This window comes from Pipistrellus hanaki, assembly GCF_964339955.1.
Source record: "Pipistrellus hanaki genome assembly, chromosome: 15".
NCBI classification, from domain to species: Eukaryota; Metazoa; Chordata; class Mammalia; order Chiroptera; family Vespertilionidae; genus Pipistrellus; species Pipistrellus hanaki.
Window position 1 is genome coordinate 26109833 of NC_140517.1, and position 142493 is coordinate 26252325.

General features: G+C 50.4%; 2 protein-coding genes across 6 annotated transcripts in view; one reads left to right on the forward strand and one right to left on the reverse strand.

The window, feature by feature from the left end:
• The first annotated feature begins 2379 nt into the window (after nucleotides 1–2379).
• On the forward strand, nucleotides 2380–88420 carry JPH3 (junctophilin 3). Of its 2 annotated transcripts, XM_084905036.1 has the most exons (5): nucleotides 2380–3371; nucleotides 27449–28226; nucleotides 79461–79585; nucleotides 81698–82581; nucleotides 85026–88420. In XM_084905036.1, the coding sequence occupies exons 1-5, from the start codon at nucleotides 2990–2992 to the stop codon at nucleotides 85104–85106; spliced, it is 2250 nt and encodes a 749-aa protein (XP_084761162.1). In that variant the 5' UTR covers nucleotides 2380–2989; the 3' UTR covers nucleotides 85107–88420. The 2 variants fall into 2 exon arrangements, with proteins under 2 accessions (XP_084761162.1, XP_084761163.1); XM_084905037.1 differs by lacking the exons at nucleotides 79461–79585; nucleotides 81698–82581; nucleotides 85026–88420 and adding an exon at nucleotides 32813–33759.
• Nucleotides 88421–94955: 6535 nt separating this feature from the next.
• Nucleotides 94956–142493, reverse strand: part of KLHDC4 (kelch domain containing 4) — a 47764-nt gene continuing 226 nt past the window's right edge. The window contains exons 2-12 of one of the 4 annotated variants that reach the window (XM_084905040.1): nucleotides 138971–139062; nucleotides 135396–135474; nucleotides 134460–134558; nucleotides 129212–129348; nucleotides 114224–114316; nucleotides 109891–110050; nucleotides 102373–102448; nucleotides 100296–100504; nucleotides 99282–99684; nucleotides 96116–96226; nucleotides 94956–95208 (exon numbers count right to left, since the gene is read on the reverse strand). In XM_084905040.1, coding sequence (XP_084761166.1) covers nucleotides 95036–95208; nucleotides 96116–96226; nucleotides 99282–99684; nucleotides 100296–100504; nucleotides 102373–102448; nucleotides 109891–110050; nucleotides 114224–114316; nucleotides 129212–129348; nucleotides 134460–134558; nucleotides 135396–135474; nucleotides 138971–139062 — 1632 coding nt within the window. In that variant the 3' untranslated portion in view covers nucleotides 94956–95035. Of the gene's footprint in view, nucleotides 95319–96115; nucleotides 96227–99281; nucleotides 99685–100295; nucleotides 100505–102345; nucleotides 102449–109890; nucleotides 110051–114223; nucleotides 114317–129211; nucleotides 129349–134459; nucleotides 134559–135395; nucleotides 135475–138970; nucleotides 139063–142493 lie in introns of all 4 variants that reach the window. The other 3 variants (XM_084905039.1, XM_084905038.1, XM_084905041.1) reach the window with 3 other exon arrangements.

Genomic DNA, 142493 nt, shown 5'->3' on the forward strand with positions numbered 1-142493 from the left:
CAATGCCTCCAGCCCCACCTTATGGGAGAACGATTCCCAAATTGCACAAAATGAATGCCTCTAATATCTGCATTCTCGACAGTAGAGAGTCTGTCACTGCTGGAGTGAATCTGACCATGCACAGGAGAGGAGGGAAGATCAGTGGTGGGGGAGAGGGGTGCATTGGAATTGCCAGAGGAAGGGTATGCATTACCCAGAGGTAGAGGGTGCTGACCAGCAATTGCTTGCAGCCAGTAAGATCTCAGTTGCAATCTACTGCTTCTGTGAGGCAGGACTGCTGAATCAGCAAAAATCAGGCTGGAACTGAAATGGAAGAAAGTGCCGAGTGTACAAGAGAAGCAGCAATTTTATGTCAACGGTGTTTGGGGTGGAGCAGGTGGAAAGCCGGGGGGCTCCACATTGGAACCCATGATCTTTGCTGGGGTGGGGGCTTGTCTCCTAATAACACCACTTCCTGTTTCTTCAGTGCTTACCAGGCCCTGGGCACCCAGCTACTTGAATTCTCACAGCAACCTTATGGTAACTGCCATTATGCCCATCTAATGAATGAGAACACTGAGCTCAGAGATTAAATCACTGCCCAAAGCCACACAACTGGCCAGCCCTTGGAAGCAGGACTTGAACCTGAATCTTGTGAGGAAAATCTGCAGCCCTTTGGCCTACGGATTTACTGTGTGTAATTTTTCATTTTCACCAAACAGCCCTGAGATGCTAGTTCACACCCATTTAGATGGACAAAATGAAACAAATGGAAACCTAATAGGAAGTCTGATAATACCAAGTGCTGGCCAGGAGGCAGCGAACCGGAAGCGCAGGTGCACTGCAGGGTGAGAAGGAAAACCGCCAGGTGTTCTGGAGAGCAACTTCTACTGTATCTAAGATGTGCCCCACTCCACACATCCACCCCCAGCCATTCAGAGGAGCGCTGCGGACAGGGCTAGAGGGTGCTTTGAATCTTTGCCAATGCAAATCACAGAGCTAAACTGAAAACTCCCTAAGCGACCTCCCCAGAGGGGGTGGCTAAGGAGGTGCCTGCCCTCCAGGCTGGTGGCACTTTAGGGAGAGGGTTTGGGTGCCCAGGGCAAGACAAGAAGTCAGAGCTTGAACTTTGGGGGTCAGAGGAGGGGCTAGTTTTCCACCGAGGGTCTGTTTACCCAAAAGTGGAGAAGGCTGAGCAGAGCCCCTGGCTAATTGGAGGTTTCAATTTGCGCCCCTTCTAAATCTCAGCCTCCACTGCCTCGTTTGCAATTCCTGGCTCCACGCCATCAGAGACACCTGCCCGCACTCCCATTAGCCCGGACCCCCGCGCAGTCGTCGTCGTTCTCCCCCTCCCAGCGCTGGCTGCAGCGTTTGCCACACGCGCTCCCTCCCGGAGAGCTCGGAACGCGGGCTCTGCCTGTGGATTTATGGTCCAGGAAATGCACTTTAAATTGGTCCCAGGATACTCAGATCCAGGAATCAGCTACCATCTCTTGGGGGTGAGGATGGGGGTGGGAGCATGTGTGGAGAGAGACCTAGTAACGCAGGAGATTGCACTTGACTCCCATAGCGCGACCACTCCGGAGTTGGGGGGCTACCTGTTGTCTAGGGCGTTGGGGATGGGGGTACCTTATCCAAGTGTGTGCGTGTGGCAGGACTTTCTTTTCATTTATGGGGAGGGGACATGCTTTCTGAGGCGGGGCCCCCCACCCCCCATTCTCCCTGCTTCCCACATTTGGAACTAAACTGCTTGTAAGGAAAAGGACTGCGTATTTATCATGGGGAAAACCACCTGTGGTTCGCCAAGAGCTTCTCTAGTCAAGCCAGGGGCAGGCGTCGCAGACAGGAGCCAGGAGGGATAGGCGAGGCACCGAGTTGGGGAGCGGAAACATTCGGGGGGGTCCCCCAGACCGCCCCGGGCCTGCTCGGCCGGGCTTTCCTCGCGGCTCCCGGGAGGGGCAGAAAGCGCTCTGGGTGCTGGGCGCCTTCCCATTACGCAGTTCCTGTCCCTTTAAATCCAAGTGCCGGGAAAGGTGGGTGGGGGCTGGGGTGCCCTGGCTGGACCCCTATTTCCAGGCGGCCCCAGGCAAAGGGGGAGGAAGCCTAGCGGGCCGGAGCGCCGGGTGGGGGATGAGGGCGGGGCTCCATGGGTCCCTGCCGGCGCCCCTCGCCCTCTGCCACGCCCGGCAGCGCCCCTCCAAGGCCGCGGGCGCGCCGGGGACTGGGGGCCGGGGCGGGGGCGCGCGGGCGGGCGGGGCGCGGGGCGGGGGCGCGCGGGCGGGGTGCGGGCGCGCGCCGCGCCGGCCAGAGCGCGCAGGCCGGGCTCCCAGCGCACGCCGCCGCCGCCGCTGCCAGACCCGCCGCATTGCTGCTGCTGCTGCCGCCGCCGCCGCCGCCGCCGCCGCCGCCCCGGCCCGGCCCGGCCCGGCCCGCGGCCCCCAATATGGTGCAGCCGCCCGCGCCGCCGCCCGTGCCGCCGCCCGCGGGCCCCGCCGCCGCCGCCCTCGGGCGCCCGCAGAGCGGCAGCCGCAGGTGGAAGCCTGCGCCCCGAGCCTGAGCCTCCGTCCCCGCGCCGGCCTGCGCGGCCAGCCCCGCGGGCTCGCCTCGGAGGGGCCCTGGGAGCTGAGGTGGAGCCGTTTGCACCAGCGCTGCCGCTCCTGCCCCCTCCTTCTCCTCCCCTCCCCTCCCCTCCCCCTCCCTCCTCCCCTCCGGTCCTGTCTCCAGCGGGAGCGCGAGACGCTGGTCAGGCTCCGCGGCGCAGCTCGAAAATGAATAATCGCCCCCGATTGACTTAAAATTCCACCGAAGCCGGCGCCGCGGCCGCCCGCCCGCCGCTCGGGATCTGCTTGCTGTGTGTTTTTTGCTTTCTCCATTCTTCCTTTAAAAAAAAGAAAATAGCAAAACAAAACCAGCCAGCCAACCAAGAACCCGGTTTGTTGATCGCCTTTTTTTTTTTTTTTTTTTTTACCCCCCTCCACCGTTTGCGGGATTTGCAAACCGAATTACATGCATGTCCAGTGGGGGTAGGTTTAATTTTGACGATGGAGGGTCCTACTGTGGAGGCTGGGAGGACGGCAAGGCGCACGGCCATGGCGTCTGCACCGGCCCCAAGGGCCAGGGCGAATACACGGGCTCGTGGAGCCACGGCTTCGAGGTGCTGGGCGTCTACACCTGGCCCAGCGGCAACACGTACCAGGGCACCTGGGCGCAGGGCAAGCGCCACGGCATCGGCCTGGAGAGCAAGGGGAAGTGGGTGTACAAGGGCGAGTGGACGCACGGATTTAAGGGGCGCTACGGGGTGCGGGAGTGCACGGGCAACGGGGCCAAGTACGAAGGGACCTGGAGCAACGGGCTGCAGGACGGCTACGGCACCGAGACCTACTCGGATGGAGGTAGGTGCGCCGGGGCGGGCGGGCTGGGGTTGGGCGGAGGAGGAACCTTCTCTTGCTTCTTGTGTTTATCTCCGGGGAAGTTGAGCTTCTCCCTCCAGGGGGCCGTGGGCACCTGGGCATTTCTTGGGGTTCTCTGGAGGCCCAGTTGCCCTGGCTACAGGTTGCCCCACTGCTTGGTAAGGGGATAGCACGCCTGTGCCGGCGGAAGGGTGTTGGGGGGCTTTCCAGGAGCGGAGCCAGGCCCTGGAGTTGCGGAGTTGAGCAGAGTGTCTGTGCATCACCCAAGAGCAGGCCAGAAACCTGCGGAAAGGCCAGACTGGGCCTGCGGCCTCCTCTGGGACCCGCGGAGGCCGGCGGAGAGGGGCTGGGAGAGGGCCCTCTCCCCTGGTTGGCAGAGCCGCCTTGGTGAGGGCCTCCCGGAGTCAGGCCCCAGCTTTGCTTCTCGTTTTCCTGCGGTGCCCAAGGGCCTTCCTCAGACCCGATCACTCAAGCCAATGGAGACGGCGCTATTGGGAGAGCCATAGGCGGGGGACACGAACCCAAACCAGCACAACAAGGCAATAAACTTCTAGGTGGTTGGACCTGGGCTAGCACTGTCTGCTGAAAGGAGGGAGGGAGGGAGGCAGGCCCATCTGTTTAGCGAGAGCCCAGGAATCTCACCGTTCCTTGGCTGAATCATTTTCCCAGTGAGTCCAGGGACTGCTCTGTGCCTTCATCCTAAGATGCCACCACATTCAGGGCTGAGGCTGAGCTGGTGCAGGAAGCCAGGGAGCTGCCCACCCGCTGCCCACCTCTGCTCTAAATGATTTCTGTGCAGGGAGCCTTGGTGGCCTTGCAGCTACCCCCCGCCCCCCCCTTGCCCCCAGACACTCCGGTGTCCACTCCTTGGTGCATCTGAAAGGCAGGGAGCATTTACTGTTCCTGGAAGCCAGACCCCAAACCAGCCTGCTCTCCACAGGCAGCCCCCGCCCCCCGCCCCCCACCTCCTCCCCACTCGGGGAGCTTGTCTTCAGAAGTGGCAGGCAATTTTTCAGGCTCGGGCAAGGAGTGGGGCACAGCAGTGACTTGTGTGCTTCTGTGGGCATGGAGATCGTGAGTGTATGTGTGGTCTTCTCGCTGCCTCTCGCTGCCTCCCAGTCTCATGAAGCAAGCGCTCAACACCTGCTCCCCGGCCACATCCAGGGGTGACAGAGGGCTGGAGAGTAATTATTATTTTGGCTTATGCAACGGAGAGGCAGGGTTCATTATTCCTCAAAGGGGAGGAGGCGTGGGGGGCAGTTAATTATATAATGCTCCTGCCTGTCACAGCCGTGCCCAGCCCTGGTCCCAGGCGGCCTCTTCGGTGCTGCTGCTGTTGTTTTCACTGATCAGGTTGGAGAGTTCTCTGACCCTGAGGTGTGGGGGCCTGGCCAGCAGACAGACCTGCTGGGTTCCAGGTCCTGTGTGTGTGTGTGTGTGTGTGTGTGTGTGTGTTGTGTGTACGCACAGTGAGGCCCCGTAGCAGATGTGGGTGGTACAGCAGCCTAGCGCACCCAGCTGGGTACTTTGGGAGCCCAGGGGCAGTTGTCACCTGGAGCCAGGGCTACCAGGCTGCTCTGCAGATCCGTCCCTCTCAGATGTGCCTGAGCCAGGAGAATGGCTTCACGGTCCTCTGCAGGGGGCCTCAGGGGGAGGCATGTGGGGGAGAGGAATTAGGAACTCCCCAGGATATCTGGGGGTGAGGTCTAGCACCCAGTGTGCCCACCTTCCCTAGATATCTTTAGTGGCCTGTGGAATTCTGTCCTTTGTTCAACAAATACCTACTGAGTGCCTACATGGAGCAGGTGTGCTCTGGACTCTGGGAAAACAGCAGTGGATAAAGCAGACAGTGATGTTGCCCTCAGGGAGCTTCCACTTTAGAAGGAAGAGTGGTAATTCCATTGTGATTGCTGAGAGGGTCTGATTCTGTGGCTGGCCACCAGTGTAGGGTCTGACATGTGGATGTGAGAAACACTTCTTTTATTGGGTTTATGCCCTTGGTCTCTATCCCCCATCCAACCCGCTAAGCAGCATTCAGCTAAGCAGCATTCAGCTCCTCGAAGCCCTTCTCCGCTGCATCTTCTTGCTTGAGTATCACGTGATGGAAGGGGCTCATGACCATTTTACAGAGGAGGGTAGTAAGGCCCAGGAGCCAGGCCCTCAGCTTTTGGCGGCAGAGTTTGAGGGTTTGAACCCTGATCTGTCCTCATCCTACCACCTGTGTGCCAACAGAGGCAGCGTCCCAATGCAGGGCGCCAGGGCCAGCTGCTCCCGTGTGGTTTGTGATGTGGCGGCAGAAAATGGAATTGACCCTTCTGGTCTGGGATAACCAAGCCCAGAATCTGGGGCCATTTTGCTGGAACCTGGCCCCACTTCTCATTAGGAAGGAGGTGTGGAGACTGTGTACCTTTGAGCAGTCCATCAAGCGAGCAGAGCCAAAGTGGGGCGTCTTAACCCCACCATTTCAACAGTGGGTTTCTGTGCCTTCCCCCGTGGGTCCGCTGGTGGGCCGTGATGGGTCTCCCTTCTGACCCGGCAGAGCCGTTCATGAATTAATGCTCCCGTCCAACTTTCCCTGTGCCCAGAGGATGGGAATGTTGGGCAGGCATCAGCAGAGCTCCCAAACTCCAGCCCAGCTCCCAGTGCTGACTTGGGAGAACAGTGAACCTCATGAATAATGCACAGACGGCAAACGTATTCTACATTTAGCTGGAATTGGTATGGAATCCATTTCAACTGGAGACACTTCTGCCAACTCCTCCTCCTCCAGGTTCATCCTCCCCTGAGCGCACGGCAGGTGTTGCTCATTGAAGTGAGCTGAATGCTGGGTGGCTCCACGTAGATGTAGATAGCGAGGCTGGGGGTGTGGGGTGGCAGGAGAACACGCTGTGGAGCTTACAGCTGTGAGCCCCCAGCTGTCCTTTTGCTCTGTGACCTTGGGCAAGTCATTTCACTTCCCATGTCATGTTTTTTCCGTGTCTTCCCATGTTCAAAGGACTGATGACAATACCTGTAAATTAGGTGGGGATTAATTGAAGCGGTATACGCAGGTATACGAGCAAGTATTCATTATTATTTACCACTGTCTTATTATTATAGTTCCCATGCCATGAATGCCACATGTAATGGTTATTTTTAAGAACCAATAGCCAAACATGACACTGATGATATTGAAAAGGACAATACATAGCAATAGTTCACACTCACTATTGTGTGCAGGGAACACGTGAGTGTTTGGGTGAATGTAGCCCTTGATGTCCGTACCTCTCTGCGGCGTGGGAGGGTTTATTTGCAGGGGGGTTACCCCTCCAGGATTGTTCCTCCCAGGCCCCACATTGGGACGTGGAGGCTCAGAGAGGGCAGATGAGCATGGGGCCACACCCGGATTCACACTCAGGATGGCGCTACAAGAGCCTGGCTTTTGTGTGGAGCACCTCTCTCTAGACTACCTCCTTGTTCTCTCTTCCTTCACACCCATTCTTCTCCTCTGGGCGCAGCAGCCCAGAGCTGTAGGCAAGTGCACTTTCGCAGCCGCGTACACCTGGACCCCCACCTCCAGTCCCACCAGGCCCGTGGCCTCTTCTCCACTCGCTGGACCCCCGGCGCTAAGCTGCACAGGTAAATATGGCCTCCTGGGTGCCCGGTACCTAGGGTCCCCGGGACCAAAAGTTACCCCCCTGCAAATAAGCCCTCCCACAGCCTGAAAGATATGAGTCATCTCACACACCCGGCCTCTCCCCCTCATACACAGATTCCGTTCACCGGCCCAGATCCCTCCGCCCACACCAATCACACACGCCCACAGTCAAAAATTTGGATCTCCCGGCGCCTGCGCGCGCAGGCGCACCACGCACCTGTCACCCAGAGACGTTTTCCATCCTGTCCCCCAAAACACGGCCACGTGCACCCGCCCAGCTTTGTTCTCTGGCCAAGTATTCCACCCCCTGCGATTCCTGCTCCTGAGAAGCAGCCGTCCCAGAGGGAGAGCGCTGACCTAGAGGAGGGCTCAGATTACAGATGGAGCAGAATATGTCCTTTCCACTCTAAACATGCCTTTATGCAGCTCATGCCCATAGGAAGGGAGAAACCCCTTATCCGAACAAAATAAGCAACCTTTGGGCATATTTTTGGTACTTAGCCATAAATATGTGAAAGTAAATTTTTTGTTTTTTGTTTTTTTGGTTAGTCTTCACCCAAGGATATTTTCCCATTGGTTTTTAGAGAAAGTGGAAAGGAGAGGGAGAGACAGAAACATTGATGTGAGAGAAACACATTGATTGGTTGCCTCCTGCAGGCACCCCAAACAGGGCCAGAAAACCTGCAACCAAAGTATATGCCCCTGACCAGAATCCAGCCTGGGACCCTTCAGTCCTGGGACTGATGCTCTACTCTATCCAGTGTGCCACACTGGCCAGGGCAAAAGTAATTTTTTTTTTTTAATCCAAATGCCCAGGTTAGGAGGAAGTGGGCCATCAGAACTCCTTTTGGAAAAAAAAAAGAAATCCAGCACTCACTCAGCTATGGGAGATAAAAGCATCTCCTCAGAAATTCTCTTCCAGCCGCTATGGAGAGGGAGAAGGTGAAACAAGAAGGGAAAAAGCAAATAACTAGTTCTTTGTTGCCAATAATAGCTGAGAAAGAAGTGTTACTGAAGACTCCCTCACCCAGCACAGCCCTGGAGCGATGTGATGGGCTTTATATTAGGAAGCCAAGCGGGCTGGTGAGGAAGTGAGGATCAGCACCCTCCGAAAATAGCCGCTCCACCAAAGTCAGTGAGTAGCCTCCGGCTGCTGTTAAAGTTAATGCAGCTAACCTGACAGAAGGGGGCTGTGGGCCCGTCTGGCTGGAGAGGGAGACCCCGGGAAAACAAAGGGGGATCGTGGCTATGGAGGGAGAGCCAAGAACCTCTGCTGTTTTTCTACAGGACTCCTTTGTTTCCTTCATTTCCCTCAGGCCTCCACTACTCTAAGCATAACTAACTGCCAACTCTGAGATGGTAATTTTATATCTAAAACTCTATGTCCTTATATGACAAGGCGTTTAGAGTTGTGAGCACCATAAAAAAGGGTAATGCTTGTTTTCATTTTCCACAGTGGTCCTTCCCCTCTTGGATCAGCCACGCCCTGAATTTGTAGTTTTCTGGTTTGTGAGACAAGCCACATGGTAGATGAAGGTGAACGCTGTTTGGTTCTGGCGTTGCCACAAGCAGGCCCTGTGGTTTAGACCAAGGGGCTGGCTCTCTTGGGTCCACCTGTCTTCATTTAGGAGAGGGAGGCTCTTCAGCACCTTGGAGAGCTCCCCACACACACTGCTTTGCTCTAATTCTCCAGGCCTCCTCTCCCAGCCAAACCTCCTCTCCCGGCCAGGGACCGCCTGGCTCGGACCCCTCCTGCACACGTGGCTATCAGAAGTCAGCGTGCTCGCGTTCTGTCATGGAGTGGGTTCCTTACTCCAAGAAACACCACCACTGGGGGTGTTCGCCTATTTTTCACCCCAATCCTGTCAGTCTTTTCTAAAAAAGTTTTGTACCTTCCTGGTGTTTCCTGCTGCACTGCACTCTCCCAGCTGATGAAGGCGGGCTTGGGGCAGATTCTTTAGTAAGACTTGTAAGAGTCACTCCAAAGTCTGAGGTTGACTTCTGCCTCAGGTTGTATGTGCTGTTTCCATAGAGCGTGCAGGGCTTATAAGTGTATAACCAAAAGCAGGCAAAGGAGTGGTCTTGTCTGTAGCAACCAGGGAAAGCTCTTTTACCACTGTCCTCTTTAAATCGGCACCAATGGAGCAGGCACGTAGACCAACCCTGCCCAATCCAGTGGCCACTGGCCACGTGTGACTATTTGAATTTAAATTTTAATGAGTTAAAATGAAATGTATACATTTCAGTGCCTTGGTCACACCGGTCACATTTTAAGTGCTCAATAGCCACATGTGTATAGTGATGGTACGTATTGGACTGTGCGGAGGTAGAGCTTTTCCGTCATCATGGGAAGTCCTCTCGGACAGTGCTGGTGGCGCAAGTAAGCTTCCAGGGGCTAAAACAGTGCCAGCACCCAGTGGTCACTCAGTAAATATTTGTGGAATGCATGAACTGGGAAAGGCAGTAGTATTTGATAATTTCATTCACCGTCATCATTTCATATTTCCATCTCATTGCAAGAACTTAGAACTGGATATAGACCAGTAAAGGGGAAATTTAAAACTCTCTTTCAAGTATCACTGTTATAAGTCCTGATCAACTTAGCTTTGTTATTGGCTCTGCCATTGCTCATAAGTCTTTGCTAGTGTTTTACCTGAATACGTTGGACGGTGTTGAATACAGTGAACCATAAAGTGATAATGTTCTAATGCTGCAAAGCAGTCACCACCAGAAGTCATTCTGGAGCACTATTTAACGAGGAGCATTCATTTCAAAGGGCTAGCAAAGGTGAGCGGAGGAGGGGACCCCTGAGTTGAATCTGGAAAGGTGGGCAGGGCAGCTGTTGCTCCAATACTGAAGTTGCTGACTTTGAAGAAAGCTTGTCCTCTCTCAGCCTCAGTGTTCTCATCTCTATGATAGAATCATAACACTTTTCCCCTCTCAACATGTGCTACCTCTCACCTTCCCAGGAATGTCACAGGTTTTCATTGGGACCCGGGGAGGGTCCCCTGGTGCTTTTGGAGGTGCTCAAAAGTCAGCGGTCTGTTTGTGCTGCTGTAGGAACACAGGAGTTGGGCAGTGTGTTGTTGGCTTGCCTCTGTCTGTCACCAGGCCAGTACTTTCCAAACCTGTGTGTGTATCAGGATCGCCTAGAGGGCAGGTTCAACAGATTGCTGACCCCACCCCTGAATTTTTGGGCCTGAAGTCTCTTGCCCAGGAATTTACATTCCTTTACAAGTTTCAATTAATGCTGAACATGCTGGTCCGGGCCCCCACCAAGATGGTCCCCTGGGAGACAGTTACAAATGTTACAGTTACAGATTCTTCTGGGGGGGGGGGGGGGGGGCCCTAATGCAGATCTTCAGGGTTAGAATCCGAGTGTTTGGGAGATGTCCAGGAGGTTCAAGTGTGGGAAGCACTGCCCTAGCACACGAGCGCCAACCTTGGCTGGGCATGAAGTCATCTGAGCGCTCTGGGAGGGGCTGAAGCCGGGGCTGACTGAGGTGGCCTGCATGCAGCCTGGCATTGGGGTTCTTCTGTAAACTGTCCAGGCGGCTCTGCTGTGCAGCTCAGGCCGAGGGCCTCTCTTCCAAAGCATCCTCAGCTGCATATGAGAATCCCTGGGATGCATCTGGGGTTCCGTCCAACCCCACTCAGCCAGGATCTTGGAGGGTGGCACCAGCCTCCGTATGTGATAAGGACAGGCAGGGCCAAGAGTCGCTGCTCTAGACAGAGGTTCTCAAACTCTGGGTCATGTGGCTCATGAAACGAATGTGCTTCATTAAGCTGAAAGAGACTAGGAAGCTTCTAAGCACAACACCTCGAATGCAGTAGGAAGAGTACTCTTATGTCTCTGCCTCTGTCGCCATGTGGTCTTCTCCCCTGTGTCTGTGCCTTCTCTTCTTCCTTTCTTATCAGGACACCTGCCATTGGACTTAGGGCCCAGCCAAAACCTAGGTGATCTCAAGTTCTTTAACTTCACTGCATCTGTAAAGACGCTTTTCACAAATAAAGGTCCATCCAGGAATCTGAGGTTGGGACGTACATGTAGCTTGGGGCGGGGTGAGGGGGGGGCAGGTCACTCTTCTGCTCACTGCAGTGTCTCACAGACGTCACTTGACAGTGCTCCAAAGCACATAAGTAAAACCTAGAGTCACAGGGAAGCCACGGAGAGTCCTTTGAAAGAAAGATGCAGTTTTTAAATGTCTGCTTTGTTCCAGAACTATCTCTAGCACCCAGTGATGGAGCAGTTATTTCAGCCACAGCCTTGCTTTACTGATGGGGAACCTGAGAGGCCCAGAGAGGAGCCCAGTGTCTGAAGTGCAGGAGAGGCCGGGAAAGGTGACGCCACGGTCTTCTTAAACCTGGCCTTCGGTGGGCCTCCACCCAGCAGTTCATAAACTTGTGTGTTCTTCCAGGCCCTCCTGAGAGTGTGACGAAACTGTGGGTCCCTTCCCAGGACACACGCATGTCCTTGCACACAAGCCATGTTTGTGGACACGTATGGGGTTTACAGACTCCCTGGGACTTACCCAAGGGCCCCAGGATAAGAGCCCTCCAGTCTCCACAGATGCCTATATGTGCAGAGATGGGTCTCATTGAGCACAGGGTGTGGGAGATGGGAGGAGGGCGGAGCCGGCAGAACCCTCCATGTCTGTGGAATCAAAGCAAAGGCCAGGAGGGGGCAGCGGGAGATGCAGGAACTCAGCAATATGTGGTGGCCAGTTTGAATCACCAACCCCTGGCCTCAGGACAGGCTCCCCAGAAGAGAGCTCCGGAGTCGATAGCAGGATCACACATCTGGGCCGTCTGATGCAGGGGCTGCTAAGTACAGGCCTTGAGACACACCTGTGTCCCTCCCAGTCTGTCTGTGCCCCAGGGGAGAATCCTTAGGAAGGATGTGAGGCATTTCTGGGTATAGTGGGTGGTGGTCTGACTGCAGGGAGGCCCAGGAGGGCTTTTCAATGGGGAGAGTTTCAGGAACTAAGGGAGGCAGGAGCCCCTCCCAGGAAGATGGCGCCCTCATCTTATTTGGAGGCTGGTTGTAAAAGCAAAACCAAGGGGCCATGAGCTGGTACCCCACTGCCAGCTGAAGGACTGTCCAGCTAACTTTTGTACATAACCTTTCTGTGGGCCCGCCCCCGGCCATTTGCTTGTTCACTGTTCAGTTCAGAGGCCTAGCTGCTTGTGGGTAGTTTGGGGTGGTGGAGCAATAGTGGAGTTGCACTTTGGTGAGGATGGCGTGGGGTAATGGGTGGGTTTGCCAGGTGTAGGGCACCCCTCCTCTGGCCTCTGCAATGCTTCTGGGCCCTCCATTATTGCACGTGCTCCTGTGTACTGTAACTAGCGGCTTCTGTGACTAGAAGCTCCTAGAGGGCAGGGACTCGGACTGCAGGGCTGCCCACTGCAGGGTGGCTCACTGGAGCCCTGGCATGGCCACAGGACCTACAGCAGGGGAGGAGGGGAGCTCTGGAAGTCACAGTTGGACAATGAATGCTGCATGACATGTCAGTGTAGAGCTGGAGGGTATGTGGGGCGTGGGAGAAAGAGCATGAGGGAAGGAGAACAGCATGTGCAAAGGCTCAGAGGCCAAACAAGCTTGGCTTGTTTCAAGAACCAAAGGAAGAGGCTTGCGGCTGCAGCAGACTGAGGGGAGGGGTTGCGGGGGTGGGGTGGGGTCTGAGCTCAGAGATCTTCCCGGCCTCGGGAGGGACTGTGGATTTTGTCCAGATGTCAGAGAAAAGGCAGCACCACTATCTGGTGTTTGTGGTTTTGTAATTAACCTTTTTTTATTTTGAGATGATTGTAGATCTGCGTGCATTGTGAGAAATAATACAGAGAGATCCCCTGTATCTTCCACCAAGCTTCCCCTATTGTAGTCACCTCCTTGACAACCACTAATTTACTGTCTCTCTGGGTTTGCCTCTTCTGGATACTTTGTACAAATGGAATCATATTACATGTGATTTATTTCATTTAACGTAATGTTTTCAAGGTTTATCCACGTCACACGTATCAGAACACCATTCCTTTTTAAGACTGAATAATGCTCCATTGTGTGGATGGACCACACTTTATTGATGGACGTTCAGTTTGGGCCTACCTTTGGGCTCTTGTGACTAGTCTATTAGGAACATTCTTGTGCAAGTTTTCGTGTGGATGTATGTTTTCCGCTCTCTTGGGTAGATAGCTACAAATAGAACTGCTGGGTCACATGTTTCACTTTTTGAGGAGCTGTTTTCCAGGGCGGCAGCACCATTTTACATTCCTGTCAATGGCGTGTTCGAGGATTCTGATTACTCCACATCCTTCCCAACACCTATCATTGTGTCTTTTTAGTTATGGCCGTCGTGGTGGGTGTGGAATGGTATCTCATGGTGGTTTTCATTTGCATTTCCCTAATAGCTAATGATGTTAAGCATCTTTTCATCTGATTATTGGCCATTTGTATGTCTTTGGAGAAATGTTTGTTCGGATCCATGCCCACTTTAAAATTGGTTATTTGTATTTTTATTGTTGAGTTGTAAGGTTTTAAATATATACATACATATGTATATATATATGTGTGTGTGTGTGTGTGTGTGTATTTACTTATTAGATCCCACAGTGACTTAGACTCCAGCCTCTACTCCTGACTCTGCGTGCCGCCCTCCCCCCCCCCCTCACACACACAATGCCTATTTGCATGTGGTCTCCCCTAATGGATGGTGGATTCCCTGAAGTAAACTGTGTGGATGCCTTTCTCTTGCCCATAGAGTACCTCACATGATGCCAGGCACACAGTAGGTGCTCAGGAAGTGTCAACTTAATAGAACCTGGACCACTGCCCACTGGAAGGGAGGTCAGGTGACCCTGTCCTCGCTGCAGAGGCTTTGATGGGGGGCATGTATGGTCTCCTTTACCAGCTGGGAGAGAATAGCTGTGGTGTCTGCAGGGAAGTTGGGACCCACAGGGATATTCAATGAGCATCAACTGTGTGCCAGGCAATGAGCTGGCTCCAGGAATAGCAGTGAATAGATAGCCCCAGGGCACCGTGGGGGACACAGCTCCTGAGTTTTGATGCTGATGGGAAGGAGTGCTGGGCCAGGCTAACAGACTGGGCTGGCATCTAGGGTGTCTGAGAGAAGCCTCTGGAAGTGACTTTTCCATGGGGACCTGAGGCTGGGGCACCACAGATGCTCCAGGAGAAGCATGAGTAAGTGCCTGGGGGCAGAGGGAGCAAGGCCACCTGGGAGCCAGTGTGATTTTGGCTGCGCCAGAGCAGAAGGGGTCACATCTGGGGCCAGACCCTCCTGGGCAGTGGAGGCCGTGGCCTGACCCTTTGGGTCTACACAGAACCAACCTGACTGTTAGGAGAAACAAGACAGGAGATAAACACTGCGGGTGAAGGCCCCAGCCCACAGCCTGGCTGGGTATCTCCCTCAGTCCGGCATCCCACAGACAGAGTGGGGACTCGAGCTCCCTGCGTGGAGGCTGAGAGGCAGCATCCACAGTGCGGGGCCCAATTGGAGGAAGTGTGTGTGTGTGTGTGTGTGTGTGTGTGTGTGTGTCCTCAAGAGAATGTGGCAGAACTATAGCAGAGGTCAGGGTTTTCTCAGGTGGAGGCGGCTGGGTGACAATGACCATGAAGTGTGCACAAGCACAGTGTCCTATCCGCTGGAGACCTGAGCCGGAGGAGGAAAAGCGGCCATGTGCAAGCCAGAGAGGATGTTAGTAAAGAGGCAGTGGGAGGGGTTGAGGAGAGAGACACAGACAGAGACAGATGGAGGGAGAGAGCCAGATGGGAGGGAGGGAGGGACAGAGAGAGACAGGAGAGAGGGAGGAGAAAAGAGGAAGGGAAGGAGAGGTAAGGGGAGGGAAGAAGGGGATGCAGAGACAGGAAGATGGGTGCATGGTGAAGAGGGGGGGCGGGAGGGGAGAGGGAGGAGGGAAATGGAGAGGGAGCATGAATTGCTCCTGCTGCAGGGACAGGGCACAGATCATTATCCCTCGCAGCAGCCTCTGCAGCAGGGCGCCCTGTTGCACAGGAGGAGGCATTACCCTCGTGGCCACAGAGTCTCCAATACAGAGCAGGGGCCAGTGGGGGCAGAGCGCCCAGGCCCTTCCTGTGCCCCGCCCTGCCTCCGTTTCCAGTCCTGGGCCTGCCTCTCAGGACAGTGAAGAGCATTAACTAGAAACTGGGTCCCTGGCATGTGCGGGGTTTCTGGGCAAGCTGGGCAGGGGGTTGCCTGGGTGACTGTGAGCTTGTGGGAATCAGAGGGGTGGGCTGAGCACTGGCGTCAGACCCTTAGTGGTCTCCAGCTGACCATGGGCACCATGACCACCCAGGTGCTGAGGCTCTTGGAGGGCAGCAGAGCACAGACACAGGCCCTCCCTCCAGGGCCTGTCAGCCTGGGAGACCCAGTCTGCTGCCTGTGCAACCAGCACTGACAGGTGCCTGGAAGGAGTGCTCTGCCCCAGCCAGTGTGACTGGGATGGGGTCTGGCCAGGTCCCAGCCCCCAGTCCCTGACAGAGGAACTAGGTGCGATCAGAGGTAGGGGGACCCCAGAAAGGGTCAGGATCTCTATTCTGTTTATCAGAACCCACCTGTAGAGCCCTCAGTGTTCTCTCTGCTCTGGCCAGCAGCATCCTGGGGCATGAAGGCACAGTACTGGATGTCCCTTCCCTAAGCTTGGAGTGGCATTCTCAGGGCCACAGAGGTGGGCGTGGGCTGTGGGCGCTGTGTGTCCTTGGCCCTCTCCGCCCTTGGCTGGCCGCTCTGGTGTCCGGAAGCGTGGGCGTGAGATTCATCCCGAGCTCTCCGGCCCTGCTCCGGCCTAGACAGGCCTGGACGTAACGTTATCCTGGGCTGTTTGCAGTCATCCTCACAGGAGGTGCCATTTCTGTGGGTGGCACCACGGTGGTTTGCTGCCCAGCCACATCTCAGGGAGAGGTCAGGAAAAGCTTAATTTCTCTCCACATGGCCCCCCACTGTAACCACCCCAGGCTGGGGGCCCCTGTACCAACCCTGCCCTTGGGAGCATGCCCTGTGTGAAACTGATGCTATACCTCTATGTCCTGTGGGGAGCCCCGAGCCCAGCCTTCTCCTCTGCAGAGGCCACTGGGGTCCACTGGGAACATTCCAGGGGTTCTCTCTAGAGGTTTGGGGCACAGCTTGGAAATACAGCCCAGCTCTGGGGCTCATCGTCCGCTGAGCAACCTTTCTGAGAAATGCTCATCTGTGAGGGCCCCCCAAGGGGCCTGGGCAAGGAGGGGGTTGTGATTAAACAGAGGCTTTTGGCATTTACAGAAAGTTGAGGGTGGACAGGGCAGCTGTGATATCTGTTGGGGGCGGGCAGAGACCTGAGTACCCCTCTCCGAGGCCGAGGAAGGCTTGGGGTTGCTTCCTGGCTAGTCTGCCCTAGATGCCTGTGGCCTCACCCAGGCACGTTCCTGCCTCCGGTCTGTGTGAGTCTGAGGGCGTCTGAGGGAGCCTTCTCCCCGGAGTCCTCTGCCCTGCCACCTCTCCCCCTCTTTCTGTTTCCCCCACCAACCATTTCAGTGTATGAGCTGGGCATTCATTCACCAGGCCATTCTCCGGAGCTTCGTGTGGGAGTTCAGGTCCCCGCCCCCAGGAGGCACAGATCCTCTCCGAGCCTGGGTGTCTGAAGCTGGGAAAAGGAGGATAGTATCTCCATTGTGAGAACCTCCTCATAAAGGGAGCTTTCCTCCTGTTCCCCCTTGAAAATGTCTAATCTTGAAAAGATACGGTGAGCCCATAGTTCACGATGTCAGTGCCAAAGCCAAGACAGTGCCTAGAACAAAACTCAGCAGGACGCTGGCCCCCACCCATCTGCTGCGGCCCTGAGCTACAGCTTCCAACTCTTTCAGCGGCGTCTTCAGAGACTTATCTCCACGTTGCTGCATACGTGCTCTTACTGCTTTCTGGGTTCATTCTCACTTTTAGCCATCATCTATTGGCTTCCTACTATGGTAGATGTTGATTTTTTTAGTCTTTTAGAATACTCTTCCTCTTACCTTCCCTAACCATTCCAGTATTTTTTCACAATTTTTGGTTAACCATAGTCAATTTTTTCATTATTAAAAGACTAATGTAAGTATTTCTTATTATTGAGCCAAGGAATACACTCTGATTCTGTACACGTGTCATGTGCAACTTTAATTAGTAATTGCCTCATTTTTGCAATCGCAGAGCTTTCTTGAAATTACTGGTTGTTCCTTTCCAAATGCTCAGGAAGATACAATGCAGCTTGTCACATGAACAAACCCACCAGATTCTCTACAAATAATATATACATGCATGTACACCTACTTTTTATATGTTTGTACATTTTCATTTATTGCTTTCTAGAAGTCATATCTTTACATATAAAAGTCAAGCAACCTCGCCAAAACCGGTTTGGCTCAATGGATAGAGCGTTGGCTTGGGGACTGAAAGGTCCCAGGTTCGATTCTGGTCAAGGGCATGTACCTTGGTTGTGGGCACATCCCCAGTAGGGGGTGTGCAAGAGGCAGCTGATCGATGATTCTCATCGATGTTTCTAGCTCTCTATCTCTCTCCCTTCCTCTCTGTACAAAATCAATAAAATATATATATTTTTAAAAAGTCAAGCAACCAGAATGACCAGAATGACTGCACACTGCAGCCTCCAACTGGCCTGATGGGGTGGGCCTGGCCAGCTAACCTCCCATGGCCCTTCCCCCTGGCCAGCCAGCCCCGATTGCCCCAATTGGGCAAGCCAAACCCAATGCATGAATTTGTGCACTGGGCTCTAATACATACATATGGGGATCTGTACATATATGTAGCTCCATTTGCACTAACCCCCCTTCTTCCTGGAAATTTTCTGTGTTGGACCTTCCCTGTGTCTTCCTCCTTCTTGGTTTACTCCCTCATCTTCGGTGGAGTACATCCTGTAGTAACTTTCTGAGAAAGGATACATGGAAGATACAGTTTTGTGGCTTGATAACTTGATTGGTAAATTGATTGTGTGTAGAATTCTAGATTAATAATATTTTTGTTCAGAATTTGGTGGTGGGGATGGGGCAATTCCACCCACTTATTTCTAGGTTTTGGTGTTGCTGTTGAGAAGTCTCTTGCCGTTCTGATGCTTGGTCCTTGACGTGCAGTCTGTTTTTCTTTTTCTCCGGAAGCATTTGGGATCTTTGCTCATTGGAGTTCTGAAATTTCATAATGCCATGTCTCAGGATGAGTCATTTTCTTGCTCATGCCAGGTGACTGTGAGCCCCTTCAGCCTGGACACTCACATCCTGCAATTCTGGAGCACTTCCCTGTTTTGTACCTTTGGTGGTTTTCCTTCATTGATCTCTGGAACTCCTATTACAGTCAAACCTCGGTTCTTGAACATCTTGCACCTTGAACAATTTGGTTTTCAACCCTTTCACGCTGATACCTGTCTCTCAGGCAACAAAGGGGAGAATGTGCAAGTAGGAGTCAGTTTACCACTAAACCTCATGTTGTTAACATCTTGGGTAATTGTGCTGTGAATAGTTTTTGTTTTCTTTTTTACTTTTATTGCTGTTATTATTATTGAGTTTTCATTTTTACTATACATTTCATGTCCTTTTTGTTTTTAAATTGTTTGTAGATTAAGTAGTACATTAGACATGCATTGTATACAAGCAAGGTTAAAACAGGGAATCATTTGTGGGCCTGGAACAAATAAATTCAATTTACATTGTTTCTAATGGGAAAAAAAATGATTTGGTTTTCAAGCAGCCTTCCGGAACGAATTAAGTTCAAGAACCAAGGTTCCACTAGATTTGGGGCCTCTGGGTGACTCTGATCTCACTATTTCTTACTCCTTTGCTCACTTCTTTGTTCCAGTTTATTGAAAGATTTTGTTGAACTTAGCTTCCAACTCATTGATCAAAATTGTTATTTTAGCCATCATGGTTTTAATTTCCAGGAGCTTTCTCTTTCTCCCATGTTTCCTTTTTTACTGCATTTGATTCTCATTTTGTGGATGCAGTATTTGATTTGAAGGTATAATTGCTGGCTTCTCTGATGTCTTCTTCCACACTTTGCATTTTCCATGATTCGCACAAACCCTTTTCCCATTTATTTGTATGTTTTGGGTTTGTCTTCTCTGTTGGAGGCTTTCTCCAAATGTCTGATGCCCCTTGGCTGTTCATTGACTTAAGTAACGAACCAAAGAGCTGGAAGCTCTGCATGTGGAAGCCTTCGCTCCTGGCCCGGCTCAGTCTTCAGAGGACCCTTCTCTCGTGCCAGGTGTAGTAACGTCAGCCGAATTGGCCGGGGAAGCAGGCAGGGTCTCAGTTCAGAATGACTCACCTTTAATAGTCCTGTGTCTGGGCCATGCCTCCTCCTCTACCCCCCTCCTCTCTGCTGGTGTCCCCCCGGGCATGCTCTTCAGGTTCTATTTCTCCAGAAACTTTTCTCCTGTGTCCTAGAGGTGGGGAGAAGGCTCTCTTTTAAAATATATATGTTCTTGGCAACATGACTTTTCATTCTTTCTCTTAGTTTGTCCTCCTAACGTTTACTTTGTGCTTATATAGTATGTCACCTGACTAGAGGCCCAGAGTTCTGTAAGAGTTTCCAGGGCTGTCACAGCAGAAAATCACTCTGGGGTCTTAACTAACACCTGCTGTCTCACCGTTCTGGAGGCGGGGAGGCCAAAGCAAGGTGCTGACAGAGTTGGGCTCCGCTGCGGCCTCTCTCCTTGTCTCCTTGGCTTGCAGGTGGCTCCCCTCTCACTGCCTCTTCACATGGTTGTCCCTCTGTGCACGTGCCCCTGTGTCGCTTCCTCTTCTTAGAGGGACATCAGTCCTCTTGAAGCATGGCCCACCCTAATGGTCTCTCTCTTTCTCTCTTTTTCTTTTCTAAAAATCCTCATCCAAGGATATTTTTTTCCATTGTTTTTCAGAGAGAGTGGAAGGGAAGGAGGGGGAGAGATAAAGAGAATGATCCATGTGAGAGAGACACATTGATTGGTTGCCTCTTGCATGTGCCCCACAACCAGGAAGAGAGATAGAGAGTTAGAAACATCGATGAGAGAGAATCATCAATCAGCTGCCTCTTGCACACCCCCTACTGGGAATGTGCCCGCAACCAAGGTACATGCCCTTGACCAGAATCGAACCTGGGACCTTCCATTCCGCAGACCGATGCTCTACCACTGAGCCAAACCGGTTTTGGCTCCATTGGTTTTTAAAGAAAACGGAAATGACTAAGGCAGGGGAAGTGGGGGTGGCGAGGGGGAAGAGAGAGAAACATCGATGTGAGAGAGACACATTGATTGGTTGCCTCCCATAGGAGCCCCAACCACTACTGAGCCACACCAGCCAGGGCTTACCTGTTTTAAATACATTCAGAATGTTGTGCAGCCATCACCCATCCACTTCCAGAAAGCTTTTCATCTGGTAAAAATGAAACTCTGAGCCCATTAAATAATAATTCCCCATTGCCCTTCCCCCAGCCCCTGGCACCATCTTCCTACTCACTGTACTGATCTAAGTACCTCATGTAAGTGGAATCATACTGTAATTGTCTTTTTGTATCTGGCTTATTTTCTTAGTATAACGCTCTCACGATTGATTTGTGCTGCAGTGTGTGACAGGATTTCTTCCACTTTAAGGCTGAGAAATAGTCCATTGTGTGGATGGACACATTTGCTTTATCTATTTGTCCTTCCATGGACACTTGGGTTGCTTGCACTTCTTGGCTGTTGTGAATAGTGAGTATGCAAATGTCTCTTTGAGACCCTGCTTTCATTTTTTTTTTTTTTTCTGGGGGGGGGGGTATATGTCCAGAAGTGGAATTGCTGGATCATATGGCAATTCTGTGTTTAATTTCTTGAGGAGCTGCCAGACGTTTCCACGGTGGGTGAGCTATGTTGTGTTCCCACCAGCAGTGCACATGGGTTCCTGCTTCCCCACATCCTCCCCAGCACTTGTTTCCGGTTTTTGTTTGGCGATAGCAGCCATTACAGTGGGTGTAAGGTGGCATCGGTGTGGTTTTGATTTGCATTTCCCTCATGATCAGTGATGGTGAGCATCTTTTCATGTGCTCACTGCCTAACAACCTAATTTTATCTTAATCATTTCTTTAAAGACCACATCTCTAAATGTGGGTACAGCCTATGGTACCAGGGGTTAGGGTTCCAACATATGGATTTCGGGGGACATATTTCATCCCATAACAAATTCCACTAGCTATAACTCTTCAGAGCCCGCTAAAACAGATTTTTAAAAGTGATACTTTCCGGTGTTGGTGATGATGTGGGGAAAATAATCACTCTTATGTGGTCTTTTCCAAGGGCAATTTATAAAAAAAACAAAAACCTTCTTTAAAATCTTCCTTTTGGCCGAAACCGGTTTGGCTCAATGGTAGAGCGTCAGTCTACGGACTGAAAGTTTGGGTTCGATTCCGGTCAAGGGCATGTACATTGGTTGCGGGCACATCCCCGGTGGGAGGTGTGTAGGAGGCAGCTGGTCGATGTTTCTCTCTCATCGACGTTTCTAGCTCTCTATCTATCTCCCTTCCTCTCTGTAAGAAGAAAAAAAAAAAATCTTCCTTTTGATCAAGCAGTTTCATTCTAGGAATTTATCCAAGGATATAACTTAACATTATGTACAAAGATTCACTATAAAAAATGAGAACTACTTAAGTATTCGCAGGACGGGGTTGGCTTGTAATGTGTAGGACTGTGGCACGTTCACGTGTTATACTAGTTGCAACCATTATTAATGATGTAGAAAAGGCAGCGGTAAGTCCAGGATACAGTGTAAACTAAGGAAGGTTTCAGAACATTGGATACCACCTGTGCTGTGATGCTGCTCCCCTGAGTGGGGTGGCCTTGAACTAGTTGCTTCACCTCCTGATATTCCTTTTCCACATCCCTAACGCCCAGGATGCCCTGCTGAGAAGTCACCGGGAGCTGTGACAGTGACAGGCCCCCTGGTCATCCCTGCCATCCCGGTTCATTAGGTCAGAGTCGGGGCCTGGGGACATGTATGCCTCTCCCGCTCTCTTTTTAAAAGCATATAAACACAACAGGTGGCTTTCATCTTATCTTCAGGGACCTTTGGGAAGCAGTAGCTTCCCCGCTGGTCACTTCAGAGTCCTGCTGGCCTGGTGATTTGGGGGTGGCCCTTGCCTGGGGAAGTTGCTGTGGAGGTCTTTCTCACTGAGGACAAAGTTTACTCTGACATTTGTGCTCACAGAGTCTGGGGGTGGGGGTGGGGGGTGGAAAACCACTTCCTGGTTGAACTGTGAAGCAAAAGGAGGACTGAAGTACTACTTGGTACATCTTCATCCTGGTCAAACGGCCCTCTGCCCACCGTTGGGACGGATGAGACAAGAAGGCAGGACAAAGGGCATTGGCTCAGCTGTGACAAAGGGGGCCTGGAGCTTTGTAAATGCCGCCTGTTGCCCGCAGGGGGATGCCCTTCTACATGGGGTTCTCCTGGCCAAGTCTCACATGCACCAAGGGCTGGGGCTGCAAGGGTCAGAGCCCGTTTCATCTGGCCGGGCATCTTCAAGCCACTCTGGAGGCCAGCACATAGTGGGACTGCATTTTCCATGAGGCTGGTCTCTGGGCATGTGATGAAGGCTCCAGAACTTCAGCTGATGGGTAGGGCTGCAGAGGAGGAAAATAATGTGTGAGACGGCATAGGCCTGAGGCAGGTACCTTGGCTACAGCTGACCCCCACTTTACCCAGTATGCTGGGGCTGGGGTTGAGGCCAGATCTCAGCTAGCCAGACCGTGGTCTGGCCCAGGGCTCTGGTTTTCAGATTTAGAACCAAACAACACTGGTGCCCACACAAGCCACGTGCTGCTGTGCCAGGTGCTGGAGCGGAACTCAGAGTGGGGTCCCCGGAGCACAGCGTCGCCTTGCCCGGATGCTCATTAGGAATGCAGATTCTTGAGTGCACCATCCTGTGGGGTCGGAAACTCGGGTTTAACGTGCCTGGTGGGGGTGGGGGTTGGGGGATGCTGGTGCTTTTCCAGTGTGGGATCCACTGGTGGTCTTGCCTTGTCTCTCTTCCCCGCCGTCTGGATCATTCCAGTTGGCGTTTGACAGGCGAGGTTTAGGGAGGTTTATTTCCTCATCCGAGTCCACTCAGATCTTCTGTCCAGGTCTTGCTGGTGTTCTGGGCGGTAGGGAGCTCCCTCCCACCCTCCTCAACGAGAGAGAGAAGACAGCATGAGAGGAGGCCCCCCGAGGGCCGGCCTAGATGCCCCAGGAGCCTTCCTCGGGCGGGATCGACTGCTGCAGCCGCCTCCTTGCTGAGCTGGCCTGCACTCTCCCTCTTGCTCTTTGCCTCCCTTGCTGTGGAGCCATGAGGCCGGCTGCCCAGGCCAGTCCCAGCAGAGCTCATCTGGAGAGTGTTTTGTATAACTAAATCCATTTTCTTATTGACGTCAGTTATGAAATCAGAGCTATGTTCCCACGGGGGGCAGAAATGCTAAGACAACAAGGCTGCAGACTGGGCAGGCAGGCCTGGCCGCCCCTCACGCCCAGGGCCTTTATGTGCGTGCTACATAAGGATTTGGACCCGCGTGTGGCACAGGGGTCACCTCCATCATGCAGGAGGATAAGCCTAAGTCCTCAGAGCTCCAGCACCTCTGGGTGGACCGCCCGGCAGGACCCTTTGGCCACAGGAGCTTGTTTTAAAGCCCAGGGCCCTGGCTCTGCCCGCAAGAGCCCCTAGAACTTGATCAGCTCCTCTTTGTCTCGTTTTGAGAATTTTAAATTATGTATACACCGGAGGCCCGATGCATGAAATTCGTGCAGGAGTAGACCTGCCAGCACCGGCTTCCTCTGGCACCCAGGACCCCGGCTCCTCTCGCAGCAGCCCCAGCTTTGTCTGGAAGGGCGTCCATTCTGCTTTTGCTCTTTAGCTTTCACTCCATCCTTATCTGTAAGTCCTGCCTCCTTTGCAGGGAAGCAGCGGTGTGGGGGCAGGGTGGTTGGTCTCTTTCCTTTGCAGGGGATCCTCGGTGTGGGAGGGGCTGCCTCCTTAGCACCCCAGTCTCGGCAAAACCCTGGTGTCGTCTTGGGAGGTTCCCGTGGGGTGGCCATATTCAGCAAAATAACCTATGGGGTGCTGGCTAAATCTGCTTTCAGATCATCTGCCCGATCTTCCCTCGTATAGCTATGTCCCATGCAGTGTCCCCTGGCAAAGTGTTTGTTGTTCAGGTGAAATGCAGATTTAACTGGCAGCGCCACCCCCAGCTCACAAGCCGAAGGGGCAGTAAGGCAGGAATGAGCTTTGGAGGTGAGAGTCCTTGCAATGGCAGCCCGTTGCCAGCTCCAGGGGCTGCAGAAAGGCCACTGTCCAGGCAGCCGTCTGGCCTTGTGAAGGGCCAGCTTCCCGCAGGCCACCTCCCACCCAGGCAGGGGAGAGGCCACCGGCTGCAGAGCCTGCCTTGTAACCGTGGACCGAGGCTAGCCTTGGAGTCTCCGCCCAGCATGAGCCATGCTGGGATGCTGAGTGACACAGCCAGCCACTGCCTTGGCCTGGCCCTCCATGACTGTCCTCTGCTGCCAGCCAGCTGGCTGATCCTGGGGGGGTGGTGCAGAGAGTGCTGTGGGCATGGAGGCGCACTGCCTCCTTGGGGAGAAGGTGTGCTCTGCCCAGCATGGGCCATGCCGCCTGACGGGGAGGAGGGCAGAGAGTGCCCCGAGTCGGGGGTAGCTTCCAGTGTTGATGGCCATAGGTCTATTCCCTACCTTAGCTGCCTCCCTGTGCCCCAACCCCACCATCGGGGGTTCAGAAGTCTAACCCCCTCACCTCAGGGTGGGATGGATTCCATTCAGCCCCCTATGTCATCAGGCTGAGGCGGGTGTCCAGCTGAGACCACCCCCTCTTGGCTGCCCCCTGCCCTCCCTCCCTCCTGCCCCCTCCGCTTACGAATCACGTGCACAAGGATGTGGTCTCAGGCTCCGCCCCTAGGAGACACCTGGGGCGGGGCCGCTTTGAATGGACGGGCTGCTTCTGCTGGAGCAGAGGGCTCTCGGGTCCCTGGGGCCCTGGCCCATTCCGGGCTGTTTGCGCATCCTCCTCCGAGGGCTGGGTTTGTGTCCTGTGAAGAAGGAGGCGTCTAGAGTTCAAGGCCCATTCCCCCGGGGAGCTTGTCATCTGGTTGAGCAGGGAAGATGTATTCAGCAAACGTGGACGAACCCAGGCAACTCTCCTGCGTCCCCCCTGGAGTGTGGCTGCAGGCCCAATGCTGCTGCCGCTTGGTGGGGAGCCCTGTGGGCTGGAGTGTCCACCCAGCTGTTATTGAGGAGGGGGTGACAGCGGGGCAGGGTTGGGTGTGATTGGAATGGTGGAGGTGGGAATTTTGAGGAAGCACAGGCCGTGTGGATGAGGCCCCAGAGACAGAGAAGCCCATGCGTGGTCAGGACCCGTTCTGACTTGGGGGCGATGGCCGTGTGGAGTGGGGGCTGGTCAGTGACAAATCATTGGGGACCAGGTGTTTGGATTCCACACTTAGTTTGGGTTTTGCCTCCCATGCAGGGCAGGTAAATAAAGGAGGTGGCCCCGGTGGGAGAGAGCAGGGAGGAGTGGGGAGCGGGGCAGACCGGATGGGGTGTGCCTGTCTAGATGGGGCAGCTACTGCTGCACTCCAGTCCATTTTACTGTCTTAAAAAAGAAAGACCCAGGGCGGCCAGGTCTTGTACTTTTTAGGAGAAACAAGAGATTTGAACTTTTATGTGAAATCTCTTGAATTTGAGATGTTGTCAGTTGATTCCAGTTTTTTATAGAAATGCTGTATGGGGCAAATAAAACCTGTATATCGGCAAATTTTAGCCTCGGAGCCTCTGATTTGTAGTCTCTAAGCCTCTGCTATAATGAGTTAGAAGGGTAATGGGACAGAAACCCTCTCCCTCCCCCGCCCCCCATTCCCCCCCAAATCCCTCACCAGGTAGGTAGAATGTCCCCCTCATTAGTGCTTTGCTAAGGCCTGGCAATGATTCTAATAACACACAGGACAGATGCGCATTGAGGTTGACTTCACATATGGCACCATGCTGAGTCATTTAGTTCTCACAATGACACATAATATGGGGAATTTTAACCTCCTATTATAGATAAGGAGGGTCAGAGAGGTCCAGAAACTTGCCTGAAGTCACACGGCCACAGGTAGAGCAAGAATCTGAGTTTTTTTCTTTTACTTTTGTTATGGTAAGATACAGATAACAAAAACCATGCCGTTTTAATCACAGCTCAGTGGCCTTAATTACATTCCCAGTGTTATACAACCATCTCCTCTAGCTTCAAAACTTATACATCACCTCAAACAGCAACTCTGTTCCATTAAACAACCCCATTTCTCTCTCCCACCAGCCCTGGCAATGACCATTCTGTTTTCTGTTTTTATGAATCTAACTATTCTAAATACTTGATGTAAATAGAATGATATAGTTCTTGGCCTTTTGTAACTGGCTTATTTCACTCAGTGTAATATCCTCAAGGTTCATCCACGTTATAGCCTTGGCCAGAATTTTTCCCTTTTGAGCTGAATGGCATTCCCTGTGTGGCTAGATCCCCCTTTGTTAGCTCACACATGCTTCCGTGGGCACCTGGGTTGCTTCCACCTGTTGGCCATTGTGAATAGGGCTGCTAGGAATGTGACAGAGGTCTCTTCAAGTCCCTCCTGTTGGTTCTTTCGGGGACATCAGGTTCGGCCAATTCCAAGCCTTAAGGCACATGTGTCAAACACAAGGCCCGTGGGCCAAATCCAGCCCGCCAGGCCTTGCAATGTGGCCCGCACCGCGCTGTCATCACTGCACTCCGCTGTCAGTTTATGACATTGTCAGTTTATGACTGTTCAGTAAACCATTCGGCCCGCGATTTAGGCTGGATTTTAGATTTTGGCCCCTTCTCTGATTGAGTTCGACACCCCTACAAGGCCTTGAAGCACTGAGGTCCCCGTGCAGTTAGAGGTGCCTCGCCGAGTGCTCTTCCAAATTCCTGGATGCTGCTGGCCGTGGGGAAGGTAGTCTCCTCTGCTGTTTGCAGCCCAGATCTGTGTCCCTGAAGCTGCCGCTCACCGGGATGCGCTTCCGCTTTCTTCTTCACCGCGTCCCTCCAGTTTTTCCTGGGGGGGGGGGGGGGGGGGGGGGCTTCGGCCCGTGTGTAGGTGCTCCGTGATTCTGTGCTCCCGAAGGTGCACCACAGACTCCTGGCCTCCCATTACCCGCTTCCCCCCAACTCCTAAGGGAGAGAACAAAATGCAACTGCGAGAAGCAGGATAAAAGTGTCTTTAAAAATAACCACGAGGGATGTACATTGTAAAAACGCACACCGTGAGTCTGTTGAGCTCACTGCGTTGTCCCACGATAGGAGGACCATCGGGTCTCTGACCACCGTGTAAGGTGCCCGTCCTCCATCACTCCGTCATCCTTTCTCCTCTGTCTCCACAGGGACCTACCAGGGCCAGTGGGTCGGCGGCATGCGCCAAGGCTACGGTGTGCGGCAGAGTGTCCCCTACGGCATGGCGGCGGTCATCCGCTCGCCCCTGAGGACGTCCATCAACTCTCTGCGCAGCGAGCACACCAACGGCGCCGCGCTGCACCCGGACGCCTCCCCCGCGGTGGCCGGCTCCCCGGCCGTGTCCCGGGGGGGCTTCGTGCTCGTGGCCCACAGCGACTCTGAGATCCTCAAGAGCAAGAAGAAGGGGCTGTTCCGGCGCTCGCTGCTGAGCGGCCTGAAGCTGCGCAAGTCCGAGTCCAAGAGCAGCCTGGCCAGCCAGCGCAGCAAGCAGAGCTCGTTCCGCAGCGAGGCGGGCATGAGCACCGTCAGCTCCACGGCCAGCGACATCCACTCCACCATCAGCCTGGGCGAGGGCGAGGCCGAGCTGTCGGTCATCGAGGACGACATTGACGCCACCACCACCGAGACCTACGTGGGCGAGTGGAAGAACGACAAGCGGGCCGGCTTCGGCGTGAGCCAGCGCTCCGACGGGCTCAAGTACGAGGGCGAGTGGGCCAGCAACCGGCGGCATGGCTACGGCTGCATGACCTTCCCCGATGGCACCAAAGAGGAGGGCAAGTACAAGCAGAACATCCTCGTCAGCGGCAAGCGCAAGAACCTCATCCCGCTGCGTGCCAGCAAGATCCGGGAGAAGGTGGACCGGGCCGTGGAAGCGGCTGAGCGGGCTGCCACCATTGCCAAGCAGAAGGCGGAGATTGCAGCCTCCAGGTAGGAGGGGGGAGAGGGTGGCATGGGCAGCAGGGTGGTTCTGAGTTGCCAGCCGGGCCTGGTCTGACCAATCATGCTGCCCGGTTAGAAGCCTACACTGACACTTCTCAAAGTATGCCCCTTGGAACCCCAGGGTTCCACAGAGGTTCTCAGAGGTGAGGCAAGGCAGTGGTTGATCTGAGAGGTTCTTGGCCATATTGCCCCTCCTTACATAGAGCAGTATCTCTTTTGTCTGTTTTATGTGCTGGTGTTTAATGTAAAATGTGGACGGATCAAGGAGGTGGGCCGTTCTGCTGGTAAGATGCAGAAGATGGTGCCGGCTGAGAGAAAGGTGCAGTGCCGCCGTGGCCTCATTCCCAGTTGGGCATGAAGTGCCCAGCCTTGCTGGGACGTGGGAGGAGGGTGAATGCTGCCCTGGCCATCTGGCCTCCAGCCCAGACTGTCCCTGGGCCCTGGGAGACAGCACCAACTGGACAGGTCGGCTAGCGGTAGGCGCCAGGCGAGACTTGGTGCTGCGGGCCAGCAGCTGTTCTGAATGGGGTTCAGGACTTGGAGTTTGGGGTTGGCAGGGCTGGTGGACCCCAAGCAGTGGGTCTGGCGTTGGTGTGGGTGGGCACCATGTTGGATTTTGAGGTGTCTTTGGTATTGGTGCAGGGGTGGGAGCTTCAGAGCTGGAGAGTGGATGCAGTAGGAGGGTCTCCCTGGGAGCTGTAGGGGTAAGCGGGTAAGCCCAGATGTGGTCCCGGTGAGGCTGTGGGAGGCGGTGGGCAGCAGGAACATGGCATGTGTGTGCCGCAGGTTGAAGGAAGCTGCCCTGTTGAAACCCAGGGCCCCAGGCTGCCTCACTCCTGGCTTCTAAAGGAACAGACCCTGACGGAGTTAGCCAGCAGCTTTCACCCTCCGTTTGCTTTCCTGGGTCAGGGCAGGGCCCTCGGGTGCTCTGAGAGGCCTGGGCGTTGGGACAGGTGTCTGGGTCCGCTTCTGGTCCCTCAGGGTGCCCAGAGAGGAGGCTTCTAGGAGTGGCGTCTTTCTGGATGATTCTGTGTTCCCAGCCAGGGGCAGCCTAGACTTACTCCAGGAACGCTGCTGGCTCAGGAGGCTCCGACCTTCCCAACCTTGTCACTTAATTAAAATGTTAGCTCATTTGGTTCTGGTTTTCAGTGACCTTTGATCCACAGTGGAAGAACAAAAATGTGGTTGGCAGAGTACCTGCCACTCACAGCATCTGAGGCTTCAGAGGCAGACGGAATCCATTCCAAGAGGCCGAAAGAAAAAGGGCATGGCTCCCTGGACACGGAGGTCAGAACTGCTCTGTGCACCCCTCTGTCCCCCCAGACATGGTCGGGCAGCAGAAATAAATAGGAGCCACATTTATGACTGCTCACCTGGTATTTTAGGATCCGTTTGGATTCAATCATTATTTTTTCCCATTAGCAGTATAGCCCGTGCCCCATCGGGGAGAAATGGAAAATGGAATGGAAAAGGAGAAAAAACGACATCAGGTCTGGTCTGCTATGTCACTAGAGACTCTTGCAGGCATTTTGCCCGATTTCTTTCCTTTCAGCGTTTATGTTTTTATCATTCATATTGTGTTTGTTTTGTTGACCTCAGTGGACAAGAAGCAGTTGCAGGGCAGGCCCCAGGATCATCAAAGGTTTGGGGCGCTCGTGACCGCTCCCGTCTGGCGGCAGGTTGGTTCGCGGCCCAGGGCCTGGGAGGCAGAAGCGCAGCATTCGGTGGACACGGAACTGGTTTAATTCTAGAGTCTGATGACCCAGCGAACTTCTTAGGGCTGAGGAGTTTTCTGAAAAAATCCTCCAGAAATGGGGGGGAAGGGGAGATGCTGGTTCTATTAAGGAAACGAGGTGGTGGTGTGGGCAGAGCTCAGAGTCAGCACACCCAGGGAACTCCGCCCGGGCAGGTTTCGGTGTTTCTGAGCCTTAGTTTCCTCATCTGTGAAATAGGAGTAATGCCTGCCTGCCACGAAGGCCTGGGAACTGAGGTGAGGACAGCTTCGCCGGGGCTGGGGCTTCCCCGCTCCCCCAGGGCGGGCAGAGTGTGGGCTTCGTGAGAGCTGATCGATGAGCAGCAGGGTCCAGGAGAGGGCCGGGGCGCTGGGCCAGGAGGGCAAGAGGGGTATAGAGAAGGTGGGGCGGCGCAGGACCATGGGGCATTGGCCGGCCAGCCTTGGTGCTCCCACACTGGCCGGGGAGGCCTCTGCCGGTGTGTTACTTGATGCGGGGGGAGGAATGGGTGAGGGAGGGGAGAGGGTTAAGTCTGGGCAGGTGGTCGGGGAAGAGTAGACTGGGTTCCTGGTTGCACGTACCTGCTACATCTGGGGCTTTGGAGCACTACCCCGTTCTGAGAACCAGCCTGGCTGACTGGAGTGTCCCGCCCTGTACACACAGATTTACACACCCCACACAAACTCACACACACACACTCATAGTACATTCACACCGCTCACATTCATAGCCACATACACACACAACTCAGACACGCACATACACATTCAGACACACACAGGCATGGGCACTGAGGGAGGGCTGATGCAGAGCCCGGACCTGTGCAGTGCTGGGGACCAGCCCCCTTGTTCCCTCCACACTCACAGCTGTGCCTGGGACAGAGGCAGAGGTGGAGGGTGCCCTGATAGGGTCTTCAGTGTGAGGTGAGAGTGAGGGGCGGTTGTGCCAGGCGGGTTAATCTGGATGAGTTGAGATCAGAGCAGAAGGCGCTGCCGTCCTTCACCTGTGACTTCCTCCTCTAGGGTCCTCTTTCCCAAATTGTGAACCCCCATCAGAGATGGGCTGTGTTGTACTCCATTCTGCCCTGCCACCCAGCCAAGTTAGTCCCAGCCAAGTGGGAAATTCAGGGGCACACTCAACTAACTGTTATAAGCTGCCTGTATTCGGATGGACCACAGGTGAAGACCTCTCTAGCCTTCATGCACTCGGGACACTTTTATGAGGTATCTTCTACTTAGATAGCAAATACTAGGCACCTTTGCACCTACCACTTCTCACCCCTTGCCTCGCCCATGGCAGACATAACTAATCAATCACAGTGCTCCTAGCTGCTGGCCTGGAAGATGAAACCTAATGGCCATCACCTGTTGCTCAGTGGCGGTCCTGGTCCAGCCTGTGGTCTGGTTGGGAATCAAAGTATAAACTAGAGATGAAAGAGGCATAGAGAACACCTGGTGCAGAGGTTGTCACACGTTACCTTTCAGTCGTAAAGCCCTTTGTCCTGCAAACCTTTACAGCTCCCCAAGGTATAAAATAGATGGAGGTTCTGTTCAGAGTCAAGCTGGGGGCCAGTCTGGGCACACTGTGGCCTGTTTGCCTCTCCCTTTCCTACCTCCGTGTGGTGGCCACAGGAGGATCGGCAGTGTCCTGGGTTGATGGTTCATGCGTGAGCAGGTGTCTGACACTGCACCAAGTGCCAAGGGAGAGAGTGCTGGGATCGTCTAGCTATGTCTGCCCAGAGCTGGGCAGGGAGGGTTCTGGCTGCTGTGAAGCCCATGATTTCTTAGACCAGTATTTCCCAAACTTTTGACATATGTGTACCCCTTCTATAATTTTCGTAACACTGAGTACTCCTCATACTCATGAGAACGTAGCATTAGGCGCAGCTAAGCACAGTGCAGTGCATATCCCCACCAAACTCCTGTGCAATGCGTACCCCCACCAAACTCTTCCCGTACCCCTAGGGGTACGCGTACCACACTTTGGGAAACACTGTCCTAGACCCTACAGACCCTGGGAGAGTTACATGGGAATCTGGTGGTATTCCTTTAGCTTGGACCCCCTCTCTCTGCCTCCTCTGTAATTTATCTCAAACGTTACTGTGAAGAGATGTAAGAGGGCTTTGCAGAGTGGTAAAGCTGAGAGGAGAAGGTATTTATTATCGTGTACTGACTCCATTCCATTAGAACATGAACTCCCCAGGCCAGGGAGTCACTGTTGAGTCACTGGAGCCTGGGACGTGTGTGGCTTAACAAGCACAGCGTTTGGAATGAATGAGTGTATAACTGCTTCAGCCCCACTTTCATTGTCAAGGACAAAGGCTACTACCTTTGGTTCTGGGGACCTGGAGGTATGGCAGTGGCCATGGACACCTTGGGGCACGGGATGACTGGGTCAAGCTCATAGGGAGCAAGGTTGCCACAGCTGAGTGATCACTCCTTTCCAAGGGGACCCTGGGATCCCGCTTGCTCCTTGGTGCCCACAGATTCTCGAGGTGCGAGGTGGACCCTCCTGGGCCCAGCAAGGCAGCACCTTCTGGCAAGTTCATGGGAGAGAGAACTGTGTGCTCCTGAGGGTTCGGTCAGTGTTGCAGTGCCCAGGCCCCGCCATCCCACAGAGGTGCTCTGTGACTGTGGGCGGGTCACCAACTCTGCAGAGGGTGGTGCAGGTAAATTGTCCCTGGGTCCCGTGTTGTGGGGATCACACCAGATGGTGTGTGTGTGTGTGTGTGTGTGTGTGTGTGTGTGTGTTGCGTGTAGCACAGCACCCAGGCATGTGGGTGTTTATGAAGGTGAGGATGAGAGCTCACTGTGTGCAACACTCCTACTTCCCGCCCTGTAGGCAACCATGTTGGCTCCTGAACTTGCTCTTTGGGTTGATTGTGCGGCTGGAGTGGTGGGGGGCAGATCTCCAGAACACACGGGGCAGGATGATGCTCCAAACCCTCTGCATCTCCGCCCCCCACTTCTTGGCCTGGCTTCCCTCTGGCGCTCAACCCGCAGCCTAGAGTTTGGAGCCAGCTCTGCTTCCTGGGAGTGACTGTTCGCGGTGCTCGGGGTGAGGAGGAGGCAGACACGGACAGCTGTGCTTTTCGAGGAGCTCTTGTTCCCCTGGGAGCAGCGCCGATGGACATGGGTGTGTGGGCAGGAGGTAGGGCTGGGCTGAGAGGCCTCGGTGCAGAGGGCATCTGTCCGTCCTGGAGGAGGCGGGAGCCTTCCCGGAGATGGTTGGCCGGAGGAGGACACCTGCTCCTGGGCATTGAGGTCGCCATGGCAGTTGACATGGCTGTAGCAACAGGCCCTTGTGCCAGCTGTCAGCTGATGCCTTGTCTTGTGATGCTTTGCTGAGTGAGCAGAATCACAGGCAGGTGGAGCCAGGAGGGACCTTGATAGGCATTTAGATGGGGAATGACAACTTCTTGGCACATTGGCAGCCATTCCTCCCTCCTGCAACCATGGCAGACATGGCTAATTGATAGTATCACTCAGAACCCTCATGCTAGGCAGGCAGGCCGGCCCTCTGAAGGATGGAGACCACTTCTGCCGGCAAGGCAGGAAAGTGGGCCCGGTGGGTGTTACAACCTAGAGCTAGGCCCCTGTATTAGAGGGCAGTGCTGAGTCTCAGAGCCAGGACTAGACCTGGAGACTGCCTTCTGCCCTACTCCATCTCAGCCCCTTCAGACCTGGGCTACATTCAGGGACCGCCCCCCACAACCCCAGTCATAAATATGGGGGTGTTGGCTGACTCTTTTGGAATATTCTCCAATTACAGCATTGCCACTAGAATGGGAAAGACGGATTGGAATCAAGTAACTGTGTCCCACCAGGACCTGCCCATCTCCTTACAGAGTGGATGAAAAGGGGCCACATGCTCACCTGACAAGCTCAGAGGAGGCCAGATGGAGGCCTTACAAACTCAGAGACCTAAAGTCACCACAAAGGATGGTCTGAGATTAAAACTTCTTAACTAAAAGCAGGTCATGGCAGATAGTCATGTCCCAGGCGGTATCTTCCCTGACAAAGGCCAACCTTTGCCTTAACGGAGTCTATCTATTGCCTTTTTGTGTCTAGATAATATCATTGGAATGTCAAAGTAATTTTCCTTTTCCAGACCCCTCAAAGTACAGACACTGCTCTGCAGAGACCACAAATCCCCACCCTTGTTATTGAGCTAGTTGTTGACTGTTAACTATCCTGCATCAACTATATAAAAGAAATATGTCTGTCATTTTACTTACTATCCAGTGGATTTTATGTAACCAGCTTACACCTTCTCCTTTGATTGTAATGTATAAAAGAAGATGCAAAACTGTCATTCTCTAGAGAGCATTATTTCAGTCCGTTAATATTTTGCTTCCAGGCAATTGTTGACAATTTGGCTCAAATAAACTTACAAAATTTCTCTACAGGTTTGAATGTTTCATATGTTGACACAGGAGATTATAGTCTTTTCAACATATGTGCACATAGGTATGTCATTCATACATGATTCCTTGTATGTCATGGAATTGCACTGTCTGTGTTGTTTTATAATCTGTTTCGCTTTTCTCATCACATCAAGGACATCTTTCCATATCAGCATATCGAGGCTGGTATGTTTCTCTAATGGCTACAGAATGCCCCGTGTTGGTCCAACCCTTACTCTATTTATCGATGTTTTGGCTGCGTTCGATCTTTCAGTCTTTCAAATAAGGCAGCAGAGACTATCCTTGCCCACCCACCTTGCTGCTGGCGTGGGTATGTTTGCATCATGATCTCCCAGAGCAGGCACTGCGGGCTGAGAGGTGGGTGGCTTTCAGGTCTGTGGGAGATGCTGCCACCTTGCTTGGGGGAAAGGCCACACCAGTTTACCGTGGCTGGGAGGGAGGTCTGCAGGAGGAGGAGGTGGGTAGCCTTGACAATGGCTGTGGCACCGAGGGGTTTCTCCCTGAGGTGGGCTGATAATAGCCCCCAAAGAGGTCCATGTCCTACATCTGTGGCCATCCCCATCCATGGCAAAAGGGGCTTGGCAGAGTGATTAAATTTAGATTTTGAGGTGAGGGGATTATGCAGGATTATCTGGGTGGGGGGTGGGGGGAGGGTCAGTGTCATCACAAGGTCCTTATTAGAGGAAGACAGGAGGGCCGGAGGAGGAAGGAGCTGGAATGATGGAAGTAGAGGTTGGAGTGATGTGGCCACAAGCTAAGAACGCAGGTGGTCCCTAGCAGCTGAGAAACGTAAGAAACAGATTCTCCCCTGGAGCTTCCAGAAGGAAACAACCCAGCCTACACCTTGATCTCAGCCCCAGTAAGTTCAGTTGGCCCTCTGACCTCCAAAACTAGAAGATGAGCAGAGCATATTATGTGAAGCCACTGAGCATGCGGAGACTTGCCACTGCTCCATAGGAATCCCGTTCTGGCTGAAGACAGGGCATGCCAGCGTTCCCCTGCCGTCCGCCTAGAATGGGCAGGCCCACCCCTTTCCTGCCCCACCAGGTAGCCTGCTTTGCAGCCCTGCTTCCAGATCCTGTGGAATTGGGCCCTCTGTGCAGGGTACATGCAGCTTCCTGCCTCGGGGAGGGCCAGCCACATGTCACACGGGTGACAGCCATCTGTTCCAACTCTGCCCTCTGGACATAAAAACCAAACAAACAGGCAAAAAATGGAGAAGCAAAGACTAGGTGGGTGCAAGATCCTGGGAAATGACCAGATGCAGGGCCAGCCGAGGGCTCGGCTGGGGGTGAGAAGCTGCTGCCTGTGAGAAGCTCGGCTGGGTGTGCCCACAAACTTTGGATTCCTTCCCAGAGATCCAGGAACTCTTGACCTTGGGTCTGTGTCTGGCATCTCTGTGGTGCTTCCCAGGGGTTGGCAGGAGGGGGCTTTGGACTTGAGGAGCCGGCTCCTGCCTCCACCTCCACCATCTCTGGTCCTCACCTCGCTGTGTCTCACCCTGGAGCACGGGGTCGCGGGATGCGGGCTGTCAGATGCAATGAGGATCTGGCCCACTTTGCTCTGCCACTTGTTAGACAGAATGCACGAAGCCTCTGACTCACCCACAGGCAGCTTTCCCACTTGGCACTTGGAAGCACCTTGGGTGACGTGAGGCAACAGGGAGCCAGCCCGGTGCTGGCTGCGTCCAGGACAGTCCCGGGCCAGGGGTCCTGGGGCCCAGACCAGGCCCAGGGGCTGCGGAGCCTTTAATCTGTCCTCCCCTGAGCTCCCTTCTTCCTGAGAGAAGCCGCTGCCTTTTACAAGGCCCTAGATGTATCCTCAGGCTTTGTGACGGTGGGGATTTTTCCTGTAAGTCTTAACTCCAAACCATCCTGTTGCAGCCATTTCTTCTCCTTCCTTGAGAGAAATGCTGAGTGGCTCTGCCGTTCTTGCCTCTCTGGCCTTAGACAAGGTGCATAAACTCCCTGGGGCTTTGTTTTCAACTCTGTAAAGTGGGTTGAAGATAGTGCGTGTCCAGTGGGGGGGGGGGGTTGTGAAGAGTAACCATATCTCAAGGAAAGACAGGACAGCTGGTAGACTTTCCCGTGACATCTTAGACAGGCAGGGAGACAGGCGTGGAAAGGACTTTCCTGCCTTCGACTCCTTGGCAGTCACCGGGCCTTCGTTTACCCACCTGAGTGAGACGGCGCCCTCGGTGCCTGGGACAGCCATATCCACGCTGGTCAGATCTGAGAAGTTTGCTTCATTCCATGTAGGGTTCATTTCAGTCCAGCTGGGTGCCTCTGGTATCCAGCCTGCCCTCCAGAGAACTTCCTGCTCACCAGGACAGCCCAGATTTAGCTCAAGCCCCAGCCCCCTACCCCCAAATTTATTTGGTTCTCAGGTTCTCGAGTGCTCATGCATGGTGCCTCCAATCCTGTGGGCATTGCACCAGCGTTCCCAGGCTTTTTGCTGAGCATGAATTGCCCATGAAAAAGATCTACACTGGCAGGGATGTATGTGATGGACTTTACAGGTGGTTTGGTGAGATGGAAGGGGTGTTATCTCAGTTACTGAAAGAACCCACCACTGCTGACAGATGTCACTCTTCTCAAAGTGCCCAGCCACTCCTCCAAGGTGAGGTCCAGGCTTTGTTTGTCGTCAGGTCCCCTCCACCACCACCCCACACTTTGCCCTAGGTGGTCCTTTGCCTCTAAGACCCATGAATGGGCTCTGCCAGGCATTGGGTCATTCATCCCAGCTCACTCTCTGCCAGCTGCCTCGTGCCCACAGAAGTCACACCATTGGAGCATCAGAGTTATGGTTCAACCCTACCAGCTTGGAGGCAGGAGGGAGAAACAGAGGCAGGTCTGACAGGAACAAGATGGGAAATGGGAACGTCTCACTGAGCTTAGTTTCCATTGTGTGAAAGATCTGTGCCTTTTGCGAAGCAGAACCCCTACATGCATAACCAGAGGTGATTTTGACCACTTGAGGTTTTCTCCAAACCGGTGTCTGTAAAATGTGATTTGTCTCTGTTAACCAGGACTCAGTTGCAAGCAACAGAATCACAGCTCAAACCAGGTCAAACAGAAAGGCATCGTATTGGCTCTCATTCTCGCTGGGTCGGGGTTCGGATCCTGTCAGGGCCCTGTCTTCCTCTTACTCTGTCGGGTCTGCTTTCCTCCCTGTGTTAATTCCATCCTCCAGCCGGTGGTCTGTGTAAGGGGCAGGAAAGACCAGCAGATTTGTTCTCACAGAACGCTTACAGCTCTCGATCCTGGAGGCAAGGAGAGTCCGATTCCTCCCAGCACCTGGACAGCACTGACCTGGAAAGGCTGTTGGCTCCGCTGGAATCTCCTGCCCACTCACTGCCCACGAGGGCTGGGATTTTCTGATTGACCAGGCTGAGTCATGTACCCACCACAAATGTGAGGGGGTGATCAGAGGACAGACACCCTGAATGACACCCAGTTGGGACACGGAGTCGGGGAGAGTTAGTCCCTAATGGGGGATGCTGGGCAAACAGACTTCAGAAGGGAGCCGTGTAGGGATTCAGTTATGCATGTCTGTGAGAAAAAATAGAAGTGCCTCCGTTGCTTTGTTTTTATTGAGATGAATTCACATATCATAAAAACCACCCTTTAAAAGTGTACCGCTTATTATTTTGTTTTTTTTCTAATTTGTTTTTTTCCATCACCATTCATCTCCTCTATGCCCTCTTCCACAGCCCCCCACCCTCTCCCCTCCCCAGTGTCTACACTGTTGTTTCTGTCCATGAGTTCTCTATTTTTTCCTTTTTGGTCACTTCTCCCCACTCTCTCCTAACACCCCCTCCCTACCCCCAAACCCCCAGAGCTGTCTGCCTGCTCTCAGTCTATGAGTCTGTCTCTATTTTGCTTGGTAGTTCAATTCAGTGGTTTTTAGTATATTCACAGAGTTGTGCAACCATCACCACTATCTACTTTCGGGACATTTTATCTCCTTAAAGAAACCCATTAGCAATCACTCCTCATCACCCTCCCGCCAGGCCCTTGCAATTGCAAACCTACATCCTCTGTGAATTGCCTATGCTAGACATCCTATATAATAAAAGGCTAATATGCAACTAGACTGAACAGAACAACCAAACAACCAGTCGCTATGACGTGTGCTGACCACCAGGGGGCATGCACAGCTCATGGTGGGCGTCTGCAGTGGCGGAATGGTGAAGCAGGTGAGCAGGGGTTGCCAGACCATGGTGGGTGCCAGTTGCTGTCATTGGGATGAGACTCTGTTGGTTACTGAAAATTCTTTGCTCCCATGCACCATGGTCCCGACTGGTGCTCGCACTCCCAGCACTGGAGCTGCTGCTCGCTTTAGTGCCATAAGTGGGTGCAAGCAGCAGCTGCCAGCGCTGATCACCCAAGGGCTTCTCCACTTCCCTCTGCTCCTGAGGGGCGATTGGGGCAGCAGCTGCAGTTCGCACCTGCTGCTGGTGATAATCCCAATCACTCTGTGAGTGGGGCCGGGGCCATCAGCCCATGGGAGTGGCGGCAGTGGGAATGGGGCTACTGGTAGACTGGGGACCAGGGGAGCAGTGTGAGGGGCCAGGCGGAGGTGCGGAGGATGGGCCAAGACCTGCCCCTGTGCCTACCACAGCCTCGTGTCCCACAGTCATGTAAGTGAGATCACACAATATGTGCTCATTTGATGCTGACTTTGTTAAGTTTTCAAGGTTGTGGCATGTGTCAGAGCTTTATCTCTTTTTACGGCTGAGTTATATTCATGGAATGGATAGAACACCTTTTCTTTATCCACTCGCCCACTGATGGGCATTCAAGTTGTTTCCACTTTTGTCTATTATGAATAATTCTTCTAGGGACATTTGTGTACACATTTTTGTGTGGATATGTTTTCATTCTCTTGGCTATAAACCTGGGAGTGGAATTGTTACTTTTTGAGATACTGCCACACTGTTTTCCACATTGGCTATCCCATTGTGTGTTCCTATCAGCAGTGAGGGTGGGTTCCAGTCTTTTCACATTCTCACCAATACTTGTTGTTGTCTTTTTAAAAAAATCCTTACCTGAGGATATGTTTTATTAATTGATTTTATAGCCCAGCTGCTGTGGTTGAGCATTGACTTATGAACCAGAAGGTCAATGCTCAATTCCCAGTCAGGACACATGCCTGGGTAGCATTCTCCATCCCAAGTAGGAGGTGTGCAGAAGGTAGCTGATCAGTGGTTCTCTCATCGTTTATGTTTCTATCTCTCCTTTTTCCTTCTTCTCTGAAATCAGTAAAGATTTTTAAAAATTGATTTTAGAGAGAGAGGAAAGAAGAGAGAGAGAAACATTAATGTGAGAAAGAAGCATCAATCAGTTGCCTCCCATACATACCCACACCAGGATTGAACTCGCAACCTGAGTATGTGCCCTGACCGGGAATTGAACCTACAACCTTTATGGCATACAGTACAACGCTCCAACCAACTGAGCCACCCAACCAGTTGTCTGACTTTTGATTCTAGCCATCCTAGTGGGTGTGCAGTGGCATCTCCTTGTGGTTTTGATTTTCATTTCTCCAATAGCAAGGGATGTTGAGCATCTTGTGTGTGTGTGTGTGTGTGTGTGTGTACGCACACATGTGCTTATTGCCCATGTGTACCTTTGGAGAACTGTTCATGACTTGGGGTTTTGTGTGTTTGTGTTTCTGTCACCTGCAATTGCTCTACACTGATGACCAGACCCGTCCCTCCTGCCTGAAGGTCCCAGTGAGCTCTCTGCCTTCCCTCACCAGCCCCTGGCAGCCATCTCTGTGAATTGGACCGCGCTGGGTATCTCCTATAAGTGAGATAAGCCAGTCACCAAAGTACTTGACTTTGGTGACTGGCTTATCTCATTTAGCATATTGTCCTCAAGGCTCATCCATTGTAGGGCAAGTGTCAATGTTTTATTCCTTGTTTTATAATGTTTTTAAATTGATTTTTAGAGAGAATGGAAGGGGGAGGGAGAGAGAGAGATAGAAACATCTATTTGTGGGCCAGACATCAATCGGCTACCTCTGGCATGCCCCCTACTGGGGACTGGGCCCAAAACCCAGGCATGTGCCCTGACGGGGAACTGAATCTGCAACCTTTTGGTGCCTGGGCTGATGACCAACCAACTGGGCCATACTGGCCAGGGCTGCTTCGTTCCTTTTTTATTTTATTTTATTTTTTTTATTCATCAGATTTTTTAAATTCCCTTGGTTTTTAGATTCACTTGATGATAGTTATGTTTTTGTTGTTCATAATTTTTATTTTTATTTTCTTCCTCTTCCTAAAGAACCCCTTCAGTAATTCATATAATTCTGGTTTGGTGGTGATGAACTCCTTTAGCTTTTCTTTATTTGTGAAGTTCTTTATCTGGCCTTCGATTCTGAGTGATAGCTTTGATGGGTAGAGTATTTTTGGCTGTAGGTTCTTGCTATTCATTACCTTGAACATTTTTTGCTATTCCTGTCAGGCCTGCATGGTTTCTGTTGAGAAATCAGCTGACAATCGTATGGGTGCTCCTTTATAGGTAACTACCTGCTTTTCTCTTGCTGCTTTTAATATTCTCTCTTTGTTTTTTGCTCTTGGAATTTTAATTATGATGTGTCTTGGTGTGGTCCTCTTTGGATTCCTTTTGTTTGGGGTTCTGTGCGATTCCTAGACTTGTAAGTCTAATTCTTTCCCCAGGTGGGGGAAGTTTTCTGTCACTATTTCTTTCAGTATGTTTTTGGTATTTTGCTCTCTCTCTTCTTCTGGGACGCTCATAATTCTGATGTTGGTTCTCTTGAAGTTGTCCCAGAGGTTTCTTACATTATCTTCAACTTTCTGGATTCTCTTGTCTTCTTGCTTCTGTGGAGGAGTGTCTTTTGGCTCTTTGTGTTCCAAATCTTTGACTTGATTCTTGCGATCTTCCATTCTGTTTTTATAACTCTGTATAATATTTTTTATTTCAGACAATGTATTCTTTATTTCTAGTTGATCCCTTTTCATATCCTCATAGGTCTCATTTATTTTATCGGCCTTTTCTAGGAAATTCTTGAAAAATCTTATAAGTGTGGTTTTGAACTCTATTTCCAGTCACTTCTTGTCCTCCATTTCTTTCGTTTGTGATCTGTTTCCTTGTGTCGGCATTTTTGCTGCTTCCTTGAGTTGGTAGGGTGGCTTTGTGTGCTAAGGTGTCCTATATGGTTCAGTGGGTCAGCCTCCCAGTTACCTGAGGTGGACACTCTTGGTGCCCCCTTTTGTGGACTGTGTGTACAGCCTTGTTGTAGTTAAATCTTCCTTGTTGTTGGTATCACTGGGAGGAACTGACCTCCACGGCAATTGGCTGTGAGGATCAGCTGTGTCTATGCCAGGAGACAGCCTTATTCTACTAGACTTGGAAAATTGCAAAAGCCTCTGTACTCAGCTTGGATGAAGTGGAGTTTCAGGGTGGAGCCTACAGCCTTGGCTTTCTGTCAGCCCCGCCCTATGAGGTTTCTGAGTCTCAGTGTTCCTCAGTGTCCTTTGGTACTCACTGCAAGCACCTCTGAGAGAAAGGTGCCCTCAAGTTTTGCCTGCTACCAAACAGTCTAGGCTTTCCCCCAATGAGCCTGGAACTGGGGTTCAGTCCAGTTGGAAGTGAGGTTCAGAGCAGTCTGGAGCTTTTGTCTCCTTCCCGCTAGGGCAATCTAGCAGCAGAGTCAACAGTCTGTCCTCTGGGCGCAATGTGCTTGCCTCCGGGGGCTCTGCCTTTCGCCGCTCCCCCGGGATTCCGCCTCACAGCCCAGGCTCCCTCTGTATGAGCCTGGGTCCCCAGGGTCTCGCCCAGAACTGGGGTTCAGTGCTGTTGGAATTGGGGTTCAGCACAGTCCGGAGCGTTTATATCCTTCCTGCTAGGAAACGCCAGCCAGGCACTCAGCCTCCCCTCCGGCTCCGTCCTCTCCCCACGTGCGCACTGTGTCTCCGTACCTTAGGCTTTTACAGCTCCTCTGATTTTCCTTTTGGTTTTCTCTTTCCTTCTAGTTGTAGAATCTCCAGTCAGTCAACTTTCCTGTAGTTCTGGATAATGTCCATTTTGTATTTTAGTTGTATTTTTTTGGAATTGTTGTGTGAGGCTGCAGTTAGGCCTTTACCTATGCCGCCATCTTTGGGGTTTTTTTCTGCTTCGTTCCTTTTAACATTAGAAAATCATTGTCTGGAGATAACAGCAGTTTGTTTATCCATTCATCCATCGACAGACACTCTGTTTACTTACACCTTTTGGCTATTGTGAATAATGCTGCTGTGAACATGGGTGTAACATTTACTTTTATTATTTTTACTCTGTATTGTGGACATTTTCAAACATGTGCAGAAGTGGGGAGAGGAGTCTAATAATGAACACCATGGGCCACTCACCTGGCTTGAACCATTAGGATCCCATGACTCATCTTTTTTTATTTTGTCCTCCCAACTTCCCCCGAGGTTACTTTTGAAGCAAATTTCAGGCATACCATTTCATTGATAACAGGTGCAAAATAATTTAGAAATAGCCCAGTCAGCGTGGCTCAGTGGCTGAGAATCGACCTATAAACCAGGTCACAGTTTGATTCTGAGTTGCAGGCTCAATCCCCAGTAGGGGGCATGCAGGAGGCAGCCAATCAGTGATTCTCATCATTGATGTTTCTATCTCTCTCTCCCCTCTCCCTTCCCATCTGAAAGCAATAAAAAAAATATATTTTTTAAAAATTTAGAAATTAAAACATGACATTGATATCATCTCACCTAAAAAATAACACAATACCTAATATCATTAAAAATCCTGCCAGGCTTCTCATTCTCATTTTGCTGGCTACCTCATGTTTAATTATTTGTTTCATTCAGGGTTAACATAAGATCTACACTGAGTGGCCAGATTATTATGATCTCTGAACGTATAATAATCTGGCCACTCAGTGTATATCCTATATAATAAAAAGCTAATATGCAAATTGTCCCCTCTACCAGGAGTTCGACCAGCAGGCAGGCCTGCCAACCACCCGTGTCCCCTCCCCCTGGCCAGGCTGGCTGGACCCCACCTATGCACGAATTCATACACCAAGCCTCTAATACACACACACACACACACACACACACACACACACACACACACACTGAGTGGCCAGATTATTATGCGTTCAATGTTTTTTTTAATATATTTTATTGATATTTTACAGAGAGGAGGAAGGGAGAGAGATAGAGAGATAGAAACGTTGATGAGAGAGAAACATCGACCAGCTGCCTCTTGCACACTCCCTACCGGGGATGTGCCCGCAACCAATGTACATGCCCTTGACCGGAATCGAACCTGGGACCTTTCAGTCCGCAGACTGACGCTCTACCACTGAGCCAAACCGGTTTCAGCCAGATTATTATGCATTCAGAGATCATAATAATCTGTCCACTCAGTGTATATGTTGTCATTGGTTGATGTGTCTCTTAGATCTCTTTTAAGCTCTAGGTTCCCTCCTTGCCTTTTTTCTTTGCAATTTTTTGTTAGACAACCAATTTGTTTGTCCAATAGAATTGTCCAGTCTGGGTTTTGCTGAGTGCCTTTGGGGTGTGTAATATGTTCCTCTGTGGATTTCCTGAAAATGGTAGTTAGACCAAGAGGCTTGATCAGATTTGGTGTTTGCTTGCTTGTTTCTGCAAGAACATTTCCTAGATGTCCTGAGTAACTCTGAAGACATTGGGCCCAAGAGGCCTCTTTGTGAGGCCAGCAGTCAGTTGTTGTGTTCGTATGGTTCCTGTTTCAGAAACACCTGGATTTGACTTCACATGAACAAGAAATAAATGTCTGTTACATCTGAGCCATTGTCCATCATTGGGCCTATTTGCTATAGCCATTAGCCCAGCCTGACTGATACACTGATTATTTAGACTAGGGGTGTCGAACTCAATCAGAGAAGGGGCCAAAATCTAAAATCCAGCCTAAATCGCGGGCCGAATGGTTTACTGAACAGTCATAAACTGACAATGTCATAAACTGACAGCGGAGTGCAGTGATGACAGCGCGGTGCGGGCCACATTGCAAGGCCTGGCGGGCTGGATTTGGCCCGCGGGCCTTGTGTTTGACACATGTGACTTAGACTAAGTTTGTCCTGCGGCAGCAGATGTGGGGGCTTCCCAGCCCTTGGGGAGGCTGATGGTCCCCCAGAGCACCAGAGAGTGAGGGCTCTCCCTGTGCTCGCTCATCTCCAGGCGAGCACGGCTCCTGGTCCCTCAGTGCTATTTGGATGGGAGCGAGGCCAACCCAGCCCTGCAGGTCAGCAAAGCAAGACTGAGTGCCATGCAGTATAACCCAGAGAAGCAGCAGGTGGGTAGGAGAGATGTGGCATGCTGGGTGGGACCCCCGTACTCTGAGACTGAAATAAGACTCCCCTTCCTTTCCAGCCCCCCGCTAGGGGAAGGGCCTTTCCTCACTATTCCTTCAGGATGCCCTTTGGGCCCCGTTTGTCTGTCCCTCTGCCTGTTTTTAATGTTACTATTTTCTTCCTCTTTTTATTAAAGAGCCTGGTAAAAATGCAGCCTCCAGGCCCCACCACCCAGAGCCACTGTTAGGTTTTTCCTCGCATGTGAAAGTGCATTTGTAAGATGAGAGTATCTTTGAAAAAAAAAAAAAAAAAAAAAAAAAGAGAGAGAGAGAGAGAAAAGACTAAAAGTATATATTTATAAATATATTCAGATGTCTGAATGTTGGCCCTGTGGCTTGATACCTGTCACTTTCCCAAGCCCTTTGCTTTCCCTGTGACTGGAACAACACTGGGCCCCAAGGGGGTGCCAAGATGTGCTGGGCTGACAGCTTAGAGCACATGTGTCAAACACAAGGCCCGCGGGCCAAATCCAGCCCGCCAGGCCTTGCAATGTGGCCCGCACCGCGCTGTCATCACTGCACTCCGCTGTCAGTTTATGACATTGTCAGTTTATGACTGTTCAGTAAACCATTCGGCCCGCGATTTAGGCTGGATTTTAGATTTTGGCCCCTTCTCTGATTGAGTTCGACACCCCTAGCTTAGAGCATGGTGGTGCTGCAGGAGGGGGTCCCTGCAGCAGGACCGTGTGTCCTGATCTCCCCTATCATAGCACAGGTAGGGTCCCTAGAGGTCCCCAGGGCGGGCACAGAACTTCATCCACAAGCCCCCTTGAGCTGGCACCCCTGTGACCTCTGGTGCTACCTCTTGATGAAGCTTTGAGATGAAAGGAAGGAGCTGGCTGGTGGTCTTTGGGGATAAGGGAAGTGTCAAAGAGATCTGATAGTCAAGTCCAACCCCATGGAGGCACTTACTATACTCCAGGGCTTGGTTGTTGACTGGCCTCCTGATGCCCCTGGAGGTCCAGAAGGACTGGCCAGGATGCTATTAGGGTGGAACTTACTGTGGTGGCCAGTCTCAGGGGTCTGGGGTCCAGCTCCGTGGAGATCTCCACTGTTGCAGAGAAGGGAGAACAGGAATAGGGCCTGGGGACCTGCGCTCCACAGCGCCCTCCGCTGGGAAAGCTCACAGCTGCCCGTCTTCAGTGCTTATGTCCAGTCATCTCTGCAGTGGACAGACGGGCCGGGCCGATCAGCAGCTGTAAGAGCAGGAATCTGATCTCTCTGTTCCAGGGCTTCGAATCTTCTGAGATAAAGGCCGGATTCCCAGCCAGATGGCCAGCTTCCTTGTTTTCTGCCCTTGTATCCCACCATCCCCGGCCACAATCTGGCACTGCCACCCCCTTCCGGGCAGCCTTCCTCTTTGCACACGCTGTTCCCTCTGCTTGGAATGGCTCCCTTCAGCTTAGTCAGTGAGCTCCTATGCATCCTTCAAGACCCAGTATAAACCCCCCTCTCTGAGCTCACCCCCAAACCCAAGAGGGAGTCAGTTGGTCCTTTTTTGTGATCTCAAAGCACTTTCTTTCCCCTTTATGCTGGCAGCTATTTGTGGTGCAGAAGATTTCATTTGTTGGGATGCTATAAGCTCCCTGGAGTTAGGACAGTTTCCTTCTCAGTGCCCTGCAGATATAGGATCGAGGAGGAGCAGAGGGCATCTTTCTGATACAGATGATCATGTCTGAGTAGTAAGCGGTGTGGGCTGTAGGGTCAGACCAGCCTTCACTGCTCTGGGCCTCGGTTTCCTCATCTGTACACCAGGCATGATGACAGACCTCACTCCTGGGACAGTTGGAAATGGAATGGGAGGTTCCCTGTGGAATGCTCAGTATGCCCCTGCCACCAGGAAGCCCTCAGGGATTGTAACAATCAGCATTGACATTTTCACCTTGAGATTCTGGGTACCAGCAACAAACTCATTAACCAATAATTTAACCACAGGGTGGGGAGGGGAGCTCTACAGTTGGGCTCTGAATCTCATCACACACATAGATCCAGGCCTGAGAGTTCACCGAACTGTGACACCCATGTCAGGGGTGACCACACACACACATGCATTGGTCACCAGGAGGGTCACCTTGCTGACCTTGACTCCTGATAAAGCCCCTCCTTCCCTAACCCCATCCCCTCCCCCATTTGGTTCTTGGAAAATATTGCCCCACAGATGCGCCTCCCTTTGTTGCCAAATACCCAAAAGGTGTGACACAGCTTACTTAGCCAGAGCTAATTGGCTCTGTGGGGCTGGTAGGACCTCCTTGAGGCCGTGTTCTGGTTCTCCTTCGATTCCATACCCTGAGGGGCAGAGTCGCTGAGGCCTGGGTGCTCACATTTGGCGAAGTCCCAGAACTGGATCTGCGTGTGTGGGACAGGACTCAGAGCCCCGCTGGAGAGCCCCCTCCGGGAGGTTAAATTATTGGCTAATGAGTTTGTTGCTGGTTCCCAGAATCTCAAGGTGAAAATACCAGTGCTGATTGCTACAATCCCTGAGGACTTCCTCAGCCCCTCCCACCCCCACCTCCGGCCAGAGCAGTGAGCTTCCTAGGAGTGTGGCCACATGCTGGTCATGAGGAGACTGCCACACGGGGACCTCCCTGACCCCCCACCCCCAGCTCAGCCACCTGACGGAGCTGTGTCTCCTGAGCCTCAGTTTCCCTGTCCATAGATCAGGAATCCTTTCTCAGTTTTACCGTCCATGTCCTGTTTTCCCTAAGAATCACTACTGTCCCCAGGGGTGATGTTCAGAGTATTTATTTTTTTATTTTATTTATTTATTTTTTTAAAATCACTTTAAAAAAATATATTTTATTGATTTTTCACAGAGAGGAATTGAGAGGGACAGAGAGTTAGAAACGTCGATGAGAAACATTGACCAGCTGCCTCTTGCACACCCCCTACTGGGGATGTGCCCGCAACCAAGGTACATGCCCCTGACCGGAATCGAACCTGGGACCTTTCAGTCTTCAGGCCAACGCTCTATCCACTGAGCCAAACCAGTCCCAGCGATGTTCAGAGTATTTAACGGCCAATACGCACAGCACCAGCCAGTGTCCTGGCCCTGCCCAGAAAACAGTGTAGCTGTCCCTGGTCCACACTTCCCGCCTCAAAGGGGGCCTGGGTTAAGTGAGGTGAGGGGCATACACACACACACACACACACACCTGCCACCAAATGCACACGCAGGAATGCCCACTGCTGCTCCGCCGCCATGCACAACCTGCCATGTCAGCTCTGCCTCCATGATGGGCCCCCTGACCACCTCCCCTCCAGCTTCTGCAGAGCTGTCCCGAGTGGGGCTGCCGAGGGTGGGGTCACTGCTCCAAAGCCCACCCCCAACAGATACCTGTACCCAGGAGGGAGTCCCACCCCACCCCTGGGAACCGCTGCTTTTCGTCTTCTGGGCCTTTCCCAGGAGTGCAGTCACACAGTGGCTGTTCTGTCCTTCCGTGTCGCTGCTTCCCCAGCATCCTGTCCTCGGCGTTCTTCCGCGTGGCAGCAGGTGTTAGACCTTGAGCAGCTGTGATTTGGGGTCTTGTCAGTCTGACCTCCTTCCTCATGCACCACTTGCTGTGGGCTGAATGGTGACCCCCAGTTCAAAGGTGAAGCCCTGATCCTCAGAGTCACTCTTGGGAGATGGGGCGTTGAGGAGGTAATTGAGTGAGGCCGTGAGGTGGGCCCTGACTCTGGAGCTGGTGTTCTTGTAAGAAGAGGAAAGAGACCTAGACGTGAACGTTACTTCCGAGGCCACAGCCACGCCTCGGCCGGGCAGGGTTCGACGCCCAGACGCAGCGCATCCAGGTGGGGAACCCTGTATTCTACCTTCCGGGGAGACTCAGAGCTTTTGGACCAGATGCCCCCTCTGTGTCTGTCTGTCCTGACTCCAGCTCTCTTTGTCTCTGCCTGTCTGTGTCTCTGTCCCCTCTCACCCCCATCCTTCTCTCTCTACCCGTGCCCCTGACACAGACCTAGGGACAACTGGCAAGGGAGGACAGTGAAGGAAAGGGGGGCTTCCAGATGCCCCAGGTGTGGGCATGGGCAGGCTGGGAGGTGGGGCGCAGGGCCATGCACCCACCGTGGAGGCAGCCAGACAAGCCAGCTTCACTTCCTGACCGTTTCCCTTCTCCAGGCGGCCTGCGTGGGGCCTGGTGCAGGGTTATTTGAGGGTGTGAGCCTCACCACAGTCATGCTGCGGGAGCACTGCTGTCTGCCCCCATCCCCTCCCTTCCTGCCTGAGGCTCCCCTCTTAGTTATTTACCCAGCAGGGGTGTGTCTGGCTGGCGCCCGCAGGTGATTACATACAGTGTCTGAACGGGGCGTGATGACCCAGCGCTCCACAGGCGCTGGGACCTCGGTTACTGGTGATTGGTTATCGCTGGCGCTGGCCAAGGTGCTGGGCGGGGACACCCAGCCCAGGCCTGGTTCTGGGTTAGACTGGAGGTGGAGCAGCTTGGGGGAATGTCTGCTGCGTCTCTGATTGGTCGTCTCCCCAGGGCTCTGTGTTGAGAAGGGTTCTGAGGCCAGGTCTGGGTCAGTGCCTGTCGTGGGCACGCAGAAAAGGGCTGCCGAGAGCAGCTCAGGGCTCGGCGCCTCGCCGTCTCCGAGGAGGGGCCTGGGCTGAGCTTCTCTAGAGCACGCTGCTCACCCTCCTTGGCCCTGGGTGGCCATGGCACTTTGGGTTGCAGTTTTTAACATTATGATAAAAGGCATGTATAATAGTACAAATTGTATCACCTAACGATGTCTAAGTGTATAGTGGTACTAAATGCATTCATAACGTCGTACAACCATCACCCCCGTCCATCCACCTTCAAAACCTTTTTATCTAGCCCTAACCAGATTAGCTCAGTGGATAGAGCGTTGGCCTGTGGACTCAAGGGCCCCAGGTTCGATTCCGGCCAAGGGCATGTACCTTGGTTGCAGGCACATCCCCAGGAGACAGCTCATGGATGCTTCTCTCCCATCGATGTCTTTAACTCTCTATCCCTCTCCCTTCCTCTCTGTAAAAAAAAAAAAAAAAAAAATCAATCAATAAAATATATATTTTTAAAAATACCAAAAAAACTTTTTCATCTCCCCAAACAGAAACTCAGTCCCCATTGAACAAATCCTCTCCCAGCCCCTCACAACTCTGTTCGGCGTTCTGCCTATGCACGTGACTCCTCGGGCCTCAGTGAGCGCCATTCCTCAGCATTTGTCTTCTGCGCCTGGCTCCTCTCACTCAGCGTCATGTCCTCGGTCCCTCCACGTGCGGCCGGAGCCAGAACCCTTCCTTGTTCAGGCTGAGTGTTATCCTGTGCTGTGTGTGAACACAGCTGTCTGTTCTGGTGACGGACACTTGGGTCGCTCCCAGGTCTCATTACTGTGCATAACGCTGCTCCAAACACGGTTGGACACTCACCTCTGGGAGACTCAGTTCTTGTGGGTGGGCACCCAGAGGTGGGTGGCTGGGTCATGAGGTTCCATGTTCCATTTCTTGGCCTGTTTTCCACAGCGACTGTGTTACTTTACATTCCCCCGGCAGTGCACCACCTTCTTGCCAACACTTGCTATTCCCCATTTTTGGGGTTTTGTTTTGTTTTTATAGTGGCCATCCTAGTGGGGATAGCATTTTGTACCGGCTTCTGTTAAATCTAGGTTTCCGATCCCAGGAGAAGGCACCACCATCCACCTAATGGGGCAGCAGAGAGCCGGACTTCTCCTGCACCCCTGCCTCCTGCAGCCCCAGCTAATCACTGACCACGCCCTGCTGGGTCCCTGGGACTCCGCCTCCAGAGTGGCCCTTAGGTCCTGTCCTGGGTCCCATCCTCGTCCTGCCTGCAGCAGGCAGCAGCCCCCCTGCTCCTCTTCTCTCTGTCCCCACCCCCTCTCCTCCTGCAGCCAGAACCAGGCTCCCCAGGGCAGCTCTCCTGGCTCCAGCTTAGAGCCTCCAGCGCTCCCCACGGCCAGGAGAAGGGTCCCAGGGCGCTGGCGGTGACTGAGCTGTGGGAGCATTACTTCTGGCTGCCCAGACTCACCTTGGTCCTCCTCACCCCGGCACCCACCCCTGCAGCCTGCTCTCGGGCTCCATGACCCCGCCCGCAGTGGCCCCACTGCTGTCATTTACCTTTTTTGAGGACCTTCTGGACCCTTCCCCAGGCCCGGGGCTGTTCCCCCCCCCCCCTTACATGGTTGCCTCTGCCTGTGTACTAGGAGTTGGCCCTCCTTCTCGAAGAGCCGTAAGAGTGGGGGGCAGTCCTGGGGAGGTACCAGCTGGGCCTGCCTCTCCTCTCCGGGCCACCCCTCTCTGCTCGGAGGAGAGGCCCAGGACGAGGCCCATCCACCACGTGTTGCTCAGAAACCCTGGGGACCTGGACCGTGCGGAGGGCCCCACAGGCTCAGGCGGGGAGAGATCCCGTCTGCCCTGCGCTCACCTCCAGGGGAAAGCTGGCCCTCCCTGCAGCTGCGAAGCAGGAACAGGACCGAGACTGCCCGCGCCTCTGGCACTGCCCCTTCGGGAGGCGGGCCGCCCAGCGCCGCTCCTCGGTGTCCCAGCGGCGTGTGCCCCGCGTCCTCCGGCAGCACAGCGGAGTGTGTGACTCACAAGCCCGACGCGTAGAGAACATTTCAAAACCGGCGGCTTCCCGCAGCGCCACGCGTTTTGTTTTGTGTCATGACTGGTGTGCCTGCCCTGGCTGCTGGCCAGGCTACGTCTGTGGCTGCTCCTGCCGTCCTGGCTCCTCCTCTGGGTGCTCGCTTTGGGAGCGAGGTCCTGTGGGGTCAGTAGAGCAGGGGACCAGGGGTGAGGGAGCCTGGCCCCTCACGGTCAGTCTGGGTCAGAGCCTCGTGTCGGCCAAGTCCTCCTGGCAATTTGGAATGAGGGCCCCGTCTCTGGGGTTGGCTTTTCCGTTTACCTTTTAAATAAAGCCGTTAGTCACTCCCTCACCACCTTCCATCCGAGGATCTCACACCTCCTTTTGTCTCCCTCTCTCCACGGAGCAGCCCCCTAACCTGAGAAGGACCTTCTCTGCTTAAAACCCTTCATCATCCTCCATCTTCCCCCGCTCCCCCTTCATTGCCTGCCGGAAAGAGCACAGGACTTTCCCAGCAACTTTCAGGGTCCCGGGGTCTGGCACCACCAACCTCACAGCCCATACTCACCGGCACCGCCGGGCACCGGCTGCTCCGGTCCCTCTCAGGCCGGGCAGCTGCCTGGGCTGGCAGGCGGGCGGAGTGCTCGCCGCCTGTATTAGGCGAAGGGCCGGTTCGAGCTTAGCTTCCCCGTGACCGTCAATGTAGAGTCAGGCTGCAGTGCTTGTTTTGAAAATGCAAATTGGCTCCAACATGATGGATACAGGCGGGAACTATTTGAACATCACATGATTTTGCGTGGTATTTTGTGGAAGAGCCACACTCAAGGGGCCAAAAAGCCGCATGTGGCTCTAAAGCCACAGTTTGCCGACCACGATTACCATGACTGACAATGACTTCAGTGGAGGCCAGTGGCAGGGCGGGGAGGAGCACCAGCGTCAGTAACCCTTAAGGGAGGCCACATGCCCTTACAAGGCCTGGGAGAGATAGGGAAACTGAGGCCCCAGGAGCCATGTGACTTGTCCTGGGTCCCAGCTAGTAGATCACACCCAGCACTCAGGTCACTGTTGCAACTCCAGGGGCAGCCTTGCCTGGCCCAGCTGTCACATCTGTCCCCCCCAAACCTCCAGAGCACAAAACTTCTAGCATTTTGCGGCAGGAGCTGTCCATGGATAAACCTGAGAGCCAGCCCCCTTGCTCCCAACCCCAAGCTCCTCCCATTGGTGTGGAGAAGGACGGCTGGTGGCAGCCTCTCTGGTGGCTCTGCAGTGAGCTCACAGCATAGCGGCAGGACCTTCCCAGGCGGGCACTCGGGCGCCAAGCCCGCACACTGAGCTGAGGGTTACCCAGACCTGCGGTTGTACTTCATCGCGGCTGACCTCTCAGACCGTCGCCTTCCTCTCTGCCTGCCTGCCTGCCTGCCTCACACCCCCACCGAGCCCAGCTTGCACTGGCAGACCAGGTCCCCGCCCCCACTCTTGATGAGGCCATTTGACAAAGCACCTTTGTCTGCTCTCCAGAATGTTCTGTCCCCTGTTGGAACGTTGATCATCAAGACTCTCTTCTCAGTTTTGATATCAGATTTCATCACTGAGCCCTGATGCAGGTAGCCCCGCTGTCCTGCGGCCTGACTGTGTGCTTCCTGGTGCTTCACGTTGGAGTGCAGTGTCACGTTAGTCCACAGAGTTAGCACCTACAGACCAGGATGCTTAGAGATATTTGAATTTCAGGTAAATAAGGAATAATCTTTAATATAAATGTGCCTGCCCCATGGTAACCCTAATTTAACGGTCACAGTGACCCCTGGAGGTGGGCAGTATTGCTATTCCTGTTCTGAGGTTGACTGGGATTAAACCCAGGCGCCCGTGTATTCCCCAGACAGCTGTGGGGGTGTGCTGCCGGACAGCAGTGTGGGTGTGCTCCCCGGACAGCAGTGTGGGTGTGCTCCCCGGACAGCTGTGTGGGTGTGCTCCCGGACAGCTGTGGGGGTGTGCTCCTGGACAGCTGTGGGGGTGTGCTCCCGGACAGCTGTGTGGGTGTGCTCCCCAGACAGCTGTGGGGGTGTGCTCCCCGGACAGCAGTGTGGGTGTGCTCCCCGGACAGCTGTGTGGGTGTGCTCCCCGGACAGCTGTGGGGGTGTGCTCCCCGGACAGCTGTGGGGGTGTGCTCCCGGACAGCAGTGTGGGTGTGCTCCCCGGGCAGCTGTGTGGGTGTGCTCCCGGACAGCTGTGGGGGTGTGCTCCCCGGACAGCTGTGGGGGTGTGCTCCCGGACAGCTGTGGGTATATGCTCCCCGGACAGCTGTGGGGGTGTGCTCCCGGACAGCTGTGTGGGTGTGCTCCCGGACAGCTGTGGGGGTGTGGTCCCGGACAGCTGTGGGGGTGTGCTCCCAGACAGGTGTGTGGGTGTGCTCCCCGGACAGCTGTGGGGATGTGCTCCCCGGACAGCTTTGGGGGTGTGCTCCCCGGACAGCTGTGGGGGTGTGCTCCCAGACAGCAGTGTGGGTGTGCTCCCCAGACAGCTGTGGGGGTGTGCTCCCAGACAGCAGTGTGGGTGTGCTCCCGGACAGCTGTGGGGGTGTGCTCCCGGACAGCTGTGGGGGTGTGCTCCCGGACAGCTGTGTGGGTGTGCTCCCGGACAGCTGTGTGGGTGTGCTCCCGGACAGCTGTGTGGGTGTGCTCCCCGGACAGCTGTGTGGGTGTGCTCCCGGACAGCTGTGGGGGTGTGCTCCTGGACAGCAGTGTGGGTGTGCTCCCCGGACAGCAGTGTGGGTGTGCTCCCCGGACAGCTGTGTGAGTGTGCTCATCTGCTCAGGCCACGACAGCCAAACACCATGGCCTGGGCTTAGCAACAGGCACTCATCCTCATGGCTCTGGAGGCCAGGAGTCGGAAACACAGGTGTGGGCAGGCCGTGCTCCCTATGGAGACTCTAGGGGAGGACCCCTCCTGCCTCTTCTGGTTCCTGGGGCTCCAGGTGTCCTTGGCTTGTGGCCGCATCACTACCACTGTGCCTCTGTGGTCACACGGTCTCTTCCTTCTCTGTCTGAAACACATGTGTCAAACACAAGGCCCGCGGGCCAAATCCAGCCCGCCAGGCCTTGCAATGTGGCCCGCACCACGCTGTCATCACTGCACTCCGCTGTCAGTTTATGACATTGTCAGTTTATGACTGTTCAGTAAACCATTCGGCCCGCGATTTAGGCTGGATTTTAGATTTTGGCCCCTTCTCTGATTGAGTTCGACACCCCTAGTCTGAAATCTCTGCTCGCCCCATAAAAGGGCACTGTGAGGGCAGTCAGGCCCATGTGGCTAGGCCAGGATGGTCCAGTATCCTTAATGTGACCATGCTGGCACTTAGCCAGTTGCCATCTCTTTTAGGTGACTGTCCTGGATTTGGGGTTCCACACAGGCCTGTCCCTGGCTGCAGACTTAACCTCTCGGGAGACGCTCTTTCTGGGGACTTGGGTGGGTAAGGCAGTGAGCGCAGCTGTGCCTTAGTTCCTCTCTGCCAGAGGCAATAAAAGCTTGAGGACTATCATACCCGGTCAGGGGAGAGAGCACACCCAGCAGAGCATGGCTGGTCCCACTGTGTGTCCATCACAGCAAACCGCTGTTTCCTCTCCTGTGGATGGGAGGATTGCCTATCCCTGCCGTTCCCTCGGGCAGTGAGAGGGGCTGGTTTAGGCCTGGGCAGTGCTCACGACACGTGGGTTCGGTCCCCTCCCTCCCTGATGGAGTAGGGCCCACATGTTGGTGGTTGAATGGATGGTTTGTCTCCAAATGGATCCTTCCATGGCTGCTGCTGAGCCCCGGGTGCTCTTGACATTACAGACCAAAGAGCTGGACTCAAGGGCCACCTCCCCACGCCTTCCACTGGAGAACCTGAGCCACTGCCCTCCTCGCTGACCCGCCGGGCAGGGTTCCTCCAGCTGGCACCTCGCACCCTCCTGACTCTGCTCCCCAGGGAGCTCCAGACACTCCACAAACATCTCATTAAGCCTCTCCAGGTCCCGTGAGGGTGAGCTCAGGCAGCCCCGCCTTCGGAGAACTGAACGTTAGGGAGGCATCTCCCCCAGCTTCTCCGGACGGACACGGAAGGCTGGAGGTGCTGCTGACGTCCCCGTCTCACGCCACGTGGGACCAGGGACGTCTGTCGTCTTCAGGGTCTGCCCTGGGCCCTCACAGGCATGGTGGTGTGCACAGCAGTGAGTGCAGGAAGCGGGTACCTGAGCAGCAGGGTAGGCTGAACGCCCTGGTCCCCCTCCCGCCTGCAGGAAACCTGGTCATGCCCGTCAGTGGGCTGGTCTCATCTCCTCCAATCTGACTTATCCATATTGGAGAGATGCGGCCGCCTTTAGGTTAAAGCTTGCGCCCAGAATGGTGCTGTAGGTCCCATCGCCCCTCGGCCGCTTGCCTATCACCTTGGGCAGGCTCAGTGCCTCAGTGTCCCCTTCTGGGAGGTGGGGTGGTCCTAGCACCAGGTGCTCCAACGGATGCTGCGTGGCAAGGGAAGGGCATTGGGGTCCTCTGTCTGCAGCAGAAGCTCCGTCCTTTCTCCCTGGTTCCGCTCCAGGCCTGGCTCCCAGCGATTGCTCATTTGAGTGGAATGAGGGGCATGATATGTGCGAGCTGCCGGCCCCAAGGGGAGGGGGAAGCTGAGCCATTCTAGGCAGAGGAAGGAAGAACATTGGTTGCAGCAAGAATAGTAGCAGCAGCAGCAGCAGCTAACATTCACAGAGCACATCCCTGGTGCCCGGAACACTCACAGGGCGCAGCCCTGGTGTTCGCACACTCACAGGGCACAGCCCTGGTGTCCGCACACCCACAGGGCACAGCCCTGGTGCCCGGAACACTCACAGGGCACATTCCTGGTGCCTGGCCCTGTGGAAGGCCTGCATGTGCCGACTCTCTGGGCCCCATCCCCATTTTACATTAAAGGGCTGAGAGGGGCTGGAGGAAGGTGCCAGCGTCACACAATAGGTGTCCAGCTGCACCTACAGCCCAGGCTGGTTGCCCACAGGTGTGCCACGCCTCTGCCTGCCTGAGGACTGCACCTGGTTGCCTCCAGCTGGCGGAGGGGGAGGCGGAGGGGGTAGGGACTCTGGCCAGCCTGCGTGAGGCTGTGTCCAGGAGGCTGTAGGAGCTGCTCCTTTCACTGTCCCAGAGCCTCTCGGCCCCTCCATGGACAGAGAGGGGGGACTCAGCAGTGGGTCAGCAGAAGCTAGGCTTACACTGGCTCGCACTCCACAGGAGCACAGAGGATGACGGTTGTGAGAGAGCTGAAGTGACTGTGCCACCCATGTGTACCCAGCAGCAGGGATGGTGGCCTGGGGCAGTGGTTGGCAAAAGCTCGAGAGCCACATGCGGCTCTTTGGCCCCTTGAGTGTGGCTTTTCCACAAAATACCACGGCCTGGGCGAGTCTATTTTGAAGAAGTGCCATTAGAAGAAGTTTTAAGTGGCTCTCAAAAGAAATTTCAATCGTTGTACTGTTGGTGTTTGGCTCTGTGGACTAATGAGTTCGCTGACCACTGGCCTGGGGGATCTGCTGTAAAGATTGCGCCTCTGGTTAACGGCCTTTCCTCCGTTCATCCTGGAGCTGCCATCTTGGGAGAAGCAGCGGTAACCTTCGCTGAGTCAGGGGGGCTCCAGGCCGGAGCCGGAGCGTGGCCCCTGACTCCCTCCTCCGGCCGGGCCTTATCTCGGTATCCTATCCACAAAGGCGTGTTGGTTTTCTGTGTGAACAGCCCTGTGCGAGGTTCCGGGTGCCTGTGGCTAGACCGCAGGTGAGGGTCTGCCCGCCCCGAGGCCCGGCCTCTGTCAGCCTCCTGATTCCTCCTTCCGTGCCTCTGCCCCTGCTGCTCTGGCCTCCTTTCCATCCCGTCACTCCGCAGACACCTCCTGAGCACCCACGTGCACAGATTCGGACGGTGGGACCGTCAGTCCCGCCTCGGGAGGTGGTGGGAAGGAAACATGATTCTGGAGAATCACACACTAGTATATGGGTTCCTCAGCTCAGCAAATGCCTTCTGGGGCCCGCCCGCACCGGCCACTGGTCGTGTGCATGGGGCTGCCATGCTAACGCAGGGGCACACCTGGGTCTCAGCCCCAGGCTCTCGGAGGGCGGGGAGAGGTGGAGACAGAGGAAGTGGAATCAGGTCAGGGACGGAGGGCTCTCCCTGAGTCAGGAAGCAGAGGGTGGCAGCAGTGGGGAGCAGGTTGTGTGGCAGTGCTGTCTCCCGGGCTCTATCCCCAGAAGGGCCTGACTTGGGGTTTAATGCCCGGTGCTGGCATCTTGGCATTCCGAGTCACTGCAGCTATGACACTGCTGTGTACGTGATGTCCCTGGGACAGGAGCTGGAGCCGGAGCCTCTGCACCCACAGACAGTTCCGTCCGCGCTCCCCCGGGGGCAGGCCGCCCCTGCGTCATCCCGAGATGCTGGCCGATCCACGTTCCACTGGCCCTCTGCCCTGGTGGGGATGTGGGAGCCTGGAGAGTCGGGGCCCGGAGCGCGGCCCACCCCAGGCTGACAGGCACACAGCACATGTGGTGGGCCCCTCGCCCCGCCCCATCCAGACCCCAGCACACCCTGGTGGCCTGTCTGCTGGGCGTGGGGGTGGCAGGCGCCTGGAGGGCAGTCCAGCGGCCCTGGCCCAGTCCAGACTTCGAGGACAGACTGGTTTCTTTTTAAACTGATTGTAATTAAGTTACTCCCAGGATCATGTTTCAGGAGGAGCATTGAGTGGGCAGACGAAGGAGAACGTGGATGTGAGCGTCCCTGCCTGCTTTTAAGTAAACGTGTCCCCAGCCCAGCCTTTGGCGCCCGAGAAAGACAGTACCCAGATTTGATTTGGCTCGTCCTGCGTTCAGGATCTGTCCTTGCCCTGGCACCGTGACCATCCTGTCTGTTCTGGTCCCCTCCCCCAACCCCAGGCCCAGGCCCAGGACAGTCACGGGCCGGTGTGCCCAGGGCACCAGCCTGAGCGGGGTGGACACACAGCGCCTAGTGAGTCGCCTTTCCGCTTGTTCAGTGGGCATGCGGGCTAATTGTGGGGGGCTGCTTGCCTGCTGTTTCTGGTGTGCGGGGGCTTGGGGTGTGGGTGAGGGAGGAGAAGAGGGGGTGCTTGGTCTAAACATAGACTGCATCCCGGAGGGGAGAGGAGGCAGGCGGAGGGAGACAGGGTGTTGGGAAGTCAACTCTTTAGGAGACTCCCATTTCTAATGAGCAGCAGCTTCTGGGTTGCCACGGCAACGAGGATGAGCCCCTCTCCACCCAACTGCCACCTGAACCCTTAAAACAAGCTGGCCCAGGGCCTGTCTGGGTAATCTCTTCGGGCTGGCCCGGCTCAGATCACAGCTGGGCTTCTGGCTGGAGACGGTGCGCACGCCCGCCACAGGGCTTCGTCTCCCGAGGCCTCAGTTTGCTCACCTGTGAAGTGGGGGTGCGGCAGCGGCAGTCTCAGAGAGCTTTCTGATTCTTACAAATCAGCAAGGAAGCAAAGCCACCCCCGTTCCTGGTAACCAAAGTGCAAAAGAAAGCCACAAAGAGATAATGCCACGTTTCGCCTGTAAGCTCGGGAAAGATAAAGCATGATGACCCGCTGTACTGGAGAGGGTGTGGAGAAATGGCCCTCCGCGCACTGCTCCTGTGAATTGAGATAACCTCTCTGGATAGCAAATTGTTCATCTCTGTCAACGCTGAGGCTATAGGAACATTTGACCTGCATCTTGACTCAGCAGCTGCACTTCTGGGAATACCCTGCAGGCAGGTTTGTGTGTGAAATGTCGAAGGCACCAGGGGTGTCCCTGGGCCTGGTTTGTAAAAGCAGGAAGTGGAAAACAGCCTGCAAGTCCCTCAGGAGGGGCAGACCCATGCATTTCAGCACGAAACCGATTGACAAGAACAAGAGAGCTGCGTGTGTGCTGATGTGGAACGCCCTCCAAGCACAGCGTTAGGTTGGAAAAAACACACAGAGAAAAAGCAGGACCCAGAACAGGGCGGTGAGCTGACACTTGTGTGGAGTTTTCAATGCGATATTATAGAACAATAAGAAATACCTTGGCGAACTCATAAGCAAGAGATGTCCATGACATATTAACGGCAAAAACAAGTCATAGGAAAAAATATGTAGAGTATGACCATTTATTTATTTATTTTTTTAAATAAGATGTGTATGCCCTGGACAGAGTAGCTCAGTTGGTTGGAGTGTCGTCCTGTGCATCAGAAAGCCTAAGGTTCAGCCCTGGCCATTTTGGCTCAGTGGATAGAGCTTTGGCCTGAGGACGGAAGGATCCCGGGTTCGATCCCAGGGCACATGCCTGAGTTGTGGGCTCGGTCCAACATGCAGGATGCAGCCAATCAATAATTCCCTCTCATCACTGATGTTTCTACCTCTCTCTTCCTCTCTGAAATCAATTATATATATATATATATATATATATATATATATATATATATATATATTTTTTTTTTTTTTTTTTTTTTTTTTTTTTTTTTTTAAAGAAAGTCAAAGGTTTGATTCCTGGTCAGGGCACATACCTAGGTTATGGGTTTGTATGGGGCATGTATGGGAGACAACCAATTAATGTTTCTCTCTCTCTCTCCCTCTCTCTCTCTCTCTCTCTCTCTCTCTCTCTCTCTCTCTCTCTCCCCTCTACTCCCTCTCTAAAATCAATTTAAAAAAAAAAAAAGATGTTTATGCTTACAAGTATATGGAAAAATAGCTGAAAGAGAATCCACTAGAATTAAGGATTGTTACCTGTGGGGTCTTGAATAGATGAGGAAAGTGTTGAAAGGGGAAATCTACATTCATTCTCCACACTTTTTATTTTTTAAAAAAATTAAAGAACTCATATTGTTTTTATTATTTAAAAGAAAATATCCAGCCACAAAAGGCAGACGGTGGAAGGCTTTTTAAAAACTGACTTTTAGGGAGAGAGGAAAGGAGGGAAAGAAAGAGAAGAGAGAAACTGATGTGAAAGAATCACCGATCTGTTGCCTCCTGTATGAGCGAGCCCTGACGGGGGATCAAGCCCGGGACCGTTTGGTGCAATGGACTCAAACCCACTGACACACCTGTCAGGGCAGCAGGGAGAGGTTTCAAACCCAGGATCTTTCCTACCACCCCCGCCCCTCCCCACGAGGCAGTTGCCTCTGCCTGCCCCTGGGCCTCTGCATCTGCCGTCCCTCATCCTCTTTTCTCCTAGCCAGGCCTTCCTTGCCTCTCAGGCCTCGGGCCCGTGTCCCTCCCAGAGCATTGCTGATGCTCACTGTTCCCTGGCCGTGTCCAGACTACTGTTCCCATCAGACCTCCCACTCCCTATCGGCGGGACCTGCCCCTGTGCTCTGAGCTCCTGGTGCCTGCGTGTGTCCGGCCTGCCTTCCCTGTCCCCCGTCAGTGAGCCCAGCGGACCTGCTCTCCCAGGTCCTGGCTGCTGGCCTGCAGCATTTGGGCAGTGCTGTGGTGTTGGTGTCTGGGGGCGAGTTTTCCACATTTCCCTTCTGTCTTCTGTTTTATTCCAAGAACATGGTTCCTAGAGTTCTCTCAGATTTTACAGCAAAGAGTGTCTTTTAACTCAAAGAAGAATTCCATAATCAAAGGAGTTCAAAGGCGACCCAGGCTCGGTGGGAGAGGGGGGAAGGGATGCAGCGCTGGCCCTGCCCCATGGTGTCTCCTGGCCCCACCTTTCCCTGCACACCCATCTCCCACCCTCCCCACCCCACCCCCCAGCTGCCACAGATTCAGACACTGCCAGCCCTCCGCTTCTTAATTCCTCCCTGAGAGAAATACTCCACAAAACTACGACACAGCAGACTGGCGGTTGACAGGGGCTGGGAGGAATGGAGAGCGGCTGACAGTGGGCATGAACTTTTTTTTAAGGGGGATGCAAATGTTATAAAACGATGGCTGCACAACTCTAAACATACTAAACCCACTCTCCCTTTAAATGGGGGAGTGGTATGCTATATAAATTATACATCAGTGAAGCTGCTAAAAATCAACAGCAACAACAAAACTCACAAAATATCCGCTAAGAACCACAGGGCTGGCTGCTGTCTCATGCGTCTCTACAGAGGTTCTGCACGGATCCTTATTACTGCACCCATTCTACAGCTGAGGAGACCGAGGCCCAGAGGCATCACCACCCCCTGGTAAAGTAGCTGGTGAATGGGGCGTCTGGATGCCAACACACTCAGCCCTCTCACACCTTCCTGGGTCATGGCACTAGTCCGAGAAGCCCAGAATGCATGTGGGGGTGGAGGATGAGGTCAGGGCTGCTTCCAGGCAGTGACGGCTGGCCTGGGATTGAAGGTCACAGAGCAATGGAGCAGTAATGCCACATAGTGGGTTAATGGTGGGTCCCAACAAAGATGTCCAAGCAGAGCCTCAGGCTGTGGCCTTTTTTGGAAATGGGGACCATGCAGATGTACTTAAGGTAAGGATCAAGAGAAGGTCTCCTGGATTAGGGTGGGTCCTAAGTCCAGAGCACGTGTCTCTTAAGGGAAGAGAAGGGGAAACAAACAGGGACACACAATCAGGGGAGAGAGAGGCCTTGTGCAGCCGGAGACAGACTGGAGTGATGGCCAGTGGCCAAGGCGTGTCAACGATGGCCAACAGCAGGGTTGGGAGAGAGGCCTGGGGCAGGTCCTCCCTGAGGCCTCCAGACCTGAGCGAGAGTAAGGTCTGTTGTTCTAAGCCCCTGCTCTATGGTGGCTGTTACTGCAGCCCCAGGACAATGGTCTTTCAGGCAGAGACAACGCCTGACCTCAGATCACTCCGGCCTCACCCCACCCCCGCCCCCGCCCCCAGGCCCAAACCTCAGACATCTGGGGCCCTTGCTCATCCCAGGCCTGGGGGCGGAGTGTCCCTCTGGGGTGGCGTTTCCTTGACCCCCGTCTGTTTCTAGCTGCCTTTGTGAGTCAGCCTGGCTGGAGCCTGCTCGTGTACCAGACACCATTTCTTTAATGATCTTGGCCTTTTTTTTTTTTTTTTTCTTTGAAGACCTTTTTCCTAGGAGAAAAAACGGGCGTAGGGGATGATGTGGCAGGAGAGAGGCCAGCTGTCGCGATCTGATCTGGAATGTTTTCCAGCGTTCCAGGTGGCTCCACTGTGTGACCTGCTTGTGTTTGACGTGGAAACCGGGTCTGAAAGGATGAACCATACTTTCCAGAGACCTGGCTGGGGTTCGGGCCCCTCCCCCCAAGTCCTGGCTTTGGCAGAAAGTTCCATTAGATTTAGAACAATCTCAACAGGAGACTTGACTCTCATCTTATGCTGTTTGGCTCTGTTTGAATTCTTTTTTGACTTTAATAATTGTTTAAGCCCTGCCAACCCCCCATCTTACTCACGTGATGAGCTCAGGTTGTTGGTGCGAAGATGTTACAGACACCGTAGAGGGCAGTAATGGCCAGTCGGTCTTGTGCCTGGTCAGTGTTCAGATGTCTTCCTGAGGGCCCCTCTCCGTGTGCTCCTCAGAGCCGGTCCTGTTCTGCCCACGGCCCTTTGTTGTGGGGTCAAACCCTGGGCTCAAAATAAGACCACCGGAGGCTGATAATTGATTAAAAAAAGCAGGCAAGGATTTATTGAACTGGCCAGGATGGCCGCGAGAGCACCACACACAGGTGGCCACACTCACGACGCACCATTCCAGGTGTAGGCAGCCCTTTCAAAGGTCTAAACCACAAAAATTTTCCTTTGTTCTGAATTCTAAATTCTAAAGGCTGGGAACAGCCCATAGGGTCATTCTCAGCCACATTCCCAGCCACATCCACGTTAGAATGTGGCCCTATCTTGCGATAGCAGATAGTACAGAAGCAGAGCTGAGAGGTTAATCTCTAAAGGTTATTTGCAGTTTCTACCCCTGAAGCTACTGAGCCAGTGGGAATCAATCTCCTGTGGTCCTGGTCCACAGGCACAGGAAAATTGCCTTAGCCTCCAGGTCTCCATCTGGAAGCTGAGGCAGCTACCCTATTGTTTAAGCAAGTAAGCAAGTGCCGAAGCCAGAATAGCAGGGTTAAAATTCAAACAGCAGTTTTTACCCAAGTATGGTTGCTACCATATTTCACCTTCAGAGAGCCTTCACGTGGGATGAACGAGGCCCCTGTGGTGCAGCTCCTGCCCCAGCTCCTTTCTCTACGTGGGCCCTTGGGTGCATCATGCCCTCTGTTCCCATCTAGGACCTCCACAGCCCATCCAGCCCCTCTCACTCACCTTTACCGCTCTCCTGCTAGCCTTTCACTATCACCTCCTCCAGGAAGCCCTCCCTGACCAGGCGTGAGCGCCTGGAAATGCAGTCTCAGTGCTCGCATTCTCTCTGCAGCATCCGTTATAACTGGTTACAGTATAACTAGTGGCACTGTGGTTAGTTAATGCCTGTTTTGCCCTCTAAACCTCCTGGGCAGGACATGAGCCTTTCTTCCTGTGTCCCTGGCACTGCACGGGGTCTGACACGGGGGAGGGGTCTGGCACGGGGGAGCGCAAAGAGGTTGCTGTGAGTGGTGTAGAGCCAAGGCCTTTCCCATCTCTGGTCTCGGCGTCCCCTCCTGCCACCTGGAGCTGGAGCACAGAGGATTGACCCTACACAGACATTGGGGTCGGCCTTCTAGTGCCATCAGTGTAGCCTGAGGGTGCACACTTGGCCTTCCATGATGACCAGCTGCTGGCAGAGGGAGAGGTAGGAGGCTTGCACTGTTGGCCCCGGCGTGTGAGATCCCTGACCATCACGCTCAGATAACGGCTGCTGTGAACTGAGGACACACCTCAGCACCTCTGCCTCTGTCTGATGGGCTTCCCTCCCAGCTTGCTTGCTGCCCATAACAATGTAGCAGCACCTTGTGAATGGCAAACGGTGGGAGATGTCCCTCACAATTCCCACACGCCGGAGCCGGTGGCGAGTGTGCAAGGAGGCAGGATGCCCAGAGAAGCACGCTCCCTGTGGGTGCACAAGCCGGGCCCTGCAACAGCGGCCCCCGAGGCGTTCGGAAATGTCTCACCAGCAATCTGATGTATTGTCAGCCTCGGCCTGGCGGGGCGCCTGGGCCTACCTGGGAGGGACAGTGGGACCAGCTGGGCCCTGGGAAGGCCGCTCCTGCCTGTCTGTGCGTGTGTCACCATCTCTCCCATCCCTGGGAAGGAGGGCCCTCTGAGGAGGGTTTCATTTTGGATGATGGGACTCGGGCCGCTACAGGAATGAATCAACCGATGGCTCATCATCACCCCCAGGGCTTTCCAGCATTGTCGACCCCCATGTGCCTGAGCTGGGCCTCCCTCCTTCACACACCTCTCCCTGCCCAGGCCCATCCTTCCTTGCCCGGCCCAGCCTGCCCCCCACCCCCCCAGCCCCCCAGGTCCCAGGAACCAGTGAAACTCAATCATCTGGGCTTTAACAACACGCCCATGCACACACTTTGTGTTCTTTCTCTCAAAGAAGGCCCCAGCCTCACAACCTTCAGGGCCCACAGCCCGGCTCCTCCCGGGCCCCAGCTTCAGCCTGAACAGGCCTGCAGTGCGGGACCTTCCTGGGGCACCAGTCTGTGTGAGAGTCCTCAGGGCTAGTTCAGGCAGACGCTTGGCCTCCCGGATTCAGCAGGGCTGGAGGCCTGAGGATCTGCATTCCGAACACCCCAGTGATGCAGATGCTGCCGGTTTGGGCAGCACAGTTGAGCCCTTGACCACCTCTGGCAGGTGCGTCAAGTGTGGTTGGGGTCAGGCACAGGTAGAGTGAGCGGTCCCTTCAGATGGTGTCTACACTTGTTCACAGTGTTTTTATGATAATCAGATCGGCCCAGGCTTCCCCACCAGCTTTTGCTGATACAGAAATAAGGAGCAGTCTGCCCAGGGAGGGCACCTGGCTCGCAGCTTGTTAGCTGATTCTGATTGGCTCGTTAGAGCGGCTGAAAGAGAAGGTTCCCAGGCTGTGGCCATAGCCTGGGAAAGAATGCAGTGATTGATTAGTGATGTCTGCCCGGGAGGGGCCATGAGAGCTGTCCCTGGCCTGAATGTTAATCTCATTTCCAAGGCATTCTTTAAAATAAATAAATAAATAAATAAAGGCATTCTTTTAAACAAACAAACAAACAAACAAATCTTTATTGTTGAAAGTATTACATATGTTCCTCATTTTCCAGCCCACCTTCCACGCTTCACACTAGGCCTTTTCCACCCTATTGTTTGTGTCCATGAGCTATATGCACACAAGGTCTTTGGTTGGTTAAGTTCCACCAAGCCACCCCCTGAGATTCCGCACTTTGTTCCATGCTTCCATGTCTCTGGATCCACTTGGTTCATCTGTTTATTTTGTTAATTAAAGTATCATATGAGTGAGACCATGTGATACTTGTCCTTCTCTGAGTGACTTATTTCCCTTAGCATGATACTCTGCAGATCCCTCCATGCTGTCTCAAAGGGTAAGAGATTCTTCTTTTTTACTGCTGCATAGTATTCCATGGTGTAAATGTACCACAGCATTTTTATCCACTCATCTGCTGATGGGCCCTTGGGCTGTTTCCAGATCTCAGTTATTGTAAATTATACTGCTATGAACATAGGTGTGCATACATTCTTTCTGATTGGTGTTTCGGTTTTTTTTTTTTAATTTATTTTATTTTATTTTATTTTATTGATTTTTTACAGAGAGGAAGGGAGAGGGAGAGAGAATTAGAAACACCGATGAGAGAGAAACATCAACCAGCTGCCTCTTGCACACCCCCTACCGGGGATGTGCCAGCGACCAATGTACATGCCCTTGACCGGAATCGAACCCAGGACCTTTCAGTCCTCAGACCGACGCTCTACCACTGAGCCAAACCTGTTTCGGCTGTTTTGGGTTTTTTTTTAGGATATATTCTTAGAAGTGGGATCACTGGGTCAAATGGCAGTTCCATATTGAATTTTTTAAGGAAACTCCATATGGTTTTACATAATGGCTGCACCAGTCTGCATTTCCACCAGTCTGCATTCTCCACATCTTTGCCAGCACTTGTCAAGTTTATTGATTTGTTGATGGTAGCCATTCTGACAGGTATGAGGTGATACCTCATTGTCGATTTAATTTGCAATTCTCAATGTGCACTTTGCAGAGTGTCTATTTAGGTCCTTTGTATATTTTTTAATTGGATTATTTGTCTTCTTTTTTTCAGTTATATGAGTTCCTTATATATTTTGGATATTAACCCTTTATCAGATGTATCATTTCCAATATGTTCGCCCATGCAGTGGGCTCACTTTTCGTTTTGTTGATGGTTTCTTTGGCTGTGCAGAAGCTTTTTATTTTGATGTAGCCCCACTTGCTTATTTTCTCCTTGGTTTCCTTTGCTCTAGGAGATTTATCCATAAACACATTGCTACAAGAGATGTGTGAGCTTTTTTTTTCTGCCTATTGTTTCTTCTAGGATTTTTATGGTTTCCTGACTTATATTTTACCCATTTTGAGTTTATTCTTGTGTATGGCATAAATTGGTGGCCTATTTCAATTTTCCTAACACCATTTATTGAAGAGACTGTCTTGACTCCTTTGTATGCTCTTGCCTCCTTTTGTCAAATATTGAGCATAAAGGCTTAGGTCAATTTCTGGGATCTCTCTGTTCAGTTCCATTGATCTATATGCCTGTTCTTGTGCCAGTACCAGGCTGTTTTGATTATGGTGGGTTTGTAGTATAACATATCTGGTATTGTGATTCCTCCAACTTTGGTTCTCTTTGGTCAAGATGGCTGTAGCTATTTGGGGTCTTTCTGGTTACATATCAATTTTTGGAGTACTTGTTCTAGATCTGTGAAATATGCTGTAGGTATTTTAATGGGGCTTGCATTGAATCTGTATATTGCCTTGAGTAGTATGGACATTTTAATGATGTTGATTCTACCAATTCATGAAATGGTATATTCTTTCACTTGTTTATATCTTATTCTATCTGTTTTTTCAACATCCTGTAGTTTTCCGAGTACAAGTTTATTCCTTATATCATAATTTTTTTTGTTGCAATGGTACATGGGATTGTTTGTTTAGTTTCTCTGAGAATTCATTATTGGTGTATAAAAAAGCCATTGATTTTTGGGTATTGGTTTTGTACTCTGTTACATTGCCAAATTCATTTATTAAATCTAGTAGTTTTTTGGTGTAGTCTTCAGGGTTTCCATATACAATATCATGTCATCTGCAGATAATGAGAGTTTTGCTTCCTCCTTTCCAGTTCAGATACCTTTTATTTCTCCTTCTTGTCTGATCACTGTGGCTAGGACTTCCAGTACTATGTTGAATAAGATTGGTGAAAACGGACATCCAGGTCTTGTTCCTGTTCTTAAGGGAAATGGTTTTAGTTTTTACCCATTGAATATTGTGTTTGCTGTATGTTTGTCATATATGGCCTTTATCATGTTGGGATGTGCTCCCTCTATTCCCACTTTGCTGAGAATTTTTATAAAAGATGGGTGTTGGATTTTGCTGAATGCTTTTTCTGCGTTTATTGATATGATTATGTGATTTTTGTCCTTCAATTTAATTAGTGATGTATCCCGTTTATTAATTTGTGAATATTGCACCAGCCTTGCATCCTGGGGATAAGTCCCACTTGGTCATGGGGTATGATATTTTTAATATATTGCTGGATTCGATTTGCTAATATTTTGTTGAGGATTTTAGCATCCATGTTCATCAGGGATATTGGCCTATAATTCTCTTTTTTTGTAGTGTCTTTAGCTGGACACTCTCAGGAATTAGGATAATGCTGGCCTCAAAAAGAACTTGGAAAGTGTTCCTTCCTCTTGGATTTTTTGGAATAGTTTGAGGAGTATAGGTGTGAGCTCTTCTTTGAGTGTTTGGTAAAACTCCACTGTGAAGCTGTCCGGAACTGGGCTTTTTTTTTTGCTGGGAGGTTTTTTTTATTATTATTATTACTGCTTCTATTTCCTCAGTTGTTATTGGCCTGTTCCGGTTTTCTGATTCTTCCTGATTCAGTTTGGGGAGATTATACATTGTAGGAATTTGTCCATTTCATCCACATTGTCCAGCTTGTTGGCATATAGTTGTTCATAGAATTTTCTTATAATCCTTTATATTTCTGTGATATTGATGGTTACTTCTCTGCTTTCATTACTGATTTTTTTTGGGGGGGTGGGGAGGGGGGTTCTCTCTGTTTCTTTTCCCTCTCTCTCTCTCTCTCTCTCTCTCTCTCTCTCTCTAATTAACCTTCACCTGAGGATATTTTCCCATGGATTTGTAGAGAGAACATTGATGTGAGAGAAACACATCAATTGGTTGCCTCCTGCATGCACTCTAACTAGGGCCTGGGCTGGTAGGAGTCTGCAACCAAGGTACATGCTCTTGACAGGAATCGAACTTGGGACCCTTTAGTCCTCAGGCCAACACTGTAGCCATTGATCCAAACTGGCTAGGGCTCTCTTTGTTTCTTGATGAGTCTGCCTAATGCTTATTAATATTGTTTATCCCTTCAAAGAACCAGCTCTTGGTTTCATTGATTTGTTGTTGTTGTTGTTGTTGTTGTCTCTATGTCATTTATTTCTGTTTTAATCTTTATTATTTCCTTCCTTCTACTTCATTGGGGCTTTTCTTGTTGTTCTCTTTCTAGTTCTTTAAGTTGTAGGGTTAGAAAGTTTATTGCTGATTTTTCTTGTGTTTTGAGGTAGGCCTGTAGTGCTATGAACTTCCCTCTCAGGACTGCTTTTGCTGTGTCCCAGAGATTTGGGATTGTTGTTGTGTGTTCATTTTCATTTATTTCCAGGAAGTTTTTTCTTTCTTGATCTCATTGGTAACCCATTCGTTGTTTAATAACATGCTGTTTAGCCTTCATGTGTTTGAATGTTTTGGGGAGTTTTTACTATAGTTGATTTCTAATTTCGTTCCACTGTGATTTGAGAAGATGCTTGATATTATTTCAATCTTCTTGAACTTGTAGAGACTTGTTTTGTGTCCCAACATGTGGTTTATCTTTGTGAATGACCTATGTGCACTTGAAAAGAGTGTACATTCTTCATCTTGGGGGTGAAATGCTCTGTAAATATCAATTAAATCCATCTGATCCAATGTGTGCTTTAGAGTCACTGTTTCCATGTTAATTTTATTTTTTTTTGTCTGAAAGATCTATCCAGTGAAGTTAGTGGGTTGTTAAAGTCCCCTACTATGACTGTATTGTTGTCAATCTCTCTCTTAATGTCCTCTAGAAGTGTATGTGTGTGTACATATATATTTAGGTGCTCCTATATTTGGTGCATATACTGTATGTTTGCCAGGGTTATGTCCTCTTGTTGAATCAGTCCCTTTAGTATTATGTAGTGATCTTTGTTGTAGGTTGTGATGGCCTTCATTTTGAAGTCTCTCTTGTTGGATATGAGTATTGCTACCCCAGCTTTTCTTACTTTTGCATTTGCATGCGGAAAAATTTTTTTTTCTATACCTTCACTTTCATTCTGTGTGAGTCTTGTTTTCAGGTGGGTCTCCTGTAGACAGTATATAGTTTGGTCATGTTTTCATATCCATTCAGCTACCCTATGCCTTTTGATTGGAGATTTAATCCATTTACATGGCAGGTTATTATTGATAGGTACTTATTTACTGCCATTTTAATTCTTATTCCTAGGTTTCTCTCTCTCTTTCTTCTCATTACTGCAGTCGCTTTAGCGTTTTTTGTAATGTTGGCTTGGTGGTGATGTACCCTTTAGCCTCATTTTTTGTCTGGGAAGTTCTTTATTTCACCATCTATTTTGAATGATAGCCTTGCTGGATATAGTAATCATGGTTTCAGATCCTTGCTTTCCATTATCTTGAGTACTTCATGCCATTCCCTTCTGGCCTATAGAGTTCCTGATGAGAAATTAGGTGTCAGCCTTATGGGAGCTCCTTTGTAGGCAACAGTTTGCTTTTCTCTTGCTGCCTTTAAGGTTATCTCTTTGTCTTTAATTTTTGGCATTTTAATTATGATGCGTCCGGACATGGGCCTCTTTGGGTTATTCTTGCTTGGGGTTCTCTGTGCCTTCTGATGACAAATAAGATGACAGCCTTATGGGACAGGACTGGCTGGTGGGATGGGCAGAGGCGGGAGGACGAAGCACTGGCAGGCTGTCCCAGCTTCCTTGCTTAGGGGCCCAGGAGATGAGGTTTTGGACCCAAAGAGATGGGGGCTCCAGGACATCTCACAGTACTTCACAGGCAGACATTCAGAGCAGGGAGATTGTGATCGGAAGCCGGTTTCCAGCCTCTCTGCCTCAGTTTCCTCACCTATGAAATAGGAATAACACAAATTCTATGAATGGACTGAGCCTTCTGCTGGCTGACACGGCTGCAGTCCTGAGGATCCCAAATCCAGAAGAGATGGGCTCCAGTCCTCGGGGACTGACCCGTGGGCCTGGCCTCCAGGGCTGGGTCATGTTCTGGGCACTGACTCAGAGGGTAGGAGGCCTGCTGCACACCCAGCCCTGGTCGTGGGTCCCTCCCTCTGGGAGGCAGGGTTGCCTTGGCAACTGCAGCCAAGAAGGAACAACTTGCTCTAGCCTGGGCTGTCTCTGTCCTTGATATAGTGGTACGGAAGCTGGGCTTGCTTTGAAGGCAGGACCAGCAGTTTTCTTCCTTTGCTTTGGGATTTTGTTGATGGGAGCATCCCTGAACCACCAGGCTAGTGGGGTTGGGTTGAGCCAAAGGCCAGAGTGTGACTCCAGGATGAGCAATGGCCAGTGAGAAAGAGATGCCACCAGTGAAAGGTGTCCGTGGAAATAGAACAGATTCCGCCTTCGTCTGCTCCGACAGTGGAAGCAGCAGATTTCTCTCTCCTGGGCTGGATGCTGCAGCCCCAAGATCCAGGAGCCGCCCGCCTGGCTCTGTCTGAGGCCTCTCTGCTTGACTGGTGGGTGGTGGCTTCTCCCCTGTCCTTCCCTCTGTGTGTGTCCGTGTCCCAGTCTCCCTTTTCATAAGTGAATTAGGTGTGAAGTTTGAGGCGCAGGAAACAAGTCAGAGACCACCAAGACTATTAAAGGAAGGTTTATTCCCCAGTAACAAGCGGGACTCATTACAGAGGTAGAGAAATCAGAATTAAAGGAGCGGGGAGAGGAGACAGGAGGGACCCAACCAGGCTGACTCCCCAGACGGAAATGGAGAGCAGCAACACATGGATCAGTGAGGAGCCTTTTGAGGGGAGGAACAGGAAAGGGTTGGACCCAGGGCAGAACAGGAAGGGGTGGGCCCCAGGGCACTGGGCATGCGCCGATTGGTGGTTCAATGTCTTGGGTGATGTCTTGGTGGCAGATGCCGGTAATGTCATAACTCCGCCCACAAGTTGGGGAAAGGGAGGGTCTCACATTAGGGGCCCACCGTAAAGATCACATTTTAGCTTTATTACATCTGTAAAGACCCTACTTCCAATTTAGGTCACATTCACTCACAGGTCCCAGAGGTTAGACTTCACGTCTCGTTGAGACACAGCTCCACCCAGGACATATGCATATGCCCTTTGTAAAGCGTGAGATCTCCCAGGAGTGATGGGGAAAACAACAAATTTTAAAACAGGAAGAAGAGTACCCCTGCCTCCTGGTGGCTGTCAGTACCCCCTGCCCTGTGCGGGCCCAAAGCCCTGGTCTGAGACCCGACCCCGCTTACCCTGGCTGCGGTGCTGGAGGGTCCCCTCACCTCCCTGGGCCTTGGATTTCTCTCTGTGAAACGTTGTGTGGAGATTACTGCTCCTGTCAGCAGCCTCGTCCTCTCTGCTGGATCACCCCGGCTGTCAGCATCCCTCCTAGGGCAAAGCCTCGATTGCACAGCCCTCCCATTTCCTGCCCATTTCTCCTCCCTGGCTGAGAAGGTGAGACAGACGCGATAGGGGTGGGATGGGGCGGGCTCCTGAGTCAGGGAACCCGGCAGGCTGATGGGCAGGAGCCACGGGGAGGCACCGGGACTGCTGTTCCTGTTCAACAACGGCACAGCCTTCCTTAAAGCGCTGGCATGCGTGCTGTCCCGACCTGCCCAGTGCATCCTGGACTCTGCCACCACCTCCTGGGACCCCAGACAAGACCCTCAGCCTCCCAGGCCCCAGGTTTCCTCACCTTCAAGAGAGGGCCTCGCTGACCTCGTGGCATCGGGACGAGTGGAGTGAGTGCGAGGGGCCTGAGCACATGGTGGGTGATGGGACCTGGATGGCTGTCTATGGGCAAGAGATCAGACGGCAGTGCAGGAGCCCCGTGTGCGGCGGGGGTGGGGGGCCGCCGGAAGTGTTGGCTCTGCTGTCCCCGCCCAGGCTGCAGCTCACTGGCTGGTTCTTAGCCCGTCAATGGGAAGCCAAGTGGGCGGGACTTTCTGTGAAGCCAGCTCTGTGCTCATTTACTTACATAACAGGCCTTACCGCGTTTCCAGGATCCCTTATTCCGTGGCTGGAGGGCAGCTCCGTTGGGCGTATTCAGTAATGCAGAGACCAAGGGCGCAGAGCCCGGCATGCGGCCGCCAGAGGAAGGCCGCTGTGCTAATGTGAAGTCACAATTCCCGCACTTGTGTTTCCCTGAATTCTGGCTCTGAGGTGTCAGCTTTTGTTCAGGGGGAGTGGGAGAGGGGGTGCAGGCCCGATTAACCTTGGGGTTGGGAGGAAGAACGTGGCTGAGATGCAGCCTGTGGAGTGGCCAGCAAGTGAGGAGGCCCCCGGAGCTCATTGGCCTTCTGACCCCCCACTCCCACCCGAAGGTGTCAGCTGGCGGGGACTCGGCCCTGAGCCCTCACCCAGCAGGAGCTTGGCTGCCGCGGAGCCCTGAAACTCTCATTTAAAGTTCACCTTCGCCGCACACGGGGCGGTTTTCTCTATTAAAAGCACTCGTCCTGATTGGATTTTATTTTAAGGTTGGCACAGCATTTTCTTTTTATGTATGTGTGAGCGTATATATGTAAATACACGCGTGATGTTGGTGAATTAACGTTCCTAACATATTTACTAAGGGAAGCTGTGGAAACCAATAGTGGCCCCTTCAGGGGAGTTTCCCACTCGCTCACTTGTGCTGTGCATTAGGGGGCTGAGCAGGGGAGGCACCATGCCCTCCTGTCCAGAAGTGCAGGCCGTGGGGGCATTCATGGGAGGCACCCACAAGGGTGGTTGATGGGCGCTGTGATGACAGGACCTGAGCAGTGGGACGACTTGCACGCTCCGCATGCTCGCTTTGAAGCGGGTAGAAGTCTCGGGCTCAAGGTCAGGCCATGCACCGGAGCCTGGGGGTGCCCCGAAGATGCCATGTGCCAGGGGCCCTCCCAGAGGCAGATCTGCCTCCAAGAGTCAGACAGGCGGGAAGGAGTGGTTTTATTTCCAAGGTCCAGGACAAAGCAGAAGCATGTGTGGTGAAAGCATGATCTTCGCCGAAACCAGTTTGGCTCAGTGGATAGAGCGTCGGCCTGCGGACTGAAGGGTCCCAGATTCAATTCCGGTCAAGGGCATGTACCTTGGTTGCGGGCACATCCCCAGGAGGGGGTGTGCAGGAGGCAGCTGGTCGATGTTTCTCTCTCATTGATGTTTCTAGCTCTCTATCCCTCTCCCTTCCTCTCTGTAAAAAATTGATTATATATATATATATATATATATATATATATATATATATAAAAGGAAGCATGATCTTCGCTCAACTTCTGGACACACCTCCTCCCAGGAAAGGCCGCCATCATTGAGCCGCCTGACCACGAAGGCAGGACCAGAGGATGGCACACGTGTGTTTGCACGCGTGCTGCTGGGACGCGTGTGTGCAGAAATGCTTTGGAATGATGCCCCTTTAGCCTGACTTTCAGGGGATTTCAGCTGAGTTATCTGAGGTGGGTGCTTGTATAATAAACAAATTCACATTATTCCTTTCTAAGTGAGGAACCATCAAACTTGCTCCTTTAAAAACACAAAATCTCAGATTCACGTTTTTCTTTTCTTTTTTTTTATATACTTTATTGATTTTTTACAGAGAGGAAGAGAGAGGGATAGGGAGTTAGAAACATCGATGAGAGAGAAGCATCGAGCAGCTGCCTCTTGCACACCCCCTAGTGGGGATGGGCCCACAACCAAGGTACATGCCATTGACCGGAATCGAACCTGGGACCTTTCAGTCCACAGGCCAGAGCTCTATCCACTGAGCCAAACCGGTTTCGGCTCACATTCAAGTTTTTCTATGATGTCATCCTGTGAGCAGCCTTTTCCAATCCAGCCTGCTGCCCTTGGCTGTGGACTTGGACACACTCTCGCTCCAAAGCCTCTAACTGCTGCTCCTCAACCATCATCCACAGCTCCCATTCCCCCTGCAGCCTGGCAGCCACTCGTTCCACCCTGAGCTGGCCCGCCTCCTTTCCCTCCGCCATCACGCCATGTTCCTGCTGTCCTCTCTCTCGGGTGGGCAGGCCCGCTCTTGGTTCAGAGCCCTATGGGGCTCCATATTTATCAGCATCCGTCGTGGTCGGCAGCTGGGACGTTAGCAGGCAGCAGGCAGTGTTCGGCCTCACATCTTGTAGGATGAAGCCTGTCCCAAGCCACCCAAGCTCCACCTCAGGGGAGAACCTCCACGGCCTGCGCTGGGCCCTGTCCCAGACCTGCGATGCTGTCTGCAGGGGCCTCGGGCCCCTCCCTTTGTTTTCCCGGAACTCACTCTGTGCAGCCTGGCAGCCTGCAGTGAGGGTCTTTGCAAGACGCCCCCAGGGAAAGCTGAGACTGAGAGACTTCCTTCAGGGGCAGAATCTGGTCTGCCCGTCCTCTCCTGGCACAGCTTTGATGCTGGCTGATGTGTGCCCTCATCCTCACCCGTGCTGTTCCTGGTTCGCCTTGGTCTCCAGGGAGCTCCAGCCCTCTAGGTGGCCAGGCCCAGGCATGCACCCCGATTTCCTGCCTCTATCCATTCCCCTCATTCCCTCATGACCTTAAGTTACTCGTTAGCGGTTCGTTTGTCTGCCTACCCTTGTTAGAAGTTGATGGAATACAAGGTAAATGTACTGACCAGTGTGACTGGGTCCCCAGCCTTGTCCACCATCCTTGGCCTTTTAAACCCCTGCATTCTTTTTATTTTTATTTTTCAATATATATTTTATTGATTTTTTACAGAGAGGAAGGGAGAGGGATAGAGAGCTAGAAACATCTATGAGAGAGAGACATCGACCAGCTGCCTCCTGTGCGCGCGCGCGCGCGCAAACACACACACACACACACACACACGCACCCACCCACTGGGGATGTGCCCGCAGCCAATGTACATACCCTAACCGGAATCGAACCTGGGACCCTTCAGTCCATAGACCGACGCTCTATCCACTGAGCCAAACCGGTTTCGGCTAAACCCCCATCCTTGAAGCCACCAGTTTGGGGAGGCCCCATGCCCTCTCCCCGGACTGCCTGGCCACTCATTGTCTCCATGGCTCAGATCACAGCCCCTGAAACATGCTTATTTTTCAGGATCCATCCTCTGGACACGAGCACATGGTGTGCCCCGTGGTGTGCAAAGGTGACGGGTGGTTCAGGGTGGACCACCTGCTCGGGTCCCAGCCAGACCCGGGGCTTTGCGGACACTTGTCTGGTCAGCTGTGCTGCTCCTTGGCCAGCGGATTTCCCCGGCCCCTGAGCTTAGGGGCCCTCGGCCAGCTGGGGAAGGGCCCGGTGTTCGACAGCGCCACGTGCAGCTGAAGCACATGAGGGTGGGGTGCTCAGAGAACACTGAGTTGTCGCTCAGAACCCCCAGGGCTGGGGGCGCAGGTCAGAGTGGGGAGGGTCTCCTTTTAGGATGACAAATGCTCTACAGGTAGAGGTGGTGGCTGCATGGCACTGTGGGTGTGCTAGCTGCCAAGAACCGAACTTTTAAATGGTTTACTGTATGTCATGTGGGTTATACCTCGATATTTTTTTTTTTAGAAAAGGAAAAAGAAAACCTTAAACACACACACACACACACACACACACACACACACACACTAGTTGGGCGTGGCGTGTCCAGAGCAGGCCCATTTACTGAGACAAAGTGGCCTGGAGTTGCCGAGGCCGGTGGGCAGGTGTTGGGGAAATGGGAAGAGGGTTACTGATGGCAAAGGGGACAGGGTTCTTTTGGGGCAAAAATGTTCTAAAGTTGGTTGCGGTGATGGTTGCAGGACTCTGAACGCACTGAAAACTGCTGGGTTTTAAATGGAAGATTGTGAAGTATGTGAGTTCTATCTCGATGAAAGTTATTACTGAAAACAGAGAAAACCCCGCCTGTGGCATGTCCTAGAGCAGTGGTCAGCAAACTCATTGGTCAACAGAGCCAAATATCAACAGTGCAACGATTGAAGTTTCTTTTGAGAGCCAAATTTTTTAAACTTAAACTTCTTCTAATGCCACTTCTTCAAAACAGACTCTCCCAGGCCGTAGTATTTTGTGGAAGAGCCACACTCAAGGGGCCAAAGAGCTGCATGTGGCTCGCGAACCACAGTTTACCGACCATGGTCCTAGAGAGAAGCCACACCACACACCACGCCAGCAGCCATGAGCTCAGAGCCCGCGGGGGGTGAGGGGGGAGGGTAGAGAGGAGTAAAAGGAGGGGGCTTGCAGGGGGCTGTGCCACGGCTCCTGGGCGCCTGGTGGGACCGAGCCACGTGCTGCCCTGCTTTTCTCCCTCAGGACCAGCCGCGTTCAGACGCGGCACAGAGCCTCCGGAATCTGATGGAAGGTGTCACCCTCTGCTTTGGGGGTAAAGGGTGTGTGTGTGTATGTAGAGTATTTTGAGTGTAATTTCAGGGGACACATGTGCCTCCCAAAGGCCCCCAGTTCAGAGCCCCTCCAGGGGTCACCGGGGCCTCGGTCAGCCTCCAGGTCTCCGGGCTGGGGTGTTGTGCTGCTCGAGCTGCCCGCTCGCTGGGTCTCGGCCCAGGACAGAGGCGGGACAAATGGCGGGAGCTGGCTCCTCAGGCCTCTGCTCCGCTCACCCTGCCACCCGTCCTTCCCCTCGGCACTGACACTCCCACCTGCGTGGCCCTGGAGGCTCAGCCCGGCCTCACTGGGTCTGACTTCCACCTTGTTTCCCGCGTGGCGACGCTGACAGCTCTCGAGATGCACACGCACCTCCCGCAGCCCATGTTTTTTCATAAACTTGTCGTGGCTGTGACCTTAGGGAGCGGGGCTGGGGCTCGCTGGCCTCGGGTGGGCGTGGTCCTCAGAGGCCTGTGGGTGGGGAGGGGCCAGAGGCTGCATAGTGATTTACCCAGTTGATTTGTTATTGATGCAAATTCAGTGTTAATAATTGGTGCTTTGTTGATGGCTTTGTCCTGCCCCTCTTCTGTTGTAACTACAACCACCAGGTTCCCCGGGAATCTTCTAGAAGGTGGTGCTTCTCAGCTGGTGCTCCCACGGAACATGGGGTTGCAGCTGACTGCCATCTTTCCCAGCTTCTAGGAGAGAGAACTCTGACAGACACTCCTCGGAGCTACATTTTGCAGGGGGTTCTCTTCAGTTTGGGGCCTGCGGCCAGGCGGTGCAGTGGGTGGCGGGCAGCGGGACCCTGGAGACCAGAGACGGCTGGGCGGGCAGTCCCGGCAGCTCGCCTCGTTCCCTGCACACACGTCCGTGCTGTGATTTGTGTGTGTCTGTATGTCCTACATTTGTTTCCTAGAGCAAAGTTGTTCCTAGTTATTGGTGGGATTTTGAAACAGGAAAGCCTGGTCACTCACGAGGAGCGAGGGGTCCCTGGGGTGAGCCTGTGGACAAGGAACTTGGGTGTTGGAGGGTCAGGCTGCTCAGAGGAGCCTTGAAAGGCGACGGCTGAGGGGCAGGCTATGCCTTGTCTTGGACTGGTTGTGGTGCCTCGATTTCCCTGGTACTGGGAAGCAGTGCCCTCTGGGCCCCAGGCAAGTGAGAGGCAGGGACTCCCGGCATTGCCCTGTCTCGGGCACCCAGTCCAGCCTCGTTTTGTGAAGGGAGGCTCCTGTGGGCCTCCGCTGGGGAGCAGAGTCCTGGGGCCCCTGGGCTAGAGCCGGGGCAGCAGCATCCAGCCAATCCGCTGGCCGCCCTCAGCGCACCCACGCTGGCGAAGGCAGCACCGGGTCTGCCACTTGGTGCAATGTGTATTGACGTGAGAGCAAACCCATTCTGATCACGTCCCCCACACCCAGCCGGTGCTTGGGGCCTTCATGTGCCCCCCTGCCCCCAATTCACGAGGTCAGTGGTGTCCCTGACTCTTAGTGACCAAGTGAGAAATTGAGGCACAGACATGCGACTTCCACTGAGCCTCTTGGCTCCTACATGGAGTGCCATGCCTGTGCTCCGAGGGGCGCCGCCACCCACAGTCCGGTGCCGGGAGTCACCTGGTCTCTGGGCAGAGGAGATAGACTTGCTTTCTCCCAGCACCTGGAGACCACGTTTCTCACCCACTCTCTAAGCCTGCCCCTCCGCACACCTGGGCCAGTGAGAGCCGCTGCTGAAGGTGCTGGGTGATGGCTGAGTGGACGCCCCGGCCCCGTGGGGTGGGGCGGGGGTTGGAGTGGAAGGAGGGCCGGGCGGTGAGTCAGCTCACCGGGACGCCTCCCCCAGCGCTCAGCTCACCTGGGCCTCCTCCTTGGGGGGAGCCGGGGGCGGCGGTGCCATCTGCTGGGATGGGCGATGGGCAGCCTGGGCACAGAATAGTGGGCGTCTGGCCGTGTCTGGAGAACCCTTCTGTGGCGATGCGGCTCCTCCCTGGGCCTGGAGCCAAGCCTGGGCTGGGGGAGTGTTTCATTCCTTATGCCCTTGGCCCGCTGAGTGCTGACGGGTCCACGGCCGCGCCTGCCTGTTCCTGCTCAGAAGCCTGGCTGCCCACTTGCCCCTTGGGGGTGGCAGGTGCAACTGCCCCGCACACTGCTCACTTGTCAGGTCAACACTGATGAAGCACCTGCTCGCTGCTGGAGCCTGAGATGAGTCAGCCGGTCTCGGCTTCGGTGTGTGGGGCGACCAGGGAGGAGGGCACGCCTGCTGCGGGACCTGAGCTCCGCTGGGACCCAGGCCCTGCACGGGAGGGGGGGGGGGGTGCCCTGTGCCCGGCGATGCTCGCCGAATGAGTGAAGGAATGAGAGATCCGGAAGTCTGAGGGCACTTGCTCCAGGGCGCCCAGCGTCCTGTCCTGGCCCGACCCACAGTGGGGACGGGCTGCCCAGCCCTCTCTGCCTCCTGTGCCCTCACGGCCCTTCCTGTCTCTCCCCCAGGACCTCCCACTCCCGGGCCAAGGCCGAGGCGGCCCTCACTGCGGCGCAGAAGGCCCAGGAGGAAGCACGGATCGCCAGGATCACTGCCAAAGAGTTCTCCCCTTCCTTCCAGCACAGGGAAAACGGTGAGCCGGGCGCCGGGCGGAAGGGGCAGGGTGTCCGCCAAGCCCACATTCCAGCAGGTGCTGCCGTTGCCAGCTCCCCTCGCGTTCTCTCCTTCACGATGATGGGCGTCCCTGCGAGGGGCCTCGGCACCCTCCTCCCTCACACACGTCTCCCTGCCTCCAGGGCCGTGTCCCTGTGTGCACGCGTTTCCACGCATCACCCTCCCGCTTTCCGTGAGGGCGAATGTCTGTGTGCTCTGCGTGTGCATGTGGCCTCTCCCTGCCCTTCCCCCAAGGCTATGCTAGAACTTTCTGTGACAGACCAACTATTCTATAAGTGCTCTGTTCAGAAAGGTAGCTGCTGGCCCTGTGGGGACTGCAGCGAGCTGGCTGAGGCCCTGGTCACTAGTTTTATTTGATCAGAACTGAACTACATGTAACTGCAGATAGCCACGCGTGCCTCCTGGCGGCCACACTGGGCAAAGTGCTCATCAATGAGAGGAGCTCCCGCCATGTCCTTTGGTGGGAGCTGGAGGAGCTAGAAGCCACTGCAGGTTGCAGATCTGCGACCCTCGTCCTGTCTGGGAACCGGGCCTGAGGGAGACAGAGGGCTGGAGAAGGCGGACATGGATGAGAGAGGGGGACAGCCACCTGTCTCCGCTCCCTGCCCTCTGGCCTCTCTCTGAAGCGTCCTCTGTGGCAGGAAGCCCTGGAGGACAGGTTTCACCACTGCCAACTGGCCCGCTCCCGAGTGGGGACAGAAGCTGCTGGAGGTTTTAGGCTGACGTCCGCCACGCGCAGTCCATCCTGAGCGCACGCCCGAGCTGTCCTGGAGCCGGAGCTCCCGGCCTCCCTGGGAGGGTCCCGGCCCTGGGGCGGCTGAGGGAGGCTGCCCGCTTCTGGGAGACAGGAGGACCCAAGATAGGGACAAAGGAGTTGGAATTCAGCCACACATGTTCCGCTTTGCATTTTCACAGGGATGCTTCCAGGAATGTCACGCGCTCTGCAACTAATTTTAGCTGAGCACCGGCTCCAGGCTGGTGCTGAGAGTCAGGGCGCCGGAGCTGAGCATGAGAGTGCCACTCTGGCGTGGGGTTCACGGGACCCTGCAGGGTCAGTGTCCAGGCTTGTCTGGGACCCTAGAGTGTAAGGCACAGGGGCTTAGGCCCCAGGAAGTCCAGATCACAGTCGGAAAGGTCAGGGGAGGGGTCTTGGGAGTTCTGTGATGGGGCCAGGGCTCCCCAACCCAGAGCCATAGGGCCCCCCACAGGGAGGGCAGTTCTCCACGGGCTCCCTCAGACACCCCCTGGCCTGTGTCCCGTGCTGCAGAGATGTGGTGGTTGAATGGATCTGGACTCCCTGGCTGCCCCCCATGTGACAAATGGGTGCAGATGCAGAGGGGCTGACTGCTTGCCCCAAGTCCCAGTACCTATCGCTAGCACATCCAGGACCACATGGGACTCCCCTTAGGGCCTTCACCCTTTGAAATGCCCCAGGGACTGTTCATGGGCGTTTATGACTCTGCCTTATTCTGGTCACTGCCTCAGGCCCCCATGCATGCCACCAACAGCATGATGGATGCCTCTTCATAATCGGGGGGGCCGGCCCCTGCTGAGAATTCCGGCCACACTGAGGGGGCCGTGTCCCCTAAGGCCTTCTCCTGCCCTGGTTCAGAGGCTCCGGTATGGAAGCAGGGAGGGGAGCCCAGGCAGGGGTGGGGCAGGAAGGACAGGCCGCCAGAGGGGTCAGTGTCCTGGGCGGACAGGCCCTCATCCCCCCGCCTCCTCAGGCCACAAGACCTCGAAGGCCACCTAGCAGGAGATGCTTCCTTTCATCCTCAGGAGGGCCCTATGGGAGGCGGGACCTGAGACCCCCAGAGTAGGCAGGGCCCTGGTCCTCGCACACTGAGCCCTGGTCTGCCCTGCCGCGGGGCTGGGGCCAGAGCTGCTGCCCACCACTGCCTGTCGTGACCTGGTCATCCTCAAAGCACCTGTGGGCGGAGGCTTGGGGTCCATGGAGAGGCTTTGGGAACCACTGTGTCCAGGCCGTCCTGCCATCCTCGGGCGAGACCAGGCCTCCCTCCGCACACGGCTGAGTGACCAGCCTCTGTGTGCTGCCCGCTCCCCCGTACAGGGCTCGAGTACCAGCGGCCGAAGCGTCAGGCTTCCAGCGACGACATCGAGGTGATCTCCATGGGGACGCCCATGCAGCAGGAGAGCCCGGAGCTGTACCGCAAGGGCACCACCCCCTCGGACCTGACGCCCGACGACAGCCCCCTGCAGAGCTTCCCCGCCAGCCCCTCGGCCACCCCCCCGCCGGCCCCCGCCTCCAGGAACAAGGTAGCCCACTTCTCGCGACAGGTGTCGGTGGACGAGGAGCGGGGCGGGGACATCCAGATGCTCCTGGAGGGCCGAGGAGGGGACTACGGCCGCCACAGCTGGGGCGAGGAGAAGGCGGGGGCCTCCCGGGGCATCCGCAGCGGGACCCTCCGCAGTGGCCCGCCCTCGGAGGACTTCCGCACCCGGGGGGGCTCGGGCCACAAGCAGCCCGGCAACCCCAAGTCCCGGGAGCGGCGGACGGAGTCGCCCCCTGCCTTCTGGACTCCCCACCCTCGGGCCAGCAACCCCAGCTCAGGGGGCGCCAAGCTGCTGGAGCTGGACGAGGAGAAGCTGAGCAACTACGAGATGGAAATGAAGCCCCTGCTGAGGGTGGACTCCCACGGGCAGGAGGCGTACCCCCAGAAGAGACGCTACAGCAGGGGGGCTGCCTCCCGGGGCCCGGGCGAGGACCGGGGCTTTGGGGGGCAGAGACTGAGATCCAAGTCCCAGAACAAGGAGAACGTCCGGCCGGCCGCGGGCGCGGAGCCCGCCGTGCAGAGACTGGAGAGCCTGCGGCTGGGCGACAGGGCCGAGCCGCGGCTGCTGCGCTGGGACCTGACCTTCTCCCCGCCCCAGAAGTCCTCGCCCGTGGCCCGGGAATCGGACGAGGAGAACGGGGACGAGCTCAAGTCCAGCACGGTGAGTGGGTGCCCGTGGGGAGGGAGAGCCTGGGTCCGTCCCCCGCCCGGAGCCTTCCATGGAGTCCGCCTCTAGCTGAGAGGGCGGGGTGGGGGTCAGCGCGGCCCCCAGGGGGATGGATGGCCTTTGCTTCCACAGGACTGGGACTGGGGCCCTCCCTCCCAGGAGAGCCAGTGCAGGGCTGGGCGGCATTTCCTTCAGACAGAGACTCGGGAGGTTGGTCCCAGGCTTGATCCTTTCAGGGAAAGCACTCGGGCAGCTTTGGAAGTTCCCACAAAGAATATGGGCAGCATGGGACCCCAGCCTCGCCCAGACCTTCCCCGATTTCCTCCAACTCCCCTGTGCTGTAAGAGTGTCTCCTGTAAGCCCTCACCACTGTCCATGAGGTACCCCTGTCCAGGAGACACTGAGGGCCAGACGCAGAGCAGGGGGCGTCGGCTGGGTCAGGTCCTTTGTCCAGGTCAGGCACTGTGGTCCCATCTGCTGGGACACACGTGCCCTGCTCCAAAGCCCACTTCCTAATGGTGAGCCAGACGGGTCTGTGAGGCTGTCTGCTCCACAGCCCTTCCCATAAACCTGCGGTTCAGAGTATGGCACTGCAGGGCACTCGGGGAGTTTGTTAGAATGAGGCTCTGGCCTGTTGGGTCAGTGGCTCTGACGGGCTGTAATCCAGGTTGATCAGGCCCCGTGGGGACTGTGCTGCTCAGGAGTGAGGGCCGTGTGTCTCAGTGTGAAACCCACCTGGAAACACTACTCCGGAGGCGATGGATTAGAGGAAAGAACAGGTACCCTGGGCAGGACCCTGTCAGGGGCTGGGGAGAGCTCTTGCACCCAGAGGCACCTCCTGGGACCCTTTGTCAGGCGGCTTCCGCCTAAAAGGACACGCTTGGTCCCTTGGCGCAGCGGCAGCAGAAAGGGCCACGGGAACACACTTCAGACCTACACCCCAAGCTGATGCCTGTGTGGCCCCACACGATCCCGCCTGGACCAGTGTCAGCCTACGGGCCTCTCGCACTTGCTGATGGGCGCCGCGTGCCACAGCCCCACGGGTCCAAGAGGAAAACTGGGGCCTGCCTCGTGGGCATGCAAAGCTGACACCTGCACTCCATCCAGACTGGTCCCCGGGACTCAGTGCCGCTGGCAGGGCAGGGGCAGGGTCTGTGCCGCTGCAGGGCAGGGGCAGGGTCTGCCCGTCCCCAAGGAGTCCCGTTCCTCATCTGGATGTTGTCCCTTTGGGAGAGAAGCTTCCTATCAGCAGACAGGCTGCTGGCCCTCCAGGTCACTTCTGCTTCCCCTTGAAACCACTGTGAGCATGTCTTCTCGCTGGTGGGCTGGTTCCTAAAATGCTTCTGTCTTCCCTGCCCAATCCCCTCTCGACCCCCCTGGAGAGCAGCCCCTGGGGCCTAAGTGCCAGCTGCCTCAACTCCACTTTCCTCATTCTGGCAGCAGGAAACCTGCGTGCACGTGCAGCTGCACGTACGTGCGACTGGACGAGGAGGGGGCGGGGACATCCAGATGCTCCCGGAGGGCCGAGGAGGGGACCACGGCCGCCACAGCTGGGGCGAGGAGAAGGCAGGAACCCTGACGTGTGCCACCATGTGCACTTGTGTGCAGACGTGGTTATTTTGGGACAGCCGGGTGATGGGCAGGGGTGGAGACGCAGGACGGGTTCCGTGGCTACCCCACTTACCTGCTGGCCAATCAGGCTGCTTTAAAATGGGGCTCCCTTGGGAAGAGGTGCAGGCTCCCAGCTGGGCTCTGGTACTTCCTGTGCCAGACCAGTGCCTGGTCCTGAGGGGCAGCTGGGGACACCGGGACAGGGGAGGGGAGGGGAGCCCCAGCAGAGGCCCCAGGTGCTGGCCCTAACCCTGTCCAGGGGGCAGGCCCTGCGCCCATCCCTGAGGCTTCACGAGGACAAGCCCAGAGAGCCTGGGTACCGGGAGCCCAGGCGATGTGGTCTCCGCCCTAAGGCGCTGGGCGCCAGGAAAGGCGGGAGAGGACAAGCGCTCCTTCCTGCTGGCCAGGGAGGCGGGCTGCCAGGGAAGGTGGGTTCTACCGAGGGAGATGTGTTCAGAGGCCCATTGAGGTTCTCCCATTGGCCGTTTGGGGATCCCAGGCTGAATATAGGGGCCACTCTGGGTGGGCTGCAGCTGAAATCCAGGGGCAGTGTCTGAGTCCCAGCTGTGCAGAGCCGGGTGTGGGGTGTGTACTTACGGGGAGACCCGGGGCACCTGGGGGGCGGGCAGCAGCCAGAGTGCTTGAGTTCCCAGGGCCGTGACTGCAGACCGAGGGGCACTGCAGTCTCTTCCTCAGGCCTGACTCCTGAAGGGCTTCCTGCTCTGAAGAGTTGGACGTTTGGTTCTGGACTGGGGCTGGGGGGTGGGTATGGCCAGAGAGAGAGCACTGCAGACCAGGCTCATCCCTTCTCTCTCCTTCTGTTCCAGGGCTCAGCTCCCATCCTGGTAGCCATGGTGATCTTGCTAAACATCGGAGTCGCCATTTTGTTTATTAACTTTTTCATCTGATGAAATTGTCACATTAGCAAAAATACCAGTTGGTGTACAAAAGGGGGACGTTAAAAGCAAAAGAACAAAAAGGAAAGGATCGTAACTCGGACAGCCCACAGCCACTTCCGAGTCTCTTCACAGAACAAACACGATTGGGTATTACTCACAGTTTGCCTTTTTTTCTGGGTAATGTTTTTTGGATTTTAGCCAAAACTCTTTGCTTGTATAACACTATGCTGTGTGGCATGGCAGAAGGAGGCCAGCACGCCGATCCTCCAGCTTGAAGTGGAAAGAAAAGGGATCCCAGCAAATCAGCGGCAAAAAAATAAATAAATAAAATCGCCACCATTGTCATCACACCCCCTCCTGGGAGGTGGGGAAGGAGGCAGCCGAGGAAGACCCCTCCGAGGGGCCAGCTGTGCCCGCGGGGGGAGCAGCGGTTGGCAGGCGTGACGCGGGGCGTCGGCTCACTCTGCTTCTCCTCCCTGTCCTGGAACAGCGGGGACAAGTGTGGTGTGAGCGCAGGGAAGAGGGTGTCCCATCCTGGCTGGCAGCAGCCTGGGCTTTTTCTGTTTTAAATCTGTGCTGCAGAGGTCTGTCTTCTCGTCTCTTCCCAAAAAAACAGATCCCTTGTCTCGGCACTGCCCCACGGCTTCCCTTGCAAGGCCAGGTCCCACACCGAGTCTTACAGCGAAGTCCTCGTTTCCCTGCTGTCCCTCTCTACTTCCCACCCTCCCACCAGGCCCAGGGGAGCCTTGCTGCGGACGCCAGGAGCCTGCAGAGCCACGGGGCTGGTGCCGGAGGGCAGGGAGCAGTGCGGCCCTGGCCATCACGCCTGGGCTGCAGCTGGGCCTTCCTGCACTCACTGTGCAGGACAGGTACCCAGGCTCCCACGTCCCTTCAGACTCCGCAGCCCTTTCATGACACCCTCTTCTCCCACATCACTGAGCCCACGAGTTTCATTTTGTCCTGTGCCTGCAACTTCCCCCACAGACATGCCTCTTCTTCCCAGATGCCTCATTCAGTCTCCGGAGCTGCTCTAGTCCCAGGACGGAATGTGGTTGAAACCAAGTGGCTTAAAAATTCCTGAGAAATCGTTGCATATCCATCTCCCCCAATATGTGACACAACTTTCAGCCACACACACACAGACTCCTGGTGTTTCTGCCTTCTCCAGAATGCTGGAGTGCTCTATGGTCCTAGCCCGAGCCAGCCCGGCCAGCGGGTATGGACATGTCTGTGGGGCCACGGGCACGTCCATACCCAGGCCCCCTGTGCTCACAACTGGGAAGGTCCTTACAGTGAGTTCCCACAGTCGTCCTGGGTACAGCCCGCCTATGACTCTGCCTTGCTTTGCTTATGTTTAGCTGTTTCTCTGCTACCTTTCAAGCAGATTTCTTTACTACACTGCACTGGATTGCTATATTTTTAACCAGAAATAAACTAAAGATTAGAGCATGTTCCAGTTAAATTCAGTTTTATTTTTTTTTCTGTTATAGATTCAATCCCCGTTCCTTCTCACATTTTGGTTTAGGTTGGGGTCTTTTTTGGGGGAGTGGAGACATGGGAAAGGGAGGGAGGATCCGTAGGAAATACATTTCTGATAATGTTGCTTTCTAAAGGGATATTACATCTTTTTGTACATCTTATTTTCCGTTCCTCTTTTTTAATATCAAGTGGTTGCTGCAGACCTGAAGTGAACCAAATAAAGATGCCTGCTCCTTGCAGCTCTAAGAACCATCATGCTGGGATATGTGGTTTATAATTCTGTTTGCAACTCTTTGTTAAGATTACAGATTTTTTTTTGTACATTCCAGTAACTGCATGACAAAAATGGTACCTACAAACGCAGGTTTATATATTTACATGCAAACACCACGAGGTTGTTAGATGCATAAAAGCAGCAGCATAGAAGTGCATGTCATTCAACAGAAGCAGTAGTGGCTTCATGACTAGATGTATCCATCACACACTTGTGAAAACCCAATGAACACCTCTCCCCACCCCACCCCCACCACGCCCCCGCACCTGCAGAGGGCAGAGCCATTTCCCTGCATGCAGAGTGAATTCCAAGTAGATTCCACCAAGACCAAAACACTGGGTTGGAGAGACCAGAAAGCTCTTTTTTAATTGTTCCAGTGTGATTCAAGACCAGGCTGCCTTGCAGCATGCCTGCAGATAGGCCGAATGCTCTGCCTACCTGCCCAGAGCCTCAAGTTTGCCCGATGGTGCACCAGTCACCTAACTCCAGGCCAAGTCAGTTGACCTGCTTCTCTCATGCACAATCCTCGTGGACGTGTGCTGAATTCAACAAGGAACCATGGGGCTGTGGGGAAAACAGACATGGGTCATGGCTGTCCCCACTGGTGCAGAGCACTGACAAGTTTTAATTATTTCCAGAGCAACCTTGTGAGCCAGTTCTCCTGACATGCTCTGGATGTGAAAACCTGGGGCAGAGAAATTCAGATACCCGAGATGCTAGGCTGGGTCATGGGAGAAGGGGTCATCACCCCGTTCCCACCTCTCCTCACCCGCCCAAGGCTGGGAGCCGGAACTCGCACCTTACCCTAAAGTCACCAGGCAACATGTCTGTGCCGATGGCTCACCCATTCGTTTGTGCTTTTAAGTCTGCTTCGTGTCTGCACAATACCTGGATGATTTCAGGCCCCTGAAAAACCCCTTCGTCCATCCTTTTGAATCCTAAGGTTTGTAATCATTAGCACACAGATTCCCCAAAGACAGAGATGAGGTTGCAGTACATAAGCCAAAATAACAAGAAAGATGAGGCTGATACAGAAAAAAATCAGTGCAGCCACAGAAATGCAAAACTCACTGCCTAAGTCATTCGAGAGGGAGGAGAGTCATGAAAATGCAAGGACTCTCTGACTCGCTTTCCTAGGAAGTCCACATCCAACGATCAATATTCTCCAGTCTTTGTTGAGATGCCATGGAGCATGGCGTGAACCAATACTCTCGTGGTGGGATGACGGGCTCTTTCCAACATGCACTAAACCCAAGAGAAGAGTGAGTCTCACCAGTGCAGACTCCCCTTGGGGCCTGTTGGGCACCCAGATGGAGCAGCCCCATGTCCTGGCTAACACCTGGCACCCCAGTCTTGTCATCAGGGTGCTCTCATCCCTTTCAGTAAGTCATGCGCCACCCCCCCCCCTCCCCCCAAACAAAACAAAGGGCGCTCCCAAGAGCTGGTGGAGGTGTTCAGAGTCATAAGACACTGAGGACTTGTTCAAGAGGAGTATTTGGGGGAGTGAATCAAATAGTGGCCCCATTTTTTGCTATTTTTGTTAGTTTGGGTTTCTGATTTTTTTTTTCTTTAATAAAGCAAAGCATTATTATTTTTTTTTACGTTTTTTTATTGATTTGTCACAGAGAGGAAGAGAGAGCAATAGAGAGTTAGAAACATCAATGAGAGCCGAGACCAATTTGGCTCAATGGATAGAGCTTTGGCCTGTGGACTGAAAGGTCCCGGGTTCGATTCCGGTCAAGGGCATGTACCTTGGTTGCGGGCATATCCCCAGTAGGGGGTGTGCAAGAGACAGCTGATCAGTGATTCTCTCTCATTGATGTTTCTTTTTTTTCTTTTTTAAAAATATATTTTATTGATTTTTTACAGAGAGGAAGGGAGATAGAGAGTTAGAAACATCGATGAGAGTGAGTCATCGATCAACTGCCTCTTGCACACCCCCTACTGGGGATGTGCCCGCAACCAAGGTACATGCCCTTGACCGGAATCGAACCCGGGACCTTTCAGTCCACAGGCCAACGCTCTATCCACTGAGCCAAACCCGTTTCAGCAGGTTTCTGATTCTTTAAAAACACCCAAGTGTCTACAATCACCACCAGTATTTTCTCTCTGGGCAGGGTTTTCCTGTAAGGCAGTTCTCACCTGTACCCAAGCGGGGGGGGGGGGGGGGGGGGGGGAGGGCCTAAGAGGCCCAGGGGGTGCTCCCAGGGATGCCCCCAGTGGCCTCCTCCAGGGGCACTTGCTTATTTCAAAGACACTTTTCAACATGAAGGGTGGAAGATGCAAACCTTTTCTACAGGAAGCTCAGTTTAACTTTTATAGGTCTTGTCTTCCAATTTTTTTCTTGCCTTTGATCTCAGAAAGTTACCATGAAGGTGCCTACTAGGTTTTAAGACATCGATTTCCACAGCTGAATATACTGCCTGACCCTCACAATCAACCGACAGTATTGAGTATTGCTGACAAACACCTCAATGTCATGATAATGGGAACACCAGTCATCTTTAATCTTGCCTCGGACAAGCCTTGGCTCCCAGTTAAGCATAAAAGTGAAGTAACAGGATCAAGAGAAAGAAGGAATGAGGGTGAAGCTCTGTCTGTAAACATAAGGTGTCTGGCTAGTTTTGTTCTCTGGCCAGGGTTGGCCAGTCAGGCAAGACCATCAGTAAGGAAACACTAGAGAAACGGCCTGTCCTGAGTGTCTCTAACTCAGCCTTAAAAGAAAAAGTGCAGTTGCCTTTGATTGAAAATAAAAAAGCTGTATTTGTACAGTGTATCCATGTGCCTGGACCATGTGAACTGCAGACTCTATGAGATGTCTGACAACTATGGAAGCACAAAGGTTCAGTCACTGAAACACGTGAGGGTTGGCGCTGGCTCAGGGAGGCACGGGAAGAGGTGCTGGCACGGAGTGCCCAGTGCAGAAGGGAACCGTAGCGAGGCGTGGTGACAGAACGGGGGACCACCCCTGGGGGAGATGGGAGCAATGCTCTGGAAGATGGCTAACTGTTCCCCACAACTCACAGAACAAACGCTGTTTGTGGAGTTTGCTTCCACATGAAATCCCAAGTGCCTGAGATAAATGTGTGAACGTGCTCCTGAACCTCAGAGAAGCAGGCAGCCACCAGGGGCAGAGCAAGGTGTGGACGTGAGCTTGCCACAGGAAGTCGGGTGCAGTGAGCCCGGGTCTGGGGTTTGGGGAATGGCGAGCTGGGCTGGGGGAGAGCGGCAGACCTCACATACCTGCCTCACTTGGCTGCCCCACCACACCTCTGCCTGATACACACAGCTCACTGCGCCGACGCCGCGGGGCCAGGCCCCAGGCTTCCCAGGCCTGCCGCCACATCAGTGCACACCCTCTCCTGCTGCCCTCCATTAGGTCTGTGCCATGGATGCAGGGCTCCAGCTGTGCTGCCACTGCTTGGTGATGTGGTGACAGCAGCAACCCAAACCCATGAAGGCAGAAGGTCCCAAGGAACGGTGGAGACTGGTCTTGGCTGGATCCCTGGGCCCTTGGTAATTCTTCCAAACCTGCTAGGTCAGGAGCCAGGGCTACTTCCTAAGAGGTTGGCACCTGATACACCCAGTGCAGGCGTGGTTAAGTTCTAGTTTCTTAAGATTAGAGCACTCATATTGCAAGAGCACTTACACAGTTCAAGAATTTCTCTTTCTCAAGAATGTTATCAGTTCCAACAGGGCAGACATACCGTGAATGACGCCTACACCACGCTATGAGAGCCTGGAAGGCAGGTCAGGAGAAATCTGCCCCGTGCGGGCTTCCCAAATATCGGGCCAGGCCAGGTAGACAGTGGGAGGCTCGGGAGGAAGGAATAGCGCTGAGGGCCAGCACTGCGCATGCGCCCTGCAGGATACTCGGGCACCCATGGCCCTGGGATCGGGCTCTCCCCCTGGGCCTCTGAGTGAGCCTGTCCTGTATCGTGGTCACGGACACCATCAGAGCAGCAGGGCCTGCACTCTCACCTGTCTGCACTTGGCCCTAACACACACTCGGTGGCTTATACAGGAGAGAGCGTGTCCTGACCACTGATCTGCCCATGCCTCCGAACACTGGGCTAACCCTGACATTCTCCTGCTTATCTGCACCATCACCATTTCTGGCCTCAATGAGAAACCCACACACCCGCCCCGTTCAGGTGAGCAGTGCGTGAAGCTCATCCTCACACTAGACATGAAACCGCTGACCCTGATGTGGTTGCCTTTTAGTGAATGAACTCTAACATAAATCTGTCTCAATCTGCATTTCCTTTTTTCCACCTTTTTCCCATGTGCATGTGAACTGTTTGCTAATACTCTGCAATCATTTTGTGCATTGACAAAAGGGAATGTTGACTGTTCTGATTTTTCTTATTAATGAAGCAGCTAAAAACATTACCTCGGCCTTTTTCTTTTAGTTGGAAAAATAGCTTGGTTATTTACAAAATGAAAATAAAATAATTTTCTTCAATGAATGTTTAAATCAGACCATTACCATATATTTCACGGTCCAAAAGCAAGGGACACTGTTGAGATTAAAGAAAAATTTTGCTCCTTTTAGTAATAAATATTGTCATTTGAAATTTGGAAAACTTGAAGCTTTGTATAAGTAGTATCTTTATTTTTTTTTAAATATATTTTATTGATTTTTTACAGAGAGGAATGGAGAGATAGTTAGAAACATTGATGAGAGAGAAACATTGATCAGCTGCCTCCTGCATGCCCCCAACTGGGGATGTGCCCACAACCAAGGTACATGCCCTTGACCGGAATCGAACCTGGGACCTTTTAGTCTGCAGGCTAATGCTCTAACCACTGAGCCAAACCGGTTTTGGCTAAGTAGTATCTAAATGTAAGCCCCTTCTAGTGACAATATTATAAGCTGGATAATTACAACTTACAGAACTGAGTCTCCGTTTACCAATAGTGTCCCTCTGTCACATTTGGAGGATCTTATTATTTTGAGTAGGAAGCTCTGTGATATGAATCTGAAACGTGCCCCCCACCTTGTCTCACCAGTTTTTCCTACGTGATTAGGCTAACTCTTTTCACCGTCTCAGGTTCTTCACCATAAACTGAGTGCCTGAGGCCTCCTACCCATTCAGGCCTCACTCCCCGCTCTGCCAGCTAACAGCCAAGGATCTCACAGTATTATTTTTTCCAAACCTATTTTAATTTTCTTAAACATCTGTGTTTCTCATGGGGCGGTTGTACTAAGCATCTTCCTTTCCCATGAGCGTTTCTCTGCCTCAATCCTCCTGACACACTGCGGTCTCCAGACCCTGCTCCACGAGTGAGATCCTTCCCCACACGGAGTCCCAGGCCACACACAGCTCAACATGTCTGTCCTCAGCCTGACACGGCAGCTTCCAGGGTGGCTTCTCACCCTGGTCCCAGCACCTGTGGGCAGGGCCTTGGCTTCCAACTGGACACCATGGTCAGACCCCAAGGTCAGACCCTGGGCAGCCTGGACTCTTACAAATCAGGAGAAAGGATGACTATGGTCTGTATTCGATAAGGTGGGACTGATCTCTGGTGATCAACCACCTAGACACAGCTTGCTTCCCGATTAAACACCTGGGAAAGCAGAAGTTATTAGAAAGCCTCTTCCATACACATGGAACTCAGCAATAGACAGCAGGTGGATTTCAGACTCACTGGAGCTAGAGCTGATCACTTTTCCTTTATGTCAGGGAACAAGTGTCCCCTCCCTGCCATCCTCTGATATAATCAACACTTGTGCCACCTTCTCATTGCAACACACCTAGAGGGCTCCTAACCAAGCTAGCTCATCTCACACGGGCAGCCTCTCTAAGAGGCTTTCACAGCTGGCCCACCCAGTACCTGGTCCCTCAAAGTACTTGTCACCTAGCCACTGGCTTTCTGCTTGTACCATCTCGTATTAAAATCAACATCACTGTCAACAGCTTTTAAAAACCAACACTTCAACCCCTGCGAATTCCTCTTACTTCAGCCAGACCCAGACAGGGCTCAGGTGCTCCTGGGAAGTGGGGAGAACAGAGACCTCGTCACACTTGGAACCCCACGGAGCCCTTCCAGGAGCTGCAGCCTGGTGTCCACAGGGCTGATGTGGCAGGGTGATGGGCACCAGTAAGAGAGAGGGAACCCACCAAGGGGGTGGGTATTAAGGGGGCTTACCAACAACAATTAGCCAACCGAGGGCCTTGCTGACCTGGCCACGGCTGCCTTTCGCTGTTCGACTCCAGCAAGGCAGGGGCTGCATGCTGGCCACTCATGGCCAATGTGGCCGTCGGAGTGTCAAGAGCATTCAGTTAGGCAACCTAGTCACTGACAAACAGGACAGCAGACGTGGCCCTGCGCCTGGGGCCCCCGAGGTCCTGTGTCGATGCCCACCTCCCTGCTGCTGCAGACTGAAGGCACCGTTCCTGGCGTTTTAATCACAGCAATCTAACAACAGAAACGGCACCTCTCCTGGAAGCTTGTTTCTTTAATCCTCCTGGGTTCTGATCAACCTCCTTACTCAAACTGCATCTTTAACAGCAGCCCCATGGACATGACAGCAAAATGGGTATTCGTTTGTACAGAAGCTTCTCTGGAGGGTACTTCTCTTTCAACTTGGTTGATTAAAAATTACCTTCTTCTTCCCAATCTTTTAGTTACAGGCTTCTCTAAGAAAAGTGGCCTCTGATAATAGACTACTGTGTTGAAGCCGATAAGACCGTCCAATTATTTCCTGCCTTAGCAGCTGCACGATCCAGCCTGGTGTGCTCCTGTCACAGGGTCAGACAGCCAGGCCGAGGGACCCGCGTGCAGTTCCTGGGGGCCAGCTGTGGCGCTCACCTGGCTTTTCAGCTGTCCTAGGAACTCCCAGCTGGACTCTGCACAGAATGTCAATAAAGGACTCAGACTGCCCCAGGACCCAAGGGAAGTGCCACAAATGAAAGGGAAACGCCAGGATCCCTGACCCTCCTTCCCCTGCCAAGCAACCATGCTGGCTAACACCCACTAGGCCTCTTCCCGATGACCAGGGTTCCTCTGAGCAATGCAAGGCACACACCCAGAGGGAGGCTCAGGCAGGCAGATGTGGCGGGCAGGCTACTGCAAGAGGAGAGCGTCTCACTTCTAATCAGCCTGCAAAAGCCCATTTCCCCTCTGGGACCTATTACAGCACAAGCTCACACCAGTGGGAGCTGGTTGGAGCCAATTGCCATGGGAAGGTAAAGGCAAGGTGGAAGGAGGGGCTGCTGCTGGATTACATTGGCCCCTGTTCTTCCAAGCCCTGGCCCATGCCCTGCTCTGCTGGAGGTAGGTATTCCCTTATTAAAAACAAACAAACAAACAAACAGGTAATGTATGGGATTCTGGCCCCTTAGCTAAAAACTAAAATCCTACATTCTCATTGTTGAAGATATTTAAGATGAAAAAAATCCACCAAGCAAGTAATTCAAAACCCAACTTTTGACCCCAATTTTACAAATGAAATCAGTCTCCTGTCACCTTGGAGCAGCCACCAGCCAGCATGTTCACACACCAGGACTTGTGCTGTGAGGAACCTCTGCCCCCAGGCCAGGCACTACACAGCAACTGCATGGGAAAGGACAGTGGGGTAACTGCCCTCCAGCTTTCCTTCCTCTCTGTCACTTTGTAAACGACAACCTTGAGCCCTAGGGGTGAAGGATAGAGGATGGCTCCACCACCTCCTCCCCAACAAGGCTAAGGGATTGGTCCCGAGGCTTCAGGTGCACTTGATCGCTATGAGAGCCCCAAGAAAAGCCAGTGGCAGAGAAGGAGAAGAACTGCCCAGCCAACAGCTATTTTATTTTATAAATAAGAAAACTCATACAACAGACAGTCTGAGGGCTACTCCTGACAATTTTTAAGTAAAAAGCCAATCTCCAGGTTGATGATATGCAGTCAATCAGAACGTTCATCCCCGAGCTCTGCAGAAGAGAAACCCCCACAGAGCGCACAAGTTCTGGTCGTGTCAGAGTGTGCTTCCTGGGGCCACTCCATATTCAAGTGCCGTGGGCGGTGTGGGTGGCCCACGCTCAGCCTGGCCCTGCCCTGGCAGGCCCCACCAGGACCTTGGTGCATGCAGGGCTGCACAGAAGACAACCTTTGCAGCAGCCTTGTTCCAAGTCCGGTTTATTTTAAATCACACCAGTGACGAGGAGGGAAGACAACCTCATTTCTGGCCCAGGCTGGCGGCTCATGCTGAGTCATCAAAGAAAGCTTTTGCCATGGCATGGGCTTCCTTCAGCACTCTCTTCTCCTTTGCTTCTGACCCAGCATCATCTCGGGCAAGCTTCACCCAATACTGCTCAGTCCTAGACAGGTAGTCTGCGAACTGCTCACCAGGCGTCACCAAGGGGTGCTGTGGCTCTTTCATGGAGAGAAGGGAAATAAAGAAACACATTCAGCCGAGGAAGAAGGCCTGGGTCAGGCAGTGTAGGCCACCTGCTCACAGCCTGACGGAGTGACTGTGGGAACACCTGGATTTACAGAAATGACACAGTGAAGCTATTCTGCACTTTATCAATGAAAGCACGATGGCTCTGCTCAAACAGCAAGCTGCTCAATGACTCCAGATACAAATATTTTCTAAAAATCTTAGTGTGGATGAAAAGGGGCCACATGTTAACCTGACAAGCTCAGGAATGGCCTGTATGGTGACCTTGCAAACTCAGAGACCTAAAGTAACCACTAAAAATGGTCTGAAATTAAAACTTTTTAACTAAAAGCCATATATGGCAGGTAGTGAGGGCCTAGGCTAGAATCATCCTTGACAAAAGTTAATCTTTATCTAACAGACTGTGTATGGCCTCTGTATCTAAGATAACATACCTTTGGAATGTCAGGATAACTTCCCCTTTTCCAAACCCCTCAGGGTACAACCAATGAACCAAAGCAGAGACTACAAATATTTTTATTGTGTTAATTGTTGACTATTAAATATCCTGTACCACTTTAACTAAAAGATGTATCATTTTACTTTTTATTCAATTCCAGAGATTTCCCTGCTTTGCTCCTACCCTCCCTAATCTAGCACCAATGAATTTCATGTAACCACTTATACCTTCCCCTTTGATTGTAATGTACAAAATAAGGTACAAAACTGCTATTTTCTGGAGCATTATCTAAACAGGTTGAGATTTTGCTTCCTGGAGATTGTTAACAGTTTGGCTCAAATAAACTCACAAAAATTCTATACAGGTTTGAATGTTTCTTACACTGCTATTAGGCTCACCTCTGAAGCATATCTACAAAGCAGTCAAATATTAATACTCACCCTGGTCCTCTTCACTGCTGTCCTCGTCCTCCTCATCCTCCTCTCCGCCCTCTGCGCCCTCACCAGCATCACTGTCCTCAGAGTCAGTCTCCTCCAGCCACTCCTGAGTGTCTTTAGAATAAAATGAACACCCACAGAGGGTCAGTGCACCCAGAGCGAGGGGAACCAAGACTGGGAGCTGCTGAGGACACCATCTTCGCACTAAGAAAACCCAACCTGAATGGAAGGCCCCTGACCCCAACATATCAAAATGCACTGTTTTTACTGGATCTTAGCAGAGATGGTGAGAATAAGACTGGCAAAACCACAAGACAGGAAAAAAAAATCTTAAACCACTGTTTTATACCTTTCCCGAAGTGTGTGGATTTTCACTTCTAATCCCAGACCTTAAAGAAACTAGTGACTTAAGAAATGAGCATGGGAGAAACAAAGATGGCGGCATAGGTAAGTACCTAAACTGCTGCCTCACACAACAATTTCAAAACTACAACTAAAAGACAGAACGGACATCATCCAGAACAACAGGAAAGCTGGCTAAGTAGAAATTCTACAACTAGAAGGAAAGAGAAAAGCTCATGGAGAATCAGAGGAGCTGCAAAGGGCTGAGGTACTGAGACGTGCGTGCAGAGGAAGGGTGGCCAAGTGCCTAGCTGGCTTTCTCTGGTGGGAGAGGGAAGGAAGCCCCTGATTGCAGTGAATCCCAGTTCCGGGCAAAACCCTGTGGACACAGGCTCACACAGGGGGAGTCTAGACTGTCAGGTAAAGAGAAAGGCACACGGAGACTCGGGGGAGCTGTGGAGGGCAGGAGTCTGGAGGCAAGCACGCATGTACACGGAGAGGACTGACTGTTGAGGTTGCCACTGGCTTTCCCTAGTGGGAGGGAGTTGGAAGCTCCAGATTACACTGAACCCCAGTTCCGGGCAAGCCCCTAGTGACCCAGGTTCTTACGAGGGGAATCTGGACTGTCAGGCGGAAACTCAAGGGAGCCGCGAAAGGCAGGTCTGGAGGCACGTGCTCAAGTGCGTGCAGAGAGAAATAACTGCTGAGTGTGCTGCTGTCTTTCTCTAGCTAGAGGGAATCAGAAGCTCCCGAATGCGCTGAACTCCAGTTCTGGACAAGTTCCGGGGAACCCCAACTCATTTGAGTAGAAACTGGACTGTCTGGCAGCGGGAGAAACTTGAGGGCAGCTTTTTCTCAGAGGTGCCTGCAGTGATTACTGAGGGACACTGAGATCCAGGTGCCTCATAGGGCAGGGCTAATGGGAAGCCAAGGCTGTCTGCTCTGCCCTGAGACTCCACCTCATCCAAGCTGAGCACAGAGGCTTTTGCAATTTTGCAAGTCTGGTCAAATAAAGGCTATCTCCCAACGTAGACAAAGCTGATCCTCACAGCCAACTGGCCTGGAGGTCAATTCCTCCCAGTGATACCAATAACAATCAAGACTTAACTACAATCAAACTGTGCACACAGTCCACAAAGGGATGCACCAAGAATGTCCACCTCAGGTAACTGGGGAGGCTGAACCACTGGGACCTATAGGACACCTAGCACACAAAGTTACTCTACCAACTCAGGGAAGCAGCAAAAATGCGGAGACAAAAATGCGGATCACAAATGAAAGAAATGGAGGAAAACAAACGACTGGATATAGAGTTCGAAACCACGGTTGTAAGGTTTTTCAAGAATTTCCTAGAAAAGGCTGATAAATTTAGTGAGACCCTCAGGGGTATGAAAAAGGACCAACTAGAAATTAAACATACACTGACTGAAATAAAAAATAGTATACAGAGACCTAACAGCAGACTAGAGGAACGCAAGAATCAAATCAAAGATTTGAAATACAAAAAAGCAAAAAACACCCAACGGGAAAAGAAAAAGGAATCCAAAAATTTGAAGATAGTGTAAGGAGCCTCTGGGACAACTTCAAGTGTACCAACATCAGAATTATGGGGGTGCCAGAAGAAGAAAGAGAGCAAGATACTGAAAACCTATTTGAAGAAATAATGACTGAAAATTTCCCCCACCTGATGAAAGAAATAGACTTACAAGTCCAGGAAGTGCACAGAACCCCAAACAAAAGGAATCACACCAAAACACAACATAATTAAAATGTCAAGAGCAAAAGACAAAGAGAGAATATAAAAAAACAAGAGAAAAACAGTTAAGTTACCTACAAGGGAGCACCCATACGACTGTCAGCTGATTTCTCAACAGAAACTATGCAGGCCAGATGGGAGTGGCAAGAAATATTCAAAGTGATGAATAGCAAGAACCTACAACCAAGATTACTCTAACCAGCAAAGCTATCATTTATCAGGTCAGATAGAGCTTCACAAATAAGAAAAAGCTAAAGTAGTTCATCACCACCAAACCAGTATTATATGAAATGCTGAAGGTATTCTTTAAGAAGAGGAAGAAGAAAAAAGTAAAGATAAAAATTATGAACATAAAATACATATCTAACAACAAGTGAATCTAAAAATCAAGTGAATTAACAATCTGAGGAACAGAATAAACTGGTGAATATAATAGTAACAGGGGCATAGGAAGGGAGTGGACTGAACATTCTCATGGTGAAAGGGGTTTGGGGGTGTGTGGGAAGAGACTGGACAAAAGTCGTACACCTATGGATGAGGACAGTGTGGGGGAGTTAAGGGAAGAGGGTGGAGGGGAACTATGGGGGCGGGGGGGGAGGGAGAGGAGAAACAATTGTAATAATCTGAATAATAAAGATTAAAATTTTTTTAAAAAAATGAGCATGTAGCACTAGCGAGAGCCTGTGTTACAATGTGAAAGTGAGGAATGAAGGATGAGAGAGTAAACGAGGCCCCGAGGTTCAGTTCACAGACGGGAAGGGGTTGCCTGGTAGGTTCAATTGCACACAGCAGGCTGCCCACAATGGGAAGCTGCCACAGGCAAAATCTGCTTTGCATCTATGGAAAGCCTGGACAGTCCTGAGGCTCACATGAATGGTGTCAAGGGCGAGCCGGGGTCCCTGTGATGTAACCATCCTCACTCCCCCGGTGACCAGTGTCTGCCCTCACATGTACAGCCAGATAGCAACCAGCCCATCGGCACAGGGTGGTACTTCGGGGCAGACTTGACGAAGATGCTTTCAGAGTGCTCTCACCCCAACCAAAGGAGATGCTTACCCCACCACAGCTCACCTGGATCCGCCTCCACCAACACAATCCACTGGTCCATTTTATGCAGGTCAAGGCAGTAGAAGTCGCTGAGGGTGACCTGGCGGTCACCGGTCTCAAACATGCCGCCATAGAGGTAGAGTCGGCCATGCTTCACGGCCAGCATGGCATTGGAGCGGGGGCGGGGCTCCACCAAGGGGCCACCTGCTTCCTCTGGGCTATCGTCCTCATCAGACTGTGGCTGTTTTGATGGGCCTGGGGCTGTGAGCATCTGCTTAATGGTGACCACTGTTCCATCCTCTGTGATCACCTCTCTGACCACCTCCAGGGGCGCCTGGGCACTGGCCTCCTCACACTCCTGCTTGTTGGCTCCCTCAGGCTCTGCTTTTGTGCCCCGCCTTCGCTTCCTCTTCTCTGACTTGGGCCCCTGTTGACAAAAAGTAGGGCAGCCCACCTTAGCAGCAGATGGAGCTTTGTGCACCAGAGTGCATGGAGAGCACCACCCACCCCGGGTGCTGGGCAAACAGCATTGGGCTACACCCCTAATCCACCTGCTGGGGTTGCCCCTTGAAGAATACACCCAGTGTCACTCCTCAGAGAATGTAGAAGGTGGCGAGGCCAGAAACGGGCCTTCATGCTCACCCAACTCTCAGCAGGGGCCCTTCGACCTGGGCTGAGTCTGTCACAAAGTGCCACCTCCCTCCCTCAAGCCCTATTTCTGTGGCCGCTGACCTGACCTTGTCAGCTCAAGGCCCAAAGCCGCTGGGGATCACACTAAGGGGACGGAGCCCACCACTGGGACTGGTGCCACAGCAGGGACAGAGGTGATGGGTTCCCTGCTTACAGTGACAGCTCACAGAGCCGTAGAGGGACCTAGAGGCCTGGTGTCTCAACACCTGGCCTGGCAGGCAGAACTGGCTAACAAGACCACACAGCCTCTACCCAGTATCACCTGCGGAGGCAAGAGCCAGGTGCCATGTCAAGCTGCCTGTCTGGTGCACGACACACCATGGAAACCACTTTGGAGCCCAACTGTACCTTCAGCTGTCCCGCAAACCAGCGGTTCTTGGTGGCATCGTAGAAGTACAGGTCATTGAGGAAGTCACCATCCAGGCTCTCCTCTTCTTCCTCATCACAGACACCCCCGAAGAGCAGTGTCTGACTGTTTGGGGCCATGGCCACAGAAAAGCCAGACCTGGGAGTGGGCTTGGTGCCTGAAGGGTTAATCCGAGTCCACACCCATCTACCTGTCACAAGAGAGCAGGAGCTGAGGTAAGATGGAGGGATGGAGGGGAAGCAAGAACCAGCCAATGGCACAAATGTCCCTGCTCCCCCAGAGACTAGGATAGATGAAAAAATGCAGAACTGTGGTTAAAAGTCCATCAACACTCATTTTGCTCCCTCTGCAGAAAAACAAAACACAATTTTCAACATCTCACTACTCCAAATTTAATTCTTTTCCTTAAGGTGCCGTTTGCACTGGGGTGCCTTTTTCACAAACCCTCCAAACACTGCGCCCTAGAATCTCTTTCCAGCTGTGGATGGAGGCAGGGATGAGACAGAGGCATGGAGGCTGGCACACCCAGTGCTGGGAGAGCCCACGCTGCACCCTGGCCTCCGGGAGGACCCGCACTCCACCCTCCCTTTCTCCTCTGTGGGCTGCATGGTCATGGCTGCATACCCACAGGCCACACCACTTTATGCTCTTCCCTCTAGCTTGTGTTTAATTTCTATGATCAGCCTCAAAATGCAACCTAGCGTGAAATGTAGGGGAAAGTTTTCATCACATCTAGAAAGAAGAACCAAGATTTTCACTCCAACAAACATTAAAAAGAAACCTAACAGCACAGTGGTGTTGCTCAGTGGTTGAGCATCGACCTATGCACATGCCCAGATTGCAGGCTTGATCCCCAGTAGGGGGCATGCAGGAGGCAGCCAATTTATGATTTGCATAACTGGTTTTTCTCTCTCACTCTCTGAAATCAATAAACAAATACATATTTTAAAAAGAAGAAACTTAACAGAAGCAGCAAATGGGAAACATCCTATTTTGTCCTGCCTGCATGTCCTCCAACGGGGTACATAGCCACGGGGTAACTCCAGGCTGCACCCACTAGTGGGCCATGAGATCGATTCATTACCACCAGCATATTAATGCTTTGAGGAAATAGAAAAGGATACACGTCAGAGGGCCCTGCACATAGCCAGGTAAGACATACTAGTATGACACATGCACACAAGTGTGCGCCAGCTCATAACGCACATGTCCTTCTTACTAGGGGGTAAGGGCCTGAAGGCCATGATGCAGAGGCAACACAGGCTTGGGGGTCTCACTGCCTAGAACACAGTTCAGCTTTCAAGTTCAAGTCCACTGATGTGTAAACTGGGTTAAATTACTTCATGACTCTAAACCTAGCTCCCACTTGGAAACACAGATGTCCTCACCAGTGGTGCAATGTGTGTGGTTGGCACCTGAAACACCTGGGTAGGAACATTTCTGAAGCCTTGAGAGAATTTTAGCACAGGAAAGAGATGAAGGTATTCTGCACAACATCCCCTCATTTTACAGAAGACAGATCTCCCGGGGAGGTGAAGTAATTCACTATAGGTCATAAAGCAGACGACCCTGATCACGCTGGATCCCTTCAGTGTAGTCCAGTCCTCTTATCACAAGATCTGCATCACACAAATGAACTACAACCTTGCTTTTTGTAAAGGAACTTTTAAAAGTGAACGTTGGGGATGTCAACCCCACGTTAAGTGGTCCAGAAGTCTATATCCTAACATCAGTCCTTTGCTCGTGAGCAAGGACAAGAGAAATGACGAGAAAGCTGTGGTTCCCGCTCTCTGCAAAGGCGAGTTCATGGTTTGACAATGTGTTCAAGCCAGTCCATCCTGAACTCCCCAGAGGGTGAAGACTCCTCAGCTGCCTCTGCTGTGGACACTTAGGGTTGTTTATGGAGGGTCTGGCCTGGCCTGCTCATGGATGAGGATGGCCTGTGCACTGACCATCAACCCTACAACCAGAATGGCAGCTGGGCTTCCGTTTCTCTGCCCTGCCTTTTGCAGCGACATGCAGACCACCCACAGGCCCATCCTCTCACAGCACCCGAACCTTCTTTTCCTTCCTCAGACTTCAGCAGGAACATATCTGAATGCTGGGTGCCTTTGTCCACATCTTTCTTGACTCTCTGCAAAAGGAAAAGAGAAGTCGTGTGAGAACTAACGGGGCACCAGCTACATCTAAAAATAGATTTCAGATTTTAAAAATCTGCCTTCTAATAACCACAGTCATGCTAGAAGCACTCTATGCTCCCTCACTAGAGCTTCCTGTGGCTTCCGCAGCAATCCTGCTTTAAATGGACGGAGCTCTATGGAGATCACCATGGGACTTCAATGCTATCACAATACAGCTATCCTTTTACTTTCAGTCCCTGTGTATCTTCAATTCCCATCATCCTTCAAACCACGTGAGTCAGGTTTCACTGTGAGGATCAAACTGATGCTCCAGCAGAAGCCAGCCACCACCCAGGTAAGATTTTTCTGAGCTTCTAAGAAAAGAAGCCCAGGTGTCTGAACCGGGCCAGAGTCTAGCTTCAAATTGCTATCATTACCCAGCCAGACCAGACACCTCATTCTCCATGGCAACATCCTCCAGGCCTCATGCCGCAGCTGTTATCTAAACACTAACGGTGTCTCAAGTTACTTGGCAAATATTATCCTGGGTGGAAGGATTTCACTAAGTCTTAACTTATTATTTGTACTTTAAATTCCCTATTTTTAATAAAATTTTAATTTCAGAATACCTTTATATTTGCAGGGGGAAAAATCAGGAGATATTATTGAGGATTCCCACATACTCCACACCCAATTTCCCCTACAGTTAACATTTTACATTAGTGTGGCACATTTGTCACAATAAATGACCCAATATAGACAAATTACTATCAACTGAAGTAATTCTTTGTCCCAATTCCCTTAGTGTCTCCCTAAAGTCCTTTTCTGTTCTAGGACCCTTGTTTTAGTGTCATGAATCCTTTGGTTCCTCTGGGACATGACCGTTTTTTAGACTTGCTTTGTGATGACCTTGGCAGTTTTGCAAAATGTCCTTCTATTAGAATTTATCCAGTGCTTTTCTCACAATCAGACAGGGTTACTGGGTGGTGGATCTCAAAGGTATAGCATCCTTCTCATCACATTATATCACAGGTGCAAGCTGTCACCATGACTTACCACTGCCATTGTGGACCTTGACCACTTGGCTGAGATGTATCTGTCAGGTTTCTCCACTGTCAAGAGACGAGACCCACCCCACCCCACCCCAGCCCACCCCATGCCAGCGTTCCACACACTCTGAAGCCCCCACTAACCAAGAGGGAAGTCGTGCTCCGCCTCCTGGAGGGGTACTGTTCCCCAGTCTCTGTGGAACCCTGCATAGGAGTTTTGTCTCTTCCCCAATTTATCTATTCAATCACTTGTTTATAATCGTATGGCGTCATAATTATCTATATTACACGGTGGGTCATAATCCAATACCATTTCATTTTGTTGCTCAAATGGCCCCAGCTCTGGCTCTGGGAGCTCTTTCAGTTGGCTCCTGTGTCCCTCTGACACACTCCATCAATGTGGTTTCTTACAAATAGTCCCTTGGTATTACAAGATGCTCCAGACTCATCTTGAGTATTTCTTGCCCCAGTTCTAGAGTGGGCCATTTCTCCAAGGAGCACTGGCTCTGGTTCATGGAGGTGGTGTTAGGAACCAAGACCTGAGCACTGGTGCTCACTGCTACTGGGTGCTGTTGCTTATCAGCCACTCAGCTGACAAAGCCAGGAAATGTTAAAAGAAAAAGAATGCATAATTCTTTTTCCTTTAACTAATGAGTATGTACTGTATTTACTGTAAGGGGGAGGAGTCCAGTGTCCATGAATAGAACAGGTGACCCGAACATCCTCAAACCAAAGAAGATCAACATGGGTCACGCATGGGGAACAGCTGGAATCGTAGGAAATCAAAACTGGTGCAAGCCTCTTGTTTTCCTTCTGGAAATATCTGCATGTTCAATTGGTGCAATTTCTGCATTTTACAGTTATTGAGACTAGATATTCTTCTTTTTCTAGCAGGTTAACACAGAGGAAATAATGACCACCACTTCCATGCTTACCCTTTCAGGCCAAAAGACCCAGCATTTTTAGGAACTAAATTCACACCCAGCGGTCTCCCCACTGGCGGAACAGTGAAGGAATTCAGTGACATCTGTATTTGTCATAGAAACTCAGATAACAGCTGTGCTTCAGCCAAACTCTCTCTTGGCCTCCTTGTCGTCACTGCACCTGCCAACATTAACTGTACTGTTTTGCTGACAGCAATGATTTCTTCTCAGAATTAACAGTCTAAGGAGGTGGGGGGACACCTTTTATGCCATAACATTTAAATCCATCCCCTCGAAGCTTAATAGCAAGACCCTTCCTAAGAAGGGCTACTAGCTCACCAAGTCCACAGCTTCCACAGTGACAAGCCAGGCTGTGGCCGGGGGACAAGGATGCCACATCCTTCTGACTGGAACTGACTAGTTAAGGGGTCTGCACACCCCAGCAGGATTCTAATGCCTCCTTTATAGCAGTTTATTTTCCTGAAGTGTTGTGACTTCCTCCAAAACCCAACCTCCTTGTCCTCAAAGGAAACAAAAAGCTGCCTAGTATTGTTCTATTATTGTGGATCACCTGTGCCACAGCTTCTTTCTATCAATGCAAACCACACTGGTTTTTAATCTGCCCAGTTAGTCTCTTCACTGGATTAAGCTCTCCTAGGAGAGGAAACAGAATCTGCAGGGATATTTGGAGATGTCCCACTCCCATCCAGGGAGTTAGAACTGAGGGCCCAGCCTCTTCAGAAGGAGGATCGCCTCCTCCTTTAAGCAGCTCAGGAGATTTGACGTTAAAGCCACAAAGGAATAACCGAGGTATTCACTCTACAGAGCAGAACTCATACATTTCTGTCTAATACAGTATTAATGGAACCCGACGACATCTGAGAGATGTGTATCAGGTGTTACATTAAGTTGAAAAAACCTCCATTGTTTCTGAAATTATTCAGTCTATCTGAGACCCAGACACCAGTACTGGGCACCCATACCATCCTCCCCGACCCCAGCTCCAGGCCTGTCCTTGCAGCCCGCACACAAGCACTATACTCCTGTCCTCAAACAGTCTGAAACTCAGAGATGGACTCATTTTGATTGTCATGAGAGCAGGCCCCAGGCCACCCACAACCCCGCATTCAGTGCAGTCTGGTCCCTGGAAAAAGTAGGGACAGCTCTGAGGTAAGCAAAGGCCTTGCACTCCAGAGACCCAAAGTCGGAACTGGCCAACTCCACTCAGAAGAGCCCTTACTTCTCTCCACTCCCCGGGGCATTCCCACCTTTATCGCCAAAGGGCAGGGGAGCTTCCACAAAAGTAGCTGCAACCTGGTCACGATTCAAACAAAATGAAAAACCCTGAAAGGGAGAAGTGAACTTCAAGTTACCTGTTTTTCCAGGGTCAAATAAAACAGCCACACAACACACCCAAACTAGGGGCTGTGCAAACAGAAAACTCCTGCCCTGAGAGCTGAGAAACAGCAACACAGCTGACAGCAGGAGGAGGCCCGCCCCCCCTCGGCATACAAGTGAGGCATCCTCCCAGACACAAGAGGATGAACTGCAGTCCCCTCTACACAGTTTCACTTTCCCCAGTCTCAGTTATCGTGGCCAACCACGGTCCCACAATATTAAATGGAAAACTCCCCAAATAAACAATTCATAAGTTTTAAATTGCAAGTCATTATGAAATAGTGCGATGAAACATCACAGTCTCACCCGGGATGTGAATTGTTCCTTTGTCCGCCATTTCTCCACTGTCCATTCTTTCCTTAATCAAATCTGTTATCAAACAGACTGTCATGGTATCACAGTGCTTGTGTTCAAGTAACCCTTATTTTACTTAATAATGTCCCAAAGCACAAGAGTATTGATGCTGGCGACTGAGATATGCAAAGAGAAGCTGCATTTCCATGAAGTGAAAAGGTGAAAGTTCCTGATTTAATTAAAAAAAAAAAAAACCCTGTATGTTGAGGTTGTCAAAATCTACATTAAGAAAAGTCTTCTAATCATGAAATAGTGAAGAAGGAAAAAGAAAGTCATGCTACTTTTGCTACTGTATCTCAAATTGTAAAAGTTAAGGCCACAGTAGCATGTAAGTTAGTTAAGATGGAAGGCACTAAATCTGTGGGTGGAAGACATAAACAGAAAATGTGTTGACGTGTTGTGCCAGAAAGCACTGAGGTTATAAAAAGACTTCAGCAAGGAATCCCCTAAAATGAGTAACATTAAGTTATTTATTGCAAGGTTACTGAATGGTTACACAGATTCAGGAATAAAAATTGATGGAGAGGGAGGGAACATGCATGTAACTTTTACTGCAGTACTAGAGGCCCAGTGCATGGATTCATGCACCAGTGGGGTCACTTGGCCTGGTCTGCAGGGATCAGCCAAAATCAGCTCTCCGACATCCCGAGGAGTCCCAGATTGCGAGAGAGCACAGGCCAGGCTGAGGGACCCCACCGGTGCACGATTAGGGCTGGAGAGGGACCACAGGAGGGTTCCAGGGCATGACCAGCCCGTTTCACCCAGTCCTGATCAGCCAAACCCCAGCAACAAGCTAACCTACCGGCTGGAGCATCTACCTGTTAGTGGATAATGCAAGTCATCAATGGTCAAATGAATGGTCAGACACTTACCATATTAAGCTTTTATTATATTACTAGAGGCCCAGTGCACAAAATTCATGCTCAGGTAGGGTCCCTAGGCCGGGCCAGCAATTAGGGCCAATATGTAGGGCAGTTGGCAGGGCAATCAGGGTTCCCCACTGACACCTGCCTTGGCAGGGCCTGGCGCTGCCCACTCGTCACCGCTGATCATCTCCCTCTGCGGGGCAACCAGGGCGAGGGTGGGAAGAGCCTGCTGCCCATCTTGGCTGGCCTGGGGCCTGTGGGTTGGGGGCAGCTCCTGCATTGACCGTCTGTCCCCTGGTGGTCAGTGCGACCAGTCGTTCTGCCATTCGGCCGATTTGCATATTAGGCTTTTATTATATAGAATTGTATGTTCTACTTTATTAGTGTTGTTAATCTCTTACTGAGTCTGATTTGAAAATTAAACTATCACAGGTATGTGTGTATAGGAGAGAATATAGTATACTTAGGGTTTGGTCTTCTCCATGGTTTCAAGCACCCACTAGGAGTCTTAAAACACCTCACACATAAGGGGTACCACTGTACTTTAAAATGCCGTGGATTCTTCTGGCCCACGTGTCAGGAGCAGAGGAGAAGGCAAGATGCCTTCTGTTCTCTTGCCTGCCACTTTCAGCATCTTGGCCAGTGGGAGGTTGGATTTATAAAGTTATCAGAATTTTGTCCTGGTTCCCCTGGATTTACAATGGCAGTAATTTTTCAAAACCAGGCAGTGATGGCTGAGGTCCCCAAATGAACCATCTGTGAAACACAGAAACCCTAGGGCGCTGTTCTTTTTGACACCTCCTGATTTAAAACCCTACTTGTGCAGGCTGCTCCAAGGTGTCTTCCCTGGACTATGCACCGGACTACGCACCGGGCACGTCATCAGCTCACCCGGCTAGTTCGTGTGACAAGCTGGAGAAAATTAGGTACCAAGAATTAGGCACCATTTTGATTAAGAGCAACAACAGCGTCACATGATTCCACTGTTTGTTGTCCTGGTTTACTCTATGAAGCATTTGCTGTGATCAAGTACTGAATGTTGGCACTTTGCACAGCTTTTGGTCACACCAGCCTGTTTCTCAGGACCCTCCTGACTAACAAACATTTTCTCTTTCCAGAACAACTCACTGGGGTGGGTGGGGTATGGAAGACAGTGGACACAGGACATCTCTCTGCCTCAGTTGTCCCAACCACCTCACAGGCAGCCTACTCAGTTACCAATTCAGAGAGCCCATTCACCCAGGGGAAATGAGAATGAAAACCACATGAGATGATACACATCCATCAGAAAGGCTGAATGTACTAGTAAAGTGTGACACTATCAGGTGCTGATAAGTATGTGGAACAGCCACACTCTCAGGAAATTTGGGTGCAACTATTTTGGGATGAAGCACAAGTTTCTTATTAAATTAAGTTAGACCCATCAGGCTCACTCCTAGAAATCTACCCAAGAGACATCAAAATGTGCAGCCACAGAATGACTTGCACAAGAATGCTCACAGTGCATTATTCATCATTGTCAGAAAGCAGAAATAAATCAGGTGTCCACCAATTAAAAAATGGACAACTATGATGTGTTACATAAGGAATACTTAGTGTGAAGAAGCAGTTAACTGAAACGTGCAATGTAGCCAAACCTCAAAACATGCTGGGTGAGAGGAGGCCTCCTCTTCTAAAGAACATGTGCTGCATGGCCATGTGACGTTCCAGAACAGGCAAACCAAATATATGGTGGGAAATACCAGCACAGTCCTTGCCTCTGGGGGGTGGTAAGGCAGGGGAGGCTGGGAAGGGCTCAGTAGAACTCTAACTCACAAGGGACAGATATCCATCTGTTATAACCAGCAAGTACACACACAAACTGTGTGTACTTTCGCAGGTATTTTCACATTAAAAATTAAACATGGAGCCGAAACCGGTTTGGCTCAGTGGATAGAGCGTCAGCCTACGGACTAAAAGGTCCCAGATTCGATTCCGGTCAAGGGCACGTACCTTGGTTGCAGGCACATCCCCAGTAGGGGGTGTGCAAGAGGCAGCTGATCGATGATTCTCTCTCATCGGTGTTTCTAACTCTCTATCCCTCTCTCTTCCTCTCTGTAAAAAAATCAATAAAATATATTTTTTAAAAATTAAACATGGAACTCTACTCAATGATACACGTTCTGGTATTTAGAGGCAAGTATACAAATGCCTATACTTTTCTTTGAAATACATTAAAAAATGAGTGGGTAGCAGTTATAGATATAACCAAATATATGGTAAAACAAGTACAGTGAAATATTAATGCCAGACTCTAGGTGGGGAGATATATAAATATTCACTAATTCTTTGTGGTCACTGAATTTTGAAAAAGTTTTCAAAATAAAAATAAGAAAAATCCTACAATGAGATACCAATTCACCTCTCTCAGACCCACACCTGCTTGCACGTTGGTGAAGTGCTGATAACAATGGAGGGAGAGCAATGCTGGTGGGTTTGACGGTGTGAGGGCACACCGTGTGAAGGACACACGGTAAGAACCAACAGGATATCCTCTAGTGCACATGAACCAAGAGATGTGCACGAGAAGGTTCAGGTGCCTGTCAGCACTGCTTGCAGATGAGAAAAGAAAATGCCCACTAGTGATAGAAAGGAGAAACAAGTCATGGTATATTCTACAATGGAACACTTGATAGCATTAGATTTCCACATACAGAATTATTCATACATTTTTTGGCGTATAGATTAGACTGGAGCAGATTAACACCATCTCTGTCCACTTCTAATTCAATAAAAGGAATCGTTTATATGAAAATAATATGTAATAAGTTCTCACTGTTGATGAAAATATGCAAGTTACTGTATTCTCCTACATGCCAGGTCTTACCTGCTTTGAGTAGCCCCCATAGATGACAATGCTGCCCTGGGGAGTGACAGACATTTGGCAGCCAGATCTGGGTGTGGGCCCAGTCCCAGATGGGGACAGCTTGCTCCACGTGAATGTGTCCAGGTCAAAGGCGTACACGTCATTGTAATAGATGTAATCTCTGGTTATAATAGAGTCACACAAAAACAAAGGCAGTGACATTAAAAAGCAAACCTAATTTAGATTAAAGATAAGTTTTCCAGCACTTATACGTAATCAGTTTAGTTAAAATTTAAGTTCATGATAGGACTAGAAACATATGCGAGTTGGCATTTGAAAATAAAAATAATGCTAGACTATAGAAGCACAGTGATTTGCCTGAATCTGAAAGCCTTTTTAATTTGAAAATTATACCGTATTTCCTTACATAGTTTATAAAATCACAATCTTACAGCCCTGGCTAGGTGGCTCAGTTGGTTGGAGTGTTGGTTGGAGAGTTTGATTCCCACTGAGGTCACATACCCAGGTTGTGGGTTTGATCCCCAGTCAGGGCAAACACGGGAGGCAAGCAATGTTTTCCTCTCACGTCAATCTCTCTCTCTCTCTCTCTCTCTCTCTCTCTCAAATCAATAATAAAAAAAAAAGTCACATTTTCTTGGGTGAGAATTTAAAAATAAGTTATAATCTTGCAAAATAATTACATTAGATTACTATGAGTGTAATTTTAAGCTCAACAATGAAACACAGACCTAAATGAATACTCAGGACAGAGGTATTTACAGCTTGGTAAGGACTGTGAAGAGACCCTGAACTGGGTGGAAGACGGGACTATTAAGACCTGAAACAGAAAGATGCCAGCGGCAAATCCTTTGACTCTGTAAGCACAGGCAACAGCGAGGACATGGTTGAGGTGATCCAGGAGGCACTGGCCCTGCCCTGCTTAATGTTCCTGAGATTTAAGTGACAAAGAACTCAAGACGCAGAAGGGGCCTTGTGAGGGGACCCCAGGTGTGGGGAAAGCGGCAGCTCTGTCTGGGTCACAGAGAGAATGCTGTGTCCTGACATGAAAATTTTACAGATGGCCACAGGTCAAAACTACACCAAAAGAATAACAGACACTCTCCAGCTATTCAAAATGGAGAGACTAGAACTAATTTTTAAAAGAAAACACAGAGAAAGTGGTCAGCCACCCAGTGGGAAGGGATTCCTGTCTTTTCTACTGCATTCTAATAATCCAAGATGGGACTCCATAGCAGAAGGACCACAGTGCAAGGCCGGTCTGCTCACCTATACCTATCTTCAAACACTGTGCACAGCATGGCATCTGAAAAAGAGCAAGTCACCTGGTGGCCTTCCTGACTGGCACCACGACCAACTGCACCGTTCTGCAGGTACACATATAAACCGAGGAAGGGGAGGCTTACAGTTTTTAAAAGACTTCACCACATTCCACTATTTCCTCAGATTTCACACTGCAGATTCTCAGAGGAAAAAAAAAAAAAAATCCTATTCTGCACATACAATAACTATAAACTATTATTTTGTATTTAAAAGTCAAACTCATTTATTATGGATGGCAACTAAACAACTATCTGTTCTAGTTTGTTTTTTTTCTGTGTTCGAAATACTTCATAAATAATTTTAAACAAGGTAACAGTTGACAACAGCTTTGAAAATTTTTCTAATTCTGAAATGGTTGCAAGATACAACCACTATAAAATTTGATTCACTTTATAACCTAAGTATCAGGAGGGGCTATATTTTTGTTGTTGTTGTTAATCCTCACTCGAGGATATTTTCCAATGATTTTTTTTTTTTTTAAGAGAGAGTGGAAGGGAAGCAGGGGGGTAAGGATGGGGAAAGAGAGGAGGGAGGGAAAGAAGGAGAGAGGAAGAGAGGGAGGGAGGGAGGTAGGAGAGAGGGGGGAAAGGGAGAAAGGTAGAGAACAAGAGAGGGAGGAGGGGGCAGGGAGAGAGAGCAAATGCCGCCCCCCCCCCCAGAGAGAACATTGATTGGGTGCTTTCCACAGGTGCCCTGACGGAGGCGGGATTAAACCTGCAACCCAGGTAGGTGCCCTTAATTGGAAATGGAACCTGTGACCCTTCAGTGGGCAGGCCGAGGCTCTAAGCACCAAGCCACACTGGCCAGGGCAAGGAGAGGCTGTATTGATACACTCTCTGTTCCGCACATAGGAGGTGTTGAATTAATGCATTGACAAAATCATGACTCCCCACGTCTATGTTTGACAATTGTTTGTGTTTCTTTAAAGTTCCAAGAATAAATATAAACAACAATTGCTTGGGTATCAATTTTTAAAAATAGCTCATGCCTTGGCCGATGTGGCTCAGTTGGTTGAGCATCGTACTGTGCAATGAAGGGTTGCCAGTTCAATTCCTGGTCAGGGCGCATGCCCAGGTTTATGGGTTCCTCCCGGTCAGGGTCTCTCTCTCAAAGCAATAAAAATAATAATTTAAAAAAAATTTTTAAATAGCTCAGGCTCTCTTGCCCAAAATGGCAATGACTAGCCAACACCTATTTGACAGGAAGCAGACCTGGGGCTGTGAGCCAGGGTGAGGGCAAGAGGACAGAACACTGAAAACCAGCAATCTTTGGTTGAGGACAAATTCTACTACTTATTATTATATTTTGATTTCCTCAACTTTATTTTAAGATGATAATTTAAGAGAATTTATAAAAAAACAAAACAAAACAAAAAAAAAACAAAACCTTGGTAAACTGTATGACAAGACATAAAACTAAAGCTTTATTACAACCAAGTTACGCCTTCCAGGATACAAACTGACTCCTTCCTTAATTTGAATTACACTTTTAAAATCCCCTCCAAAGAATTTATATCCCTGTTTCTCAAGTAATAAAAGTATTCTTTATTCATGAGGAAATTTTAATAGAACCAAATCTATAGTACAATCCTCAGCCTAAAATGGGGGAATGGGGAAAAATTACAACACTCACTCTTCATTCACCAAATGCCTTCTTCTTCACATATATATATGTAAGGATCTATTCTTTTTAAAAATATATACATTTTTTATTGATTTTAGAGAGGAAGGGAGAGAGAGCGAGAGCTAGAAACATCAACGATGAGAGAGAATCACTGATTGGCTGCTTACTGCACGCCCCCTACTGGGGATCGAGCCCCCAACCCAGGCATGCGCCCTTGGCTGGAATTGGTTGTAATAAAGCTTCAGTCTGCAGGCTGATGCTCTATCCACTGAGCCAAGCCGGCTAGGGATCTTAATTTGACAAAAATGTGAGTGGGGCACCACAACTAACAAATTGATAAATGTGCTATTTTCTTATTTTTTACTTCTTTATTGATTTCAGAGAGGAAGGGAAGGGAAGAGAGATGAAGAGAGAGAGGAGGGAGGGAGGAAGAATATATCACTGATTGATTGCCTCCTGCACATCCCACACTGGGGATTGAGCCCACAAACTGGACATATGCTCTGATCAGGAACTGTGACCTCCTGGTACATAGGTCAACACTCAACCACTGAAACACACCCACCAGGCAAACTATGCTATTTTTTTAAAAGAAAAGAAAGGTGAGCGGAAAATGAGGCACCCAGAAAAAGGCACCCATCCACCTTCTTTGACATGGTCATGGTCAAAGGAAAATCATTGCAAACATGGTCTTCACCAGGGGTTACAACAGTGTAGACATTTTACCCGAAATGTTCTTGTGTTATAATGGCAAAATGAATACTGCTAGCCTATTCGCTATATGGAGATATTCTAAACTAGGGATATTCAAGAGGGTAGCTGTACAGATGACAGGCTTAAAACAATCAGGGACCCTGCTAGGTTGGCCTGGGAACCCACTGTGGCTTATACTAAGGTAACCATGACACCGAAGGAGAAGTGGCGGCACCTCCGCAGAACACCAGCTAACGCTACACTCCCCAGCAGGGTCCCCAGGACAGCAGCACCAGGCCCCAGGTCTACTGAGTCAGGAACCTGAGGTGGGGCTCAGTAACCAGAGTTTTAACAAGCCCATCAGGGGGTTCTGTGTGAGGCTCAAGTTTGAGAAGCCTGTGTTAGATAAGATGACCACATCATCTACAGGGCTCAGTACAAAATATAATGTGGGGCCTGTTCAATAATAAAGAATTTCAAGATAATGACAGCAGAGCATTAAACTAAGCTCAGGCCCTCCTGAGTGTGGGGCCCTGGTTGGCTTCCTGAGCTGCATGCCCATGAAGCTGGCCCTGGTGTTAGGAGAGGGGCAGCATTTTCTTTGTGGGCATATGCTCTGATCAGAATGGTCTTTCCCAATAAAAGTTCCCTCCTTACTGCTCCAGGAAAGAAAAATCTTCCTGCCATTGGCACTAACCTTGTACTCTCATGGAAACCACCAAAAAGTATTAACTGTCTCTTCCAGGCTACCATACGATGTCCACTCCGACCTGAAGGACCCCCTGGTGACCTAAAAAAAAACAAAAAAAAACAACCACTTTTTAGACCAATTTCTTTGGCAAGCACTTACTGAGTGCCATTTAATTTGACAAGAAATTTTTGCAGACCTCAACAAACTCCTTAAGTATGCTGAAAACATGTACCACAACACTAAAAGGTTTTCTTTATATATATATTTATTTATTTATTTTATTGATTTCAGAGAGAAAGGGAGAGGGAGAGAGAGATAGAAACATCAATGAGAGAATCATTGATTGGGTGCCTCCTGCACGATCCCCACTGGGGATCAAGCCCGCAACCCAGGCATGTGCCCTTAGCTGGAATCTAACCTGGGACCCCCTCAGTCTGCTGGCCGACACTTGATTCACTGAGCCAAACGGAGTAGGGCTGAAAGGTTTTCTTTAATAGGGAGGAATGTTTATTATCTGCTTACAAGTAAATGTGTAATGAAAATAAGAAAGAAACCTAGCCAACCACCATGGACGTATTTTAGAAAAGAGTGACACCTCCTCGTACACCTCAGGCAGGTCCTCAGGAAGCGTCCCAGAAGACAGAGGCATTGTTATCATAGGAGACGACAGCTCCACGCATGTCACTGCCTCAGAGGACTTACCAGTGGAACAAGAAGTAAGGCGGGAGGCCATGATGTTGATGACCCTGACTCTGAGTAGGCTTAAGCTAATGTATTTGTATCTTAGTGTTTTTAACAAAAAAAGCTTAAAAAATAAAATAAGGATTAAAAATTTTAAGTGGATAAAAGCTTACAGAATAATGATATAAAGAAAGAAAATATATTTGTACAGCTATAAAAATTTTAAGCCAAGTGTTATTATAAAAGGGTTGAAAAAAATTATTTTATAAATTTACTGTAGCCCAAGTGTGCAGTGTTTATAAAGTCTACAGCAGTGGACAGTAATGGCCTAGGCCTTCCCATTTACTTACTGCTCACTCACTCACTCACCCAGTGCAACTTCCAGTCCTCAAGCTCCATTCATGGTCAGTGCCCTATGTAGGTGTATCACTTTTTATCTTTTATATAGTATTTTTACTGTATCTTTTCAATGTTTAGATGCACAAACACCGAACACTATATTACAACTGCCTACAGTATTTACTACAGTAGGCTATACCAGTGGTATAGAGTTAGAAACATCAACGAGAGAAGCATTGATCAGCTGCTTCCTGCACACTCCCTACTGGGTATGTGTCTGCAAGCAAGGTACATGCCCTTGACTGGAATCAAACCCGGGACCCTTGAGTCCGCAGGCACTCTACCCACTGAGCCAAACCAGTTAGAGCTTAGTATGGATATTTTAATAATTCTTCCTATCCATAATATTTATGCAGGAGACCCAGAGTGTTACCAATGTTCGTCCAGTAGCAGTGAACCTAAAGGACCACAAACCTATGGAAACAGTGTCAGCAAGCTGTCATCCTTAAATGACCCCCAGCATCTGAGATACACCAGGTAAGGGACTCCAGTCAGCTTCCTGCCCGCAAATCTAATGGTGTTTTGTCCTCCAGTGATCCAGGAACTAAGGGTGTAAGCCACTCTATGATGATTGCACAATGACAAAAATCATCTAAAACATTTCTCAGAACACATCCCCATCATTATGCAATGCATGACTGCATACTTGCCTTGTAAGAAATGTTTTTTAAAAAGTTCTTCAAAGAAAAACATAGGTCAGAAATTGGATCTACATAAAAAAAGAGCCCTAAAGAAAGTGAGCTTATATAATAATTCTTCCTATCCATGAGTACAGTATACGCTTCCATTTGTAACTTCTTCAAATTTCTTTCTTCAATGTCTTATAGTTTTCCAAGTATAAGGTCTTTTACTTTCTTGGTTAAATTTATTGTTAGGGGAGAAACCAAGATGGTGGCATAGGGTAGACAGCTGAATGCAGCCTACCACGGCTGGCTGAGAGGAGGTTTTGCCACCTGGGAAGGAGAGAGAAGGCACGCTGAACCTCAGGAACTGTGAAGGTGCGGTGAACTGAGCGCGCGAAAAGGTGGCCGCCAGACTTCGCTACTGGCTTGCTTGCGGAGCGCAGAGAGGGCGGGCCAAGTTCGCTGCTGGATTACTCCTGGCGCATGGAGAGGGCGGACAGCTAATGCGCGGCTAGCTTTCTTGTTCAGGAGGAAAACAGAAGCACCCTATTGCTCTGATAGACGGCCCCAGACAGGAAGAGGCCAGACTGTCAGGCAGTGGGCAGAGATCTCTGGAGGAGTGTGAAGCCAGCGGCCATTACTGCGGGACTCAGAAACCACACCCTCATAGAGAGGGGCTGACCAAAGCTTATCTGCACCAGCCTGAGACTCCGCCCCATCCAAGCGGAGCACAGAAGCCCTTCCTGTGGCTAGCTTTCTCGTTCGCGTTCACCGCGAATAGAACTCTCCTAAGGAGGAACAGACAGGAATCCAAAGCTTGTCTGCGCCTGTACCAAAGAGGTGCACGCTCCTGCAACCAATCTTGCGGGATTCAACAAAGTTTGTCTGTGCCACCCGGAGACTCGGCCCCATCCAAGCAGAATATAGAAACCCTCCTAGCTGAGACACTTCTGATCCTCATAACCAATTGGCTTGGAGATCAACGCTTCCCAGTGATACCAACAACAAGCAAGGCTTAACAACAAGACTGCACACACAGCCCACAAAGGTCTACACCTCAGCTAACTGGGAGGCTGACCCACTGAACCATATAGGACAACTTAGCACACAAAGCCACCCTACCAACTCTGTGAAAATGCCGAGACAAGGACACAGATCACAAACAAAAAAAATGGAGGAAAAGAAGCAACTGGATATAGAGTTCAAAACCGCACTTATAATGTTTTTCAAGAATTTCCTAGAAAAGGCCGATAAAATAAATGAGACCTATGAGGATATGAAAAGGGATCAACTAGAAATAAAGAATACATTGTCTGAAATACAAGATATTATACAGAGTCCTAAAAACAGAATGGAAGATCGCAAGAATCAAGTCAATGATTTGGAACATAAAGAGCCAGAGGACACTCCTCCACAGAAGCAAGAAGATAAGAGAATACAGAAAGTTGAAGATAGTGTAGGAAACCTCTGGGACAATTTCAAACGAACCAACATCAGAATTATGGGATTCTCAGAAGAAGAGAGAGAACAAGATACCGAGAACATACTGGAAGAAATAGTGACAGAAAACTTCCCCCACCTGGTGAAAGAAATATACTTACAAGTCCAGGAAGCGCACAAAACCCGAAACAAAAGAAATCCAAAGAGGACCACACCAAGACACATCATAATTAAAATTCCAAGAGCAAAAGACAAAGAATATTAAAAGCAGCAAGAGAAAAGCAGGTAGTTACCTATAAAGGAGCACCCATACGACTGTCAGCTGATTTCTCAACAGAAACCATGCAGGCCAGATGGGAATGGCAAGAAATATTCAAGGTGATGAATAGCAAGAACCTACAGCCAAAAATACTCTACCCAGCAAAGCTATCACTCAGAATCGAAGGCCAGATAAAGAGCTTCACAAATAAAAAAAAGCTCAAGGAGTTCATCACCACAAAATTGCTGAAGGGGGTTCTTTAGGAAGAGGGAAGAAGATAGATAAAAATTATGATCAACAAATACGTAACTATCAACAAGTGAAACTAAAAGCCAAGGGAATTAAAAAACCTGATGAACAATGTGAACTGGTGAATATAATAGAATCAGAGGTATGGAAGGGGCGTGGACTGATGATTCTCGGGGAAAAGGGAGTGGGAGGTGTGGGAAGAGCCTGAACAAAAACTGTGCAACTATGGATAAGGACAATGGGGGGTGGGGAAAGGGCAGAGGCTGGGGTGGGAACTTGGTGGATGGGAGCAATTGGGGGGAGGGGGGAAAGAGGAACATTTGTAATAATCTGAACAATAAAGATTTATTTTTAATAAATAAATAAATAATGTATTGCTAGGTATTTTTAATTCAATTATAAATTGGGATTTTCTTAATTTCTCTTTCTGACAATTCATTATTGGTGTATAAAAATGCAACCAATTTCTGAATATTAATTTTGAATCTTGCTACTTTACTGAATTCATTTATCAATTCGAATAGTTTTTGGTGGAATCTTTAGGATTCTCTATATATCCTATCTAATAAAAGAGTAACATGCAAATTGACCATCATTCCAGGACACAAGATGGCCTGCAGGGGAGGACAGCTGAGGGTGACCAGGCTGGCAGAGGGCAGTTGTGGGTGATCAGGCTAACAGGGAGGGCAGTTAGGGGTCACCAGGCCAGCAGGGGAAGGCAGTTTGGGGATGGGGGTAGGAAGATCCAGGCCTTCAGGGGAGGGCAGTTGGGGAAAAACCAGGCCTGCAGGGGAGAGCAGTTGGGGGGGACCAGACCTCCAGGGGAAGGCAGTTTTAGGTGATCAGGCAAGCAGGGAGGGCAGTTAGGGTGACCAGGCCAGCAGAGGTGGGCAGTTGGGGGAGACCAGGTCAGCAGGGGAGGGCAGTTGGGGGGGGACTCAGTGCACACACCCCTAGTGCACGAAATATCGTGTTGAATAGAAGTGGCCTAAGTGAACATGCTTGTCTTGTTCCTGATCTTAAAGAAAAAAGTTCAGCTTTACACCACTGAGTAAGATGGTAGGTGTAGGTTTGTCATTATGGCCTTTATTATGATGAAATATGTTCCTTCTTACCACTCTGCTGAGAGTTATAATAAATGGATGGATTTTAACAAATCCACTTCAATATTTCTTGCTAGATTTGGTCCACAAATATACTTCTGGATGCTGAATATGTCAACAACTTATATGCTCTCCCACAAATTTAATAAGCAAATTTTCTTATCCAAAATCATGATTTTAAAAATACCAAATAAACTAGGCTCAAAAGGAGAGTCTGGGTATGCCATGACACCACCTGCAGGTTCATACCAAATCAGCACTGGCCTAGACTGGTATTCTGCACAGTGGGAAAAGGGCTCTCCTTGGAGCTGGTCCCACTCCACAAGCTGAAGCAGATGGCATGACTTCTCCATCCCCTCTGTGCTGGGTACTGAGAAAAGAGGCCACCACAGTACAACTCTGCAATAGAGAAGCTGATAAGAAGGAAAACATCACATGTGCTGGACAAAATGTAACCTCCTTTTTGATAAATTCTCTGATGTGATACTTTAGAAGTAGAGCCTGGGGAAAAGATTTCATTCAGCAACTAATATTGTCCAATTCTACTTCAATATATTTATGCAGGAGAGCCAGAGTGTTATCAATGTTAGTCCAGTAGCAGTGAACCTAAAGGACCACAAACCTATGGAAACAGTGTCAGCAAGCTGTCATCCTTAAATGACTCCCAGCATCTGAGATGCACCAGGTAAGGACTCCTGTCAGCTTCCTGCCCGCAAATCTGATGGGTATTTTGTCCTTCAGTGATCCAGGAACTAAGGATGTAAGTTACTTTTTGTAGCACCAGCCATGTGCCACTGTGCTTAGTAACCAAAATGGGAAAATCTTTCTATAAAAACAATTCACATACCCCTTTAGAAAAACAAAGCCACTCAAAAAAGCCTATTTATATTTGAATCTCCAACAGGCCTTTTCAACTGCCATCACTCCTAAATATGGAGTCTTAAAAAACTCCCATGTTGTACTCAGCCAGATCTATATGCAGCACAAAAATACATGTGCAATATTGTGGGAGGGAGTGCTTTCAGTGCAGCTGAGTTATGTGCAAAATGGCATTCCAACAGGGCAAGCTGCCACTCACCATCACCCAGGCCACTCCTTTTAATGGTGCCATTTACAGAAAATACTCTAGCATCAAATAACTCCATGGGCTTAGAGTACAGAGTATTAAGAACTTGGCACGTAAATGGTTCCCCGAGGTAATTCAAAGTTTACACCTTATAAAATTACATGCTATAGTATCATGCCAGGCAGCCCTGAGACATTTACTGAGCAAAAGAAATTTTTTTCTCATAAAACCTGAGAGTAAACATCACACAGGCCCAATGGACAGGATCCTGAGTCTAACGGCTTATTCTCTGACCAGAAAAGGCCCCTCCCTCCAAGAATGGTTACAGCATGGCCCAAAAGCAGAAACCATGTGCAAAAGCACTGGCCTTTTTCATTTTAAAGAGTGTCCCTTCGGCATTCGGCTCCACTTTTCCAAGTGTCAAAAATTGAATATGAATATTCCATCAAACCATAAATATGAAGCTTAGTATAGGGAATTTATCTCCTTGTACAGAATAACTACCAGCGATCTCTAGAGTCTAGGTAGACTATCAAACTGTGTTCTTGTTTTAGTTTTATTTTAACTGTTATTTTAAATTAGAGGACCTTGGGGTGTGGGGCCCTCAGCCTGGATTACAAAAGTGCCCAGGCCAGCCCAAGGGACCACACCAGTGCATCCTTGGGGCCAGGGAAGGACACAGGAGGTTGGCCAGCCGGGGAGGGACTGCGGGAGGACTACAGGGCATGTCCAGCTTATCTTGCTCAGTCCCAATCGACTGGACCCCAGCAGCAAGCTAACCTACCAGTGGGAGCATTTGCCCCCTGGTCCCTTGGTGGTCAATGCACGCCATAGCAACTGGTTGACAGGTCGAGTGCCCCCTGGTGGTCAGTGAATATCATAGCATTAGCATATTACACTTTGGCTGAATGGCCAACTGGACACTTTGCATATTAGACTTTTATTACATAGGCTAAGAAAACTACTATTAGTAGAGTGCATTTTATTCCTCACAATAACTGCATGGCGAAGACATTATATTTAATCCCATTTTACAAATGAGAAAATCAAGACAAGAAGTCAAGAAACACTTTAAGCTAGTCAACAGCAGAGCCAGAATTTAAATTGAGGCAACCTGGTCCCATAACGCACAATCTCTGCAGCCAATTAAGTCACTAAACCAAGCATGTCAAACTCAAAGGCCAAATAAACAAGGTTTAAGTTTATGGGCTACAAAATAAAAATAAAGATTCAATTTTCATAGAAATGTAGTTTTATTTCGATAGAGACATACTGAACACAAAGGGCTGAAATAAATGAGCGATTGTTAACATAAAATAATACATTTTAATAAAAATTAATTTTTTCTTGAACATTAACTTACCAGACACTAATTAACTGCACAAATTAATAAGTGTAATGCAGCCGAAACCGGTTTGGCTCAGTGGTAGAGCGTCGGTCTGCGGGATGAAAGGTCCCGGGTTCGATTCCGGTCAAGGGCATGTACGTTGGGGGGTGTGCAGGAGGCGGCTGGTTGATGTTTCTCTCTCATCGACGTTTCTGGCACTCTATCTCTCTCCCTTCCTCTCTGTAAAAAATCAATAAAATATAAAATAAATAAATAAATAGATAATAAAATTTAGCATATATATAATTAAAATATGTATAAAAAAATAAGTGTAATGCAAATAAACCTACTTTTCTTGTTCTCTGAAAGCAAAATATCTCCTCTTGTGCACACCAAAGAAGTCAGTACAAGACTAATGATGTGGCAATTGGCTACTAAAATACTCCCTGCTAGAAATAGTGGAAAGAAATGGTGCGCTGAAGTGGAGGGCATGTAAGGGAAATGAATGCAACAGAATTATAATAACAGTCACTAGCGAACGTTGTAGTTCATTAATAATTATGCATAACAGGATAATGTAAAAATTAAGTTAAGAAATTTTTATTAAAACTTGTTACATAGTGCCACAAAAATATTTGTTGTGGGCCATGAGTTTGACATGTTGCACTGTAATACTAAAAGTCAGAGATCTCAGACAAAATAAATCTATGGGCCAAAAGTGACCCTTTACTCTGACAGTCTTTAATTTCATGCATCCTTTCCTTATCCCTTGATTTTCATACAAATCAGTCACACTCTCTCTATCTGTTGGTCTTCCCTTCCTCCTTACACACAAAAACTTCAAGATGATAATCAATGGGCAGTGAAGGAGCAGGGGATCCACACAAGCTTCCACTCCCATTTCCAGATTTTCCTGGCTTCTCTCACAGTTGATGCATAGCTGTTAATAAAACCAGCCTGATTATGAGGTCCACAAAGCCTCAGCCTATGAGCCCAACCAGCTCATGGGAGAAGCCAGAGAACAGAACATATGTGTTTGTTTCCACATGATAATTACGAGGTATGGACTGATTTCAGCTAACTCATTGCAACCTTTTGCAACAGGATCATACAAATAACTCTGAATTATTTTGAGAATAATCTTTTCTAGGATGTCAACTTTTCTCAGGCACAGCTTTAAGATATAGACACTAAGCAGGTTTAGCTGAAAACACCACAAATGTTGGCTCCTTTTCCAAACCAAGAGCAACAGTATGCACACATCAACGAACACACACACACACACACACACACACACACACAACTATACAGTATATTATTTTTCATTCAACCAATTTTTATTGATCATGTATTAAGTACGTCAATGCATATAAAAATGTATTAGTTGTGCAGAGAAACCAAGATGGCAGCATAGATAAACACCTGTACTTGCTGCTGTAGACAACCACTTCAAAACTACAACTAAAAGACAAAACGGCCATCATCCAGAACCACAGGAAGGTTGGCTGAGTGGAAATTCTACAACCACCCTGTTTCCCTGAAAATAAGACAGTGTCTTATATTAATTTTTGCTCCCAAAGATGCGCTAGGTCTTATTTTCAGGGGATGTCTTATTTTTCCATAAGAAGAATACTGTACACATTTATTGTTAAATGAAAATAAAGGAAATTTATTACCTGTATACGGTACGGTAGTACGGTAGTTGTCAACACAAACCAGACAAACTGTGAATCCTACAGTATCAAGAACTGACTCATTTATTCAATGACAATCATGTCATCATCTTCTGGAACATCATCATAACAATCCAATTCCTGAATTTCCTGGTGAATTTCTTGTGACTCCATTTCTTTCAGAATCAGTGGAACAAATCTCTCATGTTTAGCCTGGGGGGGCCTTATTTTCAGGGGATGTCTTATATTTCACTCAGAAGGAAACCTGTAAGTAGGCCTTATTTTCGAAGGATGTCTTATTTTCGGGGAAACACAGAAGGAAAGAGAAAACCACACTGAGATTCAGAGGAGCTACAGAAATAAAGTGCAGAGGTACAGAGTTGCGAGTGGAGGGGAGCTACAGAGGGGATAAAGAGGAACAACTATAATAATCTGAACAATAAAGAATTTTTAAAAATGTATTACTTGTAACAAATGTTCATAGCAGCATTATTTTCAAGAGTGCAAAGTGGAGAAACTAAACATCCACCAATAAATGGATAAACAAATGTAGTGTCTCAAAACAATGGAACATATTCAGTCATAAAAAAAGAGGTTCTGACACATACTACAGAATGGAACCTTAAAAACATTATGCAGAGGAGAAACCAAGATGGCGGCATAGGGTAGACACCTGAATGCAGCCTACCACAACAAATTTGAATTTAGAACTGGAAAACAGGGAGACATTGCCCTGAAGCACCGGATGGCTGGCTGAGAGGAGGCTCTACCATCTGGGAAGGAGAGAGAAGGCATGCTGAACCTCAGAAACTGTGAAGGTGCGGTGAACTGAGAGCAAGAAAAGGCAGCTACCAGACTTCGCTGCTGGCTTGCTTGCTGAGCGCGGAGAGGGCGGGCCGAGTTCGTTGCTGGATTACTCCTGGCGTATGGAGAGGGCGGACGAGGAGAGGGTGGAAAGTTCTTGTTCAGGAGGAAAACAGAACCACCCTATTGCTCTGATAGACGGCCCCAGGCAGGGAGAGGCCAGACTGTCAGGCAGTGGGCAGAGATCTCTGGAGGAGTGTGAAGCCAGCGGCCATTAGTGTGGGACTGAGAAACCAGACCCTCGTAGGGAGGGGCTGACCAAAGCTTATCTGCACCAGCCTGAGACTCCACCCCATCCAAGCGGAGTACAGAAGCCGTTCCCATGGCTAGCTTTCTCATTCCCCGCTAATAGGATTCTGCTAAGGAGGGACAGACAGAAATCTAAAGCTTATCTGCGCCTGTACCAAAGAGGTGTACGCTCCGGCAACCAATCTTGCGGGATTCACCAAGGCTTGTCTTTGCCACCCCGAGACTCCGCCCCATCCAAGTGGAATACAGTCCTAGCTGAGACACTTCTGATCCTCATAGCCAATTGGCTTGGAGATCAACGCTTCCCAGTGATACCAACAACAAGCAAGGCTTAACAACAAGACTACACACACAGCCCACAAAGGGCTACACCAAGACTGTCCACCTCAGCTAACTGGAAGGTTGACCCACTGAACCATATAGGACAACTTAGCACACAAAGCCACCCTACCAACTCAGGGAAGCTGTGAAAATGCCGAGACAAGGAAACAGACCACAAACAAAAGAAATGGAGGAAAAGAAGCAACTGGATATAGAGTTCAAAACCACACTTATAAGGTTTTTCAAGAATTTCCTAGAAAAGGCCGATAAAATAAATGAGACCTATGAGGATATGAAAAGGGATCAACTAGAAATAAAGAATACATTGTCTGAAATACAAGATATTATACAGAGTCCTAAAAACAGAATGGAAGATTGCAAGAATCAAGTCAATGATTTGGAACATAAAGAGCCAGAGGACACTCCTCCACAGAAGCAAGAAGATAAGAGAATACAGAAAGTTGAAGATAGTGTAAGAAACCTCTGGGACAATTTCAAACGAACCAACATCAGAATTATGGGAGTCCCAGAAGAAGAAAGAGAGCAAAATACTGAGAACATACTGAAAGAAATAGTGACAGAAAACTTCTCCCACCTGGGGAAAGGAATAGACTTATAAGTCCAGGAAGCGCACAGAACCCCAAACAAAAGGAATCCAAAGAGGACCACACCAAGACACATCATAATTAAAATTCCAAGAGCAAAAGACAAAGAATATTAAAAGCAGCAAGAGAAAAGCAGGTAGTTACCTATAAAGGAGCACCCATACGACTGTCAGCTGATTTCTCAACAGAAACCATGCAGGCCAGATGGGAATGGCAAGAAATATTCAAGGTGATGAATAGCAAGAACCTACAGCCAAAAATACTCTACCCAGCAAAGCTATCACTCAGAATCGAAGGCCAGATAAAGAGCTTCACAAATAAAGAAAAGCTAGAGGAGTTCATCACCACCAAACCAGAATTATATGAATTGCTGAAGGGGGTTCTTTAGGAAGAGGAAGAAGATAAAGATAAAAATTATGATCAACAAATACGTAACTATCAACAAGTGAAACTAAAAGCCAAGGGACTTAAAAAACCTGATGAACAATATGAACTGGTGAATATAATAGAATCAGAGGTATGGAAGGGGAGTGGACTAACGATTGTCGGGGAAAAGGGGAGTGGGGGTGGGTGGGAAGAGCCTGAACAAAAACTGTGTACCTATGCATGAAGACAATGGGGGGTGGGGAAAGGGCAGAAGGTGGGGTGGGAACCTGGTGGAGGGTAGCAATGGGGGGGGCGGGGGGGGGGAGAGGAACATTTGTAATAATCTGAACAATAAAGATTTATTAAAAAAAAACAAACACAACATTATGCAAAGTGTAAGCCAGTCACAAAAGAACAAATAATGTAGGATTCTAGTTACATGAAATATCTAGCATAGGCAAATCCACAGAGAGAGCAAGCAAATTAAAGGTGAGTTAATAGTGGGAATGGAGTCTTTTTTGGGTGATGGAAAATTCTCTGCTATTGAACTAGCAGTGGTAGTTGTACAACTCTGTGAACATGCTAAAAACCATCATATCAATTTTGAAAGGGGTGATTATTTTAGGTATATAAAAAACAGCAAGAGTTCTATAAGTAGCCTGACCTCCTTGTTTGTGGTTTATGGAGGCACAGATAACTAGTTAGGATGGCACCAACTTTAGAAATAAATGAAGAAAGGCTGTCAAAATCTTTCTCCTCTTGCCCAACTGCATCTCCTCCAGGGAGTAAGGAAGAAAAGTGGGCTTCCCCTTTAGAAGTGCTGGCTTTTCAGTGTGGCAGGCTGACTAACTAAACTTGAACCAACAGGAAACCTGAGCTGGTAGGGCAGGCCTGCTGACTGAGGAAGGGGTGAAAAGTGCTTGAGAATACTGTCTGGTTACACCGGCAGTTCCTCTCCATGGCTTCCGGCTTTGCTCGCTATCAGAGAAGTCCCACCAAAGCAAGAAGCACCAGCAGGAGACTGGAGATACATGAAGAGGGAAGGAACCAAGGCACGGCCCCTTTCCCCTGCCTTGGCCCCTCTCAGGAGCATCGACATCATTTCCAGCTCCAGACCCCACCCCACCCCACCCCACCCCACCCCCAAAGCCTAGCAGTGGGAAGTGAGTAACTTCTAGCTGACCCACTAGTTTGGTTTTCTCCACCATAGTGTGACCCATCTCTTTCATGTCCTCCTGGTTAGACCCTCACTGATACACCAATGGTTGTCAAAGGAAAGATGTTTGCAAACACTAGACATTAGTAGTTACGGGCTAAATGCTTATGTCTTCCTCCCCCGAAGCCCCTACCAAAATTCATGTTAAAGCCCTAACCCGAAGAGTGATGGTATTTGGAAGTGGGGCCTTTGGGAGTAGTTCAGTTTAAATTAAATCATGTGGGTGGGGCCCTGGCTGGTGGGGCTAACGGTTAGAGAATTAGTGGGCACACCAAAAGGTATAGGGTTCAATTCCCAGTCAAGGGCATGTATATGGATTATAGGTTCAATCCCTGCCCTGGTTGGGCTATGTGGCAGGCAGCCAATCAATGTGTCTCTCTCACATCCATGTTTCTCTCTCTCTCTCCCTGAGCCCACGTCACTCCCTCCCTTCCACTCTCTCTAAAGAACAATGGGAAAACTATCCTCTGGTGAGGATTAAAAAAAAAAAATCATGAAGGTGGGGTCCCCATGATGGGATCAGGGCCTTTACAACCAGAGGAAGAAAGAACTCTCTTCACAAGCAAAAAGCAACCATGTGAGAACACAGCAAGAAGACAGCTGTGTTTCTTTCACATCAAAGTTTCTCTCTGTCTTTCCCTCTCTCTTCCATCCCTCAGTGGAAAAATAACCTCAGGTGAGGATTAAAAAAAAAAAAAATTCACATTTTAATTACAATGAACAAGTATTCAAGTAATGAGAGATGTGTTTATCAGAGACAATTTCAGATTTAAGACAGAAGCCTCAAATGTTGCGTAAGCATAATTGAGCCAAGAGCACCAGGAGGCAGCTGGAATCCTGTGCTGAGCCGAGGGTGGCTATCGCTGGCTGGCTGGGAGACAGCAGCCACAGCAAGCTGTTCAAAGGGCACTCCCCAAGTGACCACATGTCAATAGTACCTCCCTGCTTCCTTGGAACAAACACATACAATATACGTTACAGAACCAGAAAAGGCTGAAGGACACATGAAAGTGTATACAAAATAACTTAGAATGTCCCTGCAGGAACACCCACAGATGTGTCATCGTCAACAGTAGACCCATCCAAGTAGCTGTAAGTCTTGTATATATTCTTCCACAGAGAGGTTTATTATCCCTCAACCATAAATTTGGACAAATAGCAACCATGCGGCTGACAAAAATGCTATGAAAATATTAACAATCAATTCAATGACAATGAACAAACAAGCACATAAAATTGGGTTTCAAAAAAAAAAAATAAATGGAGCAAAACAAAACAACAGAGATTGCAAGCTCTGGGCCTAAATACTTTTTTAAATTATGAAGAAAATGACTAAATTTCAATATATACATAATGAAACCAATTTTAATATGAAAATAATTTCCTGACTGCTGTGCCTACTAAGATAATGAAGCTTTCCCTAAACAAGCAAGCAAAAGGGAAATGAAGTCAGTAATTGGTAATACCAAGGCTCTTTCTGGTTCCAATTTGACTCAGGATTGCCACTGGCCCTTTCTCCAGCAGGTTAGCCCGGCTTGGGGACTCTACTTACATTTCCCACATGCACAAGGGACATTCTACCGAGTTAGTTCCACTCTAGGCCTGAAGCCAATCGATCAGGTCTCCACAGCCTGGCACTGTGGTCTCCTAAGAGGCTCATCAAATAAGCAAGCACACCCAGTCAGGGAGGTAGGCTTCCCTCTTATGAAAGTCGTAGGACCTGAAAACACTTTGCACCACCACTGAATTCCGCAGTGCAGCTGCCTTCTCCACTGAGGCGAAGAAACTCTGGTTGCTGCTTTAGCAGTGGAAAGAAGGCACCCTGCACCAGGTGCACACAGCCCGGCAAGCAGGCATGCGCACCCCAGGAAAATGAAGTCAACTAGCTCTTTCAATCTGTCACTCTCCTAGGTTTTTTCTTGTAAATAATGTATATGCAGACACAAATCTCTTCAGAGTCAGGTGTGCAGCAATGACCACTAACACGAGTGGTGGATGTGACAATACATTTACCAAAAGATGCAGAAATCAAGCTCTAGGGATGGCTGAGCTTAGTTTATTGAAGAAAAACATAAAGGCTTTCCCATCAATCATCTTATGGCTCCACTGTTTCTATGTCCACTAGACTAGAAAGAGCACTCCCGTTAGTATACCACAGCTCCACCCAGCAAACTGAAACCCAAAGTGTCTTTAAGGAGATAATCAGAGGGTCCAGGAGAAGAACTGCATTAAAATATGATCAATGCAATACACACAAGGGAGGAACAAGAAAATAACCCTGAATGCAGCGCTGCTCCTAGCGACCTTGGCAACACCTTTAACAAAGCCCGTTGTCAGGCAGCAGTGGCCAGACAGGGCTTCTCAGCAAAGGGTGGGAAAAACTCAAGCTCTTTCCTTTCTGCAGTTACCCGCGAAGCTGGTCCCTCAGGCTCTGCAAGGGTGTTCCTCAAACCCCTGGAATTCTACAATATCTGACTCTATCACTGTGAACCAGGCATGCTGGCATGGACAGGGAGGCAGGCCCAGATGTCAACTTATCACCCAGCGCCTTACCTGACTTGTTCCCAGGTCTTGGTGGCTAAATGCAGAACCCAGAGATCCTTGTAGTGGTAAAACTGCTCTCCGTCAGGAGAAGCAAACTCCCCTCCAAAGATCCACAGCTGCCCACCACCTTGAGGCACCACCACAGCCTGTGAAAACAAAGGTGGCAGGTCAGAGCAAAGCAGCACAGTTCTTGGCTGGCTCCACGGGTGCAGTCCAGGTTCTGTGCCATCCGCCAGAATACAGCACGTGGTAGTCTTGGCCAGCACCCACACTTCTGCCTTTGAGGGAAAATTCCTGAAAAATCCCTCATCAACAAATCCTCCAAAGTCAAAATCTAATAAACTTTCAGGCACTCCTAGGTTGCAAAATTAACATCCTCTTATGTTTAGATAACCCACATCCCATTAGAATGGATAATTATGTCAAAAGTTAACATCTATCTATCTATCTATCTATCTATGGTATGTACACACACACACACACACACACACACACACACACACGGCTAATATGCAAAGTGTCCCCTCAGGAGTTCGATTGCTCACTATGATATGTGCTGTCCACCAGGGGCGGGGTAGAACAAAGGGAGGGAGGAGAAACCAAGATGGCGGCATAGGTAAATGCCTAACTGCAGCCTCGCACAACAATTTCAAAAAATACAACTAAGCCCAAACCGGTTTGGCTCAGTGGATAGAGAGTTGGCCTTCAGATTCAAAGGTCCCAGGTTTGATTCCCATCAAGGGCATGTACCTTTGTTGCAGGCACATCCCCAGTAGGGAATGTGCAAGAGTCAGCTGATGGATGATTCTCTCATCGATGTTTCTAACTCTCTATCCCTCTCTCTCTCTCTGTGTAAAAAATCAATAAAATATATTTTCTTAAAAATACAACTAAAATACAAAATGGACATTATCCAGAACTACAGGAAAGTTGACTGACTGGAAATTCTACAACTAAAAGGAAAGAGAAAACCAGAAGAAAAATCAGAGGAGCTGTAAAAGCCTAAGGTATGGAGACACAGTGTGTGCGTGGGGAGAGTATGGAGCTGGAGAGAAGGGGGCAGCTAGCGTTCCCTAGCGGGAAGGAGATAAAAGCTCTGGACTGTGCTGAACCCCAGTTCCAACTGCACTGAACCCCAGTTCTGGGCGAGACCCTGGAGACCCAGGCTCATACAGGAGGAATCTAGGCTGTAAGGCGGAAACTCAGGGGAGTGGCGAAAGGCAGAGTCCCAGAGGCATGCACATTGCGTGCAGAGGAAGGACTGTTGACTGTGCTGCTAGATTGCCCTAGCAGGAAGGAGACAAAAGCTCCGAACTGCATTGAACCCCACTTCCATCTGCACTGAACCCCAGTTCCAGGCTCATTGGGGGAGAGACTAGACTGTCTGATAGTGGGCGAAACTTGAGGGCACTTTTCTCTCAGAGGTGCTTGCAGTGGTACCAAAGAACACTGAGGAACACTGAGAATCAGGAACCTCATGGGGTGCAGCTGATGAGAAGCCAGGGCTGTAGACTCCATCCTGAAACTCTGCCCCATCCAAGCTGAGCACAGAGGCTTTTGCAATTTTCCAAGTCTAGTAGAATAAGGCTGTCTCCTGGCATAGACACAGCTGATCCTCACAGCCAATTGGCCTGGAGGACAATTCCTCCCAGTGATACCAACAACAATTAAGACTGAACTACAACAAGACTGTACACATAGTCCACAAAGGGGTGCACCAAGAGTGTCCACCTGACCCACTGAACCATATAGGACTACTTAGCACACAAAGTCACCCTACCAACTCAAGGAAGCTGTGAAAATGCCGAGACAAGGAAACAGGTCACAAACGAAAGAAATGGAGGACAAAAAGCAACTGGATATAGAGTTCAAAACCACGCTTATAATGTTTTTCAAGAATTTCCTAGAAAATGCCGATAAAATAAACGAGACCTATGAGGATATGAAAAGGGATCAACTAGAAATAAAGAATACATTGTCTGAAATAAAAAATATTATAGAATCCTAAAAACAAAATGGAAAATCACAAGAATCAAGTCAAAGATTTGGTACATAAAGAGCCAGAAGACACTCTCCGCAGAAGCAAGAAGACAAGAGAATCCAGAAAGTTGAAGATAATGTAAGAAACCTCTGGGACAACTTCAAGAGAACCAACATCAGAATTATGGGGATCCCAGAAGAAGAGAGAGAGCAAGATACCAAAAACATACTGGAAGAAATAGTGACAGAAAACTTCCCCCCACCTGGTGAAAGAATTAGACTTACAAGTCCAGGAAGCGCACAGAACCCCAAACATAAGGAATCCAAAGAGGACCACACCAAGACACATCATAATTAAAATTCCAAGAGAACAAAGGGAGGCCCTGGCTGGCAGCAGAAGGCCCCAACCAGTCTGATCTCTGGCCAGGCCTAGGGACCCTACCCATGCACAAATTTCGTGCACCAGACCTCCAGTCAGTTATAACTGTTTTCCTTTAATAAAGCTATTTACCTTTCCTCATTAATCACTTTCCTAGAGATTAAGCATTATATATCTAAAACCACACACACGAATAAAGCATGTTTAATATGTAATGTTTTTGTAACATCATTAACATTTACTTTTTTTTTTTTAAATATATTTTATTGATTTTGTACAGAGAGGAAGGGAGAGAGATAGAAAGCTAGAAACATCGATGAGAGAGAGTCATTGATCAGCTGCCTCTTGCACACCCCCTACTGGGGATATCCCCGCAACCAAGGTACATGCCCTTGACCGGAATCGAACCCGGGTCCCTTCAGTCCCCAAGCCAACGCTCTATCCATTGAGCCAAACCGGTCTTGGCATTAACATTTACTTTTTAAAGATTTAAGCATAACAGGAAGGCACATAGAAGCAGTGAGGACAATAGCCTTATGGGCCGTAGGAACAGGTAGCTCTCACACAGGAGAGGATAGAGCAGCACACAGCCAAGCTCACTCTGCACCGCACCAAGAACTTTCAAGACCCACAGATGCATATTTCAAAGTATTACTTGGCTTAGCAGAATATCAAAGTTTTCATAGAACAAAAATGATCTACAAGCCAAACATTCTATAAACTAATGTGCCGATCTAAGGGGAAAAACAGCAGAGAACAGGGACTCCAGGAACTCACTGGAGGGACACAGGAGGTTGGCCAGCTAGGGAGGGATTGTGATAGGGCTCCAGAGTGTGTCTGACCTACGGTATCTCGCTCAATCCTGATCAGTGGGACCCCAGCAGCAAGCTAACCTACCAGTCAGAGCAGGGGTCTTCAAACTGCGGCCCGCAGAGGAGTCTGATCCTGCCCACCAGGTTTTTTGGGCAGTGAGCGCAGCCGAGGTGTTACAGTAGGAATTAGTAGTTCATATAGTCCGGCCCTCCAGCTCTCTAAGGGACCGTGATCTGGCCCCCACTTTAAAAAGTTTAAGGACCCCTGAGTCAGAGAGTCTGCCCCCTGGTCATCAGTGCATGTCATACCGAATGGTCGACTGGTCAACTGTCTGTCCCCTGGTGGTCATCAGTGTACATCATAGCAAACAGTTGAGTGGCCTTAGCATATTATTAGCATATTATGCTTTGACTGGTTGAACGGCCGACTGAACACTTAGCATATTAGGCTTTTATTATAAGCTAGAGGCCCAGTGCAAAAAATTCACAGCATAAACAGCAAGCCAACCTTAATTCCAAGGATATTATTAAGCCCTATACTAATAAAGTCCTCATCAAGCATGAATATGAATCACAGCCTGCTAAGCACCCTGCCAAAATAGCTAAATTTTAAAATCTCAAAGAATGTTATGACTCTAATTCTTCAAGGACACAGTTAATAACTGATGATTAAAATAGTAAAGAAAAGAAATAAAAAAGAAACCTCTAGCCTGCATTATGTGACATGGGCATGAAGCCTGGCTGCTCCATTGAGACATCAGCCTTCTTGGGGCCCAGGAATCTGTGAGACATCTGGGAAGACTGGGGACTCAAGAGTGCTCACCACTGGGACAGGACAGGACTTAGTCCTTAGCTTTTCTGGGGCAGATCATTTACTCTTCAGAACTGGAATTTATCTGATAAACTTGGAATTTATCAAAATCTATTTATTTATTAAAATCCAAGCTTACTAAATCTAATTTTTAAACCTGAAAGCAAGTGCCTTCCTCTTTTCCAGAAGATAAACCAATCCAAATACTTGCAAACTTTCATGTGCACAAGAAACTCATGCAATTCAGGCAGCAGGTCCTCCTCCCACCCAATTTCAGATCAGTGGGCTATTTCTGAGCACAGAATCAGGAAAAGGCAAACCACATACACATGGTGGGCTCTTATAATCATCGTTCTCCACCCTGGAGAGGTATCACTCATTTAAATTGTTGGGTGTTTATCTGGTTTTTGGGTTTTTTTGGTGCCCCAACACTGTTCCAAGTACTGGGTTATAATAATGAACAAGACCAAGTGCCTGTCCTCATGTAACTGTGTAGAAACTGAAACCAGGATCCCTTCCTTGATAGGTAAACAGCTCTGACAGAGCTCTCCTGGGGTAAGCAGAAACCAGCCAACATCATCTGATTTAGCACTTCATTATCCCTGTTCATAACTCATTCATTCTATAATAATTATTTTCCACACAGCATTTACACCTCTTTTTTTAACAGTTTTCTCATTTTCATCTCTTTAGTCATCATAACTTGAGCCAATAGGAGCCTCTTTCACTCAAACAGAAAAGGAGCAATTTGCTGACCAAGTACCACACTCAGCATTATTACCTAAATTATTTCATATGATCTTTGCACCACATGGCGGAGGGGGTATTTATCTCCCTGTCTTTACAGATGAAGACAGTGATGTGTTAAGAAGTACAGAAACAAGCCTAAGTTAGAAAACAGCAAAGTGCTGAAACCAGTTTGGCTCAATGGATAGAGCGTCGGCTTGGGGACTGAAGGGTCCCGGGTTCGATTCTGATCAAGGGCATGTACCTTGGTTGCGGGCATATCCCCAGTAGGGGGTGTGCAAGAGGCAGTTGATCGATGACTCTCTCTCATCGATGTTTCTAACTATCTCTCTCCCTTCCTCTCTGTACAAAATCAATAAAATTAAAAACAAACAAACAAAAAAAACAGCAAAGTGAGGACCATGTGCCAAGACCCAGTCTGTACAAGGCTGCCTGTCGTTTACCAATTCTAAAAGTCACTAACAGAATCCTCAGACTAAAGCCCCAACAGGAACAGAGGGAAGGCTAAGGGTTAGTACTGACACATACCTGGTGAGCACAGCGCCTCGGAGGTGGACTGGGGATTTCAACCTTGGTCCAGGAGTCCTTCCTGATGTTGTAGATATAGAGCTCATTATATAAAAACGTCTGCAGAAAGGAAGAGTAACTTTACTGACATGAATGAAGCTTCCATGCAAGTGACAGCAAGTGGAAAGAAGGATCTATCACTAGCCTGCCCTGGAAAATGTGTTTCCTAAGCAATGTAAATCTTATCAATACAGAGCTGGTGCAGCAGGTCCCCTGGATCATTTGATATAATACACAAAGTAAAAAACCGTCTGTCCACCAAGCAGGGAAGGTGAACTTCATATTTTTGTAACTGTTTCACATACAGCTCTGAAACACCAGTCTTTCTGGACTGTTTAAAAATAAAAATTAGCCGAAACCGGTTTGGCTCAGTAGTAGAGCGTTGGTCTGTGGACTGAGGGGTCCCAGGTTCGATTCCGGTCAGGTTGCAGGCACATCCCCAGTAGGGGGTGTGCAGGAGGCGGCTGATTGATGTTTCTCTCTCATCGACGTTTCTAGCTCTCTATCTCTCTCCCTTCCTCTCTGTAAAAATCAATAAAATATATTTAAAAAATAAATAAATAAAAATAAAAATTAGATCTAAAACTGATCAGTACTTTTCTAATTCAAAACAACATTGGAAACCCATCATGAGGAAGAACAACATGGACAATCAACCTGAATGAACAGAATGCTTGTCAACCTCAAGGCAGTAACAAGAGTGACCCTAAATGTCGCTAAAGGATACTGATGGCTTGTCAAGGACATCACATGCCAGTCCTGACAGCTCAGAAGGCAGGACACGTGAGAGGGGAGTTAAAGGACCAATGAGTATTTGAGATCACTGTTTTAAATAAATTTTACTCCAAATAAGAACCATGGAAATTTGCAAAGGAAAGAAAAAAATATATACTTTACTTTTTGGCCATTGAAATATTCACCTCCGAAAAGGATTAATTCATCTTTCTCAGGATGAGCAGAGAGAGAGGCATTTAACCTGCAAGAGACAAAACCAGCAGATCAACATAAAGCCACATCATTTGATGCCCAATATGAGACTGTTCTCTTTTCCATCAGAGTGTTTCATCAGAGATAAGACTTTTTTAACTTTTGTGAAAGAGGAGCCTTCGGTTGAGAACACAACCAAGGTAACAACCTTAAAGTAGTCTCATCCATGATACTACTACCCAGGATCCCTGTCCCAGGAGAGCTGGACCTGCGCCACTCCCACAGCATCTGGCTAACATCATCAGGCAGTGACAAATCTAGGTATTCCTACTCATGTGCCAAATTCCCCAGAACTGTCCTATTTTAAGAGTCTATCCTCTTAATTCACAATCAAAACTGCTCTTAAAAGTCCAGTATTTAAGCATTTCAATATATATCTCAGACACCTTTCATCTAGAAAATAAAGGTAAATAATTTTCTACTTGTTTTACACATGAGGACAAAAGGAATAGCTATAAGAAAATCATACACACATTCTGACCATTTCAGTGAAAAGTAATTGAAGTTATGGTGAATGAGAAGGTCAGTGACTAGAAAATACCTTTCCTTCAAAATTCCCTTGAGTGGTATACCCAAGATGAATCCTATCACACTAATACCAAAAGATGCTTCTCAGGGGAAAGAAAAAAAAAAAGTTTCAAGATCAATTAAGTTGGGAAATCCCAAAACTCCATTTTTCTCTTCGGGATTTATTGTATATAGAAAGATCTTACAAGCTGAGAAATTCTGCAGTAAAGAAACCAAGTGTTGCCGAAACCGGTTTGGCTCAGTGTAGAGCGTCGGTCTGCGGACTGAAAGGTCCCAGGTACGATTCCAGTCTGGGGCATGTACGTTGGTTGGGGGCACATCCCCGGTAGGGGGTGTGCAAGAGGCAGCTGGTCGGTGTTTCTCTTATCAACGTTTCTAGCTCTCTCTCTCTCCCTTCCTCTCTGTAAAAAATCAATAAAAATATATTTTAAAAAAAAACCCAAGTGTTAAAACAGTGCAGCTGCTGTGGCACACAATCTCTCAAAAGTTAAACAGACTTTTCCATTCCCGGGTATGTAGTCAAGAAAATTGAAAACAGTAACATTCATTACAGTCTCATACACAATAGACCCAAAGTGGAAACAACCCAAGCGTCCATCAATGGATGAATGAGTAAAATGCATCCCATCCATACATGGATACTGTTCAATCTTAAAAGGAATAACGTTCAGATTCATGATACAACATGGACAAACCTTGAGGACTTTATGCTAAGTGAAAAAACCCAGACACAAAAGGAAAGATATTTTATCACTCCACTTATAAGAAATATTTAGATTGCCGAAACCGGTTTGGCTCGGTGGATAGAGCATCCGCCTGCGGACTGAGAGGTCCCAGGTTCAATTCCGGTCAAGGGCATGTGCAAGAGGCAGGTGGTTGGTGGTTCTCTCTCATCGATGTTTCTCTCTCTATCCCTCTCTCTTCCTCTCTGTAAAAAAAAATCAATAAATTATATATATATTTTTAAATATTTAGAACAGGCAAATCAGAGGAAAAGAAAGCAGGATAGAGGTCACCAGGAACTAAGAGAGCAACTGCTTAATTGGTATAGAGCTATTGGGACGATGAATATTTGGGGAAATATATGGTGGTGATAGTTGCATAGCATTGTGAATATAAGTAATTCCACAGAATTGTTCCGTTAAAAATGGCTAAAATGGCAAATTCTATGTTATATATATTTTATCACAATAAAAAATTTTTTCAAAAAAAAGAAAACCAGTTGCCCAAAGTCCTTTGACCACAAATCTTTTTTTTTCACTTACCACATTAATTTTCTGTGGAAAAGTAATAAACACTCTTGGGAGACAACTCAATTTAGGCCTAGAGTACCAAAGTATCACTGCTATCCATGCCTGCCTATGCCCACCTTCTCCGAGGCACTCACACTAGAGAAGCAGTCGCCAACCTTTCAGACCTCACGGACGTGGTCCAAAGACCACCGATGAGTGACCGCTGCACTGGAGCACGCCGAAGCACTGAGGCAGCTGTGCACCAGATCCTTAATTTCCCATTAAATTACACCTCGGCCAATACTTGGGAGATATACACACTTACAAAACTTGGTTATTTCATGGTTTTGTTACCATAAAATATGATGGAGGGGTAGGAGGTGAGAGTGCCTAAGATTTCCAACCAAAAGGTCATCTTCTACCTCAGCTCCATCAACTGTAAGGGATCATTCCCAGCTGACCCAGGGAATCACCAACCTTTCAAATTACATCCTGACATTAAACCTGGCTTTTGGGGCAACATTACTTTAGAAAAGTTCTAAAATGTCACCCAAAAATAATCACAAGTGACTTCCCTCAGGGATGCTGTACATATGAAGCCTTAAAGATCTCAAGGATTTATTTACTTCAACAATTCAAATGAAAAAGTACATCTTACCACAAATGGGACTTGTTTGGCCCTAACGATATCACGCTGGACAAAGGGGGAAACAGAACAGATTCCTAATGAAGCTTACTAAATGAAGAACAGAAAGGACTTCCAACTCTGGGAGCTGCTGAGTCAGGTTGTTTGGCTCAGGGGCTAATCAAGTCGCCAACCCCAGCCCACCTACAGGTGATAATTAAATCTGGGTCCCAGGTCATCGGAATTAGCTGGCAGAACCTTCACCTGCACCTCACTGAAGTGAAGGCAGCACTATAACCACCTTCCTTCCTGAAGTGCTGGGCCTCATGCCTCCATTCAGGCTGACAACAGCTCTAGGGAGACTAATCTGAGGGCAATGAAGCAAATCATCTCAGCCAAACAGTCCCAGATGCTTGTGAAGTTAACATGCTTCCCCTTCTCTGAAGGACAGGAATCTATCTCATTATCAGGGTCACTTGGCCTCTCTAACTCAGTGCATTCTGTGTCATGCCTCTGCTCTGTTGGCACATATAAAAATCACACAGCCCAAAACCAAATTATAAATCAACTGGAATTCAGAAGATAAGAACTGACTCTGAGGAGTAAGAAGTCAGATGAAAACCAAAGTCTGCTCATTTCTGCTCCTCCCACAAGTGTTTACAATTCATTTAAATTGGCTTATACACAATTTATTTTTAATAATCACATTTTTTCACTAGAATTTAAAAGCAATAATAAATGAACACAGCTAAAAGCTTATTTCCACCCATGATAGGAATTTTTAGAATATCTTAAGAACCAAAGAAAAGCTCATTAGGACAACACTTCAGTCCACAAATTGTTACCAGTTGGGGAGCTTTCAAACCTGGCACAATTTTTCAGGTAAGCAGGCTGAGACCTCAATTGTCCCATGTTTCTGCATGACGAGAGCTGAAGAGCCTCATGCCATTCTTCAGAAGAAGTGAAAAAATGTTTTGTGAGAGCGAAAATGTCTCCAAGTACCTGGTTGTTTATGAATAACACATTGCCTATATAAAGCGGTTTTCCAATTTATACAAGAACACTCTCAGAAGCTATAATGAAGAGTCTTGCTCACTTACCGTGGTGAAGGTGGAGAGCAGGGCGTCTCCACAATCTGAGTCTTTTTGGCATCTAGTGTCTGGAAATGGGCTATGAGAGCTTCAAGGTCTTCCTAAAGGCAAACAAGCAATCACATGTAAGACGTTTTCTTAATCCCTACTATGGGGTTAGAGGCCTGGGTCAGCTTTCCCACTGTCCACAGACTTACAGGAAGTTTTCCTGGAAATGTCACCTAATTCCAAACCCTCACACTCCCCACGAAGGGCCTGCCACTTAGACAAGCCCACCCAGAGTTCACACCACCTTCAACCACCTCTCAGAAACCCAACCCGGAGCACCCGCCAGCCTGCTTTGCTGTCTGCACAGCAGTGTCTGAAAGAATTCTTGCTCGTTTGTTTTTAATTTTGTTTCCATTTCCCTCCCACCAAAACAGTAAGAGCTCCAAGCAAGCAAAACCTATCAGTCAGCTCAAACCAGAGCCTACATCTGCGGGTTGGCAACTATGGGCTGCAGCCAGTCTGTGTAAGAGGGCCTCTATTGTATATCTGCAGACAAGATTTAAGATTTACCTGTCCAGCTGGGTGGCATTGGAACCTGATTTTCCTATCCCCAGTGCAATGCCTCGTTCCCTGTATAAACCTTCCCCCAGACCCTGAAAGCTGATGCATGACCTTTGCGTCATAAGGAAAGTCCCCTCTATTTTTATTCTCTTCTTGGAAGCTCAGTCCCGCACTCTGCTCATGCTGAGACCTGGGATATGTCCCTGCCTTCCTTTCTATCCACCCCTCAAATACACGCACCCACATTTCCATCGTTCCACATTTCACACTGAAGGCAGGTTTGATGTCCTTCCTGCGCCTACAGACATTCCTTCCTTCCTTCTTCTCCAGCCTCATTTCCCACTCCACTTCCTCACTGCAAGCTTCAATGGCTTCCTCTCAGTCCCTTTATCATTCCCTTGGCTAAACAGGCACCAGCACTACGCCCAGGGTACCGCCTTCACCTCCCCAAAATAACCACTATATGGAACTGGGTACTCATTACTCTCCAGCGTTTCTTTACATTTTTATTATACATTATGTATCCCTAAGATATATATATATATATATATACAGCAGATCCTCAAATAGCATAATTTTATGATAATGTTGATGAGATGCCATAGGAATTTAATTCTTGTTTATACCAGTTAGCACAGAGTAAACCTGGTTTCTGTATACAGCCATACGTCAGAGATATTGCAGGTTCAGGTTCAGGCCACACAATAAAGCAAGTATCACAACAAAGAAAGTCATAATCTTTTTGCAAGTGGAGGGTCTTACTTTTAATTTGTAAAAATGCAACATCTGTGAAGTGCAATAACATACAAAAAAGCAAGGTATGCCTCTATGTCTTTTGCATACACACAGAATCTATGGACAATGTTAAGTGAGGACTTGCTATGTTGTTTTCATTTTTCAACCCCACCTAAGTGTTATCATACTGTATATTCTCTTGCAAATTGCTCTTTTGCTAGTTTGATACACTAAATCCACTCACTCTCATTGTGGCAGAGGTAGCACACCATCACATCTTCTCTACCCAGCCTGTTGAATGAACATCTGGGTCAATTCAATTTTTTTGTTTATATAAACAACTAGAGGCCTGGTGCACGAAATTCGTGCGTAGGGGTGGGGGGTCCCCTCAGCCTGGCCTGCACCCTCTCGCAATCAGGACCTCTTGGAGATGTCCAACTGCCAGTTTAGGCCTGATTACGCAGGGATCTTTGCTAAGGAAATTTCAACATATAAAATACTTGGCTCTGAACATGCCAGGGATCTGCAGGATTGGGCCTAAACTGACAGTCGGACATCCAGGACCGCTGGCTCCTAACCACTCACTTGCCTGCCTGCCTGATGCCCCTGACTCTGCCTAAGCCCCCACCACTGCCGCTTCATCCGGAAGGATGTTTGGAATGATGTCTGGAAGGCTGTCCGGTCTAATTAGCATATTACACTTTTTTTATTATAGATTATTATAGAAGATACCACTATGGCCATTACTGTGTTTGTGTAGTTGGGAAAAGTTTTTCCAAGGGAAACCTTTATGTGTGTAATTACTAGGCTGTAGCTTCCCTTGTCTAGATATTTACATAGTAGGTCCATAGTGGCTCTGCCAATTTTCACCCTCTCAACAGGCTATGGAAGCATCCATTATCCTGCTACTTCTATGTGGATAGTTCATCTAACGGTGTCCTGTTGACCAACACGTCCCTAATGCCAAACATGCTGCATTAGGTACTGACCACATGACTGGAATTTTACAGAAAGACCTGAAAGGAGAAAGGACCACTGGAGTCACAATTAGTTCAGAGCTCCTGATCTAGTGTCCTTCACCTCAGAAATGATCTTCCTTAAAGCGGGTAAGGTGGGAGGAAGGAGTGGCTGGAATGAGGAGCAGCAGGTGTGGAGGGAGAGCTGCTTTATCAGTTTTGGTGCAAACTGGCACTAACTCCCACCATTATGCAATGAGGACAGGCATCTCCACCGGTGTGCCTGGTTGAGAGCAGGCTTGGTTACTCTACTCCAGTGTTTCCCAACCTTCTCTCATGATGAGAATCACCTGGTGGAGTTGTTAAAACACAGATTCCTGAATCCCAACTAAGAAGTGCTAAACTAGAATTTTTGGGAACATATAGGTAAAATTGCATACCTAACTTAGTGCTCTGTATATAACATCTGTGTTAGAGCACTAGTTAAGTATACAATTTTACCTATATGTTCCCAAAAATTCTAGTTTAGCACTTCTTAGTTGGGATTCAGGAATCTGTGTTTTAACAACTCCACCAGGTGATTCTCATCATGAGAGAAGGTTGGGAAACACTGCTCTACTCATTAAGAGTACAGGCTCTGCGTTCTGGAGACCCATTTCAGACTCCCTCTTGCCACTTCACAGCTGTGACCACCCAGAGCGGTGTATTCTGACTTCCTGTCAGATGGGGGTGCCAAAGCTACCTAATTCATTTGGTTCTGAGGATTAAAATCCAGAGTGCACAGTGCCTGGCACACAGCAAACACTCATGAACCATTGTAAGTTGCCCCAAGTGAGGGAGCCGGAGAACCACAGTCAACAGAAAGCAGAACGCTCAACTCTTAAGTTCAGCCCTGTTCCATGTGCAAACCCCTGCTGAGAGAAGTGAAGTGAGAGAGAAGGGAAAGCAGAGAAAGTGAGAGGGGAAGAGGGACTGAGGAAGAAGAGAGTGCGTGGTGATTACAGCCAACCGTTACGGAATGCCCGAGTTCCACTTGCTCCGCGGACGCTCAATGCTCTGGGTAGCTGTGAGAATTACTTTTTTAAAGACGAGGAGTGAGGCTCAGAAGTTAAGCCTTTGCCCCCTGATCACGCCCCTTGCAAAGGCGCGCCGCCGCATCTTCCCACACTAACAACCCGCCCCTCGAGCTCCCAGCCGAGGGAAACCGGCAACGCCAGCGCCGCAGGACGGAGGACGCCAGCCGAGAGCAAGGCAGCCGGCGCGGAGGAGCAGCGCGCACGAGGGCCCGTCCC

Excerpts from the sequence above, each read along its gene's own strand:
- JPH3 (XM_084905036.1), top strand. The coding sequence starts at position 2,990 with ATGTCCAGTGGGGGTAGGTTTAATTTTGACGATGGAGGGTCCTACTGT. Across the intron at positions 3,372-27,448 it reads CGAGACCTACTCGGATGGAG|GGACCTACCAGGGCCAGTGG; the intron begins GTAGGTGCGCCG and ends CTGTCTCCACAG. Across the intron at positions 28,227-79,460 it reads GCGGAGATTGCAGCCTCCAG|GACCTCCCACTCCCGGGCCA; the intron begins GTAGGAGGGGGG and ends TCTCTCCCCCAG.